The sequence below is a fragment of the Carassius gibelio genome, chromosome A9, assembly GCF_023724105.1.
Source record: "Carassius gibelio isolate Cgi1373 ecotype wild population from Czech Republic chromosome A9, carGib1.2-hapl.c, whole genome shotgun sequence".
In the NCBI taxonomy this organism is placed as follows: domain Eukaryota; kingdom Metazoa; phylum Chordata; class Actinopteri; order Cypriniformes; family Cyprinidae; genus Carassius; species Carassius gibelio.
The window spans coordinates 16,902,488-17,022,347 of record NC_068379.1 but is presented as its reverse complement, the minus strand read 5'-3'; the positions used below and the strand labels follow the sequence as shown (position 1 = coordinate 17,022,347).

Below are 119,860 nucleotides of genomic sequence, written 5' to 3'. Positions count from 1 at the left end.
ATTCTGAAAGTGTTTGTACCATTCTGAACATTCTGAAAGTATTTGTTAAAAATAATAATCGATTATGATCAAGGTTTAAAATATGTGTCTGACTTGTGTGTAATGACTTCAATTACTTTTAGATTGGTCATATAAGCAAGCAAGTTAGACACCGTGAAAGTCAAAGGGGTTCAGTGTTGTTTTGGATGTAAGAAAGCAATACAGGTTTAGAACAACAAGTATATGATAATTTCTGGTTGAAATATTACTCTTAGGGATTTGTCGTTTCTCTCAGCAACTGTACTTAGGATGATGGTCAAAAAAATAAAAATTAACTAGACTGTTCTGTCCTCTCTCATCCTCCAGACTAACACAGGTAATAGCTCTAGCTTTGTTAGCTGGTTAGTGAATTTTAAGTTAAATGATAATCACTTTGACGGCACTGATGATGATGATGATGATGATGGCATTGATGAAAGTGGAATGAACACTTGCAAATATAATTTCCCAGTCTCTGAATGGGATTCAGGCCTGTTCGAGCCTGAGGAAGAGTACCATCTACCCCGGAGCAGCCCTGTCATATCCCGCAAGAGAAAGAGACACAAAGAGACAGAGAAACAGTCTGGTCAGTCTTTGACACCTCCAATATGGGAACTATCTATCTCTCCAACTGTTAAATCCAACTATTCAAGTCCGCATAGACTGGCAGAGTTCAGTTGCTCAGAATAAGAGAGAAACATTGATCACTGTGATTCACCCAAAGGCTCTTCAGCTCTTCCGCTAACATCTACAGGTGCCCGGCAAACTCTCGTGGATTCACACCAGTATCATAAAAAACAGGATAACCAAAACGAGAGCCAAAGGCTTGGCAAAGTATTTGTGCACTGTCTGCTATCATAGGCAGCCATCATATATGGAGGAGACGCTGTTTTTTTATACCCATAACATCTGAGTGTTATTCTTAATATTGTAAATTACCTGCTGTATGCCACTGGTCCATGATCTTGTACATGTATTTAACTGCATCTATAATATTCATGTCCTTGTAAGTTACTTTTTTCAAGTGGACTTAAATAAATTGTTAAAATGTTCACTGCTGTGTGTGTACACTTTGGATGGGTTAAATGCAGAGCACGAATTCCGAGTATGGGTCACTATACTTGGTTGTATGTCACATTACTTGCATTTTCACTTTCACTTTCATACCTTAACATTTGAGATTCCCTGTCAACATTATTCTTAAAATTCTACTACTGATGTCAACTAACAAACTGAAGTTTGTTAACCCTAAAAAAATCTGTGTTTACATACTGTGTCTATGGATTCAAATCTTTTAAATTATTTTATTAAAGGGGTATATTATGGTTTTTAACTTTTGGAATTTTGGTCAGTGTGTAGTGTGTATTTTTGAAAAAAAATAAAAATAAAAAGATCTACTAAGTTACAAATCTCAAAGTCCACTCCAAAGGGAGATATTGTTCATGTACTTTTTACACTGATTTAATCTTAAATTAAAATTACTTAAAAGAAATGACAAATAAAAGTTGTATTGGTAACATATGTAAAGATGAATGAATAACTGATTATTAACACCTTCCAGAGGATCCTTTTTTTTTTTTTTTTTGCTGACAATTTGGGAAATCCAGCTTCTGTTTTACATGTCTCATATTATAAATTTGGCAAACATTGTTTTGTTGTTTATGTGCAGGGAAATTCTCATTTTGTGGTTGTGGATATGGGCTATGAAATGGGTTGTTTGTTTGCAGTATTTAAAAAACACATCCTCATCAAGACAGATATGAAACAAAATCGGATTGTGTTGCAACAAAGTCCTGTGTCTTCTGCATGTGATGTGAGATCAGATATTGCAAACTTTAAAACTAACAGGTCATCATTAATAATTATAACTTCTGCAGCATTTTACTTTTCTAAAATATTTTTGGCAAGTATTTGCTGAAATCCACTTTAGTACAGTAATGTTCAAATGTTAACATTAGATGATGCATATAATTACCTTACAAATATATTGTTGTTTATAGTTAAATAATATTTGGTCAAAATTAGATATTCTCTAATTTTCAGTGTCATCCATGGCAACTCTGACTCTCAAGAAGATCAGGCCCTTATTTTCAGAACATGCTGCACAACTCCTTGTTCAAGCTCTTGCAATGCTCTCTTGGCAGGTCTTCCAGCAGTTCTATCAAACCTTTACAATAAATCCAGAACGCGGCAGCAAGATTAATTTTTAATGAGTCGAAAAGAATACATGCCACACCTCTGTTTATCATTTGCACTGGCTTCCAATAGCTGCTCGCATAAAATTCAAGGCATTAATGTTTGCGTACAAAACCACCACTAGCTCTGCACCTGTTTACCTAAATTCATTACTTCAGACTTATGTGCCCTCTAGAAGCTTGCGTTCTGCAAGTGAATGTTGCTTGATTGTGCCATCCAAAAGAATGACAAAGTCACTTTTAAGGACTTTTAAATTAAATGTTCCCTCCTTGTGGAATGACCTCCCCAACTCAATCACAGCAGCTGAGTCCTCAGCCATCTTCAAGAATCAGCTTAAAACACATCTCTTCCATCTTCATTTGACCCTCTAACTATTCTATACTATTCTAATTCTAAAATAAATAAATAAATAAAATAACTAGCTTTCTAATCTTTTTTTTTTTTATTATATCTATTTTTTTCCATGTATTATACAATTAACAAAAGCAAAAAAGAAGAAAAAAAAGACCTCTAACACTAGCTTGCTCTATTCTTTTTTTCAATTCTGTTTTATTTTTATTTATTATATTATTTAAAAGCCCTTGCTATGTGTACGGCGTTAAGCTAACTGAGACTTGTTATACTTATATATCATTGCTTCTTTTGTTGATTTTTGATTGCTTCCATTGTCCATTTATAAGTCGCTTTGGATAAAAGTGTCTGCTAAATAACTAAATGCAAATAGTGCCACCATATGTCTCAATTATCAAATGTAGTGAAAATGAACTCAGAAGACCTCATTTTAATAGAAGTAATATAAAAATATTAATATTACTGTAATACTACTGGATTGTTAGTCCTGTTGGTAGTCTGATTCTTTTGAACATTGTACTATTTTTTTTTTTAGAAAGAAACATTAGTAACATGTTAAAGTATAAACCTTATTTTAAGCTGCTGCCTAAACTACCTAATGATAAACATTTTATTTAGTCATAATACATAATAATACACCCCCACCCACATTTTTGGTGCTTTTACACATTGAAAAGAAAATCTATTCATATTCTGAAGCAAATTCAAAGAAAAATGGTATTGTTCACATGAAGTGTATTTGTTTCTCTTTTTATCTCTGCTAGATGACAGCACCCCCAAACTATCTGCAAACAGATACTCCCTCGCTTCTTTTCAGGTGTGCAGTACATTCTGCACCTTCAAAGTCATGTCATTGTGTTTTAGGCTAATTTCCAGATAGGACTGTTTTATTTACGGCTGTCTGTAGAGCTCCAGAATGCAGTGCTCTGCTGAAAATGTGAAAATGCAGCCCACCATTTGGTGTCAGAGTTCAGGAAGCAGTGGTTCCCCTCGGAGCTACTGCAAAACCCTGACAACCTCAACTCGGCTCTGCAGGAAGTGAGAATGGTTATGCACACACATTAATGTAATGAGCGCACACAGGTGCAGCCACAAAAACAGACACATGTCTCCTTTTACCTGCGACACACTGTACACACATTAAAAATTAAACATTTTTAAGGGCATTCATTTTTACAATATTTATTTTATCACTTCCAATGAATGAAAAACACTGTCCCTTTTATGGGAGAGAACAGGATAAGTCTAACTGAAGAGATTGTGCAGAAGACCAGAATGAGAGAAACTCCAAGGGCTCTGGGCTCCACCCAAATTTCAAATCAACTTGTACTTTTTTTTTTTAGACTGCAGAGCCTGTTTTCACATTTCATGCTTCCGTGATGAATCATGTCTCAAATGTGCCAGACTAGAGAAACAAAAGAAACTCCATCAAGACAAATACATTTCTGAAAAGTCCTCCATTTCCTTCGCCGCATTCTAAAAAACGTTCTGGTGTTCAGAGCTCTTGAACTGTTCTTACTGAGATGCTTTACATGCTGTTATTTTGTAAAGCAAATGAATGTAGTTTTGTATATTGTTCGATGTTGTACATTGTATTTCCATTAAGTAACATGCATTACAATGTGTGAACACAGAGACCTGCCAAACTATATTATCTTCATATTTTGAAAACACGAATAATTCCGGTGTCAGAAAATGTGATCACACACTTGAAAACACACAGCTGAATTTTTTTCAAAAAAACTTAACGTTAAGCTTTTAGCAATTATTTAAAATGCATCTGATCACTCTACACAATAATCTAGAAACAATGTGAATGAACACCTCAAAAGCTTAAGCAGCAAACTTTGCAAAACACAAAATGTATGTCACTGCCAAAACATTTGGCCATGACTGTATCACAGATCAATTCGGGTCATCTGTAGGTAACGCGTTACAAAGTAACGCGTTAGAGTACTCTAATTACTTTTTCCCTGAAATGTGTAACTTAACGCGTTAGTTTCGTGCGTAAGTAATCAGTAACTTCGTTATTTTTTTAAAAAAGTAATCCGTTATTTTAAGGAAAGGAAAATCCCGACTGCAGCCTGCTTTTTGTCAGACAGTATGCCTAGGTCTACTGTGCCACCTGCGGATGTATCAGCGGAGCCGAAACTCTGTGATCGTAAAGTCAATGGCTGTGATGCGTCTGTGCCCTGCGCCTGACCCTGTGTGTGTGTGGGTTTTTTTTTCGAACTCCCGGCAAGATGGCAGAGAGGACAGCGTTTGGTTTATGGAAGTACGCACATTATTTTCAATTTGTCAACGAAAAAGAAAAGAACATAATGGTAAAATGCACACTGCATTGGTGAAAAGCTTCCGTCGACCGCCAAAAATTCTACCTCAAATTTAACGTTTTAATCACTACTTTGAAGAGTAAATGTAAGAGGACTGTGTTAAAGCGAATTTAGGCTTGTGACTGTGAGTGACACTTTAATAATAATTAGTTCGGCTATGAAGCGATTTGTCATTTGCCTGTGTGGCAGTGAAGGATTAAATTCGGTTTGTTATCATTTTTGTTTGACAGGCAGCTGTTAATTTCTGTTAGATCGTTGGCTGGCTGATTGTTCATCATTTCTAAATGGATTTAAATCTGCAAGCCTGTTTAAGGTTGTGTTTACAAGTAAGCATAATTGTACTTTGATAACTGCATTATTTAAAGTTCAAGAAAAATCAGGAGTTTTCTTGTGGTGCTCATAATATACAGTAGCCCAGGCTACCCGGGCTGGGTAGGTGCAAATTTTGATTAATAATATGTTCTGTGATAATAAATAAATAAAACGCCATGTGGAATAGCCTATTGCTGACTGTCTTTCCTGTTATTGTTATCCTGCAGTGTGAATTTAGTCGGATGTCTGACGTTATTCATTGTCGGGAGTCACGACTTCTAGGTGCATTTAAAGGGGCCGGGGGCTGTGTCTGTCGTGTGTGAGCCGCTGCAAACGGCTTTTAATTTTTGGTAACGCATGAGTACTCTAACGCGTTACTTTTATGAATAGGTAACGCTGTATCATAACTGATTACTTTTAATTGATGGTAACGTTGTAACCTAACTAACTACTTTCCAAAGTAACTATACCCAACACTGTCTGTAGTACAACTGCTTAGTTTACACGTTTTGAGCACCAGGTGGTAGTGTGAGCAAATGAAGCCTCGAGAAATTAACCCTTTTGTGAACCACTTGGCTGAAAAGCTTAGTGCTTCATGAGGCTTCGTCTCGCCATCATTAGTGTTTGGAAGTTATTGTTAAGATGAGTTGAAAAGGTTTAGTTTGTTACCTGTGTTTGTTTAGTGACCGCTTGTGAAAGTGTTGTTGCTAGCCCGGTAACCAAGGAAGCGCGATGACGCCGATGTCCACCGGAATGGGCTCTGATTGGTCTACATTTGAAGTAATGCAAGTGCCCGCCCCATGCACGCGCACACTGCGTTCAGAGGAGTTGTGTGTATTTGCTGTTTAATCTAAAAAACTGTAAAAAAAAAAAAAAGAAATACTGTATTTCGTTCGTTTCTTAACAGCTAAACATTTGAAATAGGCAGTGCTGCTTTGACCTAGACTTGTACAAGTACAAGCAGTTTTAATGAGAGAGAGAGTCACGAAAGATTTAGATATTTTGGTGAGATTAGTGACGTATGTCAGGATGGCCGAGCGGTCTAAGGCGCCAGACTCAAGGTTTAAACCTTCCTATGAAACGGGGTTTCTGGTCTCCGAATGGAGGCGTGGGTTCGAATCCCACTTCTGACAGTTCTTTTATGTCGATCCAATAATCCTTTAAACATTAGGATTCTCTTTCTGTTTGGGCTTTCCTATGTTCCAGAGGTTATATTTCAACAAATTTAAATATAACTTTTATTATTATTATTAACTCAAAACTTGACTTGACTCAAACTTTACATCTTAAACCAGTTTTGAATCCTAAACCAAATGTAATTATTAAATAACAATAAATAAAATATTAAATAATAATAATATTTATTTAATATTAAATAATATAAAACATATATATAAATTCGATCAGAGAATGCTATTTTAAAGTTGAGAATGTGGTAGACAATGTTCATGACTTTCAATCAATCAATGAATAAAAAATTAAAAAGTGAATTTTAGCAAAAGGTTATTTTCTAAACTTCCACAAGAACAAAACAAATCATTTCTTCAGGCCCAGAAAAGAATGAGAAACCAGCTTCACTCAGGCAATCCCCTGTGGAAAGTGTCTTTCAAGTCAGTGTCAGATGACCATGAAGACACTGTGGGACTGGACGGTTTCAGAACACTGAATGTGTTGAACTGCATTGTAGCAATAAGCCCCTTGTGGAACGGAAACTTTGACATCACACAGAAACTGGTTATTCATAATTTGCAGTGTGATCAAGAGTTCAAGGCTCTGACAAATTTCCAAAACATTTAGTCAGTAACCTGTTACTGACTAAAAAAAAGCTTTTGTTACAGTAATAATGTACTTTAAAAGTGCAAACTGAATGAAATATTTTACAGACACTTTATTGCACTCAATTATTAAAATGTAATGGTTTAAAATTTAATTTAAAGTAAAACATTTAATTTGACATTATTACAACATTTACTTAACATCACGAAACAGTCGTGAAAGTGTACTCTCTGTAAGTAGACTTAACTTATCTCATTAGTATTGTATTATTTGCAAGTACTTTATATATGTATATGTGTGTGTGTGTGTGTGTGTGTGTGTACTTTTAAGAGGCACATTCAGGTTCACATTCAGTACATTAAGCACATTTCTTTATCACAAGGGACCTTTCCCGTAATGTCTACATTGTCTTGTTTACTTCTGCAGGAAGTTTCACCTTAGTGAGGTGGAGGTCTTCCACAACGAGCAGGCATCTGTGGAGTTGTCTGCCTTTTCAGCAGTTAGTCAGCAAACACATTAAATGCTCCATAGGCATTCTTCTCAAAAAGTAAGCACTCTCTTGTTTCCATGTACTTGTCAATTCATCAGCGACCACATTAATTGATCATCCATTCCAGCCATCCATTGAATTTTTCATGGATGAGGACAATAACTTTTTTATTGTCTTTTTTAAAACTTTTTTAAGATTTTGCTTACTACTCAATATTTCAGTATGCAATACAAGTTATCGACAGCTGAACAAAATCCAAATAATTTCCTTAATCTTAGCAGAGTGTACCCTACAAAAACAATGACACTTTGCTTGTTTTCTTTTCTTTTCTTTTCTTTTCTCAAACAGTTGGATAACAGAAGCAAATCTGTTGTCTTAGTAGCAAGCACAAGCTGATCCCTAGCAACATAGTTTCTACAACTGTCTGTCCCTGCTCATGACCTCCCAGCTCCGAACCCTGGCAATGGAGTCTGTTCATCTCTACACACACCTCATTGCCCAGGACCCTGTAAGATCTGTACTGCTGCAATCTCTGAACCTTTTTTTTTCTTTGATCAGATTAAATGTGATATCACCATGGAATCTTTTTTGCTTCGGTGTATCTTTTATTATTTACATTTTGACAACCTTTATAAATCCCCATGGCTTATGAAGTAAGCCTATGAGCATTTGAGCATCCAGGGTTTGTTTTAAAGCTGGTGCTGAATCAAAATACTATCAAATTCCAACCTGATTTCAAAGACTTTTTAAGTCACCCTGCTAAATGACTTGATGTTGAAATCCTTAAGACTGATCCCTCGAGTAGAGACGAAGATATACCCAGAATGGGTAAACATATGTTTTTTTAATTTTATGTTACATCTCGCTTGTGCTGTGTGGTTTGGTAGCTATATTAATATTCAAGGGAACATTTCATGAGGAATCAAATTTCCCTTGATGTTTTGAGATAAAAGAGCTCAGTGTACTTGAAAACAAAATATATGTTCAGAATTCAAAACGTCTTCCCCAGTGAAAACAGACCATTTAATGAAACTGAATCACATAGATTGTTCATTCTGAAACAGATCTTGGTTAACTGTGTTGACATCTATATATATTTCTATATATTTTTTTTGTTTTGGGCACAAAAAAAAGTTTACATTATCTTCAGGGAGAAAGAGAGAACATAATGTGATATCACTTCTCTAACACTGTACAAAGATTACCTTTAGTTAGGTTGCATAATCTAAATATTATCAGCTGCTTTAACCAAACACAGTTGCCATTCCTTTAAAAAGCAGTCTTTACTCTGATTATTGTCATTTCTGTCATGGAGGCCCAGCAGGAGAAGGTCAGACGTGTCATACACATAGAAAGTGCTGAGACTTTGAGCATGTCTGTCTCTATGATAAGTATGCTCCACTGGTGTCCCAGCAAGCTGAGGAGGATAATACCGTTCCTGCAGAAGCAGCTCTCCTTCAAGTAGCTGATGATGGAGGTGACACGCTAACAGCAGCTGACAGGGGAGATCCAATACAATACCCTGACGGTTAATGGTTATTTAAATGATTTGAACCAGTTCATATTCTGGCAGTCTTATGACCACAATCTTAATACCTTTGGGCATGTCTGAAGTGCATTCTCATGATCTGGTCCATGCCCTTGTAAAGCTAGCAGAGGGTCTCCTGCAGAAAGTGGTCACTCACATGTTACAGGGTCACCAAGAGTTCAATAACAAGTGAGTCACTGACAAATCTCCAAAACATGTTGTTTAATAAAGAACATGCAATGAGCTGAAATCTGCTGTGTTTCTGGGGAGTTATGAGAGTGCAGATTCTATGGGCTGTTCATTAATTATGGAGAAGATTTGTTTTGGCAGGTGCTTTGTAACCCCGGTCTCTGTGAGCGCCATTAGGAGGCCTTGTGTCCTTTTCTCCTAAAGGCCTCAGAGGAGGATGTCTGTGTTGGCCAGGTTCTTCCACTGCATCTGGAAGCTCACCTCTCTGAAAAATCTGAAAATTTTACAGGGCATAGCAAAACCTTACTGGGGTTTATATCTCATTAGAAAGGGTCTATGCCCATGCTTCTTCTATATTTGCATGTGAAACAAGCTATTTTTTTCCAACAATCGGGCTGACAGTAACAGTGACATTAGCATTTACATTAGAACATGATTTAGTATCGCATGATAACAAAATCTTGCATGCACTAATTTGACCATGAACCATGTAGATTTAATAGCTCCAATGGCTTAAAATTGATCACATACTTTTTAATCCTGATTTCGAAGCACCAAAATTATAAAAATTCTATAAGAGTGAGCCCAAATTGTTACAGAAAAGTGCTGTTTTTAGCTATTTGTGTAGATTGTATTCACTGTGTATCTGTATGCATGTATTTCAGGGACTGGGAGAGTATAAGCTGCTTTTGTTGCAGGAAATTATGGAGAAGTGATTAAAGGTTCAGGGCACCTGGCTCTACCTTGAGCATATCTCCAGTTTCCCAGACATCATGGCAGATGCCTGAAGAGGGACGTTGCTTTACTGCTCTGGTCTGGATAAAACCTAGAGGGACACTATGAAACAAGTCAGCTTGGCGAGACAGAAAGCCTTACGCAACAAAATATCAACATGAATTTGGGTTTGTTTATTTCTAGATCAGAATATCACTTTGAAGAAACTTCTGACATGTCTTTTGTGTGAAAGTATAGTGTGTTCATGACAAATGAGATGACTATCAGACACACACCCAAACACAATCACTCATCTAGAGACTCTTCAGCAAGTAATTGGCAAGCCGAGTCACAGTGCTTTGAGATACATCAATATCTGTTGTCCTCCTCTACAAGGAAAAGAAAAGGTTGCCTGGTTCTGCCTTCAAAAAGGAATTATGGATTTTGTCTGGAGGGAATCAAATGTGAGAATGTGCAGAAAACAAGGTCTTCGAGCAGCACGAGGCATGCTGCCTCCCTCCACAATGTTTGAGATCATTTGTGTCCAAACTGTCCATAGGTTCAGAAAACCTCAGCACTATACTAATTTATCTCTTTAGAGACTATTTTCTGACAGTTGACAAACATTCTCTGTAATGGAAATTTAATAAAGTCACATATTTAGTTCTACATGTATCTAAAGTGATTATGCTGGTAAGCATGTTGTTGAAAAACAGCTTTGTGCTTAAGCTGTAATCATATACTACTGACGGCGATATCAGAATGTCCACTAGGTGTCTCTCTTCATCTGTGGTACCCATAAAGCTGTTGAACACCTCCAGATTTTATTTACTCTTTTCTAATGTGTTTCACACTTTCCCCAATTGACAGAAACAGAGATAAACATTCTGTAATTGGTTTCAAAATTCAGGGTTTCTTTAAGGATGTTTTCTTTTTGAATAAGTCCTACAGCACTCTACGGTTTTCACATAATGGCTTTTCTTGGAGAAGCAAACACTTATTATTTCAGCTGGAAGGCAGGTGTTTTTGCCTGTTGCTGCTTTACAGGAAAGCTTCTTTCATGCAACAGTACAGCAGTACATAAAGAACGGCTTGCTTATAATATCAGTGGGGTGCTTGGGGGAAACATCAGCATATTACATGCAGATCTGAGCCCAGTTTTTATTTTGCTAAAGACACATTGAGGCACATATGAAGCTATTCTGAATCCAGAGGCATAATGCTACTGTAGATGAAAGGGAATGCATTCATGAAGGAAAAGCGATCAGTAACTGTGAATATCTGGCACTGTTGGGCAGCCCACCTGCATGTTTCAGCACCCCGTGAAAGGAAGCGGATGATTCTCAGCATCCTTTCATTCAGAAGCATTCTGGCAGCACTCACCCTCTCACTCTAATGTAATTCAGTGTGACGGAGAGGGAGGGAGAGTAATTAAAAGAGTAATTGGCATAAAACATCCGCTCTCTCTTTCATTAGAGTCACCCAGTGATGTCTTTTCATGTTTTAAAAGGGTTATTTTGTGGAGGCTTTGGTTATTAACAACCCCTCATTACATCCTCTCAGTCCCTGTCAAGCAACTCAGGCCTTTTTGTCATCCAAAAGTGATCGTTAAACTTCAATCTCTCTGTCAACGTGACATCTAGTCACCGTATGTAATAGAAAATCAATAGCAATCCGAAAAGGGGAAAAAGCAATTATTATCTCTTTACAGGTGAGCAGCATCTGTGAGGGGTGGAAAGGGAGGGGGGCAGGAGATCCAGTTGTTTCCTTCTTTTTTTAATGAAGGACATGGCCTTCATACAACTTTTGGAGAAACGTTTGAAAATCAGACAGCAAAAGATGAGTTTTCCTAGAGGGAGACACTTTTAATAAATTAACTCTTTTGTGAAAGCTATCATCTTTTCATCATTGGATTTGTCTGAACAATCTCTGACAGTGTTTCATTGCTCATGATTTCCATGCTTTTTAGGTTTCTGAACTACAGTCGAACTTGAAAACTTCACACACGATCCAGAGGATTCCTTTAGAGGTCAGTCCTGTTACGGTCAAATATGCACTTTAATGATCTACTAAATTGTTAGCGGTGCTTGATATAGAAGATAATTCACACAATTAAACCCCTAAGATTCAAACAAACCCCTAAGAATTAAAGTTCAGGGTTTAACTTGCACTGGCTGACAGGGAAAATACTAAGGGGAATGTTGAGGAGAAATGTTGAAAATGTTTGAATCCCATAGATATCCTATTTTATATTTAATCTGTATATATCTGTATTTTTATGATCTACTGTCTTAGAGTATCACAGTGTTAATTAGCTTTACGTATTTGCTGTACATGTGGAAGAATTAACAATAAAGCGGACTTGACTTGACTTGAGACTTACTGTACTGTATATTGAAAGAAGAACCCAAACCATATCAAAAGACATATTGTAGAGACTTGTTGATGGTCTCTTTTGGCTGTAAGCAACCACCCAGAACACCCTTTCAACCATTTAGAGCACCTAAGAACTATAAATAAATAAATTTATATATATATATATATATATATATATATATATATATATATATATATATATATAGTGTGTGTGTGTGTGTGTGAATTTTGAGAAAATATTGTGTAAATTAATTTTTCTTTTCATTTTAATAATGTTGTGGCATCTTGCGCAATCACCGAGTCGTTACATCCAATAATGTTCAAAAGCTTGGGGTTGATTTTAATGAAAGAAGTCTCAAACCAGTCGGTTACCAAGGCTTCATTTATTTATACACTAAAAAAACTACGTATAATATTGTGAAATAATATTACATTTTCTTTTTCAATATAGTTTTCAGCCACCATTATTCAAGTCTTCACTGTCACATGATCCTTTATAAATAATTTTAATATGTTGTTTGATGATTAAGAAATATTTCATCTTATTATCAATGTTGGAAACAGTTGTGCTGCTTAATTTTATTTTTTTATTTATTTGTCGAAACGCTAATACCTTATTTTCAAGTGTTATTTTATGGTTAATTAGGTTAAAATATTTATTTATCTGAAATAGAAGTATTTCTTTAAACAACAACAACAAAATTCTGACCCTAATCTTTTGAACGGTATACAATATATTGGCATTATAACTTTCTTCTGTGAACATGCTTTCTGTTAAGTAAAAGCACTGACCATTGAAAAACCCATTTTGGTGAACTACTAGTGATCATTCTGTTGGATCCATATCCACTGGTGCAGTTACAAATGTTCCTGAAGCTAATGTTCCTGTTCCTGAATCCTGAAGAGTCAGGATTTCTGTGGGTTTGCACTTTTAGTGTGGTGTGAGTTACAGTAATCTCACACTTTCTCCATATCCTCAAAGGAAAAGAGCCTTAAACAATATGATTTAAAGGTTTGAGGAATATTGTTTGTCAGCCATTAAGGGGATCTGATTTTGAAGATTTCTGTCTTCAATATTCTTGCTGTCTGGGATCACTTTGTTGCTTTATAATAAGGCCAGACTGTTTAACTGAATGTTGGAAAGAACTATAGAGCAATCTGTGCTATATCAATAATTAAAAAAACCTTAAGATGACGCAAGTTTGGGTCAGTTTTTGATGTGATTTCTTTTTCTGAATTTTCATGAAGAATAACAGGGAGTGAAACTGTATCGCTGCAACTCATCATCTGAAATATAATTTGAACATGGTCTTTTTTTATCATATCCTATCTGTGAAACAAATGACTAGTAAGAATTTATTGGATATCAGTGTCTTCAAGCTGCTGCGAAGTCCCAAGATTTCTGAGGGTTTAGCATATGCAAGAATTTTCACCTTGATGTAGAATGTAGGCTGGATGTAATTTTCTGTAACATGAAATAAGAAACACAGCATTCACTCTGCAGAGCTTTAATCTCAAGCCTGTGATATTTATGAATATATCTTATATTTTCACATAGCCTACTTTGGCATGTCTCCCAGGGCACATCCAACTGATGTTATACCGCCTACCAAACCACTGCTTCCTACAAGAACATTTAGTATTTGAGGCCTCAAAAAGAACAGGGAAGGACAAATGAAAAGCAATTTAGCTTCACCTAAGCCTCAGAAAACCCAATTTGAACCCCTTAAAACCCAGTATTTACTGAGGGAATTTAATTATAAGTGCTTTTTTTTTTTCTTCCTGTGACACTCCGACCTAGTTTTTCTGCTGTGGTTCCCCTGTGCAGGCATGTATACGCAAATCTTGTTATATTTCACCCCGGGTTTTTGTTTCATGATGAATAATGATGCCTCAAATGCAAGTTCAAACTGAACTACTAAAGCTTTTGGTTTCATAAACTCGGAAGCTTTGCCTTGGCTGGCCTTGCTTTTCTTAACAGTTCTGACCACTTCTCTATTGCTCTCTTTCTCTTTCTCTCCCTGTGTCATTCTCATTCATCTTTTGTGTCTCCTGCATTTCTATTACATCTGAGAGGAAATTCTAACTTTAGAGAAATAACAAATCCAAACTGCAGCAGATGTTTTGCAGAAGTGTGTGTCACAAAGGTGTTCCTGAAATGTAATTCTGGTGTAACTGGTTTTGCATGTCACCTCGAATGAAATATCGAACTTGCGTTGGAAACGAGCAACAGTTCACCGCCGACTTTATGTTCCAGGGTGCAGCCCCACCTGAAAAAGTGTTTTGAGGGTACTGCTAACGTCGTGTTCACTGATGTTTTGGACATGACTCATATGAGAAGCAGTGAAGGAGAAGTGGTGGAACTGCTAGATTTCATTTGTACATCTAAAGCTCATGGGCAGGTGGAGAAATGGCTCCTGGAGCTGGAGAATGGCATGCTCCGCTCCATACACAAGGTATAGAAATGACTGAGTCAGTGGATTTCTGAATAGCAGAAATGGACATTTTTTTCTTGTATTTGATTCAGTTTAGCCTGGCTTGTTCATTAATTCACACAGGTGATTGCTTGTGGCTGAACAATGATAGTTTTGGGGGTTTGAGAGAGTTAATAATAAAGTGATTTACTGTATGGTGCCTCTAAAAAGCATTCGCCCACTTTGGCCTTTTTCATATTTTTGGAAGCACTTTGAAGCATTAGGGCTATATAATATATATATGTGTATATATATATATATATATAAATTTCTACTTATAAAAAAAAAAATCTTTATAATATCAGTGTGAAATGCAAATGTATTTACAACCTTCTTTTCACAAACTTAAATTTCCTCTTCACACCGCAGAATTATTTAATTAGATGTCAAATTGAAAAACACAAATATCTCAACTTTGTTTACCTTAAACATTATGGAACCCTAAAGGAGTAAAATTTCTATTTGGGATCATGAATACAACCGGAAAATTTAGTGTGCATTTCAATATCAGTCTTCATATTCATGTCTCTGCCATTCTAAGAAATGTCAAATATTGCTAACTGATCCTTGACTCCTGACTGTAAAGTGATCGGAGAGGCATTTAAAGCATATCCCAGAGACCTAAGGATCAGTTGGGTCATGGTCTGGCCGGGTCAGACAGTGCTATGTGTGTCTCAGGTTTACTTGAACCACTATGACTTTTGCCTCATTAAACCCCTTATTTTCCTGCTTATTAATAGTTAGTAAGGTAGTTGTTAAGTTTAGGTATTGGGGACAGATTAAGGATGTAAAATATAAGAAATGCATAATACGTGCTTTATAAGTAATTCACATCCAATATGCTAATAATAAGCAACTGGTAAATAGTGAGAATTGGTCTCTATACTAAAGTGTTATTTTCATCTCTCAAAATTAAACATTCTGAATTATCTGTTAATATTATTAAATTCATTAAATGTTTTTATTATATATATATATATATATATATATATATATATATATATATATATATATATATATATATATATATATATATATTTTACATTATACCTTGATGCACCTTTTTAAAATGTCTTCTTTACCAGAACTCTATTCAGAGCTTTACTCTTACATCTTGTCGGAGCCCCAGAGGGTCCTGCAGGTACAGGCAAGACCGAAACCATCAAAGATTTGGCTCAAGCCATAGCTACGGTAAGTACTAAGCATTGTGTGATCTTTAACTGCGCTGATGGCCTGGACTACATTGCACTGGGCAAATTCTTTAAGGTTAGTGTTACGGAGTCTGTAATTATGATGCATGTCGTGAATAGTTAGCCCAGTTATATGTAAATCTGAATTATTCAGATCACAGTTCAGTTCAGGTAAACATTACTCTGGGGGAGATACAGTGGGGGAGTCCACAAGGCCACAATGATCTAAGATTTTTACTGTATTTACACCTGGAAAAATTAAAAGTTTTATTATTTTGAAATATATATTTTTTCTAGCTCATTATGAGAGTATATCATGTTAATTATCTGTATGTACAAATAAATAAGTTTGTAGTTTATGTCAGCTTTAGTTCTGCTGTCAGTAAATCAAAAAAAGGATCAAAACAAATAATACATTTTAAAATGAATGTTAAATTAAAAATATTGTATTAGAAAATTTTAAATAAAAGCACAGCATAATTATTTTCTTTAGTGGTATTAGACTTTTAGACCGCACTATATCTAACATTTAACAGGCATGCTAGTTTTCCTTTCAGTTTGGTTTGCTAGCGAAGATTGCAATGCTTTTGCCATACAGCATCGGTACTATCAGGGAACCACAGCTGTATCTTAATCAGAGAGCTTAGAATTGCAAAGAGTTTGCATTTAATGTCATCCTGCTCACCCTTTGTCAGTTATCTTGCAGCACAGGACTGTTCAGACTACATTTGCTTTAAGTCATGGTAAAGATACTTGGTCTCTTCCGGGGATTGTTGTCGTCCGGTGCCTAGGCCTGCTTTGACGAGTTCAACTGTATTGATCTGAGAGTGCTTTCAGTGCATGGTGGCTCAGCAAATTCTAACCATCCAGAGAGGTGTGTGTTTGTGTGCACATTTTGAGTTAAAATGTCAACTGTGTTTTCAATGGATTTTAAGGTTTAATCAATGGACCTGCAGATCCCCCCTCCACTCCCAATCTCCCATATGCTATCAAACTTAAAAGACGTCTACATCTGAACATGATGAGTCTAGTCAAATCAAGTGTTAGGATGCTTCAATTAGACAAATCTATCAATCTAATGAAATTTCTTTAGTTTAGGTTTGGATGCATACATTATTTTTTTATTTTCCCCGTGCAGGTATTTCTGCCCATGCTGAGATGCTCCAATTTGAGGGCACAGAGCTGAAACTGAACCCTACTTGTGCTGTCTTTATCGCATGAACTCTGGATATACAGGACACTCTGAACCTGACAGCCTAAAGCAATGTACTTTAGAGAACCAAGTTCTATGATTTTCTGTGCTCACGGAATGTGCAAATTTTTTTGAGTGTGTCATACTTCAGCCATCACATGCCCAACTGTAAATGTGATTTATGTATTATTAAAAACATGATTTTAAATATGCAGAATTACAGGTAATATATATATAACGTAACAATTAATAATGCAAAGTGGAATATCTTATGATTATTGTTTTCACTGTTAATTGATTATTTATCGTTAAAGTGATTAAATGCTTTCTGCTAATATTGTGTATTGATAGTGTTCATATAATGTTTCTTTATTTCTATGGAATTACATTTACTTCAATAAAAATTTACGAAACTTTATGAATTTGAATGTAACTTTTTCAGAAAAATATGCCATTACAAAAGAAGAAAAACACAATGAAAATGAAAAAAAAAATAAAATAAAAATTAACAGGCTCTTCAAATATGTTTCATTCTTTGTTCAGAATCAGAATCAGAATCAGAATGAGCTTTATTGCCAGGTATGTTTACACATACGAGGAATTTGACAGAAGCTCCGCAGTACAACAGAATGACAGCGACAGAACATAAAACACATAATAAAAGAATAAAAAATACAAATAAGTAGATAGTGAATGACAATATACAAATGACAATTGTAGGCAGGTATATTACAAAATGCAGTTATGTATGTACATATATATTATGTGCAAAATTTAAGTGTATTCTAAGTATGTGTGTTAGATAAATAAAGTGTATGTGTATATAAATATAAAGTGTAGTGTGTTCCACAGTTATTATCAGCTGTTCATAAGATGGATTGCCTGAGGGAAGAAACTGGTCCTGTGTCTGGTCGTTCTAGTGCTCAGTGCTCTGTAGCGTCGACCAGATGGCAACAGTTCAAAGAGGGAGTGTGCTGGATGTGAGGGGTCAGGAGTGATTTTGACAGCCCTTTTTCTCACTCTGGATAAGTACAGTTCTTGAATAGAAGGGAGGGTTGTACCGATGATTCGCTCAGCAGTCCGGACTACCCTCTGTAGTCTTCTGAGGTCAGATTTAGAAGCTGAGCTGAACCAGACAGTTACTGAAGTGCAGAGGATGGATTCAATGATGGTGGAGTAGAACTGCTTCAGCAGCTCCTGTGGCAGGTTAAACTTCCTCAGCTGGCGAAGGAAGTACAACCTCTGCTGGGCCTTTTTCACAATGGAGTCAATCTGGTTAAAGATACAATTTGTAAGATATTTGCAGTAATATATCCAAAAGCCAATAGGCTAGTGTTATATATTTTGTCCAGCTGATTACTAAACTTCCTGATTACTAAACTTCCTCAGCTGGCGAAGGAAGTACAACCTCTGCTGGGCCTTTTTCACAATGGAGTCAATCTGGTTAAAGGTACAATTTGTAAGATATTTGCAGTAATATATCCAAAAGCCAATAGGCTAGTGTTATATATTTTGTCCAGCTGATCACTAACAATATCGCTAATGTTTTCAACTACTTGTAAATTATGAGAAAATTCCCATTCTAAACAGTGACACGGGGCAGTGCAGTCGACCATCGATGACGTTAGTTACCCTTTAGGCTATTACCGCCTTTACTGACGTAGAAACCACATGACAACAGTGTCCTGGACAAATGCGGAAGTAGTGTCTAGCATCCAGCAAACCACTAGCTTGCTTCAAGAAGTTCCTTATTTACTTCTTCTTGCACGTTTTATGCTGGATTGTGTTACTTAATTATGGAACATAATTACTGTTTACCGTCTGCTGCTGGTTCTGTCGACAAGGACAGCTCCCATAAACGTAAGTGTACGGGCCAAGAGTTTGGGACAAGAGGAGAGCGATGATCAATATCGTTGTTGCATTTTATAGATGGAGAGAGCTTCGTGACAAACTTCAACTAGAAAGAGATGCCGATCTTGCATGTGTTTTACTCTAGAGGTGAGTTTTTTGATTCGTATCTTTACAGAAAACATATGCTATTATAACGATCAACAATATTAGTATTATGGGGCATACACGCCAAACGCGGGGCATCGCGTCTCTAGACCCGCGCGAGGACGCGTCTGATCCATAGTCTTATCGCGTCATTGCATCCATTAAATCCATGATTTATCTTTCCGTCTGATTGATGGCCGTCAGCGGTTGGGTAGAAGACAGCAAATCCCATCATTCCACGCTACTTCCTAGCGTCATCATTAGTGTTTTGGTAGTTTTTTCATTTTCATTGTGTTTTTATTCTTTTGTAAAGGCATATTTTTGATAGTTTCTGAAAAAGTTAAGTTCAGTTTTATAAAGTTATCTTAATTTTTTTGAACCAAAAGTAATTCCATATATTTCTTGCTATCACTGTTCACTGTGTGTTTCTGCCCTGTTTTATTGGAGCATATAGTGCTTGTTCTGTGATTATGAATGTTTTGTGATTGTCTCCTGCAGGCTCTCTTCCGGACGGTAGCTATTATGGTGCCAGACTATGCTCTGATAGCTGAGATTGTGCTGTATGCCTGTGGATTTGTCAGAGCACGATCGCTCTCAGTGAAGATTGTAGCAGCTCTCTTCCCAGCACCACTATGATTATGGCAACAGGGCTGTCAAATGTGTTCTGACTGCCACAGGGAACCTGAAGGTAGGACCTGTATCTGAAAAAAAAAAAAAAAAAAAAATGGCCTGAATCTTTAGTGACATGATTTGAAGATTCAAATTTCTCTTGGTCTTTGATTGTGTGAATGTGAAGACCTTTGTTGTTTTGATTTAATATCTCATTACATTTAGCTAGATGTTTTGGCTCCTTCTGCTGAGCCACTGTTTCTGCGCTCTTCATAAACTTTGTTAAAGCAATTCTGAATGACTCCCAACTGCAGTTATCTCGGATCCTTTTTGCCTGCCATTGTTATCAGCACAGAGTTACCAAGGGTCGGAGGAGTGAAACATTTCCACTCCATCTCAGTTCCCATTGCATGTTCCTTCTCCTCTCCCCCTCTCACCACTTTTCATCTGTGGATCAAAGCCAAATGAATCTGACAATGAATAGAGTTCACACTCAATTCAGCAGCCTGGTGAATTGCAGATCTGTGAAAACCCTGAACTATTGAAACTGAGAAGTTTGCTAAAATTTGTGTGACCCTAAAGAATTCTGGGCTTCAATCAGTACAACCAATCTCTCTCTCACTCTTCATCTCTAATGCCTAAAGAACAGAACACTGTTGGTCCCTAAATAGGGTCCCACCAGAGTCGCCAGGCTACTATCGCAGTTTTTGCAAGAACTTTTCAACTGTGGTTTGTCCCCTCACTAACTTATTGAGCCCCAAGACTAAATTTGAGTGGACTGAGTCTTGTAACAAAGCATTTGAAAACGTCAAAGCTCTCTTGCTGACTAGTCCCGTGCTGGCTGCGCCAGACTTTAACAGACCATTTCAGCTTGCTGTGGACGCCAGCAATGTAGGTGCCGGTGCCGTACTTTTACAGTCAGGGGTAGACGATGTAAACCATCCTGTGAGTTTCTTTTCTAAGAAATTTAATTCTGCCCAGCGAAAGTACTCCACTATTGAGCAAGAGACCTTGGGTTTAGTTCTAGCTATTCAACACTTCGAAGTGTATTTAGGTTCTACGGTACATCCAATTAAGGTCTATACTGACCATGATCCACTCAAATTCCTCAATCGCATGTACAACTCGAACAGGAGGTTAATGCGCTGGAGTCTCCTGCTTCAACCATTTAACCTCCAAATTGTGCATGTCCGGGGGATAGACAATGTTATTGCAGATGCGTTATCTAGGGTGGATGCTTAATCGTGTTTTTTTTTTTGTTCTTCTCGTCTTAGAGGAAAAGGAGGATACGTTTGAAAAATTTAATTGCGTGACGTCTAGGTTATGGTTAGTAATAAAACAATACTATATATATATATAGTAGCTGCTATGTTTCTTTTTTTTTTGGGAGGGGATTTGTTTTAACTGTTTGTTTGTTTGGCTTGCTGATCTAAGGTAAGTCATTTGCATCGCGTATATTCATAAGTAAAATGAGTATTTGTCGTGTCCAGAGTATGGTGACAGGTCACCATTTTGGGGTGGGGGTGTTACGTCCCCCAGCCCTGTTTGATCCTAATCATGTGTTTGAACGCAGTGTCCCTTCTCTTAATTACAGATGATCCACACCTGTGCGGAGCCCTATAAAGAGCTGCTGAAACCACACCTGAGTGCGTACACAGAGAGCTGGAGAACAGAGCTGATGCACTGCCGTGCTGTTTAACTTTATAGGGATTGCTGTCCACCCAGCTGTAGAAAACGTTCCGCTTTTGTAGTTGTTTTTTTTGTTGTGTTACCATATCTTTCATTTTTCTATTAAACAAGCATACCCCTACCTTTGACACGAGCTGATCTGTGTGCGTCTCTCCTTGATGTTAAGGGTGGTGTCCGTGCGCCCGTAACAACACGATAAAGCATGATTTCAAACACCATGCTTTTCAGATTTAAATGTCATTAGAAAACTGCAGTTGTCATGCGTTATACTATAATTTTATTTGACTGGTAGACAGAAAGTCAAGGTTTGCCATAGACACCATAGAGAATGCTCATTTCAGCATGAGCACTGATCAGATCCCCTGAAGCGGTGAATTTCATGTGGCCCTACCTTAGCTAATTTCTTGATCACTGATTTATAAATATTGCACTGATTTTACCTAAAACCACATTTAGTATGGAGAGAGAATATCCTCATACAGATATTATTTACTGACACTCAGACATTGAGAACAGAGTTGAAGGATGCCATAGGCCATCAGAGAAGACAGGTCAAAGGAACATCTGCAGTACATACACAATGTGCCTCAAGCAAGAAGAATGCTGTTTTTCCATTAACTCTACTGTTCTGATAAACCTCAACATCTGAATAAAAGCCATTTCACCTGTCAGAGTCACAAAGGCCACCCACCCCCTACAAAGTTTTTAGAGTGGCAACTGCATTTGGAGGAGTGAATCCCATTGTTCTGTATTTGTGCAGAACAAAATAATCACTTCTGCTGAGCTCACAATGGTTGACATAGTGACCAAGGCTGCAGTTTGGCATCTTTTGGCTGCAAATAAGAATGATGCTAGCAGCTACTGACCAAACAAAAAACATTTTAATGTCCAACAATTTTTAGTAAACAGGGAACCGCAAATGCACTGTCTGGTGTTTCTAGACACATTGCTGCATTAATTCTATTTTGAAAGAAATTTGTACTTTTATTCAGAAAGGACACATTTAATTGACCAAAATTGACTATAAAGACATTTATAATGTTACAACAGATTTTTTTTTTCAAATAAAAGCTATTCTTTAGAACTTTATATTCAAAATGTCAACATTTGCACAAAAAATATATATTTTTGTTATTTAATTTTTTTTATTATAATTTACATTTTTCCAGTGTTGCCTTCTCAAACTTATCTATGCATTAGTAAAACTGAACTATAAAAATATATTTCTAATGAAAATTATATATATATTCTTGTTGACTTTAGAATTTTAAAGCTGTTTATGTTAATAGTTTTAGATTTTAGATGTGTCAGTAAGACCATATTTTACTTCACAGCTGTCACAAATATGGACTTTTTAGTTCTATCCCTCTCACCCACAAAGACCTTTCCCTATTGGAGTATGCGGTTGAGTTCACTGTTCTGGATTGGGGGAAGAATTACTATCATCCTGTCGACCTCCCAGACACATCTGGACTGAGCTGGAGGGAAGCTATTATCTGGAGTCTGGAGAGCATCTATCCCTGATCAAGAGCACAGCCAGACCAAGAGTCAAGCCCACCATCTCACCGCTGCATGGAGCGCAAGCCCGAGCCCACCACTGAGCCCAGAGCCAGAGCCTGTCCTGACCGACGAGCCATCACCAAGGAGTGCGACAGAGCTGAGGACAGCCACAGAGCCAGAGCCTCTGGGATCGTCAGATCAGGTGCGAGAGCTGGCTAGAATGCCTGCTGCGAGGGAGAAAGCATGGACTGTAAAAGCATGGGGAGGAGCTCCTCTCACCTGTATGCGTCCTCATTATCTGCCCTATTTGAGTTCTAGCCTGTTCCATCCTCCCTTGTCCGGTATTAAACGTCAGCTCTGTGCTACGTGTGTGTCTCCTGACTACCCTGAGTTCCCCTTATTGGAATATTAAAGACTGTTTTTTGGTGTTAACTCCTCGTCTCCTCGCTCCTCACTCCAGCACAGTAGGCGATTGGAACAACAGCATATGTCCAAATGTGCAAAAATGTACACTTCAACATATATATTAAATTCTATATGAACACTAATGAGAACAGGCTAATATTTCAACCCTCCCTCGAACCCTTAAGAATTAAAATTAGCTGGTTGTGCAAGAAACGGCACTTTGGTACACTGATTCTTTATTTACATTTATTAATAGCAACATCCTTCGGTAACAAAGGATTCATTATATTTTGACAGATTAAATGTACATTGTGCTGCTGAAAATAGAACCTTAAGCCATGTTTCTAACATTGGGATTACTCACTGTCCTAAATAACTAAATATTGTGTGTATAGAATAGGACAAGCAAGAAAGGAGTGACAGCTTGTATTTTACTGGAATGAATGCATGACGACTTTTACACTTCTGAATGTGTTTATAGTGTGACTGAAATATTAAAGCCACAAAAATAAATCTCACAGAGCTGAAATAGGCAGAGGAGGAACCTGACCTTGCAGCTCTCATTTGCTTTTCTCGTTGTGCCAAATTTGAATAGCGCCTGCTTGTGTCATCTCTACTGTTCTCAGAAATGAATACGCCTGTGTCATTTTCACAGCAATCTTTGCACCATCACACCCGAGAGTGCACTCTTTTGCCATCTTGAAATTACTTTTGGAGACAAAGCCATGCTCTAAACCCCTGAGGTCTGAGTTGCAAATGACTGTGATGGTAAAGAATGAGCAAAGACAATGGGCTGAATGCCACTCTCCCCCTGGAGACCCTGGAAATGTGACAGCACAAGCAAATCTTTTATTGAGTGTCAAGGCTCTTTCTCTCCCTGTGTTTAACATGTCACAGCTAAAGTTTCCAGAGGAGAATGAAGATATTCTGTTGCTGAGATCTATTATTGATGTTAAACTCACAGAATTTCTGGCTCATGACCTTCCATTATTTGAGGAAAACATCTTGATCAGTATTTTCTACATATACCACAAATAGTTCAGTCATAAAATGTATGTGTAGTTTTACAATTAATATTCTGTAACTTCTCAGTCATTGTGAATCTGTCCAGGGCATCACTTCTGATCTATTCCCTGGAGTCAAACTTCCAAAAACCAGACTACAGTGTGTTGCTTGAGGCTATTAGGGAAAACAACTCTAAGATGAACCTGCAGGTCAGTGACTTCTTTGCCGAGAAGATCCTGCAAATCTGTGAAATGATGATTGTGCGTCCGGCTTCATGTTTGTGCGCAGTTCTGCATGACATCTGTGAGAAGGTGCTGTAAATGGACAACTAAAAACTAAACCAAAAACTAGTGCTGCTCAAATATTTACAGTGGGAGTATTGTCTGTTACATAAGATTCAAACTTTTCTTCTTTTATCCTACTTATTGACAGTTTTTGAGTGCTTTTTTCTGGTACCCAGGATGTGAACTCCCAAAAACTCAAAGACTCCCACATTTCTCAAGCAGTTCCAACTGGGTGTGAATTTGTATCACAATACCACAATACAAACTGTTATTTTTGCATAATAGCTTCACTTCAACACTTTAAAGGAAATGTGATTTATTGTGTTTTCAGAGAACAGTCAACACATTTAGTGATGGTATTATAAATCACTGCACTGAAGCACATTCATACAAATCCTAAGATGATGTAATTTAAAACAATGCTTCAAAAAGTTGCGGAAGTGTTGGGTTATAGTCTCAGTCAAAACTTAACCTTATTCGAATGCAGAAACTGATGGAGGAGAACAGGAGATATCACTGTTTTCAACCCAAAGTGTATGGACAGTTTGATCATGTGTCCCATGAATTGTCAAATGGAATCTTGTCTGTCAGCTATAGAGCATTTTACCACTTCCCTGGTGCATTTACCATTCCAGGCATCTATTTGTCCATCCATTTATCTATGCATCTATACCTCTATCCATCCATCCATTGATTAATCTCTCCCTCCCTTCATACATCCATCCCCACATTTATCCATTTCTCTTTACATCTGTTTCTACATTACTTTAATCCCTCCCTTCCTTTCATCCATCCATCCTTTCATTTTTTAGCCCCCCAAACATTTATCCCTTCATGCATCCCTCCCTCCTTCTATGCATCAGTTATGTTGTTTAATTCTCTATGACCATCTGTTTATCTATCCATCCAACATCCCTCGCTCCATAACATTTATTGCTTCTCAGCATGTGCACATTGTGTAAGAGTTAAAAAAGACATTAAAAAGTTTAAATGTCTCTCCATGTACAGAAAAATTTGTTCAAGTCACTACTAGATACATACATAACAATGAACATCAAATTCACTGCCATCAATTTAAAGCCATATATATAAAAAAATAATAATAACATCAACAGTTCCATCTGCTTGAAATATGCAGCTCTTATATTTCTTTCACCATAGTAACACTATTCTTTTCACTAAGCCATCTTTTACCCACTGACTTTGATGTTGTTCAAAATGCAGTCACATACCCGCGATCTCAAAGGATTACAGTTTGAAGCTTTGTTTCACTGGTTTATAATAGAAATGTTTATGTTAAAACAGTTGTTGGCAGAAGTCACCGTAGAGAATAGTCTTTGACACAGCAAGACATTGGGGAACAAACCTAGATCTTCTAATAGGTGCAATTGAGATGGGTGTCAAATGTTTGCTTCACACTTAGTTTCATATTTGATAGCTGCTGTTTTTGCTCGAGGCTATGACGGCATGTTACAAAATTGGGGTTGTTATAGAGGGAAAAAAACTTTCATTGGAAAGAACTAGTTTAAAACACTGCAAGCATTTTAAGTGTAAACTAATGTCACAGTGTTTAAATTTCTGTATAAATAGTTTTTTCTCTGACTGGGGAAATGTTAGTTAACCTAATTTTTTTCTCTTCAAACATCCAAGATTATCCAGATGTCTTCAAAGATGAGCCTTATCTTTAAACCCATGGACCTGCAGGTGGCTTCACCAGCCATGGTAAGATTACCATTGAGTGTGCAGAATTCCTTCAGATACTGCAGCTGTCCAGATATGATACATCATAATCTGTGGCATCTTTTTTTTTTCTAAAACAAAGTAAAATACGACAAATAATAATAAATACAAAATATAAAAATATACTGTCTGCTGCATTTCCTCACAATGGAGCAAACTTGTGGCTTAAAAGTTTTTAGCTAAGGGGTCGCTCCACGACATGTCGTCATTCTTCTTTGTTTATACAAATTTAAATGTCAGAGTTTGTTTGAACTTTGGAACACAGTGAAATTCAAACGAGTTTGCGTTTCCAGTGTCTTACCTTTGCAAGCCTTTGAATGGAAGTCAACAGAAAGAAAAGTGTGACCTCCCCTTTAGATTGTTGAGTTACTTTAATATGAAAACCATATGATTAAAGTGATATTCAAAAGTGAATTTTTATTTACTTTTACATTTTTACTAAATATATCAATTTCATTGGACACACATAAAAAAATTATAATAATAATAAATGATTTGCTCTTGTTTCAACACTTTTGTGTACAATTTAGTTAATAACAGCCTCAACCTTAAACAAAAAACTCCATTACATGCCATTAGAAATACCGTGACAGGCTCACAGTACAAGTAAGATAGAAACACTGTAACGATCACAAATCTTACTGAAAAACTTAATCCACTTGTTTCTAACTTCATTTCAGTAGGCATTTACAAAATATTTCAAAAACATATCCCTTTAATATATTCCACCTACAAAGGCAAACAGTGCACATATTTATTTATTTTAAATACAGTATAGTCTAAAAAGGATGAAATTTGATGAAAATATATCCTCACATTTCCTAGCACATTTTGTTGTATGTTTATCAGACTAGACATCTCTGAGGCTGCCTTTGATGTTTTGGGTTGCAAAAAACAAAAACAAAATTGGCCATCAAATGGTATTGTTGTTGTCATTTAGCAAACCTGTCAAAAGGGACTTTCCAATTCACTGGCAATAACACACCCACATCACGCTTCCCCCCTCTCTCAGCCTACTCAAGAATGGCATAATGGCATTTTGCTATTGGCTTTCTTTCTTTCAGGAACACCAACGCGATTTCCTCCCCTTATTTATCTCAGCGTCTTCTCCTAAGATGGCTTTGTATCTGACATAGCTTCTGCTTCACACATCCCGGCCTGAGGAAAACCTCTTATAGTTGTGGATCGCAAGCTTTTTCTGGCCCAGTGTGGGCAGAAGGCTCAGATTCAAAAGAATGGGTGATGATGACAGAGATTAAACCAGCACGTTATGGAGAAGGAAAGAGCGTGAAAATGTCAAAGTGTGTGATTTTGTGTTGTTGTCGGCCATCACCAGATCAGATCAAAGTAGAGCCAGAGGGAAAGAAGGAGGCAGAGATCACATTTGTGTGAATATCTTGTCTTGCTTTGACACAAAACAAAAGAGGTCTGGCTCTAGCATAAATCTTCCTTTGGCTTATATATGTCTCTAGCAATTTCTGTCTTGTTCTCCTCCATTTTATATATTAATGCTTAACTCATGTGGCTGCAAACTAGACCAAAGTTCAATGAGAATCCAGTTGAACAAGCTAACATGGTCTTGAGGTCATGCTTGTTCCAGATGTCTCCTCCGGCTTAACACCTGTGCATAAGCACCCAGTTTGCAATTCACTTACACCTCTACCATTCACATGGGCCTACTGTTGGAGCCGACAGCTGTTTCCATCACGCAACCTTGATGATGTGCAATTCATCAAACCATTAAGCACAGAAGACCTTTATCTTTTCAGTAACCCAGTGCAGCTGCCATACAGATGAATAAAATGCAATTTGTTTGAACTATGCACCATTCCAGATGGCTAAGTAATATATACAAAGTTTGAATGTCCACATCCTTTAGAAAGGACTACTGCGGCAATGAGTGCTGTTTGTTTGCATCTTTGTGATAGTGAATTTTATATATTTATGAAAGTCACATTACCTAGTCAGCTGTTACTTTCAAAAGGTTGGGGTCAGTAGGTATTTTTTCTATCTCTTTGTCCAATGTTTTTTTTTTTTTTGGAAAAGAAAAAAAGCACCTGAGCACCTAAGCATTTCAGAAGGATCATGTAAGACCATTAATTTATAATTAATAGACTTCTTTTGCTGACTCTAAGCTTTTAAACAATATGTATCAGTTCTTTTATCAAGCTGGGACATTACTGCTTTCTGTGCAGGTATCTCACTGTGGTTTGATCTACATTGAGCCTCACATGTTGGGAGGACGGCCTTTGATGCTGTCTTGGCTCAACACTTTGCCGTATACTCTGAGCTCCATGCACAAAGACCTTATCACTGGCCTCTTCGACCGCATGCTGCCATCGTGTCTTCAGCTCATCTGCAAAGGCACTAAGGTACAGCTGTAACCGGGCTGCAGATAATAAGGGAGTTCTTTCCCATAGAATTAAAAGACATCTTTAATATTAAGAGCTGCACATTGATTGAACTGATATTAAATTGCACATTCAAAAAATGATTTTCGTCTCATGTAAAAATAATTTCAAACAAGTTCCCTATTCTTTAAAGCTCAAAATAAACCCATAGGATGATACAAGACCATTCAAATTTGTGTCTGGTCCTAATTACTGTAGGTTTATTTGATGATGATTAACCGATTGACTGTAGATCATCCCTTCACTAATGTTACATTTTTATAATATTTTCTTTTTCCTGGTCTTACTGAAATGTAGGTGAATCTGAAAGAAGAGTTTTAAACATATTTCTAAAAACTAACTTGAGACTCACTGATACCACAGAAAAGACCCATTCGTTTTTATATGACCTACATTTTACTCTAAGAGTCTGGAAGGAATAGGAAATTGTTGCATAGTCTCAATTAACTACAGACATCATTTTCTTTCCCAATAACCACAGGCTTCTGCAATTAGAGGTTCTTTTGTGCTTGCATGCATGCATTATTCTCAGAATGGGATAAAGCACTAATTATGTGCTTTCCTTTTTTTTTAAATACTACTTTTCCTGGCAGTCCTGTTTTGTCTCTTAGTGCACTTTGGTTAATACAGTTTTTGTCAGAGAGACTAGCACTTTCTTCCGCTCATTTACTGACACATTTTTTCTCAACCTTGTTTGTAATTTTCCATCTAGCCATTGTTAAGCTGTTATTTATTATCTCACATTGAAAACCAATATCAAAGCATGTCTTGCGTACTTTTAAGATAGCTTTGCCCTGTATAATGGCATATCACTAATCATCTAGCCATGGGTTTTTGGTCTGGATTAATGGAGTGTGTTTTGTGTGGCCATTCAGGAATGATCTCCTACATCCAACACGAGCCGGGTGAGGTCTCTGATGAATCTGATGGACTGCATGATGGAAGAGTTTAGAGAGGAGAGCTAGATGAAGGGGATGAATGAGAGAGCTGTCTTCTCCTGGCTTGAGGTGAGCAGATACAAAGTAAAAACGTTGAATTGTGGAATGTTGTATACTTAAGGTGTTGTATGCTTAAGCTTTCACTATGTAGCAGAAATTGATCCACACTTCTGCTGAGAACACACTGAGGCAGTTCACTAACAACCAAACAAAATGTCTTAGCAAACACATAGCAATGTCCTAGCAACCACACACAGCACATAAGCTTTCATTTTGATCTCATGGCTAATGAATTAAAATGTATCTTGTTCAGCTTTACTTAGTCCTCACAAGCAGTTTAGTTTGTGATGTCCACTGCAAATTAGTCTTTTAAATTGTTACTTGCTTTAGTGCCCTGAAAGGCCAAACTTAAGGCAATTTTTGCAATTGTTGTGTTGTCTAAAGCCTATCAATACTGTCTACATTTCTCCTTCTTCCACCTGCTCCTTTGAGACAGAGATCATATCAGAAGATCAAAAAGTGTCAACAGACAGCGAGTCTTATTGATTCATTAATTACTGTAGCTGGTGCAGGACCAATGCTTAAATCTCCCTCCTCCCAAATAGAAATGATTTTATTCGCTTCATCAGGGTATTGCACTTAAAGGTTTTTTTATGCCGAAAGAGCACAAACCATTTTGTCTCAAATCAATGGAGGCAGTGTTTGTATAGATTGTCATTGCTGCTGCAGATTGATCTAAAGGTGCAATTAAGTTTATAAAGGAATAATTATGAATAATTGATTGGATTAGTAGTTCTGGGAAGGTCAGCAATGTGTTGTAGTGATTAAACACAGCAATTCTTTAATAATTACCATACATTCATCTTCTAAGTCCTTATATGATTTCAGTATATGGATTATTAGTCATTTAAAAAAATAAAGGACCATTTAAAATAAAGCATGGCTAATTGTTCTATATATAGTCAAAATATAGTTACCGGTTACAGGACCTAATGTATACACTGCCTCTTATCGGTTCACATACATTTAAAACTAAAGTCTAATTTACTAATTTACATGTAATATCACATATCCATTTGATGAAAAGTAAAGGTGCAGATTTACATTTTTATTCTATGTAATGAAAAATTGGCAAATTGAAATCATTTTAAAGAATTCACAATAAACCATAGATTCCAAAATTAACACAATTTAAAGCATTATTAAATAAAGTATCTATATTATCCATATTGAGTACAATTGCAGTATAGAAAAGAATTACCCCCCTTTAAAGAATCACATTTGGTTGCTTTGCAGCCTGAAAGGAAGACTTGACAGTTTTTGTTTTATCCAGCTGTACACAGTGTAAATCTGTGGAATGAGTAAACACAGCTGGATAAAACAAAAACTGTGTCTGCAAAGCAACACAATTATTTTAAAGGGGGTGATTCTTTTCTATGCCCAGTGTATCTCCACTTTCCTGCAGCTTTTCATTTCTTCTCAAATGTTTCCCAGTCTGGCGTTCTAGAAAGCAATTGTGCAATTCTGTAATTGTGCAATATCCAGCCCGGTTTAACCTGGTCTAATTTGCCAATTTCATGCCTCATTAAATGCTGAAAATGTAATTTAATAGAGAAAAAATGGATTACCCCTTGCTTACATTTTTCTGCTCTAGATAAAAGCCTTTTCTGAACAGACAGAACCATGAACAAGCCCATAATTCTTTTGTGGTGTATATAAAGCTTCTACAAAGAGAGCACCAAAGATCACAGGGTGTCACGATGGTGGAATTGAAAACAATGCAGAGTTAATATACTCTGCAACCATAAATAAAATGGTTTAGAATGAACAAATGATGATGACATTAACAGGGTCCAGTCAGTCATGAGTAAGGGGCATGAGTTGAAATGTTAATTTTTTACACTTTTTTCAATTTTTTTAATAATAAATTGTTGTATGGAATTAACACATTAACTTGACTCTCCTAGTTTAGAATATTTTGTGCATTCTGTGATATATTTTGTAGTCCCTGCATTATTCTGATTGTAGCATGAGGAGGGTTTACTGAACCAAGACGTCAAATTTAAACGCTGCTGAGTTCTATAGAAGTCTATCGGATTGCACGTTGAAAAATAACGCCAAAGGTATACCCAGTGCGTCAAAAAAGTGACGCCAGATCCCTTGACCATGCGTCAGACATTTGACGAGTAGGGATTTGAGACTGTGTTGTTTACTGCAATTCAGAGCAATGTAATGATTAAAACTCAGTTCAGTATTAATCATCAACATATGCACAAAATTACCCTGTGGCTCTTTTTCATAAATAATGAGTTTCGCCAGGCAAAACACAATAGCAAACATTGTTACCTTGCTTTCGGATGCTTGATGTTTGGGAATGCAGTCATGTGTTAAAATTATGGAAGGTGATTATACCAAATTATTTTGATGATGGACTTTGATTAAGACATTTCACAATTAATAAAATAACATCTAGGATTGTGTGAGATGAGATTGGTGGGCTGGTTAAGTTATCCAGTCACATGATCTGTTGAGGCAAAATTACATGACTTCACACTGAGGAATTAATTTATGTTTTTCCATCATAGTTTATGCGTCTTTTATTTATTTTTTTATTTTTTTTACATTTTTACATTTTATGTGCATCTTGGTGTTTCCATCCAGTGTATTTTATGCAATATCCTAAAATGTGTATAAAAATAGGTGGACGAAAACATAACTATAAGTCTTACACAGTTTATGAACTGTGACAATATACTCGTATGTTTAAAAAAGTGTTTATCTAAGATGTTGTGGGAGAAATCACCCCTTTCACAATTTCAACAGATCATTTGCTTTGAACAGAATGTTCTGTCATCATCTTCCCATCTCATGCAGCTCGAAAATCATTGGGACATGCTGCTTGTGACTTTTTTGGAATATAAAAGACGTTTACTAGTATTACATATTTAGTTAGGTATTGAACTTTTGTCCCTTACCCACTGAATGAGAAGCGTACCACTAGACAAAAATGTCATTACACTTACATAAAGTTGTGTCTTTTGATCTTTGTTATGGCCTAAATTAACAAAATTTATACTAAACTAAATGTATAGCTTGTTAAATCGAACAAAACAAACAATGGATATGAGCCGAACATATGAATGTGTCACAGAAACTCGATGTCATTTCCAAGATAAAAATCCATGCCTTCATTTACGCCAATAACAAAGAAAACAACTTAAACAACCAGATATTAAAGGGGTCAAATGATGCAATTTCAAGTTTTCCTTTTTCTTTGGAATGTTACAAGATCTTGGTGCATAAAGAAGTTATGTAAAGTTGCAAAGACTAAAGTCTGAAATCCAAAGAGATATTCTTTATCAAACTCCCACAAGTAGGGAATTCCCTCTTAAGGCCACTTAGGGTCTCAGAATAAATGTTACAATCTTGTATAAGCTCACCTATGGCACCAAATGAAACAGGACTGCCACAGGTGCCCCTGTTCAAAATTAAATGGGTGCATGACGCAGCTGTCTCTACTTCCACACCACATTGTCCAGCTGAGCATGAATCCCCTTACATGATCTTATACGTGTATGCATTGAAGGATGACATGTCATCAGATCGTGATAAATTAGTCAATGGTTCGAGACCAACTGTGGCCCACTGCAGATCCCTGCACACTTTTCCACAAAAGATGAACATACTCAGTGCTCTTGTTTGGGTTGGTGAAATGGTTAGAATGTCAGTCGACTGGAGATCCATCAGTCAAACAGCTTAACCTATTACTGGAATCATTAGGTTTTCTAGGTTTAAATACACGTGCGACACAAAAAACTCAAAATCTTTTGCGTCACAATGGTGATGTGTGCCGGACCATATAGTTTGGAGTTTAGACATCAGCTCTTGTGATTTGAAAAGACTGTAGAGACTGAGTAATGTTCAAAAATCTGTGTACTCACTTCGTAGGTCCCTCTGCATCCTCTTTCCATTTCATTTCTTCACAATTTCCCACTTGTGATTCTTTGGCCAAATTTTAAAGGGCTCTACATCTTTAAAGGATTCTACATGTAGCGAGTGTGAAATGTCTGCAGGTGCCGATGACTTCATCACTCTCATTTAGAACATGAATATTAAATCATCGTTTTTCACATTCTGCCACATGGCTCTTTTAGAGAGTTTTAATTAATGAAAGAGATTGTATGTGTCAGGCTTAAGTGGAGCAACTCACAGGCTCCTCAAACTATAATAAATGAGGCCACTCTGAAATGTGCATATATTTACATTAATTAGTTGACACATGGCTGTTTCCTAATAAGAGCTTTTATGTTGGTTATCCATGTTGGTGATTTTCATCCTTTAAGTAAACTGTTAAACTATAAAGAGAGATAACTCATCCATATTGCAGAGGGCAGTTTTTTTTTTAACCACACATTCAGTTTGCTTGCTGCCCTGTTATTTTGAAATGAAAGCATAATTATGTCAGGTGCAAAGGGTTAAATAAACCATTTTATGGACTATGTACTATTTATATCATCCTTTATAATGGCAGTGCCTGGCTCAGAGTAGAAACAGTTTTGCAACACTCGACACAGTTGGAAGTGTTGATAAAAAAAAAAGAAAATATTTTTGATGCAACATCTGTGCTGACTAGAGCTAATTAAGTGTCTCTAAATTTTTTTTTTTTCAGAATCATCTGGAGAAGGATGTGTACAGTCAAACAACAGCAGCACAGACCCAAAACTTTATTACGTCTAAACTTGTTAAGAAAAGGAAAGGAGTATTTGGCCCTCCTCTGTTAAAGAAATTGTATACTTTAAAACTCATTTTTAAATACATGTCACATTTTTACCTGCTTGCAGATTTCCATTTCCCAAACCGTTCGCCAGCATCACCTCTCAGATCATTAGTGCCACGTCTGTGTACCAGGCCACTAAGAACCTCCTACCAACCCCAACCAAGTCCCACTACCTCTTCAACCATCGGGATATTTCCAGTGTCATCCAGGGAATCTGCTTATCACAACCAGAGACTGCAGATGACCCTACAGCCATAAAACACCTATGGTTGCATGAGGTAACTGCAAGCATAGCTTTATAGGTCATATCATAAGTAAGAACGAAAAACTAATGTAGAACACACCTCTGATGCAGGTCCTGAGGGTTTATTATGAGTGCTTAGTGCACCCGTCTGATTGTGCATGGATGGTGGACTTCCTGCAGGAAGTTTCCAAGTCTCACCTGAAAGAAGACTTCCATCAGTTTTTCAAGCATCTGGACAGTGACGCAGATGGTCATGATGGCCTCATGTTCTGTGATTTACATGACCCCAAGGTTGGTGAAGACCCATCTTGAAGAGTACAGAAAAAAATAAAAAATAATAATACATACACATTTACACAACTCGGTTCTCTAGCCAACCCTTCACACTTTTTACAAAAAAATCAGAAATCAGGCATTGTTTTATATTTTAATTATATTTTTCTTCCCTGTATTTTTTATAATGAATAGATTGAGGAATAATAAGAAAGTGTATGTCTAATTTTTACAAAAATGAAGGGGGGAGAGGGTAGAGAATGATGCCCCGGGGTATGCATGAAGACCCGAGGTATGCATTTATGGGTAAACATGTTTTTAGAGTATGTGGTACTGGCCATGATTCATATTGGCCACACATTCAGAAGCCGTCTGAAACATTTCCCTGCTCTCATTAACTGCTGCACGATTGACTGGTTTCAGGTTTGTGTCAATGTGAACGGTTTTAGTATCATTGATATACTATTTTGGTTTGTATTCAAAATTTTGGTAACACTTTACAATAAGGTTCCATTAGTAATGTTTTAACCAACAAGAACAAATAATGAACAATACATTTATTACAATATATATACGTTAATGTTAATTAATGAAAAAGAAAAAAAAAAACTGTTGTTAAATTTACAGCATTAACTACTGTTACCAAGCACAACTTTTGATTTTAATAATGCATAAGTAAATGTTGAAATTAACATGAACAAAGACAAATGCTGTAGAAGTATTGTTAATACTTAGTTCATGCTAACTAAAGTAGTTTAGTAATATTAACTATTGAACCTTATTGTAAAGTGTTACTCTTTTTTTTCAGTTAATTTTATTTAAATGATTTTAGTAGGCTACTTCATTATATTATATTATATTATATTATATTATATTATATTATATTATATTATATTATATTATATTATATTATATTATATCAGTTACCATTTATTGTAAGTAAACAATTTTTTATGGCTTTAATTTCAGTTAACAGCTGATTTTGTGTTGATTTTACCTTTTCAAAGCATAATATAAATGTTAAATAAATGAACTACAGTTGTTTTGAAGGATTCAAGAATGATTTAATGTTTAATTTTGCATTGTTACAGTGAAATATTAAAAGCATAATGAATTATTATATTCCAAAAGAGCTGGCCAGGAGATGCGCTGCATGCTGTGGTGTCTCGTTTCTTTGAAATGACAGACCCTGCTTGTGAAGGCTGCATCAGCATGTGCAAGAGCTTCCACATATCCACCATCAATCTCTCTGCATGTTTCCTTTCTGAGCTGCAATGTTGTAACTATATGTCTCATCTCAGCTCATCTCTATGTTTAAGCATCTACTCCACTGATAAAGAACAGAAGTCATCCTGCTCTTAGAGGCTTTGCATTAGAATCACTGACTGATTAGATTTGAATAATTAGGTTGTGTTCACATTTTGGGATGTGAAGTCTTTGTATAAGCCTTATTTTTCCCAGTGATGATGATGTTGTTAGTGGTAGCAGTGTGAGGTCATGAAGCTAAAGAGTCAGAAGTTGCAATCGGCTGCCACTTAGGTGTCCACAATGCAGGTAGAGCTGAGGCCATTCAGCCTCGTCTGCGTGTTGCCAGTAAAGAGGTAGAAGAGATGGTGGTGGTCATCCAGCCAGAGTCTGTGGAGATGTCCAAGACAGAGAAGGTGGTCCGTGTGGATGAAGCTGAGGCTAATGAGCAGGCAATGGCTGCCAAAGCCATTAAAGATGAATGTGATACCGATCTGGCAATTGCGTTGACTGCTTTGGACATGCTCACCCCACAGGTCGAAGGAAACTATGATTGACTAATTATTATTTATGTTGCATACAAAATGTTTATAGCAACAAAGAGCTCTCAGATTTTTTTTGGCCAAAGAAACACATTCTAGCAGGAGTTAAAGATTTAAATTCATTTACTCAGTTTAATGTAATGAAAAAACTTTTATGACTTTATTCTAGCTGTGGAAGACAAAATAATATGTTTTGTGACCATTGACCACTGGATGTACAAAAAATGTAAAAAAAAAAATAATATTAATTCAGAATATCTTCATTTGTGTTTCACAAAAGAAATGTGTCTCTTGGCGACTTCATGAAAATTCTAAATATGTACTTTTTAAACTATTGCATACCACCAATATCCAATAAATTAATCTATCTCCATCTGTAGGATATAACTCTAGTTAAATCCACGAAAAATCCTCCAGCTGGTGTCAAGCTGGTGATGGAAGCCATCTGCATCCTGAAAGGCATAAAACCAAACCGTATCCCAGACCTCTCAGGCTCTGGCAAGATGGTGGAAGATTTCTGGGGCCCGGCAAAAAACTGCTAGGAGATATGAAATTTCTCTTCATGAGTACAACACAGACAGTATTCCAGCCAACTACATGAGCGTCATCTGCAACAAATACATCACCAACCCAGACTTTGTGCTGGAGAAGATCCGCACAGCCTCTGCTGTGGCTGAGGGGTTTCGTAAATGGGTTTGTGCCATGGACTCCTAACATAAGTGAGTTATAGCTGAACAAACTAAAGGTGTAGCAAAGGTAGTGGCCCCTAAAAAGGAGAAGTGGGCACATGCAGAAGAGAAGCTGAAGGTAGCCATGGAGAGCCTCCAGAAGAAACAGGCTGCTTTGAAGGAGGTCCAGGACAAAATTGGCCAAACTACAGGAGACCCTGGAAGCCAACAAGAACAAAAAGGTTGACCTTGAAAGTCAGGTAAGCAGAGGACAGTAGTCAAAAAAGAGGCTATGTAAGATTCTGACATTCAACAAACGCTTCTCTACTTTTCCTGAAAGCTTGCATATTACACTATGCTCAACTATTTTTTGTTGACATTCTCTGTAACCTCCTCCAGTGCAGCCCAACTCTGTTAAAATGTCTTTGCTGGAAGTTTTTTTTTTTTTGTAGGAATTTAGTTTGTGTTTTTACATCAAGAGAAGTTGAGGGAATGTTTTCCCTTTCTTCTTTGTTTACTTTTCTTCAGATCATTTTTTATGTTCAAACTTTGAAGTTGTAAGAGTGATTTGTTTCTAAACCCACAGAGAAAATACACACACACACACACACACACACGCACGCACGCACACACACACACACACGCGCACACACGCACACACACACACACACACACGCGCGCACACACACACACACACACACACAATGTTCTCATTTGTCTGTAGATACTGCCTGTCAGTTTAACATGTGTTTGTGTTAGTGTTTGGGTAAACCAAGCATCACCAAGGCCCTTCTGCCATTTTCTGCCCTATTTCACTTGCTTTCATGTTCCTTCTACTCTCCACCAGACCCCATCTCTCCCCCCCCACCCCCGTGTTTGTAATTCAGGTTGTCTGTTTTGCCTATTGGAGGGCAGAAATTGTTTATGCCATGCTCTCTCAAGCATGGCCAGAATCAAGGCACTTGAATTCACTAAGGCAAATCTGTTATGCGGTCCCTGAAGCCTCACTGGAACGGTCTCTTTTAAATTGTTTTCTCACTTTGGGATGTGAGTTAAAAAGCACAGAAATTATGGAGGAATTCATCCCAGAGGGCATAAAGTGTCATGATGCCAGATGCAGCAGTGTCACAAAGAATTAGTGAAGTACCATCACAGGGAGTGAGTAAGATGTTTGGATTGTTCAGTGATTGTGCTGTCAGCTTCGAGTCCAAGGCGCTGAGCTCCCATCACTCTCTGCAGTAGCTCTGCAGGCTCACTCTGTCATTTCAAACAAAGACTACGTTCCTCTGGTGCCAAACTGGGGTTTAAAGGATCCATTTTTCAGTGATGATGAAAGAGGGCCTGCACTAGTGGATCAGACATTCAGTTAGATTCTTTATTTAGAAGGATGCTTGTGTGGTAAACATTCATTTATGGCCACAAATGTTTTATATAAATGCAGTCATATCTGATCATGCTTTTCTAAACCATGTGAATAGCTGATTATCTCTAAATACAGGTGACAGCCACACTTAACCTGCTGTATCTTTGATGCCAGTATCTGTTTCAGTATGTTTTTAAATTATGTTAAATGTGCGGATGCTGTTTTATCTCAGTTAATGGTCATATAATTAGAACTGGCCTTTAGCCAATACTGCACACATCAGGGAATATGTTTAAATGTATGTTATGTACAATATGATAAAAAAAATGCAATTTAAATAACTGAATTAAATAACTGGTTTCTTTTTAAATATATTTTCAAGTGCAATTTATTTCTGTTATGGCAAAGATGAATTTCTCGCTCTTCAGTGTCACATGATCCTTCAAAATCATTTAATATGCTGATTTACTGCTCAAGAAACAGTTCAAGTGAGCAAACTAATCACTATTCACCATAATGGTGACACTATTTACAGTATCTACGTATCCTTAAGTACCCAATTAATTTATTTTTATTTTTTATATATATTTTCCATTTTTGAGATCGCACAATGCAAAACATGGTTGTGCATTGTAAGCGATAAAAATGATTTCTCATTGATTTCCTAGTAAAATTTTAAATAGAGTGTACAAATATATTGTCCAAAGATATAGCAAATGTTGCAAAATGTTGCAGTATTTTACAGTGTAGAAGAAAGTCTATACTTTACATTGAAATATATCTGTGAGAAGATTTGTCTGGCAGAAGTGCATTTATTTAACACATAACCTTGAGCCTTGTTGGGTTTTCCATTACATTTGCATCTAAGCACTGTAACATGAGTGAAATTCATATTTATATGCAGTACAGTTTATGAGTCTCAGATGGAGCAATATTACTGTGTTTTTGATATTCTTCTATAGCCATTATTTGTGCACATTTGCCCCTGTCAGCTGGTTACTCTTAACAACAGAGCAGGGTCCATAAAACAAAATAAAAAAAATAAATAAAAATGAATGAACTCAGTAAAAACACGTTGTACAATACCAGGTATTGCTATGGTGAGTTTGAAATAGCACTCAGGGAACAGGGAGTAGTTTAACTTTAATATTTCCCCCCTCTGTGAAAGCAATATCTTTTCTCCCAGAAGAGATTCTTTTTATATAAGGTACATGACACACAGCTTATTACCTTTGTGTGCTGTAAGTCTTTATTAGATTTAAACTGAAAACAAAGATTTCAGAGCGATAATAGTACTGTCCACAATACCAGTACTAAATTGGAACTAACAGATGAGGATGAATAGGATAAAAACTTATTATATTTCTCTGTAGGCCCATCGGTGGTTGTTTCTAGATCAAACTATCTAAAGCAGCTGTGATCATATTGTCTTTCTTGAGCCGTGTAGGTTTCTGTGTCTGACCTCTACAGCGAGCTACAGAGGAATGGATTGACGTGTAAGACAAGAGGAATCCCCTGCTCCAGAAACATATCACTGATGAACTCCCTGGGTGAGCCGGTGAAAATCTGCAGCTGGATCATTGCTGGCCCCCTTTAGACAGTTTCTCCATTGACAACGCAAGCATCATCTCGTGAGAGTTTTTTGCCAATATTTTTTACTTCAAGTCTGACCATTTTGGACTTTGGTTTGTATTAGATATAATATTATAAAGCAGATTTTGAAATACTTTTTTTGTTGTTGCTTTAGTTTTAGGAATTTAGAAACAATAAAATTCCAAAACCATGTTCATATTTTATGAGATTTCGTCCAGCAGTATCTAAATGCAGTTTTGATGAGACACAGCAGCAAACTTCTCAATATTTTCACTAGTCAGTCACTGTAAAGCAAACTTTTAATCTATTTTACACTGGATTGCATTTATTTCATTAAATCTGAAAGAGAGTACATGCTAGATTAGCGGAAGACATACATTTGCACTCTGTAGCAATGTTCAATGCAAGGTTCTTCTTCTTCTTCTTGTTTTTATTTTTGTATATTTTTTTTTTTTTTGTATTGTGTATTAGAATTAACAATTAACACGGCTATATTGCTGTAACAAATTAATACAGAAAATACAAATTTAAGACACACTGTTATTAAATACTACTACTTAACAGTAGTGTTCACTTTTGGATTATTAACAAGGTATAAGAATACTATAAAAGCAGAAGCTGAAATGTATTGTGATATTCTTGAAAACATGACCTGAATTATTAGAAATTTTGAATGATGGAGATGATGTGCCATGGCCAGGAATATCTTGTTTGTGAAGGATTCTTGTTGTCTGCAGTAATGCGAGGAAGTGGCCCCTAATAATCGATTTTGAATTTGAATTTTAAACTTGTGATGACAGAAGTATTTGGATTTACAAGAAAGAAGAAACGACAACAGAAAATTATTCAAAGTGCAATACCAGTATTTCTCCCCAGGGGTCCCCATCCTCCATGAAAAACAAGAAAACCTCAGAGATCCAAACTAGTAAATGTTACCTGTTGATAAATGCACACATTGTCTCTCTTCCCCTGGAGCAGCAGTTGCCTCTTGTACATTACACATTAAGCCTGAAAGCACAATTTCCGTCTAATTTTACACATTCAAAAGAAGGCCCAGGGGTGGACCCAAAATGAGCCGAGTAATCTGGCTTTAGGTGCCTGTGTCTTCTTCCATCCTCGGCTCCTTCTCATCATTGTTGCTCTGGGATGAAAGGCAGCTTGTGTAGTCAGGCCAGTGCTTAGCTGTTTATGTGGATTGTTTTGTTACAGTTCTCCTCTAGGAGTTGCATTCGGTTTATTTATTAATTTATTTGCTGTTGTTTTCCTGAAGTACTCCTTCAAGTTCCCACTTCAACTACCTGACTTTTTTTGTGAATAGTCAAGTCAATTCAAGTCACCTTTATCTAATTAGCGCTTTAAACAAAATACATTGCGTCAAAGCAACTGAACAACATTCATTAGGAAAACAGTGTCTCAATAATGCAAAATGATAGTTAAAGGCAGTTCATCATTGAATTGAGTGATGTCATCTCTGTTCAGTTTAAATAGTGTCTGTGCATTTATTTGCAATCAAGTCAACGGTATCGCTGTAGATGAAGTGACCCCAACTAAGCAAGCCAGAGGCGACAGCGGCAAGCAACCGAAACTCCATCTGTGACAGAATGGAAAAAAAAAAAACTTTGGGAGAAACCAGGCTCAGTTGGGGGGCCAGTTCTTCTCTGACCAGACGAAACCATTAGTTTAATTCCAGGCTGCAGCAAAGTCAGATTGTGCAGAAGAATCATCTGTTTCCTGTGGTCTTGTCCTGGTGGTCGTCTGAGACAAGGTCTTTACAGGGGATCTGTATCTGGGGCTCTAGTTGTCCTGGTCTCCGCTGTCTTTCAGGGCAGTAGAGGTCCTTTCTAGGTGCTGATCCACCATCTGTTCTGGATACGTACTGGATCCGGGTGACTGCAGTTACCCTCTGATCTGGATACAGACTGGATCTGGTGGCTACGGTGACCTCGGAATAAGAGAGAAACACACTGATATTAGCGTAGATGCCATTCTTCTAATGATGTAGCAAGTACATCGGGTGTTATGGGAAGTGTTCCCGGTTCCGGTCTACCTAATCAATGCAGCCTTAAAATCCTTTAACGGATTTGGATATTAAAAGCATATTAGTATGTTATGTGTAAGCCAGGTTAAAGAGATGGGTCTTTAATCTAGATTTAAACTGCAAGAGTGTGTCTGCCTCCCGAACAATGTTAGGTAGGTTATTCCAGAGTTTAGGCGCCAAATAGGAAAAGGATCTGCCGCCTGCAGTTGATTTTGACATTCTAGGTATTATAAAATTGCCTGAGTTTTGAGAACATAGTGGACTTAGAGGATTATAATGTAAAAGGAGCTCATTAAAATACTGAGGTGCTAAACCATTCAGGGCTTTATTAGTAATAAGCAATATTTTAAAATCCATACGATGTTTGATAGGGAGCCAGTGCAGTGTGGACAGGACCGGGCTAATATGGTCATACTTCCTGGTTCTAGTAAGAACTCATGCTGCTGCATTTTGGACTATCTGTAGTTTGTTTACTAAGTGTTCAGAACAACCACCCAATAAAGCATTACAACAATCTAACCTTGAGGACATAAATGCATTGATTAACATTTCTGCATTTGACATTGAGAGCATAGGCCGTAATTTAGATATATTTTTGAGATGGAAAAATGCAGTTTTACAAATGCTAGAAACGTGGCTTTCTAAGGAAAGATTGCGATCAAATAGCACACCTAGGTAACTAACAGATGATGAAGAATTGATTATTTCATAGGTTATTTCATGCAGAGTTTTTAGGTCCTAAAATTAACACCTCTGTTTTTTTCAGAATTTGGCAGTAAGAAATTACTCGTCATCCAGTTTTTTATATCGACTATGCATTCCATTAGTTTTTCAAATTGCTGTGTTTCACCGGGCCGTGAAGAAATATAGAGCTGAGTATCATCAGCATAACAGTGAAAGCTAACAACATGTTTCCTGATATCTCCCAGGGGTAACATATAAAGCATCAAGAGTAGAGGCCCTAGTACTGAGCCTTGTGGTACTCCATACTGCACTTGTGATCGATATGATACATAGTTCAAATAAAAGCTTCTGCAGCTGCATGTATGTTATTTCATCGGTTTGGTTTAACTGTAATCATTCATCCCCTGTGTATTATGTTGCTGGACAATGTTGTGAAAGAACTGGACCCCATTCTTGAGCCCCTGCTTCTGAAATTAAATTAGTATTAAATCCTCAAGTGTTAAATCTATTAATTTAAAAAAGTATTTTGTTAATTGTTCACCCTTTAAATGTATTTAAATAACAGGGCTGATAGTCTATTTCAAAGAAGCTAAGAGTTAAGCAATCTTTTACATAAAATGTGCTTTATGTAGTTTTTTTCATTACACTTAAAGCCGCAGTAGGTAACTTTTGCAAATATATATTTTTTACATATTTGTTAAACCTGTCATTATGTCCTGACAGTAGAATATGAGACGGATAATCTGTGAAAAAAATCAAGCTCCTCTGGCTCCTCCCAGTGGTCCCATTGCCATTTGCAGTTACAGACCGCTCCCGGTAAGAAATCAACCAATCAGAGCTGCGGTCCGTAACTTTGTTTGTGTTCAAAATGTAGAAAAATGTAAATAATAAGAGAGTACACCATGAATCCATTTTCCAAACCGTGTTTTTAGCTTGTCCTGAATCACTAGGGTGCACCTATAATAAGTTTTTATATCCGGACTATTTTCGATTGCTTCGGGGGTACCACAGCGGAGTAACCCAGTACCTTTGTGATTCTTCATAGACATAAACAGAGAGAAGTAGTTCCGGCTATGATGTTCTTCCGCAAGATGCAAGCAGTTCTGTTTATTAACCGCTAGAGCGTCAAAAGTTCCCTACTGCAGCTTTAAAAATAATAGAAAACAAGTTGAACTTTGTCTTAAAGTGTTACAGGCAGTCTACATGACCAGTGGTTAAAATTAAAGGGGAGGTGTGTCATTTATTTCCCACTAGGGCCACCAAAAGGAATTGTTTCAAAGAGGTTTCCTGAATGCACCTGTAATCTGACATTGGTAGGACCAACACATAGTCCTGTCCTGCACACATTAGTCAATGTTCCTTCACAACTACTGTACCTTGATACCTCCTTAATGAGCCTGAAATATATTTTCCCTCTTAGGATGAGCATGTGGTTTTCACAACACAATAAAAAATTATACTGTTGTGAAAGATCAGTTTTAGCATTCTTCATACCACAAAATATGTTGCCAAAGACTCACATGTCTCAGTCAGTAATCAAAGAATATTACGTCTGATATTAGTGAGCTGTCACAAAATCTTGGAGGATATCATTTAAGTTAGTTATGTGGTTGGTTATGCCATATCCACAAAATGTATCTGTTAGCTTGAAAAAAGAGCTCTTTGATGCTCTTGCAAATAATAAACAGAAGGGTCCTTTCTTATTAAAAATAGGATTCTAAGAACAGCTGCCGCCAGCACTGTCATAGTTTTGCCCCTGTTCTGCTCATGTGACCCTGCTGAACTTCATGATCACCCGAAAAGGGATGCAAGACCAGCTGCTGGGCATCGTGGTGGCCAGAGAGAGACCTGACCTTGAGGAGGACAAACAAGCCCTCATCGTACAGGGGGCTGAGAACAAGAGGTGTCACCCAGAAACACAATTAACCTGACAGTTTAGTCCTACAGTTGCTCACTTAAAATACTGTCTCTGAAAGCAAGACAAGTTGAATCCTTCAGTAAATAATTATCTCCTTATGAAGTGAGGGCAAAGAGCAGCACACTCTGTTTCAGTAATGTAAAAAAAAAATAAAAAAAACTGAAAAGGTATCATGCATCTGTGTGTGTTTAGCCATGTACTTTCACACTCTCTTTTCTGTGTAGACAACTGAAAGAAATAGAGGATACAATCTTAGAAGTGCTCTCTGCCTCAGAGGAGAACATTTTAGAAGATGAGACTGCTGTTCAGATCCTCTCATCTTCTAAGGTTCTGGCCAATGAGATCTCTGAGAAACAGGCCATTGCCGAGGTTACTGAGCTGAAGATTGATCAGACATGCTTGGGCTACATCCCCACTGCTGTCCACTCTGACCTGGCCAACATTGAGCCCATGTATAGTACTCGCTGACCTGGTTCATCAACCTCTTCATCCTTTCAATTTTTAATTCCCCACCAAAAAAGTGATTCTGAAACAAAGATACTACAGGACACTACAGATATTATATCTGAATTGTGTCTGTAATATAACTGGTAATTTCATTGCAATTATGGCATGCTTTAAAAAAGTCAAAGTTGCAGCTATAAGGCACTTTAAATATCTACCTCACATTATCGCTTAAAAGTAGCCTATGGTTCACTTAAATTAAATGTCTATCATAATTAACACACTCTTATGTCTTGTGACTTTCTCTCTTTTGTGGAACACAGAATGCATTTTTGTTTTGATTTTTTTGTCCATACAGTGACATTCAGTGGGGGTCTAACATTGTTTTGGATGCCACTGATTTTCAATGAATGAACAGAAAACTGTTGAAACATTCTTTAAACTATCTTCTCTTGTGAAAAAAACAACAAGGTCATACAGGTTTTGGAATGATATGAGCCTAAGCAAATGATGACAGACCATTCATTTGAGTGAAATATCCATTTAAAGCCACCACATTTTCTACAGAGACATGGGTTCTATGGTATTCAGGATATCTAGTGTGGGGAGGCTTTTTTTTTTTTTTCAAAATAATGTGAAGACATTGTTTCCCTGCATGACTATTTACCAGCAGCACTGTCTTACTAGGGCAGTATGGTGTTCTTTTGATAGATATGATGTGATTTTGATAGCTGAGAGCTGTGGGAATACTAGGACACATCAGCCCAGGGCAGAATCTGCTGGTTAAAAGAATACTGCCAATTCTCTAGAGGACAGAGACACCAAAACCAGATCTCAAAACTTTAAGAGAGTGCCTTATAAAATGCTTCTACAGTGTTCATTCACTCCCTCCCATCTACAACTCCTGCCAGCACTGAGACTCGAACCGGCAACCTACACTCTAAAAATGGCTGGGTTAAAAATAACCCAATTGGCAACCCAGCACTGGGTAAATATTGGACAGAACACGTGCTGGGTTAAAGTAACCCAGCATGCTGGTTTACACATTTTAACCCAGCATGCTGGTTTATTTAGAAAACCCAAGTTAGAGTCATTTTTACCATTTGTGGGTTTGCATTTTTATGATTCTGGGTTATTCTTGCTGGGTTATTCTCATAATTTCACTTTTGCTTAACAAAGCAATCATGGATTAATAAATAATGAAGAATACAGGTTATTTAGACTGTTAAAAAATAATTTTAATGCCATCTGACATTCAAAAAGTTGTACCAATGACAAACAATATGGAATTTTCCCTTTTTTTTCAGCAAATACAAAATAAATAAATAAAATAAAAATCACAGAATTACAGTTGCAATAAATAAGAAAATTATTTCTGAATGACCTGTCTAGCTGTTTAACTATTACATTTTGACATGTTTAGCTATTTAAATACACAGTGAAATGACACTGACAATTAACATTCTTTAAATTTAAATGTAGACTCATTTAAAGATGTCCTTAAATGTATATCAAGTATATAAAGACTCCTATGTAAGTAGATGTGCACTGCTTAGGGTAGTTCAACATATAGTTCACCCAAAAATGAAAATTCTGTCATTTATTACTCAACTTAATGTCGTTACAAACCCGTAAGACCTTCGTTCATCTTCAGAACACAAGTTAAGATATTTTCGATGATATTCGAGAGCTTTCAGACCAGGGTGAATAATTAATGACAATTTTAATTTTTGGGTGAACTACTGTCAAACACTTAAGATTTGAAGCAAAGATCTACACCTGAGAGCAGTATACTCTGTTATAGAGCCTGTCTATGGAAGGACAATTTTCAAAAGGAATTGCAAATAATATTTTCAATTCCGTTTTCCACATGTGACACATTGTGACATAATCCAAACACAATTTTAAATCTTGAACAAAACACTTTCAAAAACACTGAACAAAAATTACTGTTTCAGTTTTCATGAATGACTGCCAAATTTCAAATGGAAAAGCAAAGTCCGTTTGCAGCTGTATTTTCCATGTATTATGACTAATAAGCCTGTCATATTAAACAAATACTGCATCATAGCAGCTTTACAATATTAAATATGAAAATAGTGTGTAATAATGCGAAGGGATAACAGTAAACACTCAGTTTTCAGTTAAAGTCAGTTCATCATTGATTCAGTGATGTATCGTCCCTCTGTTCAATCAAGTCAATGATATCGCTTGATATTAATTGTCTCCAACTAAGGAAAACCAAGGAACCAAAACTCCATCGGTGCAGAATGGAGAAAAAAACCTTGGGAGAATACAGGCTCAGTTGGGGGGCCAGTTCTCCTCTGACCAGACGAAACCAGTAGTTCAATTCCAGGCTACAGCAAAGTAAGATTGTGCAGAAGAATCATCTGTTTCCTGTGGTCTTGTCCTGGTGGTCCTCTGAGACAAGGTCTTTACAGGGGATTTGTATCTGGGCCTCTAGTTGTCCTGGTCTCTGCTGTCCTTCAGGGCAGTAGAGGTCCTTTCTAGTTGCTGATCCACCATCTGGTCTGGATACGTACTGGATCCGGGTGACTGCAGTGACCCTCTGATCTGGATACAGACTGGATCTGGTGGCTACAGTGACCTCGGAATAAGAGAGAAACAGACTAATGTTATCATAGATGCAACATAAGAACAAGTACATGAGGTGTTACTAATTACCATGCCTGTTTTTTCACTGTGTCGCACATGTTACCTGCCAAAACTCAAATGGAATCGCAATTACTTTGGCATCTGAATTTCCAATGCCTCACATGGAAAACTTTCAATTTTTGCCAGAGGTGGGACCATACTATGGGGAGTGTTTCTATTGGGAGGTGATGTCACTCAAAGACAATGGTGCCAAAATGCTTTGAACAATCGAGGTTAAGGCACTACTAAAGGCATCTGCCGCTCCAAGAGATGCGTGTTAAAGAACAGATAGTGCAACCCGGATCTCCCTATATTCTTGGCACCATACACAATAAATAATTCTGTCATTTTTACCCCAAATGCAGCTACTATCCCCTGCTAACAGTTAGAACCACATGGTACTATTGGTCAATATTCACCATTAACCAAATGCTTTTCACCTGAGGAATAAAATGTAGGGTAAGATGCAAATAGGTAAATAAGAGTAGAACTGCAATGTTGTTTTGCTGCCGTGCATCAGAGTGCATACAGTGAGAGATTTGGGGTAAAAACTACAGAATATATCCCAATAAAAAACACGCCCCATAGTATAGTCCCACGCTTGACACAAATTGACAGCTTTCTGTGTAAAGCATCTGAAATACAAATGCTTTTCAATTGCGTTTGGACTATTTCACAATGTATGTGTCCACATGTGGAAAAATGCAATTAAATATACAATTTGCAATTCCTTTTGAAAATAGTTCAGAATATCCTTACCTGTCCATTGATTATGATCAATGCCTGAGAGATCTGCTGGAATTTTTAAATCGCCACGACAATTGGATGGGGTTTTGTGGACTCTGCTCGGTTAAGGAATTCCATGTTTGTTCCAACCTTTAAAATAAAGTAAAAAATAAATAAATAATGGTTTTAATAACAGTTTTTCAGTTCAATTAACTGTGTGAAGTTAATCATGAAATTTACCCATCATGATTATTTGTTAAATTCACCTATGAGTTGGTCAACAGAAGCAGAATTTGCTCTAGTGATTGGCTGAAAGGTGTGCTTTCAAACTGTCTAATCAATGGGATGTTCCAGTCATTATAAATCACAGTTTTATGTTAATATGCTGGCTATATCAAACACACACAGTAACTGGCACAAGGGAGATCACACTGCATGCGCCCACAGACATTTCTATGACAAGTCACGTAGGTACTGGGTTACTCCGCAGCTTTAAAACACTCCATATATAAACACTTATAGGTGTACCAAAGTGATAAGGACAAGTCAAAAACACTATCTGGATGTTTATGATGTTTACACTCATAAATTATGTACATTCCGAACACAAAGTTACTAAGTGCAGCTTTAACTATAGCACGTAATAAAAATATATGTGCGTTTAAGTTACGTGAGGGTTAACGTTAAGTTAATTGATTATCACAGACAAACAATTATGTAAAATGAATAATAAACAAGAACTTACCGTTAGATGCCTCAATAAGACTGAGCTCGAAGAGTTTTTCTCTCACAAATGTATCCATGTGCTTTTCTGACAGGAAAAAAAAAACATTTTGAATTATAATATGTATGTAAAAAGACTTAATAAACCACACAAGCATCTAATCACTCTATATGGCTCTGCACCTCACTAACGCGGCCTACATCACTCGCTGTCCGTGCGCGGACTTTGAAATGCCCTGAGACGTCGATTCTCTTCCGGGAATCACTTTGTTCGAGAATTGCTGAACAGGTTTATTTGAACTGGATCGTCGGTTCTCTTAGACCAGCGGTCCGACTGTATTGTACGTAATTTGTATGATTTACATCTCGATATGGACAACTGCAGGCGTTTTCACATTAGCGCAGAGAGTCGTATTCACTTTTTGAACTCATATGACTCACTTAAGTTAAATGTCAAATTCGCTTTTCAGTGTCAGAAACGACTTTTTCCTCTATTTTCACAGGTATTCGCATATTTCATCCATCCGTCACTGTCTGAAACTTAATAAAACTGTATTAATCTGTCGTCTCAGATACCTTAACACGATTATTGAGGTAAACAGTTCCTCATTTAACGTAAATAATGTTTGCCTGTAGACGTTTAACAGTAATGTTGCCGCAAAAAAAAGTTATAATTCTGCCAATTTAAAATAATTATTAAAGTTATATATATATAAACTTACCTTAAAACAGTTGAAAGCCGTGGCTTTGCCCCGTTGTTCTTCCAAAATGACAGTTGGGGAGCGATTTAAACATCTTCAAGGCGCGTTAAATAACCCAGCGCTGGCCTGAAACAACCCAGTGACGCAACCCAGCAGGTTTAACCCAACACCTGGTAAACTGAAACTACCCAAAAGTGTTTAAAAAGAAATAAAATAACCCAACAAAATGACCCAACAGACTCAACCCAGCATTTTGGGTTAAAAAATAACCCAGCCGTTTTTAGAGTGTAACTAGTCCGGCTCTCTAACCATTAGGCCACAGCTGCCCCTGTGACAATCACAAAACTAGACATTTTTTGTAAATGTCACTTTAAATACACACATTTATTTTATACTTTAACACAGTAAAGTATTAAATAAACACCTGTTGCTATCTTCCACCTTCAACACCCATGGCTGAAGTGCCCCTGAGCAAGGATTGAACCCCCTGTTGCTCCCCGGGTGCTGGATCTATAGCTGCCCCCTGCTCCGGGTGTATGTTCATGGTGTGTTCACTTCTCACTGCTGTGTGTGTGAACTTGGATGGGTTAAATGCAGAGCACCAATTCTGAGTATGGATTACCATACTTGGCAAATGTCATGACTTTCACTTTCACTTGGTGGCTGGGACCCACTGGGGAAGTTCTTCCTTTTTTTTTTTTTTTACTCCAGGGCACCCCACTGTCCACAGTAATATTCAAAGGACCCATATAAAGCAATAGGAAAACTTTTATAGCAGGCATGAACATACCACTCGAGGTTGTCTTATAAACAAAGCTAAAGTAACTTTTTAGACGTATGTGTATAACAGGTTCAGTGTACATCAGATCACTCAAACTATTTTTTCTTTAGTGTTTTCTTTAGATGCTTTCAAAATGCTTCTCAATGAACTGATTTCTGCCACAACGTTCTTTCTGTGTATGTAGACTGCAGATTCTGAAGGACTATTTCACAAACTCGCTTTACGTCAATGTATGTCGCTTTTTTGAGAAGGACAAACTCCTTCTACCTCAGTGTCAACCTGCTCAAACACATCAAGCTTGTGAGTAACTGCCTTCACTCGCACACTGCTGTGATTTATTGAATCAATAAGCTATGGCAAGACAGTAATTCATCTGATAAATAATAGTAAAAATTAAGAGGTTACTCTTACACAAGGCCTCTTAAGGCTAATGACCTGCATGCATCAGTCTGACAATATTTATATCATCCCTGTTTCAAATGATCCTGCAACATTCGTCCGCATAAACACAAGTTTAACCAATTTAATCAAAGTTTAAGTGATTTATAATCTGTTCTTTATGCTGATCCTCCATGCCTGAGCTGTTACTCTAGCAGCAAGTGTCTATCATCCATTTATTGTGCTGTCAGCAGTTTGTCAGCTACTGAATCAAGTGGGGTGGGGGCGATGCACCAGTAAATTTATTTTCATGGACTGCGACTTTTTTGATGGCAACTTTAAGACTCATTCACCATTGCTCTGTTCTTTTGAGTTGGATATTTAATCAAGCACAGCTGCTGAAGAACAAACTGTGTCTAAACTCAGTGAAGGAAAATTTTCATTGCAGATATAACTGAATAAAGTTATGCATAAACAACTTTCTCTTACATCTTATTTTTCATGTGGATGAAAAGGAATGGCATTTTCTCCTGACAGGCAGTGTTGATCTGGATAACCCTCATTCGAACCCCTGCACCTGATTGCCTAAGACATCGATGAGGATGAGATCTGTCGATTGGATGAGATGGAGCGCTTTAAGGTCTGCGGAAAGACCTGGCTTGATACCGAGAGGTCTGGAAAGAGGTTTACGATTGCAAGGTGCCATTGATATTAAGTGAAATGGATAGGTGAAGTATGAAAGGAACACCAGATTTCTTCTATGACACCAGATTTTTTCACCAGATTATTTCTATGACATAAAACAAAGTCCACCAGTAGACTTTCTGCAGGAGCTGAATCCAGATACATCTCATCCAGATTTCCACTTGTGGCTGACCAAATACCCCTCTCCTGTGATGTAAAACTTTTATGTAAAAGTATACTTATAAGTATACTTTAAGTATAACAGTAGCAAACTTTGAGTACAAAACTACCTCTATGTTTGAAGTTTGTACTGCAATTATACTAGAAGTGAACTTATAGGTATACTGATAGTTTACTAATTAAATACTTATTACACTTTGAATTATAGTCTCAGTAAACTACTAGTATTTTTATACTGCAAGTATACTCATAAGTTTTCTTTAAGTGAACTTTACATCATACTTTAAGTATACTACTATGTCCCTGTTTAGGTTAGAATTTGTATATATTTTGTCGTATGAATATCTACATACAAAACATCCAAAGAAAGGACAGGGTATCTGCTTGTGAACAAAAACATTATATTCTAGTTTCATGCATTCATTTTTTTAAAAACGTTAATGTGATTAGGTTTCGTAAAAAATAAAGAAATAACATTTTGGAACAAAAATCTGTAAATAAAGGCTATGAATTCGATTCAGAATGATAATCAAAACGTAGATGGAGTCCATCAACACCCCAAAACTTGACTGTAATTATTACCTCTTCATCGATCTGCATTCTATTCCATAACATTCGTTTTGATGCTGTTTCATGTCAGATGGTCGTGTTAGATTACATCTGTTAATTTCTGTTGTTGTTTTTTTTTATCAATTTTTGTAAGTATAAGTCAAGTATACTTAAATTTCATTTTAAGTATAAATAAAGTACATTAAGTACATAAAGCCAATTTTGAGAAGTACATAAAAAGTAAACTAAAAGCATACTTTCCTATTTTTAGTTTAAAATAAGTATACTAATAGCACACTTGAATAAAATTATTTTTCGTAAGGGTACACATGATCTTGGGACAGTACGAGGTGAGGTCGCATGTGTACCTGTCTCGTCTTTGTATACACACAAAATCAAATGTCCTTTTACTGTTCTTGAAACACACACACATAGTAATCACGTCACCCTCTTTCTTTTCATGCTTGCCAGCACCCCTTAATCCACCCCTAAAAAAAGAGTGTTCTTGACATTTTCCCAAATTCAGAGAAGCACTCCTCATAATTCCCTTCCTCTTTTCAAAACAAGCTGATTTCACAAACTGATCAAGCGCCTATGTGAATGCTCTGACATTTCTCCAGTGCTACCGAGTGCCACCCACCACATTAGCAAGGGAAATTTCAACAGGAAATGTCACAATCAATTCGCCCCTCTGTCCATCTTTTCATATCCCACCTGAAGATGTCGCCTGACATGCACCTTCATTTAATAAAAAAAAGAGAAAAGGTGCATTTCCGGACTGTGTGCGGCAGTTTTCCAGTCTGCTAACTAACACGATAAACTCTTAGACATGGACGGAAATGTTAACTCACTCACCGGTAAATCCATGTATAGCCTACATTCCTGTACATGACAAGTAGTCTCCACAAAATCCAGTGTACAAACAGTTAAATCAACATTAACTGCCACTCATGTCTCGTAAACGTTTATAAATTACTGTACACTTAATATGTTTTAAAAACACATTAGTCCAAAAAGCTTGTCTAGTTCTAGAGGGGTTATGTCAGACAAAATTTCCACAGCATGACATTAAAGCTCGTTCAATGTTTCTTTCATATACAATTCAAAGAGAATGTTATATTTAAACTCTACAGAGATACGGCTGGAAACCAAACTGAACTAAGGCTTTATTTCCCTTCCTTCATCATATTTCCTTTAAAGGAAGACCATACGCAACTCTGCAAGCCAAGTTTTCTCATTCAAAAGCCTAAGAGAAAGCAATTATAAGAGAAAACAACAATTCTGGTCTTTGTGCTAGCTCAGTCGAGGTGTTTGTCAGCTCCTGGCTCAGAATCCCTCCCACATTATACAGCTGTGTTTAAAATGCCTACAGATATAATTGACTTTGGTAAACAAAAAACACGCATCTTTTGGAGAGGCATCGGTTCGCCTCTTTATGAAAGTTCTGAAAAGGAATTATGAGCTATAAGTTCAATAACTAAACACAGCAGGTTGCTGCCGGTGGTTATTTATTCGCGAGCACATGTTTAATCTATACCCAATTTTATTTGGCATTTTCTCTCAAAATCTTTTATTCATGAATGTTTCCATAGCCATTATTATAAATGTCAGCGATCTCAAAAGTAGCCCGTTTTAAGTGCATGCCATTATTTAGCATCGCCTTCCTGAAATTCAGTGTTGCATTAAGATGCTGATTGTTTCCTTTTCAGTATAACAGCTCCACTGAGTTCACCAAGGCATTTCGTGGGCAAAACTCAAAAACTCAAAAACTCAGTGAGCTAAGATTACAACACTGCTTCTGTACTCTTCTTTTCAATAAAAAAAGGAACTTTGAGCTTCTATTTGGCCTTCAAGACTCACAGTTTCATTAACCCCTCGCCGCGGCTGAGTGCCATCAATCAGAGTCAACATTACAGTGCTCTGACATCAGACCCCTGCTGTTCTTCCATCAGTATGAGCATCTCTCCAGAGGAAACCCATCTTTCTGAGGCCATCACACACTCCACGAGGCTGTTTATGTGTGTCTTTGACATTAACAGACACTTTGTTGTGTCTACTTCATTTTTATAGTTATAGTTATACTTAAAGTAAATTTGTTTTGCAGATCATCATGTCTTACATTTTAAAACTTAAGTCAAACTGCACTCCCAGCTAAACTTTAACCAGCGACATTCATTTAAACCTGTGTCCTTGTGAAGAGACATCGCATCAGTCACCACAACACAGTGTTTGGCCTAAAGTATTTTTTATACAAGAAGTATTTTTTTCTCATTTTACAACAACGTGCAAAAAGGGATGATAATGCCAAAGAAAGAAAAGAAAAAAGTATTGATTCAAATGAGAAAACTTTCTGGTTCCTCTCTTAAGTCTTCAGATTAGTCAAGCTATTAAAGCATGAGATGCTTGTTTGTCATCAAGTGCTAAAAGACATCTTAGAATAAAATTCTGCTGGATCAACTGGAAGCATTTAAAGTCAACATGAACAGTATTTCCAACTCAAAATGTAACATTTCGGTGTGAAACCGGATGTAAAAAAAAAAAAAATGACTATGAAAATTGTAAAGTCACACTGAAGGCATTAAGGGCTTGACCAAGATGGAGAGTGATGGGGTGCTGTGCCAGATGACCTGGCCTCCACAGTCACCGGACCTGAACCCAATCCAGATGGTTTAGGGGTGAGCTGGACCGCAGACAGAAGGCGCAAGGGCCAACAAGTGCTAAGCATCTCTCTGGGAACTCCTTCAAGACTGTTGGAAGACCATTTCAGGTGACTACCTCTTGAAGCTCATCAAGAGAATACCAAGAGTGTGCAAAGCAGTAGTCAAAGCAAAAGGTGGCTACTTTGAAGAACCTACAATATTACATATTTTCAGTTGTTTCAGTTTTTATGTATATATTTCCCTATATAAATTCCACATGTGTTATTTCATAGTTTTGATGCCTTCACTGTGAATCTACAATTTTCATAGTCATGAAAATGAAAAAAAACTCTTTGAATGAGAAGGTGTGTCCAAACTTTTGGTCTGTACTGTATGTATATATACACATATATAAAAAAAAAGTGAAGTGAAGTGACGTGACATTCAGCCAAGTATGTTGACCCATACTCAGAATTTGTGCTCTGCATTTAACCCATCCGAAGTGCACACACACAGAGCAGTGAAAACACACACACACACACACTGTGAACACACACCCGGAGCAGTGGGCATAAATGGCTGCCCACTCCTCCGGGTGTGTGTTCACAGTGTGTGTGTGTGTGTTTTCACTGCTCTGTTTGTGTGCACTTCGGATGGGTTAAATGCAGAGCACAAATTCTGAGTATGGGTCATACACTCATATATATATATATATATATATATATATATATATATATATATATATATATATATATATATATATATATATATATATATGAAGAGTTCAGATGCAAAAGCCTCTAAATACCATCAAAATTAGGATTTTTATTGAGCTCCTATGCTTAAGTTGAGTCATTTTAATGGCAATGTGCAGGTCCTTTTCCAGGCTATAAAAGTGAAATAACTGATCATAAATACAGGAGCCTGATAAAAATCCTAATTTTAGATGAAAATTTCAAATGGCACTTAGAGCTTTTGCATCTGAACTCTTCAAATATATAAACAGCAAGGGGATGGAATTCTAGTTAAACATGAATATCATAACAGGTGAGATTTTCAAATAGATTGTTAAATATTCTTAAAAGAACAGAAAGAGAAAACAAAGATTTATATTAACCCTGCCCTCTTCTGTATAGTGCACATTGCCACAATAAATAATGCATTCACTCCTGTTTAATATTCAGGCATTTCAGGACATCGCATTACCAAAATAACTTTTTGACAAGAGCTGAACTTAATTAAACATGCATTCAGTACTTACGGTAAAACTTTGAAATGCAATTTTTTTCAAAGGCCATTTTTAATTTCAGCTTAAAGTATTTCATCTAAGACACTGAAAATAAAAGCATGCATAAGTCTTATTAAAACCACCAAGTTTTAATGTACCTGTTTGTTTTGGAGGAGGTATATTAAGTGCTTCAAATAAAGGTGTTCGGGGGCTTTGAATTTATTTTTGGTCGGTCTTTCTTTGTTTTAAAGTTATCTTGGATACCAAGTCAAGGAAAATGGGTTAGTTTATCAACGAGGGCAAACTGAATGTTGATTAAGCAACATATCCTTGGTGACTCTGCAACTTTGTTTTTTAGATCTTAACAAAACTTCTGCTTCTCTCATTCTCTGTTAGAAATGTTGAAACAACTAACTGCATCCTATTCATATTTGTGTAGTATTCTCATCTAGAAATCATACTGTCTGCAGATCTGGCTGAAGTCCATGAAGAAGCAGGACACTATGAGCGTCAGTGCTACATTTCTCCTGACTACGAAACCAGTGAGAGACCACTGGAAACTCCACCAACTGCGTCATTGCAATTACCCTGAATTCAGACGTGCCTCTGGAGAACTGGATCCATTGTGGCATGGCTTTTATTGTGTCACCTTATAGATGCGCTTCTCTGCCTGTAGTATCCTTCACTTGATTTTTAGTAAAGTATCTGTGACTAAATTTTTTAGATTTAGAAATACCATCAAAATAGCATCTGTCTAAAAATAAAAATGATACCATTTAATAAATTAATAAAAGGTTTCCTATCTTCTGAAATTAATATATATATATATAATAGCAATAATAAATATATAAAATTAATAGATGTATAGAATTAATAAGCTGAAACTCTCAAAGTAGACTTTGCAAACTTTATTTTTTCACTTCTGACAAAGAAATGCACAATCAGCAAGAATGCCAAATGTACTGAAGACACTTTAACATCCAAGCTGATTAAACAAGAGGACTAAAAAAATAAATGTGTTCCCCAAAACTGGCAATACTAAAAGAGAAGTAAATAGCTGGATGGTCTATTCTTGGAATACACAGTAAAGCATGAAAAAAAAAGAAAGAAAAAAAAGGAAAATAATTGGTGTGCGTCATTTTTATTTAATATCAAGTTTATTTCTTTGCACCACTTAACCAATGCTCTAGAGCTCTTTTACTCAAATATTTTGTTTAAACAAAATGGACAACTTCATTTCACATACACAGGATTTAGACCTAATCTCTGAAGACCCGGATTAGGTTTGCTCACATGACCCCGAACTCATTGACTTTACATTCAAGTTGTGAAAATTAAATCCTTGAGGGAAAGAGGAAATCAACAGTAAGTGTTCTCATCTCTCCATTTCATACCAGAAATAAAAACTATTTACTTTAACTTGTCTCATGGATGTTTCCATCCAATCAAGTACATTTGATGAATGCAATTAATAATGATTCACATCCACAAGAATTAAGAAATGGATGTCACATGGTCACAGGATAAGCATGAATCACATAACATGCTTCACCAACTCATGACGGTAGAGGATTCAAGCAGCAAACAGCCAGTGGAATGTGTTGAGGCGACTGCAGGCACGATCAGTGCACTGAATTTGGCACAATCAAAATGTTTCACACTCATTAACAAGAATCATATCAACAGGGACAGATTAACAGATGTTCTACAGATTTGATTGTATTCAGACTTTCATACAAGTGCACAAAAGGCCAATAATTGAAATGTGTGCATTAATTTCAATAATGGGAGGGTGTCAACAATGAGAGCATTTAAGATTGTCAAAAGAACATTTCATAATGGCGAACTCAATTTTCTAGGTAAAACAAAAAAAAAAAGAACAAAAAAAAAGAAAAAAAGGAATGTTTCTCCCAAACTTTTGTCTGAAAAGTAGGTTTTTAGATGATCAGTGTATAAAAGGTGCTGATGTCTCACAAAATAACATTTTGAATTTTGCAAAAATTATCCAGTAATAACAAACATCAAATAATTAAAATAAAGTAACGCGTTTCAAAATGCCAACTTGTTCAATAAAAATAGTCTTCAGTAGCAAATCTCCTTTTGGGAACATAATTATTTCATGAACTTCTTCACCTGTGACAAGATCATTATTTACAACAACTCCACTTGGACATCAAAAATCAACTTGAATTTATATTCTGAAAGTAGTCTAGTTCATGATAATTACTATTTTATCAATGAACAAATAGACTTCCCAAAGAAAACTGTTGCATTCCTTGATGGACAGATAATGCGTAGCCAGGTGTCCTTCATTTAAAATCACAGTGTTTTAGCATTAGCTTTGATCCTGGACTTGTTCAGTCACTATTCAGCTGACCTCATGAATGCAATCGGTCTTTTGGCAGCACCGTGTCAGCAGTTATTCAAAACACAGGTGCATACCTATTTCTTCAATACTCAGAGTTGGTCATAACACTAGTACAATCTTAGCCAATAATAACAGAAAAAAAGCACATTAAATTCTAAGGCTGAGGACAGGCTCCCATCACTATGAACATTAAATATAGTGTAAGAAACAAACAAGTAGTCAATGCTGACAGTAAAGCGCAAACCAGTGAATAAAAGTGTGTTGTTTTCCACGATCCTGGCCAAATAATACTGACCAGAACTTCTAAAAAAAAGAAAAAAAAAACCTTGATGCCAGTTGGACTTTGTTGCAACATACTAGCACAGTTCTGTACCTGAAAATGAGATGGTGTGACACATTACACATACACAGCACAACACACCAGTTACGATTGAATGGCTGTGAGCTACCATACAGATGAATGAAAGAGCTAAACACGACACTGAATGAGTGACTGATGAATAGCTGCTTCTCTTTTTAGAACACAAAAATACTACAATATTAAAGGGATAACCCAAATAGCTGGGCAGCGCATCTCGTACTGTGGATATGTTTGATTAGACACACATACTCAAATAAAAAAGAAAGAAAAGAAAAAAAGAAAGAGAAAAGAAATGAATAAAACGGGAGAAATGTCTAGGGAGCTAGATCTACAAAATACCTTGAAGACAACAAGCAACCGGTTTGAGTAGCCTAGAGAGGAAGAGATGATGAAATGTAAACATGTTTTTTTTTCATGTCCATGTCCACTGTAAGCTACTGATGCTGTCTTTTGAGACATGCCTGCACGACTGTACCAACACAAAACAAAGCCACTTTAAGGCAAAGCACGCGTGTGAATGTAGCTGATGAATGACGCCACACGTGATCTCGGGCTCCGGCTAGAAGCCAAAGTCAAGCACAATGTGTTCCTCGAAGATGGCGATCAGCAACATGATTCCAAACCCCGTGAGCAAACCCAAGTTCTGCAGGACAAAGTGACCCATGTGACAGCGCTTGTGCTCCTCGCTGTCTCCATGAAGCATCTCTGGCAACTGAAGAACAGGAAGAGGAATTTAATATGGTTAAACATCAAAAGCTCACAACAAACAATAAGCAAACACAAAAAAACAAGGTTTGCTTAAACATATCTTGATTGGAGAATGCAATTTACGGATTTGGTTTTATTTGTCACACCTGTTAGCAATGGCACATTAAAATGTGTATTGCAGTGTATAACGTCATAAAAAAAAAAAAAAGGTTAGAACCAAAAGCATAAACATTTGTGCGTCTTCTGGAATCCCGCTTGTTCACAATTTTCTCATCCCAATACACACATGCAAGTGTTGGGAGTGGGACAAAAATAAAACGCTCCTATTATAACCAGCAAGTCGACAACAGTGTACATAAGAAATTTATTGTGCAGTGTAGGCAGCTTTGTTGATTGCAATCATTTAATTGTTCACAGGAGTGCAGAACTCAATGAGCTTCTGTTGAATTGTAGGGTTCAGACATCGTGAATATGCAGACTGCTTTGGGGATTATGATGGGAGCAGTCTAATATTTTCAATAATATTGTGTATAATTTATTTGAAATGAGAAAAGTTGTGCTTTTATCAATAGTAGTCACCTTATTTTGAATGTATGAGAGGCCATTTACTTAACTATTTATTCACAAGAAAAAAAGAAAGAAAAATAAATAGAAGTAGTTCTACTACTTTTAATTTAAACACTGGCATCTATGAGACACTACAAAAGACATGAGATGTGAGCATAATGCTCAAACATCCGTCGAGAACATGTCAACACAGAAAAACAGTGGACAAGCAGCACAGTGGAATGCTCTGTGTGAATGGTCCTTAAGATGGCAGGTAATAAATCACTTCAAGTAATCAATAATTATAACATATTTATGCAGCCTTACTGGCAAGCAAATAAATCCACATTCCGGTTTTCTTACCATATCCACTAATGCCACGTAGAGAAACATGCCAGCAGTAACGGCAAAGATCCAGCCGGTGACGTTGTGCGTGTACTGTCCCACAGCCATGCCGATCACCATGCCAGCATAAGCCATAAGGGCAGAGAGGACGTTATATGCAATGGCTTGCTTCACTGACATCCCAGCCTTCAATAAAACAGCAAAGTCACCTGGAGGCAAATACAAATGTGAGTAGGGTTAGTTTTGGCTATGCTAAACCTGACATTAACTGCAGTGAGATCAGGTTGTCCTTCTCAATAAAAGTGTGTGTGTGTGTGTGTTTTAGCAATTCTTTGCTGCTGCTCCTTTGTTCCTAATTACTGAATATATATGTGAGGAGCCTTTACGGCCATTGGTGCTCTCTAAACTGCACTCTGGACCTTTGCTCTGTGTCACCTGGCCCAATCAAATCAGTTGTCAAAGGCAATTAACAGCACTGCAGGGCAGTAAAACTCTTTATTGTAGCCGTCTTTCCCCAGCCACAACATGGGCATATAGATCATTAGACAAAAAAGAGAGCTGCGCCATCAAACATTATTAGTGTCTCAAGTCCCATCACCTCCACTGGATGGCAGACAGTAAAGGTAAACAACATCAAATGCAAAATATTGTTGTTACATCAAAGGCATACTCTGTTTGTTCCTTCTTCTATGGTGTTGTTTTGTCTGGTTTTTTTGTTTAAACAAAAAGGGTAATTTAAAACGAACGACCCTCTAGACAGCAAACTCAAAACTTCATAAAAAACTTTGCTGTCTTTTAAAAGCTGTATGTTCAGCTGAGTTGTATTTGTGTTTTACTCATTCAAACATGAAACGAAGAGCTCAGAAACAGCTGGAAATTTTCACCTTGATGTTGATGTCAATCGTTAAAATATTCCATGTGACGTCAGTGGTTTAACCTTTATTTTATAAAGCTATGAGAATACGGTTTGTGTGCAAAGAAAACACAACAACTTCTACTCTTATATGTCAGTCTTCGATATACGTTCTCGAGAGTATTACGGACGCATGCATCGCTTGAAAACAAGGCACAGCAGATCCAGGTTCAATGTCAGAATAAAGTCACTATTTTTGTTTTCTTGGCGCATAAATAGTATTTTCATAGCCTCATAAAATTAGGGTTGAACCTCTGGTGTCACATGGACTGTTTTAACGATGTCCCTAAACGTGGTAGTTCTGTTGTGGTCTATGCAGGGTCAGAAAACTCTTGAATTTCATCTAAAATATCGTAATTTTTTTCTGAAGATAAAAAAGGTCTTACGGGTCTCCTTACTATTTCCCCTGATTTACTTTTGCTAATTACTTTTTAATTTCTTTTGCCAGTGCTTTCCGGCAAGCTTTAGCCTATTGCGTGTGCTAGAACGCTGAATAGGCTTTAGCTAGCATAAATATCAAAGGCATATTATTATATAAAAAAAGGCACATTATGGTTAAGTAATTACTACCACTAGTCGACTAGAAAAATCTTTGGCTTTAATCCAGTCCTCCTCTTTTTTTCTCGCTGCTGCTGGCAGGTCACAAACACTGTGCAATCTGGACTTGACCGTCACGGATGGTAGCATGGTATTGTGTTGTTTACACCAGCACAGTACATCTTTTCAATCACCTTAACTGATGAAAGTCTAAAATATTAAAATAAGGAGAAGCCTAAAACAGGCCGATACCCGGCCATATGGCCATAAATAAGTTGGCCCCCTATCGGGCTTGGGTTAATCTAGTTTTTGCTATGATATCAAGAACCATTAAATTTTATTATTGGTACAGTCAACTGAAATTTTGTATTGTTACTACAATATCTGTAGTACTGTGAGAGCATCAAATTGTGAATTTGAACCTTTACGCAAAATCAATTTTGCTTTTTTTTCACTATTAAATATGGTTTGAAAAATATACAGATGAGTCAGGAAAAGTATGGAATTATTAAATAGAAAATTTGTAGGAACTCTGTTTTTAACTTTCACTGGATAAGCAACTGTAAGAAAGTGAATCTGCTATTCCCACATTTTTTTTTGACAAACCGCAAATAGTTAAGCCACTTACCTAGTTCATGGGGCAGTTCGTGACAGAACACAGCGACTGAAGTACTAATGCCACCTGTAATATTAGCACTGAAAGCAGCGCCTGTAGGTGACAAACAAAGTTCCTCAGATACAGAAACCCTTCTGAAGACACACTAATCTGCTAATGGTTTCAGTGTACACAAACTGACCTATAGCAAGTCCATCACTAAAGTTATGCATGCCATCTCCCATGATGACCATCCATGCTATACTGGCAATCCCGGCATCCTTCATTTCCTGGTCAGAGTGACAATGCCCATGATGGGAGTGACCATGGCCGTGTCCATGCCCATGTCCACGCTTTTTTGACTTTTCTTTCTGCCCTCTGTCCTCCTCTGTTTTTTCAGCACCCTTGAGAGGGTGATCTGAATCGGAGATGGCCAGTGGCATCTTGCTGGGTGAATCCAGAGGCTGCAACTCCGTCATCTGGGTGTCATTGTGTCCGGCTTCACACGTTGTACCTTCTCCTGCATGCAGAAGGGAAGGTGTTACTTCAGTGTTGTGGAATACGGACAAAGTTGGAATGATTCTTTAGGGTCTTCATGAAACGTCTGCAACAAACTTTGGTAAAAATTTCTCAATGGTTGTGTAAAACAACACCCTTTTGACCTTGTCAAAATCAACTCTGTTCACAGCGACCTGTTTCAGTGAATGTCTCTTGAAATTATAATGAGCTACTGCTCACCCCGCTCCTCTCTTCCATTTTTTTTTTTTTTACATTTGGTGGAGCGTTACCATCGAAATTTAAATAATAATAAACTCACTGCTTCCTTAGTGGCTCAGATGTCAGGATAAAATGAGGAGTCTTATATTTACTTTTAAATCCAACTACAAATCACCTGCACTGCTTACAAGACCTTGTCGCTACAGCTGCTTGAGCTTGGAGACCGTGGATGACAGCATACAACTGACTGAAGATGCTAATACAGGACAGTGTGCCAGCAATTGTAGGCGGGGCCGAAAATCTAAATGCACTATGCACAAAATTAATTCCCATTGAATGGGATGAATGGATTTTTATCATTGCAATGTGGTTGTGTCCACACACTGCTGAGACACATTTATATGCAAACACCATGTAAAAAAATAATTTTGCATCCGATGTCCCATTTAAAAGCCAAATAAACTGTGCTGGGATTTTATGACAAAATGAAGGCCCACCCTCTGTTAGAGGCTTCAGATGGAGCCACTCGGCATCGGAACGCCTGTTGAGTTTGTGGTCTGACAATTTCCTCCCAATCTTTGCCTGCTCTCCTTTCTTCTTCTTCTGGCAGATTTTTCCCTGTGGAAAGCATGAACAGACAAGTGTTAATAAGCACTATTTTCTGAGAATAAAATTCAAGGTTGTTTTGCTATGCACTAAAATCTGCAGCAATTATGGATATTTAAGTCTGCCATAGCTCTCAGCTCTGTCGATCCTGAAAATGCATGTGCGAAGTAAGAAGCAGCTTATTTGCCACTTTGCAAGATTTTTTTAACACCTCTTTCTTGTGATAAAGGTATTGTGGTGCCTCTCACCCTTTGGTCGCTGTAGTGTTTGAACATGCCAATGCAATGTTCAATGATGAAGAGGAGGTAGATTCCTGCTAATGCAGTCAGTCCTTTCCAAACTCCATCAAACTTGGTCAGAAAAGCCTCTTCAGGTTTTTCCCCAGCATTTCCTCCATTGCTGTGATCATGGTCACTCTGAGACTGTAGGGTATAAGAAAGGTTTGATATATTGCGCTATGTAGTTTGGACTTTTGCAATGGGTAAATTTAGTTCGCCCACAAAAAGTGAACTCACATGAGGGAGTAGATGCAGTAAGGCATCGCCGCTGAGGGTTCCCACTGCCAGCGCCACCAGGAAGGTCAAGAGAAACTTGAAGCAGGACTGGTTGAGGATGGGCACCAGAACAACGCCCAGCAGAGACAGCAGGCTGATGATGGTGATCGACACGAAGCCCCACATCCAGACCCACACTGCAGCAACACAACCAGCAGCAGTGGATTAGACTGGGGCTCTCATTTCAAAATGGTTTAGAAATGATTCTCAACTGGTTGTTACAACTAAACAATTTACTAAGTCCGTTTAGCCTCTTTATTAACTAGCAAATGACACAGGTAGAGAGAATTATAGTGAATATACTTTAATATGCTTGTCAAACAAAACAAAATTATACTAGAGGTTCACTTGTACCTGATGATGCTGCATCTTGTACTTCAGTATCAACGTGGTGATAATGAAGGATGCAGAAGCGTCTATCTATCTGGTAGAGCAGTGCAGGACATAAATAGGTGAACTGCTCTGGAGATATGAGAGAATCCGAGCTCAGTCCGTATTGGTGTAGCAGCTGCGTTAAATTCAGACACTGAGGGAGAGAAAGATGGGCAGTTTTACTTGGATCCCCTCCTTGATTCTCCTTTATTCATTTCTGAACAATACAAGGCATATAAATCACTTATTAAATATATATAATGTTAGTACCAGGGATGTGTGAAATCCACTAGTTAATGAAGTGTGTTGGCTGGTTTAAGGTCAACTCCTAATTATGCTAATTAACCAAATAACCTTTAATTCCCAGTGGTGGATGAAGTACACAAAGCAAGCATTTGAGTAAATGTACAGACATCTTAATCAAATATTAAACATAAGTACTCATTTTCAATTTTACTTAAGGGAAAGTACAAAAATATTGATTAATGAACTGAATTATTAAAAGTATTTAAATATTAAAGGGTACTGTTCGATGAACAATACTTAAGTATATTTTATTTAAATATACTTCATCCTACAAAACATGCATATCAATAGTTATACATACAAAAATCCTGCATATCAAAATATTAAACTTCAATGTACTAAAATTTCAGTTTAAGCTACTACTATTTTGTTGCTTTGCAGCCTGAAATGAAGACCGACAAAGTTTTCATTTAATCCAGCTCTATTTACCCAGTGCAACGTATAACATCCAATTGAAAGATATAACATGTCCAACATGTCAATAATAATAATAATAATAATAATAATAATAATAATAATAAGGATGAAGAAAAAAAAAGGATCACCCCCTCCTAAAGATGACTTGTAAACTCAATCAGTTGTAGCTAATCACCTTCTCTGACACACCAAGCCATTTGACTTTCAACTGTGATCTGCTGTGGTCATTTTGATCAACTCAGCATGGAAAGAGCTTTACTGGAGAATTTCAGTCCTTGGTAGAGTAACTGAAGCATACAGTCAACTATGGGAGGCAAGGCATAGTCAAAAGAGCTCCAGGAAAAAGCTGTGGACTGGCACACGTCAGGAGAAAAAAAAAATGTCAAAAGGCTTTAACAATGCTTAGAAGCACAGTGAAGTCTATTAGTAACAAGTAGAAGGTATCTGTTACAACACAGACCACCCCTGACGTTGCATCAAACTGGATGAAAGAGCCAGAAGAAAACTGGTCAGAGAGGCAACCAAGATATCTTCAGCAACTCTGAAGCAGACGCAGGAATTTATGACAAGCAGCAGTCATTGTGTGCATGTGACAACAATATCACAAATTCTCCACAGATGTGGCTTGTATGGGAGGGTTGTAAGAAAAAAGCCACCGCTAAAGAAAGGCTACATGCGGTTCACAAAATCAAGATTCTGAGGCAGATGAGAACTAATTATTTGGCTTCAACATCAAACGATATCTCTGGCAGAAATCCAGTACAGCTCATCATCCAAATAACAGCATTCCTCCAGTAAAGCATGGAGGTTGTAATGTCCTGTTATGGGGCGTTTCTCTGCAGCAGGGACTGGAGCACTTGTCATGATAGAAGGAAAAATGGATGGGGCAAGAAAATATTCCGCCATCTGCTAGAAAGTTGTCAATGGGACGAAGGTTTACCTTCCAACAGGACAATGACCAAAAGCACACAGCAAAACTGAGCACACTGTGTTTGAAGGAGAAAAATGTGAATGTCCTTGCAGACAATCTGTGCAATGACTTGAAGAATGCAGTCCACAAATGCTCATCATTGAACCGAATTGAACTGAACTTGAGTAGTTCTGCAGAGAATAATACGCAAATATTGCAAAATCTAGATGTGCAAAGTTAGTAGAGACATATCCCAAAAGACTAAAGGCTGACAAGAGGGTGAACCTTTTTCCAACGTGATTGTTGATTTTATTTATTTATTTTTTTTTTTTTTGACATGTTGGTTTGTTTTATATCTTTCACTTGGATGTTATAAGTTGCACTGAAAATCCACCTGGATAAAACAAAAACTATGACAATCTTCATTTCAGGCTGCAAAGCAAAAAAAAAAAAAAATTAAGGGGGTGATTCTTGACTATGCCCACTGTAGATACCTTGCTTGAAGCAAGTCACCTGAAGTCTAAAAACTATTTTGTTTGTTATGAAGGAAGTGCTTTGACATCACTTTAGTATTTAACTCATCCCTAAATAGACCAAATAAGAGAAACCATTTCAAATAACTCTTGAGCCACATCCATTTATAATCAACCACATAGGACAGACAGTGAGCTGTACCTCCTCATGTTGGTGAGGAACATGTTCATGTAATTTCAAAGACCGATCTTCTCCTGGCACCTCTCTCCTGCTCCTCTGTGGCTGAGTAGGGCTCTGAACTTGGCCGTTGCGCTCATGGTCATCTCCGCTTGTCTCCAGCTCGACAGCCTGAGTAACAGTGATGCTGGTCTTGTTTCGGCCTCGATGAGTTCTGGCTTTAGTCGGTCTCCTGTTTCTTCTGGGTTGTGTGGTGGGTAGCTCAGTTGTGGCAGAAGGCTGTATTCTGGGTGTGAGATGAGGGGATGCGGTGTTGTGCTCCACACTGTCTGAACCATGGAGATGAGGGTGGGGATGCTTGTGGTGATGGTGGTCATGATGATGGTGGTTTTGGTCACTGAGAGCATTATTTTCTTGTGCACGTTCACTACTCCTTTGGCGGTCGTGGTCATCTTGAGTGTGAGGACTGTCTGTGACATGTCTGTGGATGTGTTTATGATTACTGTCTTTCTCATGTTCATGTTCATGGTCATGGTCATGGTCGTGGTCGTGTCCTTCAGACCCACTGTTAGTGGTGCTCTCAGCTCCTGTGCCTAGTGTTCTGCTGCATGGTAGCTCCTCGGCAGGATTGTGTTGTTCATTCTCGTTGTGGGAATGTTTATTGGTCTCGTGTGAGGGATTCTGATGAAGATTTGGATGGCCAGCTGAATGCGAGTGCCGACCTTCCTGAACCTCGAGAATATCTAAGTGTGCCACATGATCATGGCCCAGATCTTCATGCTCCAGCCCAACCACACGCACCTCGCCCAGCCCTAAATTCAATAGCAGACTCTGGAAGCCTTTAAAATCCAGACGATCCTTTTGGCCGTACCGACAGAACAATTGATGGATGTAGAAACTTTGCTCGCTCTCTGCCGGTTCACCATGGCTGCTGTGCATAAATTGGTCGGATAAACCATCGCAGGACAATTCTGAAATCTGCAGGTCACTGTGGACATGGTCATGGTCACCATGGCTTTGCCCATGGTGATGGTGGGACCCTCCTTCGTGGCAGTGACTGCACTGATGGTACAGGAGGGTCAGCACGCAGAGGAAGCAGAATCTGGTATGTGTGTGAACTCTCATGATCTCCTCACTCAGAAACCTCTGTGAAGAAACAGAAATTAACAATGAACATACATATTGGTCTCATCTTATCCGCTAGTGAGAAAAGTTTCAACAGCAGTATGAACTAATGGTGAAAGCTATGGACTTTTAGGGTGATCAGCTAACGTAGCAGTTTAATTGTTGGGATTTTATTAGATTTTTATACCCAAATGTTGGTAAAAAAAAAAAAAAAAACCTGCATATGAGATGGACAACAATTGTGCCAAAGACTATTGAACACTCCAAGACATTGTATAGTTTTGAATGGGTGGGGGGGGGGGGCAATGCTCAATATGGTAGCTGTATAGAGCAAAGCCCCGCCTTCTGAGTTAAATAGCCAATCGCTAATCAGTAAAGTCAGCGTGTCACTGCAGCCCTTGTTAGAAGTCCCGGTTGCTATAGAAACAGTCAGCATTCTGAGATGTGCACTCAGGACTGCGCATACACACTTGCTGGTCTAGTCTGAAAAATAGGCTTTTTTTAATGCTATTTGAGCAAAAGAAACAGCATTTATGAGACAATTATTGTCAGATTTCATTAATGACTTCAAATATGCTCATCTTTAGTAACTGCATATAGAGTAAAACAGTCCAATATTTAATGTAGCATGTACAACAGAACAGAACTAAACCGTAACCTGTTTTATGGAATACAGCAGTTGGTTTCACATAACCTGCATTAATCCCTTATTTGATTAATAAAAATGTATGGGTTTTCATCTTGAGAGCAATGTCATTATAGCGGGAAACATTTTAGATCTATCCCTTATTTCAGGGGGCTGATTTATACCTAGCTGGAAAAGTACTAAAGAGCATTAATGGTCCCCCTACAGCAACTACTGTGAGCCTGGAGGGGAAAGTGTGTCAATCTGCTACTAAACCAAACAGAGATCTCAGCATGAGAAAGAGACTTTTTCTTCAATCTGAATACTAGAGCCACAAATAAGATGTCTGTGAAATGGATCTGGGTGTGAGTGTTACCAAAAGTTTTATTCCAAAAGCATTGCCATTTTCTCTGTAACCTGTACTGTGTACTATATTCAGGTTATAGCAGATTAAGCTAACATCCCATTTGCTAGAAATCTGGTATATTAAAAATATGCAAACACAACAACAGGCTTCAGCTTTTGCAGCGGTCTAGTTTCTTTCACTTATAACTAGAGCCCGACCGATATATCGGCCGGCCGATATTATCGGCCGATATGAGCTAATTGCATTTAAATCGGCATCGGCGTTTATAACGGCCGATGAAACATGAAAAAACAGAGTCTCATGCTTCACTCATGTTATGAGTGTTGCATACTTTGCCCACCAGAGGGCGGTCTGCAACTCCAGAGTTGACAACAGCGCCAGAAATTCACTACAGAAGGACAGCCAAGCCACCCAGGTGAGTCTGTCGTTCGTCATGTGAAATGATTGTAGATTTAGTTCATACACTGTATATAAAAACGGTGTGGTAGTTCTAGCTAACGGTCCTATCATTATCACTTCTAAATATTCTGCAACATCACTTACAGCCGCTCATGCATTGCTATATTAGATTAGCCACAAAGCTAATACCATGTATTATATACCATGTTTATTAGTGGAAGAGCGCGAACGTTAATAAGAGGTCAAACTATAACGTTAGCATTTAAATTATTCTTATTCTATTGCGGTGTGTTTCCCACATAATGACCGCGTAATGGTCCTTTCACACAGGACGCGCTATGCTGGGTTCAGCGTTGCCCTTCAGCGCTATGGCGTTGGCGGAGTTTTAATAGTCTGTTGTTCCTCCTTTCGGTCAGCAGCAAACATGTATCTGTCCCGTTGTAAGAAGCGAGCGATAGCGCTAGTCCAGCTGATGATAATTAAGAGAGAAGCAAGGAAGAGAAGGCTACCCTCAGGTCCAGAGCACAATTTGGTGAATTCAGGCTGGTTATGTTACTCTAACGCTAATATAGCTTCCTTTTTAGCAGGCCCCTTAAATGCTTGCTATTAACTTGTTTGAAGGTGGTGCTTCTCAAAATTGACAGCGGTGTGTTCATGACACTAACGTTAACCATTCAACTTCGAATTGATTCCGTAATCTTCCGGTAACAGTAGGCTAACTTTACGTTCGCCAGCGCATGACGATGTTTTGATTCAGACTGCACAAAGAGAAGAGGAGAAGATCTACGGGTCCGTTGTGAATATGTCTGTGAGAGCAAATGTAGTGTAGTTACAGTAACTACAGTAGGTGCGTAAGAAATGATTAAACCAGAGGGGACATGTAAATAAATGTGAGCTGAACACGCGCTTTTTTCTTTTTTTCTTTTTTATTTTTACATATTGTTTCAAAGCAGCTTTACAGACATAACAGGAAAATGTTGAAATAATATAGTTAAATATAAGTAGGTAATACCTATTGCTTGACAAATAAAAAAATATATAAATTTCTCATTTTTGCCTATGTAGGAGATCCCTGTTTATTATTATTATAATTCTAATGATGACATGAGTAATAATACATGGTGATATTATTAATACACATGCTTATTCTTTCTCTGTCTCTCTTTCTGCCTACAGATACCTGAAAAAGGTGAATGCTGTAGCAGCAAAGTGTGGGACTACTTCTGCAAATACTTTAACTTTAGTATTATAATTTATTTACAGTACACACACAGACTGTTAAAACCAGCTTCAGCTGGAAGAAAGTAAAAGTGTTAAATGTTTAAAACCAGACTGTTTTTTGATCATTAAAAAATATATACTTTTGATGTGCAATTGTTTAGTCATTGAGACCGTAATCTAAGGCTTTTTTTTTTTTTACATAAATCCCTTCTGGAAAATGGTTTATACAGCCCACATACATAGAACAGGTAGATATTTTGCTATTGAATGTTGTGTAAGTGCAGTTTATAGGAAATGGGTCTAATATCCAGTTTACTTTCAAAATCAAAATATCGGCTTATAAATCGGCTATTTTCGAGTTAATATCGGCATCGGCATCGGCCCCCAAAAATCCATATCGGTCGGGCTCTACTTATAACCTATTTTCCTGGGTTTATCATGTTAAGGAAATATGACATCTACAAATTATGTTTACGGAAAAAACACACCTACAATCACAATAAAATACATTTATATGCCACAGAGTGTAAAACATGATGAATATATTGCAGTCAGATAATCATTTATCAAACATAACTTCCCTATTGGAAGGACTCGTGAGTCAACCCAAGTCAAAGCAAGGTTGAAAGTACATGAAGATCGCAGCACTGGTGCTTCGTTACATTGGATCAAAAAAAATTATATTTGCAAAAACAATTAGCTCTCACAGATTTGTTATCTTTTAAAGCTTGCACTTAATTTACAGGAAAATAAATAAATAAATACAAATAAAAAGCCAACTGCATTTTAACAAGTGTAAATCAACCACAACCTATAGACAAAAATGAGCCATGCATATCATACAAAATAATCAAATTCATTAAATGGCTCTTTAAGTCAAAACATCATGCAAGCAGTACTTACGATAGCCTGCACTCCAGCCTGTTAAAGTGTGTGAACCTGAAGCATGAAGATGGTTAAAACAGACTATTAAACATAACTATGATCGTTCCTCTCGACAGCACAGTGTTTATAAACATGAGAGTGGAGTGACCTCTGAACCCTTCAGGAGATAGGATGGGGCAAGAGTGCTGATGATCTGCTCTGCTGGCTCAATATGCTCTTTGTTGGTTACATGTCATTCCAAAAATGGCTGAACATTTTGTATTATAAAAAAAACACATAAAAAACAAACAAAACAAAAACCCAGCAGAGTCATGTGCTTTAGAGATATCATGAGACAAATGCTAAAGCTGGAAAACATTTGTGTTCCAGCTAATAAAAGCCAGAGGGGCTCTTCAATTGATCATTTTATTGACCCCACTGATAACAAATTAATTTTTGTTTAAAATATGCCTATTACATTCTGTAGTATCCTCATACCATAACAATGAGTGGTAAAGAAATTTTCTCATATTTTTGTTGAAGTGGTCAAGTGATGAATCCAAATTTCCAGATTATTTGAAATAATCAAACGAGTTAATGAAATGAGTAAAAAAAAAAATGAGTTAACCCTAACCCTTATATGATGTCTTTAAAATGTAATAGTAAATCTGCAAAACCGTTTAGTGTTGAACCACCAATCTTTGCAGAAAATTTAATGCAGTTCAGAACAAATGCATGGTGTGTCACAACAGATGATACTCTAGACATCATCTGTTTTTGTCCGCAGAGCCAATGTCTGGACGGAGAGCCACGTTTTCTGCATACAGTGTTCTGTTTGAACAGTAACAGGGAAGGATAAACTGAATGCATTTTTCCATGGTCTCCTGTTCCACTCAGCTATGAATGAGAAGAGCAGTGTGCCATTTACTGAGGTGTGTTTATATTAGGGCTGCACGATATTGGGAAAAAATGACATTGCGATATTTTATTTTTCTGCGATATATATTGCGATATTTTTTCTCACAAACAAATGGGGTGAGCACACTTACATTCTCATTTTAAATTATTTAAACATCGACACCACCGTGTCAATTGATTAATTTGCGCAAGGGAGAGGGAGCAAGACGGAGCTCGTGTTGTTTGAAAACGGCTCGCTTTCTCTCGGCCTCTCTCTCTCTCAATTCAATTCATATTGCTTTATTGGCATGACATACAAAGGTAAATATTGCCAAAGCATTGTACATACCAGAATAGAAACAAACAAAACAAAAATACATATATATATTCATAAGAGAAAAAAAAATGGAAAAAATTACATGCAAAATAAATCCATATACATTTCTATAAACATTGATGGTACTTCTAATGTACTCTCTCTCTGTCTCTCTCGCGCGCGCTCTCTCTCTCTCTAGCAGCAGCGCGCCAGCCCAGCACCGTGTCAGGCACGGTTCTGGTGTGTAAAGACACAGAAAACGCGAGGCAGCCACCACACTTCTGGGACGCTTTAGACACGCGACGCTCACGCCACGCAGCCAGTGTGTCACCGGCCTCTGTCTCTCTCGCGCACGCTCATTCTCGCTGTCTGTCTCGCGCACGCTCTCTCTCTCTCTCTTTCTCTCTCTCTCTCTCTTTCTCTTTCTCTCTCTCTGTCTCTCTCGCGCACGCTCTTTCTCTCTGTCTGTCTCACGCGCTCTCTCTCTCTCTCTCTCTGTCTGTCTCTCTCACGCTCTCTCACTATGTCTCTCTCGCGCTCCCTCTCTCTCTGCCCTGTTAAACATGCATGTGGTTTTCAGTCCTGTCAATGATAAACTTTCACTCTATGATGGTTTAGCTGTGCAATTAATCCACGAATCACATTCATCAAGGGCCGGGGTACATCGCGATATCGATGCTTAAACAACACATCGTGCAGCCCTAGTTTATATAGTGTCCTCACACACAGAGGCTATGATCAGCACAGCCTCAGAGATTCAGAGATTGTCTCTGAGATTCATGTTATAACCAGAGATGTATAGTAACGAAGTAGAACTACTTCACTACTGTACTTAAGTACTAAAAGGCGGTATCTGTACTTTACTAGAGTATTATTTTTTTCTCCTACTTCCACTTTTACTTTGGTACATATTTTCGCTGAGTTTAATACTTTTACTCCGATATTTTTTTTTATGTGCTGCATCGTTACTCGTTACAATTATAATAATGTTACGAATCATTCCATTACAAACCACTGCCAGAACTGTAGATGGCAGGTTTGATGAATCTGGCACATCATTGAGCGAATCAAGCGAGACAGCGCGTGCTGACTGAACTGCTGTGAAGAGAGAGATGAAAACCGAGCCGAGCCAGATAATGACTCGTTCACGAACGTTCCTGGATGACCAGTAACGTTAGTTCTTTCTGACAGTTCGATTCAATAAACCAGTTGAAGAAAACAGTTCACCGATTCTTTTGCGCTCGATGCAATGGCGTCATTGGCGTTGACTGCACATGGGCTCATAACATTAACACAGAATCAGTTCAGAATCAATCACCAAAAGAATCAGTTCGGTTCCAGACGCTCTGTGTGTCGGTTTGCTTCACGCTAAATCACACATGCGCAGTATCATCAGCTCCTCGGTTCACGAATCGGACGCGTCTGACAGAAACGGTTCTTGACTCGTGAACGAGTCATTATCTGGCTCGGCTCGGTGTTCATCTTCAGTTCTCTCTTCACATCAGTTCAGTCAGTGTACTGTTTGAGTCAATGAATTACTCCGGGGTATTGGTTTGTTTTAACTCAGAGGGAGTGTCAGACACATTAAACAAGTTAACAGCTTAATTCATCTGTGGATTAATGCGTATTGGAGACGCGAACTGTTTAAAACGATTCAGTTCGATTTGGTGGACTGTTTCAAAAAGATCCGGTTACATTGAATGATTCGTTCGCAAACCAGATATCACAAACTGCTTTGTTTTTAAAGGGGGGGTGAAATGCTCGTTTTCACTCAATATCTTGTTAATCCTGAGTACCTATAGAGTAGTACTGCATCCTTCATAACTCCAAAAAGTCTTTAGTTTTATTATATTCATAAGAAAAAGATAGTCTGTACCGATTTTTCCCGGAAAAACACGAGTGGCTGGAGGCGTGACGTGTGGGCGGTGCTAAAGAATCACGAGCGCGAGTAAGCTTTTGGGTTGAGCGCGTCTGGAAGCTGTGACACCGTGATGACAAAACCAACCAAAACAAACCACGACTAACAGTCAGATTCAGCGTATATTTATGATCCAGAATCAGATCAAGAGCAGCATCAGCAATCATTCTCTATGTGGTATGTACTGAAACTGTATATATTTGCTTAGCGGTTTTGGAAAATGACTAAGTTCCACTTTGTCGTCTTTTTTTTTTTTAAGCTGTACATGTGGAAAGTGCAGTTTGATGACAACATCGCATGTTGTTTACCTGATGTGCTTACGCGCCGATAGCTAAGTTAACAACACAGAGATATTTGAAGCAGTTTTACTCACCGCATGCGGATCCAACACACGATCCTTATCCCTTTTTCGTTGGGACTGCGTTATCCTTAAGAAATAAACGATGTGCAAATCCGGCGTCAAACTGGACCTTGCTTGTAAAACAAGCATCTTCGAAATGCAGGGGAACAAACACAAACACTTGCACAACTCCGTTGATGCTCTGTAAAAATAAACTCCATCCACTGGTCCCTTAATGCTGTTTCTCTTTTGGTAATCTGTGCAGGGTTGTCTTGCCCTGGCAACCAAAAACTCACTCCTTTTGTGACATTTCGCGACGCTCTCGCTCTGATCAGTGAAGTCTGTTGTGCTCTCAGTGCTGTGCTATACGGGAGCGCGCGCTCTTCCGGCAGAAGTGTCCTCAGGACCCATATAAGGAAATTCCGCTCCATCTAACGTCACACAGAGCCATACTCGAAAAAAACTTTCCGAAACTTGTGACAAACCGGAAGAGGTATTTTTGGAACAGAAATACTCCTTCAAACGTACAACTTAATTTTTGAAACTTTGTCCATGTTTAGCATGGGAATCCAACTCTTTAACAGTGTAAAAAACTCAGTATGCATGAAATAGCATTTCACCCCCCCTTTAACTGTCTTACAACAGACACGGAAGAGAAGACAATGCTGAATAAAGTCGTAGTTTTTGCTATTTTTGGACCAAAATGTATTTTCGATGCTTCAAAAAATTCTAAATGACCCTCTGAGGTCTTACGGGTTTGAAACAACATGAGGGAAAGTTATTAATGATATCATTTTGCAAATTGGGCTAACTAACCCTAGTAACCCTTTTTTGTTTACAAGAAGTTACAGTCAAAGGAATTGTGATTGTCCTTTAGGTTAATCATTTGAAATAGTAAAAACAATATGTTCAAACTTTTGACTACTTTCTTTAATAGCTACATAACACAATACTTCTACTTTTACTTTCAGTACTTGAGTAGTACATTTTAAAATAGACTACTTGCAATACTTAAGTACAAAAAATGTTGAATACTTTAGTACTTCTACTTAAGTGTGGTGCTTAAAGAGCACTTCTACTTCTACTCAAGTCACTTTTTTGATAGAGCACTTGTACTTTTACTCAAGTATGGTTCTCTAGTACTTTATACATCTCTGGTTATAACTGTGTGTCTGTAATGACCTTATCTAAAAACCTTCCAAAGACGCCAAACTAAATTCTACCAAAGAATATTTACAAGTGTACACTCATACATACAAAAAAATTTAGGGATACACAATATTGAATTTTTGCAATATTTTTCAACTCATTTTGACCGATAGCCAATGCCGATATATTTCCTTTTGTTTGAAAACAACACCAAGTCTCTCCTGTGCAGAGATGATAAACAAATAATTTTTTATTTTTCGCTAGTTTTCAACAAAAACTTAGAATTGTTATGTTACAATTAGTGATCGACCGATGTATCTGTTTACCGATATTTTTCCCGATATTTAAGCATTTTTCCATAATCGGGTATCGGTTTTGTAATATCGGATTTGCCGATTTACGGCGCCATCTTGTGGCCGGTTTGAGATTTCCGCCATTGCAGCCCGGGCGTCTGAAGAGATCAGTCAACAACAACTCAGTGAACAGGTAAAGAATATGTTCTACTTGGTTTGCTTTAATTAATCAACTTTATTTAACATAACAGACATGCACAAATGAGATCTGAGACATAAATTCCTGATATAGTTAATTTATGCAGCTTGTTTCTAAACAATTGAGACGAACTCATTGAGTCACGTAGTGTTCGTCATGTCCTGCCCCAATAAAGACGTATCTTTACATGAATTAAATAAAACAGACATGAATGAGTGCATGTTGAAAATAAAAGCGTTGAATTTAATTCTCTATCTGTTGTATTTGCTCACCATTAGTCTAGAAGAGAAAGTTCGTTCATATTAGCAACTGACGGATGATCTGGAGGCTTAAACAATGCCACTGAATGAAACTTTTGACAAGATTATCTTGTTTAAACACCCTAGATTATATTTTCATTTACTACATAACAATTATTTCGCTAATACACATATAAATATTAGAGCCCGACCGATATATCGGCCGGCCGATATTATCGGCCGATATGAGCTAATTGCATTTAAATCGGCATCGGCGTTTATAACGGCCGATGAAACATGAAAAAACAGAGTCTCATGCTTCACTCATGTTATGAGTGTTGCATACTTTGCCCACCAGAGGGCGGTCTGCAACTCCAGAGTTGACAACAGCGCCAGAAATTCACTACAGAAGGACAGCCAAGCCACCCAGGTGAGTCTGTCGTTCGTCATGTGAAATGATTGTAGATTTAGTTCATACACTGTATATAAAAACGGTGTGGTAGTTCTAGCTAACGGTCCTATCATTATCACTTCTAAATATTCTGCAACATCACTTACAGCCGCTCATGCATTGCTATATTAGATTAGCCACAAAGCTAATACCATGTATTATATACCATGTTTATTAGTGGAAGAGCGCGAACGTTAATAAGAGGTCAAACTATAACGTTAGCATTTAAATTATTCTTATTCTATTGCGGTGTGTTTCCCACATAATGACCGCGTAATGGTCCTTTCACACAGGACGCGCTATGCTGGGTTCAGCGTTGCCCTTCAGCGCTATGGCGTTGGCGGAGTTTTAATAGTCTGTTGTTCCTCCTTTCGGTCAGCAGCAAACATGTATCTGTCCCGTTGTAAGAAGCGAGCGATAGCGCTAGTCCAGCTGATGATAATTAAGAGAGAAGCAAGGAAGAGAAGGCTACCCTCAGGTCCAGAGCACAATTTGGTGAATTCAGGCTGGTTATGTTACTCTAACGCTAATATAGCTTCCTTTTTAGCAGGCCCCTTAAATGCTTGCTATTAACTTGTTTGAAGGTGGTGCTTCTCAAAATTGACAGCGGTGTGTTCATGACACTAACGTTAACCATTCAACTTCGAATTGATTCCGTAATCTTCCGGTAACAGTAGGCTAACTTTACGTTCGCCAGCGCATGACGATGTTTTGATTCAGACTGCACAAAGAGAAGAGGAGAAGATCTACGGGTCCGTTGTGAATATGTCTGTGAGAGCAAATGTAGTGTAGTTACAGTAACTACAGTAGGTGCGTAAGAAATGATTAAACCAGAGGGGACATGTAAATAAATGTGAGCTGAACACGCGCTTTTTTCTTTTTTTCTTTTTTATTTTTACATATTGTTTCAAAGCAGCTTTACAGACATAACAGGAAAATGTTGAAATAATATAGTTAAATATAAGTAGGTAATACCTATTGCTTGACAAATAAAAAAATATATAAATTTCTCATTTTTGCCTATGTAGGAGATCCCTGTTTATTATTATTATAATTCTAATGATGACATGAGTAATAATACATGGTGATATTATTAATACACATGCTTATTCTTTCTCTGTCTCTCTTTCTGCCTACAGATACCTGAAAAAGGTGAATGCTGTAGCAGCAAAGTGTGGGACTACTTCTGCAAATACTTTAACTTTAGTATTATAATTTATTTACAGTACACACACAGACTGTTAAAACCAGCTTCAGCTGGAAGAAAGTAAAAGTGTTAAATGTTTAAAACCAGACTGTTTTTTGATCATTAAAAAATATATACTTTTGATGTGCAATTGTTTAGTCATTGAGACCGTAATCTAAGGCTTTTTTTTTTTTTACATAAATCCCTTCTGGAAAATGGTTTATACAGCCCACATACATAGAACAGGTAGATATTTTGCTATTGAATGTTGTGTAAGTGCAGTTTATAGGAAATGGGTCTAATATCCAGTTTACTTTCAAAATCAAAATATCGGCTTATAAATCGGCTATTTTCGAGTTAATATCGGCATCGGCATCGGCCCCCAAAAATCCATATCGGTCGGGCTCTAATAAATATAGCCTACCGCTTTGTGGAAATTAATTATTTATTATCTCCATGCACGATCGCGGTTGATTAAGTTATAGTCAAACAGCACTTTGTCAGTTGGCATTTCATGATTAAACATTAGATTAAATTTAGATCATAAAATGCCAACTGACAAGTGCTGTTTAATTTTATATAGTCTCGGGAAAAAAAGTTCGTTCATATTGCTCAGCACCTGGGTTGATGATCAGGAAGCCTCAAGCAATGCCACTGAATGAAACTTTTGACAAGATTATCTTGTTTAAACACACTAGATTATATTATCATTTACTACATAACAATTATTTCGCTAATACACATATACATATACCGCTTTGTGGAAATTAATTATTTATTATCTCCATGCGCGATCGCGGTTGATTAAATTATAGTCAAACAGCACTTTGTCAGTTGGCATTTCATGATCTAACGTTAGATTGAATTTAGATCATAAAATGCCAACTGACAAGTGCTTTTTAATTTTATATAGTCTCGGGATAAAAGTTTGTTCATATTTCTCAGCACCTGACTGGGTTGATGATCAGGAAGCCTCAAGCAATGCCACTGAATGAAATTTTTGAAGGAAGCAGGCTTACAGGGCAGAATGCTGAAAGACTCTGTTTTATACAATAAAACCTAGTTCTGCTTAACTGGGAGTATTAAGTTACACTACTAAATAGCTAGGCACTCCTAAATAGCCCTCCCGCCCCCACCAATATGTTAGAATCATTTTTGTGCTTTATTTTTTTACCCGTTTTTATTTTTTTACCTCATCAAAGCTTTTATTTTAAAACAAAGACACTTAGTAACAGTGCACTTAAATTTTTTGGACTCAGACCCCTTTATTTATTTGTGTATAAATATAAAGTTTTTTTTGTATGCAAGGAGGGAGTGATTGTTATAAATAAAATGTTTTTTTTTTCAGCTCAGTTGTGTTGTAATAATTGTCAGAAACAGAAGTATAACAGTAAATAAATATCGGTTCTGCATATCGGTTATCGGGTACATAAACATGCAAATAATCGGTATCGGTAATAAAAAAATCAATATCGGTCGATCACTAGTTACAATGAGAATACATCGAAAGCTTTGAAAATAACTCAATCAATTGGTACCTTTTTTTCTTCTTTTTTTTTACAGACTGATGTAGTGGTAACAAACATTTTATTTTAAGATTTAACATGAAAAGAACCATGTGAAATTAAAGGCAACAACTGCATAGTTTGACAATCCATATATATATATATATATATATATATATATGGTGGGCATAGATTAATTTTATTAATCTAGATTAATCTCACTGTGATCTTGAAATTAATCTAGATTAAAATACTGATTCGACTATGGCTCATAGTTATTTATTTTTCATTGGCTCAAGTAAAAAAAAATATAGATGTGAATCATTAACCAAATTTGTTTTATTTGGATGAATGAAAGAGTTCAGTGTGATACAGGTGATTTTTAAATCAAATTAAGTAAAAAATACTTGGCATCTTTGTTTTATTTAACATTATTTGTTTTAACATTTTGGAATAATTTATTAATATAGCATACTTTTTTCATATAGTATTCACACTAGTAAATACCTTTTTATAATTTAAAACCAAATGTAAAAACTAAAACAAATACTGAATGCTGATTAAGAAACACCTTATTGAATGTGTGTTGATTTTGTTGTTTGGATTGTCAAACTATGCAGTTGTTGCCTTTAATTTCACATGGTTCTTTTCATTTAAGGTCAGTTCTATGTGGTTTCAACCCAATTCAAAAATATAAGCTAAAGGCTGATGTCTGTACCATCTATGTTTGTATTAAATGTAGGCTACTTACTTTGCAGTTACTGCCGTTAATTTCAGATGGTTACGGTTATTGTTTTCAATTGCCAAAAGCCAGTTTGGCCTATTAAATACCAAATAAACATCTTGTTTATGCACACTTTCCTTCTTTCTTGTTTGAGAGAGAGAGAGAGAGAGAGATCCCTTATGATTGCATCATATGACTCTCACAAGGCTTCTGCCTAGACGGAGCATCTCTCACAAGTCACACGTGAGTCCACCTCCGGTGAATTACAGTTTACAATCTAGATTATTCCAATCAGACGCTGGGCTAAACAGGGTTATAGTGGGACTTGTTTGGATCAAATAAACCAGTTATTACAACACAGCAAACAAATTTGTAGCGACCCAGCTAATAATCCTCTCCGATTCACGCCTGAGCCAACTCATATTGTGGTCAATGTAATTTTAGCAGGCTACAGAATAATTCTATGATCTGCAGTTTAGCCAAGCAAGATGGAAGCACATCTCTTCAACCAATATATCTAGATACATGATCTGTCCTTGGTGAATCTACGCATTAAATTAGTCATATTTTACATGCAACACAGAAAAAAAATGAAAATTTGTTTGTCAGAAGAAGCCTTAAGGCTTGAGAGATGAGCAGATGCCACATAACAGATGGGAACTACATGTTTGCCAGCACAAGGAATTCTGGGAAATGACAGAAATGTATAGCTGCACAAGCACCAATCTCAGTCCAGTGGATATAAAATACTTAAAGACATGTAAAAAGGTATTTCAGGAAGAATCTAGACCAAATAAGACAGTCCAGCACTGGATAAACGGGCCTGAGTATGTGTCTGGGTGGAGTCAAGAATCAAAGACTTCGAAAAGCATGACCTCTTGACTCCAGACACACACACACCTCTAAAATAAACACACTCAGAAGGATCAGAGCGGGTGGAGGACCTGCACTCCGATATACAGTAGCAACATGGTAAATGTTTGTTGAGACCAAATGTAACATTACCTAATTATACTAGGAAAAAACTGAAATATTTTCAGCCTAATTACAAGAACTTAAACTGCAACTAGGCAATAAACCTGCTTATTTTGATCATAAACTGGTTAACACCCCATAAAATCATTCAGAACTGGTCTGATCACATGAAGAGAGCAAAGAAAACAGCAAACTATCAGCCAAGTAACCTAGATAAACCTAAAAATATGTAGAGTGGGGGTTAGGCTAATTTTAACAAGGTTACCAAGTCATATACTTGTGGAGCAATCAATCCAAAATACTGCAAGCAAAACAGGTGGCAACTTTCAAAACCACCAAGCTAGTCACCTTCAAGTGTTGCTGTCGCCTTGTTCAACTGCTGATCCTCACACAACTTTACACAACACAAAGAGTGAAAATGTGCCAAACAGACCAGCTTAGGATCTTCAGATCTGCCTGCAGGTGCATCCGACAGCTTACCTCTTTCTGTCTCAACCGGAGGTGGAGGAACAGGTCATACGCTCTCAACTATGCAGGGAACTCTCGTCTACAGCAATATGGAACAAGATCTGATGTTTTGAACTCTTCAAGTGTGGTGATTTAATGAAGAGGGGAGGGTGTACTGGACATGTGTGTTTGTAAGTGTTGGTAGGTGGGTGTGTAGTGGGTGGAGGGAGAGATTTGAGCTAATCAGGCCTCAAGTAGCCATCAAATCCAATAAATAAATAAATAAAAAGGCTTTTTTGAGCATCTTGAAGTCCATATGTCCAGGAAAACGCACCACTTATGATGTCTTTCTGGTCACGTTAATCAAATATTCCAACAAAGAATCAACTATCAAACTGTTTCTCACAGCAAGTCTATCGGAACTCCATGTTTCACAAGATGCACTAAATACATGCAATTTGTTCTCAAGGCTTTCAGATGACACAGAGACAAATTACAGCCAACTTGGTGTGATTCAGCACAACAGCTTCTGTAAATTGGCTTCAAAGGTCAGCAGCAGAGCTTAAATATCAGACGGAAGAAGCCAGAACCATAAGTAATGGTCCAGCGTTTTAATGGACAATGTAGGAGAGAATACTTTGATGGCTGTAGTTTTTGCCTGTGAGGCTTCAGTCTGTAAAGTCCATCAGACACCAGAGGGCTATTATCCAGACCATTTGAAAAGGAGGGAGGTGATTATCAAAGAGAAGGCCAGATCCTAATCAAAGGGATTTTTAACGCTTGTCAGGTCAATTTTAACAATGGTGTGGGGGTTACAGGGCAGACTCGTTGGCGAGGAACTACTGAGAGTAGGATTCTTTATATGAATGTAGTGATACAGAAACTTTGACTGCTAGGATGATTCTTTATATGCTTCAAGTTGCACAAAAAAAAAAAAAAAAAAAAATGTACATGTAAATTATAATAATAATAAATAGATTAATTTCACACGTTTCAACAAATTCAGGCCTAATATGAACCATTTGAATGAAGAAATCCTATGCTAATTGCCAACTTTTTTGTAAAATAGAAAATATAACTTTCAGTTATAACAAAAAATAAATGAATAAAATATTACAAGTCTTTAGTAAACATTTCACTTTGTCTTTAATATCTAGAAATTATGTTAGTCACATGGCTGTGATTCATCATCTTAAATATATCTGGCAATACTAATTTAGCTGCCAATATATAGTTCATCTCTTGATTGCACTGAGAATCTCAGAGACCTTCCTGTTACAAATCATCACACCAAACTCCTACGGCCATGGCTTAAGAATAACATATCCCTTAAGAACAGGACATTACATCAATTGGGGAGTAAAGCATCTTTAGTAGACTATGTACTGTTAAGGGCGAGTGCCTGGTTCAAGATGAATATGCATACCAATAATGCAGATGTTCAAGACTTAGAAGACAAGATACAAGCAAACTCCGCATAAGTTTTTTTTTATTTTTTGGACTGTTGGTCTAATCCCTGAAAGTCTAGTATGACTAAAAAGAAGCTTAAACAATTCTTTCCAAAATTAAGGAAGGAAGTTCATTTGAGACTCAAGTTTTGTGCTGTGTGGGTGCATGTGTTGTAAAACAATTGTATTACTGACTGTGCTTTAGAAACCCTATATTAAATACACATGTCCTCTGAATGCACAAAGCTGGTTATATAAACCCTACATACCTGACCTGATTTTTTTGGTCTTGACCATGGGAATAGTCACTAAAGAGTCACCTGGAATAAACCACAGGCTGTTTTTCTGCATAAACCACCACATATTGTGCCTTAAAACCCATCAACTCAGAGCGTTTAATGAGAAATTATAAAACACAGATTTAAAGATACCTGCTAAGGCCCCTGAACTCGTAAGAAAAGACTGTAAATAAATGTCTTATGCTTAACGAGACCTCACCCACAGAGCTCATGTTCATTTAATCTCTCTGTTCAAGACTCAGCTCAGTATGAGCAGGCACCTATAGAGGATCATGTGAACAACCTTTTGGGCTATTATTACCAAATGTGAAGTCTCAACTCTCGTATGATTAAGACTAGGCAAGTCACATGATGAAATGCCAACCTATATTTGACAAATTCTTGTTTAATGCTGGGCTAAGACCATTCATAGAAAAACAAATATTCAACTTTCATGAATCAAGTTCACAATTTCACAACTTAGAAAAGGATGTAGCTCACCATCAGTTCCGCAATCAATTGCGTTTAAACTATATCATCTTTTATGTTTAACAAAAGAAATAAACTCATACAGATGTGGAACAACATGAGGGTGAGAAAATGAAATGTTTGAGAACTATTCCTTTGAAGATGAAAGAAAACTGTGTTAGCATGAATCACTATTATCTTATGGGACACCTGGGTTGACTTGTACCACACAGTATACGTGTTTAGGAATGCCTCTCAGTTGCTATCAGTCTATAATATGAGGACAGAAATAGAAATGCAGCCTTTTCTGGTTAAGCCTGACAGCAACAGACACATTCTGACCAGCATCTCCACTTAAGTGGGCACCAGTTTATCCTCTATGGTACAGTAAATGTTCTTTAATTATCATCAATAAGAATATTGTTGTAGCGAATGCCTATTCACCTCAATGGCAGTTACTCAGCTGACACAGTGAGAGGACACAATCTGCCATTTTGGCTAATGAGTGCTTATTTCTGTTGCAAGATTGGTTTGCGCACCTTAATATCACTACAGCCATCACGGCAACATTAATTAACACCTCAAGAATGCACACAGTCCCAAGCCTATGAGCTCATCTGAAATGCCAAACACCTCACCTCGAAAGTAGACAAAAGTCAGTACCAGCAGTCAAGGGTGGAGTGAAAAAAGGAGCAATTAAATCAGACAACACCTACTTCTCACACTGTGCCATTCTAAGCCATGCCATGGTAAAGTGGACTGAGTGGATTTGAAATACTGATGTTTTAAGAAGATGTTAAAGTAATCCACAACATCTATTATTAAATTTCACTTTCACTGATATATATATATATATTTTACTTTTAACTTTTTTAATGACCATTAATCGAGACAGATGCTACATTGCATCATCACAATCTCCACTTGGAATAGACACTAGTTTTGTGTAAGAGAAAAATAACAACTAGAATTTATGAATGGTTTTTGGCTTTTTCGCATGATCAAACAGCTATAATATATTTTAGGGGAAAAAAAAAAAGAAAAAAAAATCTCCACAATCTGCCTCTGTTTTCGTTGCTACAGTGGCCTTGCACCAGGGTTCTGATGCATCCATTACAACATACTGCATGACACGACATGTTTGGAGATTGCAATGGAGGTGAATACAGAGTGCCCCTGACAAATGAACACATTTAATAAAGTAGCTTGGATTTAAAGGTCTTAGATTTTCCTTTTCACATAAACACCGGTCTCTCATAGGTAGAGGCTCTGCAGGTCCATGAACACCAGTAGCTGTGGTTAGACACATGGTTAACAGAGGAATGCTTCTGCACGTGTGCAACTGCTTAACAGGAAGACCGCATCATCACACCACAGCAGAACCATCATTTGTCCAGTTATTGGCATACTTTCGGCATTAAATAGTAAAGACTAGTATCTTACCCATGCTTATCCTACATCAAACTAGATTTAAATTACCAGATGCATTTATTAAAGCAATGACCGTCTGATGTATTATTGCAAAACAAACAGTGTTCGACTTGATTTAAATGTAAAGATTTTTTTATTTTTTTTTTTGAAGAAAAACTGGTTTTTAAATTGTGTTTCAGTTTAGCCAGGCTGGTTTTACTAGAGATCTGGATACCTTTTAGCTGGCCAGGTAGCAATACCATTAAGCCAGCTAAAATGTGGATCTGCCAAATGTTAATTGGGCCCGGAAACCGTGGAACAAAAACCGACATGAAGCATAAACTGCATTATTACAAAATTCAAACAACACAACCCACGTTTAATTGCCACTTTAATTATACACGATAAACAGCGGAATTAAGATATGCATTGTGAGAATTGTGAATAGAAGAAACCTCAAAGGAAAGACATAAAATAGATTTATCTTTCAATCTAAAGAACACAAGCAAATCAGGAACTTTTGGTTTTACAAAATACGAGCTAGAGACAATCTTCAAGACTAACTTACAACAACCTTAACTTCATCACATGACTTATCCTGAAGCCCAAACAAGCGGTTAAACCACAAACTTCCCCTTCCACGACGCATTAAATCTTGATCAATGCCTACGTGAACAAATGTCTAACGTTAGATTTTATTAACACGATTCGCAATACACAAGTTCATCTACAACAGACAAACGCCGCTAGTCGAACAGCTGCTCGGAAAGGCGCAAACGGCGGAACGATGATAAATCTAAACAGCAGCAGCTAACGCTGCTAGCGCTGAAAGCTATAAAAACAATAACAATTCACAACATCGCACGGTTATATCGTAAATCCCTGCTTTCATTGACCCATCTGAAGCTGCTCGGGTCCATGTTGTGGGAGTGTGTGAAAACAAAGCGGGTTTTATATAGTTTACCTCACTCGAGTGCCGTGTGCATCCCCTCTCCGCTCGGTACTAAAACACTCATCACGCTGCGCACCTCACAAAAGTCCGGGCCCACTGCGGAAACGCCATTCTCAAAGCCACTTACGTACTTACTTGTTACGTTCTCACATCCGTCTCCACATTTTGAGTAATGTGCAACGCACTTTACGCAACGTGGGACGATGTGTGCGACGTGTGCTTCCGCCGCCAGACAGCCCGAGGCCAGTCTTGAGCTCTTGGCGGAAGCGTACGTCACACAAGTCAGTAGTATGGATAAAATAATTGTGACAAAACCTCTGTACATTCACATTGTGAAAAACGTTCTTTGATGATGTCGCATGTAATTATGGCTGTCTGAGTAACATCCACGAGATGTGATATGGTTGCCCTTAGGAAATGTCCACTCAAAAATAGTTAGGCCTATTCTTTTTTTTAGTACCAATGTCTGCAATTAAATATTTATAGTTCATAATTTATTTTTAGTTCAAAGCATGACACATTTTGTATTTATTAATTTATTTATTTTGCTTCTGCTGTAACAGTTCTGTTTAGCACGACTTGGAAAAATACAAATTATTTTCATTACCATTTCGTACATTATGTGCTTCAACCATAAAAAGCATTTTATTTTTGTAAAATGTTTTCTCTCAGATGAAACTGAGCAGTAAATAGCAAGCTGCAATTTTGCAGATGTATTTATCCATAGAGATTACAGTTCTAAGTCAATTGTAGGCTTACCTTGTCAGGCACTTTAAAATGTGATTGATTTCAATCAATCTAAAGCAACAATTCAACTTTCAATGTTTACGTGAAACATATTAAGAGAAAGATTAAGCAAAACTGTTTTTAACAATTATAATAATAAGAAGTGTTTTCGTAAAACACCAAATTAGGATATTAGTATGATTTCTGAAGGATTATGCGACACTGAAGACTGAAGTAATAAATTAAAATGGAAAACAATTACACCATAATAATTCTGAAATATATTGCTGTTATATATTGCTGTACAGTATTTTGATCACATAAATGCAGCTTTAGTAAATCTCAAAATACTGAAAAATCTTAAAAAAAAATTTTTTAAGTGGTCATCTACAGTAAATAGTTACATATCATATAATTAATGTAATTCTTTTTGTTGTTGTTGTAGATTAGGGATACATTTTTTATATTTTCCGCTTGTAAAAACATGTTATCATAAATAAAGACACCACAATTCTGAACTTTGGGGACAGTATTAAAACAGTAATACTAATATAATAGTACAAACCCAAATTCCAAAAAAGTTGGGACACTGTACAAATTGTGAATAAAAACAGAATGCAATGATGTGGAAGTTTCAAATTTCAATGTTTTATTCAGAATACAACATAGATGACATATCAAATGTTTAAACTGAGAAAATGTATCATTTTAAGGGAAAAATAAGTTGATTTTAAATTTCATAAAATTTTTTTTAAATCCCATTCTTGTCTAATACAGGCTTCTAGTTGCTCAACTGTCTTAGGCCTTCTTTGTCACATCTTCCTCTTTATGATGCGCAAAATGTTTTCTATGGGTGAAAGATCTGGACTGCAGGCTGGCCATTTCAGTACCCATATCCTTCTTCTATGCACCCATGATGTTGTAACTGATGCAGTATGTGGTCTGGCATTGTCATGTTGGAAAATGCAAGGTCTTCCCTGAAAGAGACGACGTCTGGATGGAAGCATTTGTTGTTCTAGAACTTGGATATACCAATTCAGCATTGATGGAGCCTTTCCAGATGTGTAAGCTGCCCATGCCACATGCACTCATGCAACCCCAAACCATTAGAGATGCAGGCTTCTGAACTGAGGGGCTGATAACAACTTGGGTTGTTCTTGTCCTCTTTAGTCCAGATGACATGGCATCCCAATTTTCCAAAAATAACTTAAAACCACAGAACAGTTTTCCACTTTGCCACAGTCCATTTTAAATGAGCCAGAGAAAACACCTGTGCTTCTGGATCACGTTAAGATATGGCTGCTTTCTGGAAAACAGCAAATGGCAAGGTGGATTGTGTTCACCGACAATGTTTTCTGGAAGTGTTCCTGAGCCCATGTTGTGATTTCCATTACAGTAGCATTCCTGTATGTGATGCAGTGCCATCTAAGGGCCCGAAGATCACGGGCATCCAGTATGTTTTTTTGGCCTTGACCCTTACGCACAGAGATTGTTCCAGATTCTCTGAATCTTTGGATGATATTATGCACTGTAGATGATGATAACTTCAAACTCGTTGCAATTTTTCTCTGAGAAACTCCTTTCTGATATTGCTCCACTATTTTTCGCCGCAGCATTGGTGGAAATGTGATCCTCTGCCCATTTTGACTTCTGAGAAACACTGCCACTCTGCCAATTGGCCATTTAACTTTTCCAGCCTCTTATTGTTACCTGTCCCAACTATTTTGGAATGTGTGGCTCTCATGAAATCCAAAATGAGCCAATATTTGGCATGACATTTCAAAATGTCTCACTTTTAACATTTGATAGGTTATCTATATTAAATTGTGAATAAAATATAAGTTTATGAGATTTGTAAATTATTCCATACCTTTTTTACTCACAATTTTTACAGTGTCCTATCTTTTTGGAATGGGATTTGTAGATTATTATTGCTCTTATGATAATATAATAGCTTTTTACAGCCTCAGATCAAATGGAGCATTCAGTAAACTCTTAACACAAATGATAATTTCCCGTTAATGCCCTGAAGTGTTGGAGTTGTGCATCAACAGAAATCAGCCCCAGAGGTGCAGTCTTCACATGCTGAAATATAATTAACAGGAAGTGCTGGAAGAGCATAGAGATATTCTGAAAAAATTTGATCCTATTCTGAAATGTGGCATTGTTCTTGAAACTATTTTGTATGAATGAATGCAACTGCTATGAATACTAGTTTTCAGTTTTAGTGGTTGTTGCTTGTCATAAAAATAAGCTTTCTTTAGAATAATCTAATTAAATAATAAATTCATAACTCTCATGTGGATTTTCATCCTTGTGAGTTAGACGCAAGTCCTAAAATACATAGAGGCGCAATAGCTTTAGCATCCCTTTGAAGAATAGACAGAATTGTGTTTTTGTGATCAGCCAGGTCTATGACAGTGAACACCCGCATTGTGAAGACAAAAGGATTTATTCCGTAATAGATTCCACTCCTGTGGAAACAGGACACCTTTGATTGGTCTAAAAAAATAAAAATACATAAAGCCTAACTAATCTATCTATATCTATATCCTGCAAATCCAGCATAGTGTCTCATTCCTGTGAACAGATTCAGCAGATGTAAAGAGAGGAACACCAAGATGGGTGCTGCTACAAAAAAAAAAAAAAAAAAAAAAAAACGGTGTATTCTTAACCTTGGTGAATCCCCAGCCTATATATTTGAACCATGGCAGCTAAGCTGTATCTGGCTTTTGAATCCTGACGGACTTGTCAGCATTCTGAGAATACATTTTGCAATAGAGATCTAAGCTCTGGTCTAACACAGTGTTGTCAAATCCAATGTTTATCTGAAATCCCTACAAAAAAAAAAATACTATATGTTAAAGAGACCCTGCTGAGAAGTAACATCTGAAATGGTGGAACAGGTTTGAAGTCGGCGACACTATATGAGGCTGAGGAAAGTTTTAGGGAAAACTTTTTGGTGGTGCAAATAAACACCTGTGTTTCAATCAGTCATGAATAAATGTGTTGCCAACTCTCATTAATCCAGGTCATCTCAGAGAGTCAGGTGACATGACTGCTCACATAGCAATGGAGAGTTGGCATCAGGATGACACCTGTCACATATTAAACTCCTGTCAGTCCTGGACTGTCTTTGACAAGCAAGAGTCATCTTAGAAATATGAAATAGTTTCTTCACTTTACTGTAAGACACTGTGTGTACTGTAACACACTCTTTCCCTCTGGAGATCACATGGAATTATTGATGAGAACTGCAACTCAGCTGCAGTATGTGTCCCAGGTGTCATTTTTCATTTCTCTTCCTGTTTGCTTCACATACACATACATTCAGCAAAACAAACCACAGACCTTGAATTTTTTTCTACTGAAAATATCATTAACTTTGTTTTGAAAATACAAGGAAATGGATATAGATTTAACTTGTTTATAACCTCCAACAATGGATTTTAGCTTTCAGATTTTAGCTTTCGAAGATTAATTTAGGCATTTGACGCTGTTTGAATGAAATCTTCTGTAGATAATACTTGAAATGTTTGATCATGTCAGCATGCCCTGGGGGTTTTAAACTGGGATCTGGGACACTCAGCAGAAGTGTGCTGTTTTTAAAAGAAGTCCCTAAGGCTGCATTTATTTAATCAAACAGTAATATTTTTTAGCGATTTTTTGTTTGTTTTTTTGTTAAGTTGAAAACAGTTGTGCTGCTTAATAATTTGGTGGAAACCTTTTTTTTTCAGGAATGATGACTAAAAAGTTCAAAAGTGCACCATTTATCTGACATAGAGTACAGATCAAAAGTTTGGACACACCTTCTGAAAATATACAACTGAAGAACAACTGAAAATATGTCATATTGTAGGTTCTTCAAAGTAACCACCTTTTGCTTTGATTACTGCTTTGCACACTCTTGGCATTCTCTTGATGAGCTTCAAGAGGCAGTCACCTGAAATGGTCTTCCAACAGTCTTGAAGGAGTTCCCCGAGAGATGCTTCGCACTTGTTGGCCCTTTTGCCTTCTGTCTGCGGTCCAGCTCACCCCTAAACCATCTCGATTGGGTTCAGGTCCGGTGACTGTGGAGGCCAGGTCTTCTGGTGCAGCACCCCATCACTCTCCTTCTTGGTCAAATAGCCCTTGATGTTCTAATAAGTACCCCTCACTGTTGAGTTATTGCTGCACTTTTGTATATTTAGATTTATATTGTTTATTTACAGTTTTGCATGGGCTACCCAATTTAATTGAGTGTCTGGACATTTCAATATACTTCTGCAGTCTACTAATAACTGTCATTGAATTACAATACAGTAATTCACAGTTAAAAACCTAATGCATTATCCACATTGATTCAGTACCTGCTCTAGCTTGAAGCAGTGCCCTAATGTTCAAAATGTTCTAATCTACTCTTAAGTCAATGCTTTACATGCTGAGCCTGCAGCTCAACCTTATCATTAAGGAAAAAACACAGTAATTTTGCTAACAGAATTACCTCCGCATTGTTCTCTAATTGAGCATGTTCATCTCACCACATATGGCGAAGCCCACATCACATACGGGGTTATCCTCAGTTCAAAACCTCTCCTCGGGTTCTTCTGGGAATCATGCAGCCCTGAGCACAGCAGCTTCATAGTTTGATGGATACAGATTCTATTACCTCAAGTCATTACCATAATTTTCCCCAGCCATCCACGCCATTTGTTATCAAAACCACATTTCAGACAATTGCAAGGGATTTCTCACACCTAGCAAATCTGTTTTGCCACATGTAGTCATGATCCATCAATGTAATTTGAAAGAGCACATAAGTGCACTTTGCTATGAGCGACAGGCAGTTATTGAATTGGAAGAGCACGGCTCATCTTCACCTGTCAACACAGTTGCTAATGGCGTTAAATCTGAGCAAAACCATGCCAGGTTTTCTATTAAGTCTGTGTATTCCTCTCTGACACCTGTAACGATAACCCACAATCTACTTTATGCTTGTGTATGCTTCACACACAGGTAACTTGGATGGACCATTACTTCCAATACTGATCGCGTATAAAAATATGGGGTTCTTTAATGCTACAATTATTATTTATTCAGCATTATAGTAAATATAGCATACCATATGCTTCAAAATAGAAACAATTGGTTAGAAAGACACATATATGATTTAATCTTATACACAGATTAAAGTTATATGTGCATGCAATGATTTTGTTGCATTTATCCTATTGTCTGGATTCCAAATAATTACATCTTTAAAGGGGGGGTGAAATGCTCGTTTTCACTCAATATCCTGTTAATCTTGAGTACCTATAGAGTAGTACTGCATCCTTCATAACTCCAAAAAGTCTTTAGTTTTATTATATTTATAAGAGAAAGATAGTCTGTACCATTTTTTCCCGGGAAAACACGAGCGCCTGGAGGCGTGACGTGTGGGCGGAGCTAAAGAATCACGAGCGCGAGTAGGCTTTTGCGTTGAGAGCGTTTGGAAGCTGTGACATTACCGTGAGGAAAAAAACATCCAAAACAAACCATGGCTAACAGTCAGATTCAGCCGTATATTTATGATCCAGAATTAGATCCAGAGGCTGAAATTTAACAAGAGCAGCATCAGCAACGACGTCTCTATGTGGTATGTATTGAAACTGTATATATTTGCTTAGCGGTTTTGGAAAATAACTAAGTTCCACTTTATGTCTTCTTTTTTTTTTTTTTTTTTTTTTTAAGATGTACATGTGGAAAGTGAAGTTTGATGACAACATCGCATGTTGTTTACTTGATGTGCTTATGCGCCGATAGTTAAGTTAACAACACAGAGATATTTGAAGCAGTTTTACTCACCGCCTGCGGTTCCAACAGACGATCGTGACACTTTTTCGTTGGGACTGCATTATCCTTAAGAAATAAACGATGTGCAAACCCGGCGTCAAACTGGGCCTTGTTTGTAAAACAAGCATCTTCGAAATGCAGGGAACAAACAAAAACACTTGCACAACTCCGTTGATGCTCTGTAAAAATAAACTCCATCCACTGGTCCCTTAATGCTGTTTTTTTTTTTTTGGTAATCTGTGCAGGGTTGTCTTGCCCTGGCAACCAAAAAAAACACTTATTTTGTGACATTTCGGTCTCTCGCTCTGATCAGTGAATGTCTCTGCTCTGCGCGCGCTCTTCCGGGAGAAGTGCCCTTAAGACCCATATAAGGAAATTCTGCTCCATCTAACGTCACACAGACCCATACTCGAAAAAAAAACTTTCCTAAACTTGTGACAAACCGGAAGAGGTTTTTTTGGAACAAAAATACTCCTTCAAACGTACAGCTTAATTTTTGAAACTTTGTCCATGTTTAGCATGGGAATCCAACTCTTTAACAGTGTAAAAAACTCAGTATGCATGAAATAGCATTTCACCCCCCCCTTTAAATAAACAAGCATTGAAAGCAACTGATTAGATTTTTTCTGTTTAAATACTCAGACTCCAAAACTCAATTGCTCAAAAAATAACAAAAAACAGATTAAAACAAAATTAAATATGTGAATGCCGACCGTCATATACAGTCACTTTTTCTTTGAATTGTTTAAAAGCCTAACTAGGGACAAAGGCTACAAATAAAAAAATAAAATAAAAAAATAAGAACAGATATTCTGCTGCATAACATTTGATGTAACACTGTTGTTCTGTATTGTTGCTGTTAAAAAAACAATAATAAAAACTTCAGAACCTCCTGCTGTTATTATTTCAGTATAAAATGGTTGTGCTTCTCATAGATCATAGATCTTCTCATGAGATGAGGAGTGAGTATAGCCATCAAAAGGCCAATAGTTCAGCACACATCACTAGACCTTTGTTTGTTGTGCCATGGAGAGCTTTCAGATTTCTTTGAACTCAGATAAATCAGTTGTAGACCTTCTCAAGCACACGCGCGCACACACACACAATGCACAGGAGTGTGTTTATGCTGTCGTGTTTCTATATTCCCTGTGCATGACAGGCCTTTATTCTTCTCTGATGATTTTTTGGCAGACTGCAGCAGACAGGATAAGTGGTCAGTCAGCAGAGCAGTACTCCTGCAGTATCCATTGGGACTGACTGCTGATAGGCAATGGGCAGCGCTTGCTTCTTTACCAGTATCTGCTCTCTCTACCTAGAGAGGCTACAAAAATTTGTCACAGGAATTATTTATTGTCATAATAAAAACTCCACCTGCAACAACAGAACTTACTAATGATGGTCACAAGCGATCTGGACCCAGCACCTATTCTGCATTTTAATTCAGTAAGCATTAAAGCCATGACTCTCCATATTCTGTGTGAGTGTGCCATTATCACAGGTAATCAAAGCAGTGCTAATTTTCTGACCATAAGCCCCATTGTGTATGTGAGTCATCAATTAACTTTCATTTTAGACACAATTGCAAATTAATTTATATAGTTTTGTTCTGCCAAAAAGTTTAATAGTAAATCCAAACTAAGGCAAACAAAGCAGAGTCAGTCAAAACACAGATCTTCCTGAATATATCTGTGTTTTTTAACAAACTGATTGAATAAATCAGATTCTCCCTTGCTTCATTCCTGAGTGAACCAGTGTTTTTGAAAGAAGTGAGTGAATGAATCAATCAGTGATACTCATGCTGTGTCCCAATGTGCCTACTTCTACTATGTCCTTAAAGTATATGCTCTTTTGGTGAAGAAAAAGTACACATTTTTGAGAGTGTAGTTGTTGTGTTGGTGTAGTAGAAGAGTAGACAAGCTTTGGGACATACAAACTATATCCTTAATGGACTGCTCTGCTGCATAGTTACATAGCCTGTCAATCATCTTGTCACAGTTAACATCCTCCAAATTTAATTTCATATAACTTCCTACTATATTGGAGAGAAATAAAGTAGCACGTTGATCTTAATGCGGAGATCACTGCTCATAGTTTTTGCATAATGATGGATTTAAAAGTTATTGGTCAAATGGATGTTGTTTTTGCTGATGAAATATAACACAGTTAACATTAATTAAATATTTTTACCAGGTTAAATGTTGATTATTAGTAACTCAAACCACTTTATCTAAACCTCGCTACTATCGTTCATGGTTTATTAATTTTTGTAGTTCTGAACCCATAGGTATGTATGAATCTTTCACAATAGTGCAATGTATTGTGGGCAACATTAGCCATTAGAGTGTGCATGGATCCACACTTCAAAAATGTATCTGAAATAGGAGACCATCCGGGGACTTTTGGCATATTCTCTTCAACATACCATACTCAAGCACACACTCATTCTAATATCACATACTATTTAGGATGGATAGTATGAACATTGGGACACAGGGCAAAACTTGCTTTATTCCTGAATGAATCTGTGTTTTTGAACAAATCGGTAGAATAGATGATTCATTAGCTTATAACTACAGTAATTCTGAGCCAAATTCACATCACATTTAAAGGGTTAGTTCACCTGTCGCAAAGGACTGTCTTTGAGACTGTCCAAAGCCAGGTGCTGTAGCCCGAGAATTAGAGAGGAGTTAGGAAGGAATGGCATGACAAGATGGTTTTCGGTGTAAAATAGATAATTTATTAATTAGCCAAGGATAATCCGTGCAAAGTACAAATTAATAAATGAAGAGAGAGAGAAAAAAACAGGATGAATACTAATGAAGCAGCGCTAAAACCTTTGCATATTAAACACAAAGAAAAATTGCTGAAACTTCTCTCTATCAACAATAGAACATAATGTTGTACTCTAGTAACAGAGCAAACCACCAAAACCCCCCTTCAATAAAGGAACACTCTGCTTAAATACACAAACTTCCCGCCAAACACTTGCACAGGGTAACCTTTGTTTCAATAATGTCTATTACAACAATGACATTAAAACAACTTCATCTTACTCAACCGAATAAATACTTTTAGTGCAGCTTAAGCAAAATAATGTTACAAACATACATTAAACATTAAACAAAACAAACATCACAATCCCTACCTAATTTGCCTCCCTCAAGTTGTGAAAAATGGTATGACCGCTGCTATTATAAGCGATTTCCGGTTACACGCGCTACAGGAATGAGCAGAGCGGAAATCAACGGGTAAGTACAAACAATACCACAGAGCTGTATCGTTTAAATTACCAATAAACTGTCTGTAAAAACCATTAGACTCCTTGTGATTTATTACACTTCAGCAAGTACTAACAGTAAACAAAGAAATTGAATTTGCATGATGTTACTGAATGTATGAATTATGAGTTGCAAACGTCCATAGCTAATTATAAGTTATGAAGAAATAAAATGTAAACAAAGCGCTTAAACAATGTACTTGACAGACTAAATATAACAACATTTAACACTCACATCTGGGCTCAGTAAGACTCGGGCACTACACAAACAGTCCTTCAAGTTTCGAAAAGCTTGTTCAAACTTTGGAGTCCAAACCACTTTTTGGGGGCTATTTTTCTTTGTCAGGTCAGTACCGCGGCTCTACTGGAGAAGTTGGGAATAAACCTCCTGTACTTTCCAGCCATGCCCAGGAATGAGCGAACCATTTTCTTGGTTGATGGTAAAGCACAAGACAAGATGGCTTGAACCTTGTCATGGCTACCAAACCAGCACCTTGAAGTCTGTTGAACACCTCCGCTAAATGTTCCAAATGCTCTTTCTGGGTTGTACTAAAGACCACAATGTCGTCCAGATAAGCTGCCGCCACATTGCCCAAACCTCTCAGGACTTGGTCTAACAGCTGTTGAAAGGTTGCTGTGGCACCGTGCAAACCGAAAGGCATAACGTTAAAATGGTAGAGCCCTCTAGGGACACAAAAAGCTGTTAATTCTTTAGCTGTCTCAGTCAAGGGGACTTGCCAGTAACCTTTGCACAAGTCAAGAGATGTCAGGTACTTGGCCTTGACCAACTGTTCGATTAACTTGTCCTCTCTTGGCATGGGGTATGGATCGAATGCAGGCACAGAGTTGAGTTTTGAAAAGTCTACACAAAATCTTAGTGTGCCATCTTTATTTGGTACCAGTACCACTGGACTGCACCATTCACTGGAAGAAGTCTCAGTAACTCCTAGATCGACCATCATCCTTACCTCATCCTTGGATGGATATTGTGTTGTATCAGCTTTTTCTTTCCTGGGTTGTCCCTGAAAAGTCCTTCTGGTATAAGTTTTTCTAGTTCTTTCTGTTGCTTGGGTGTGAGATGGTCCACATCTGCTCTTCCGGGTCTGTTGTGAGCGCGTTCACAACACTGCAGTGACACTGCTGATGTACGACACAGCTGACGTGTTATCTTTGTTATTGGGCGCATCAGAAAACACGTCAGCAGTATCCTACGTCAGCAGTGTCGTGAACGTGAATTCTAAGAGTGGGTTTATTTGCAAACTCTTTATTAGTCCAAAGTAGAGCATCCATATAATTACAAACCTCATCCATGCTTCATAACGAGGCCTGTCATCGATATTTATTTGGAGAGAAATGGGGTCCTACTTAATATGCTTAACATGGAATCAGAATAAGTTTATACATTCTTTGAGCTGGAGACACTAATGGTTTGCTGTAGTCTAATGAATGATACATTGAACCATAGCACAACCTCAGAGATAAAGAGAGAGAGAGAGAGAGACGCACAAAAAAAGAGGGAAATAATCAGGGGAAGACAAAAAAATGTCCTTGAACACTCTTTCATTTCTGTAAAGACAGGGAGAGGACATGACCTTTTTTGCAGAATCTGCAGCAAACTGTATTTTGAAAGAGCTTCTTCCTCTCTATCTCTCTTTATTTTTTTCTATTGAGCCCATTCTTTCATTAGTGTCTTGTAATTAGAATTTGTTTACTGATCAGTCATGCATTATGTGACATCATAGTTCTGGAATGAAGCTGAAGATTGCATGAATAGCACATAATATGAAGCTAAACAACAACATCCTATTTCTATGCTATAAACACATTTGGTTTCTCACTCAAACCAGATAATGTTTCTCTTTGCCTCCCTAAAATGTTATATTCACCTAGCAACCATGATCATATTGAACTGATGCTCATAATTCCACACTCTCCCTCTAATTTAGCCACTATCAGGTTGGGGTCGTCAGGTTATTGGCTTCATTAGGGCACAAATTGCCACCCTGGGCTGTAAAGGCCCGCCAATTACAAATTTTCGTCATTTGCTAGATAAGCCATTGAAAATACTGCCAAAGTAATTCTAGTAAATCGATTTATCTTTTTTTTTAAGTGACAAAGATCTCACAAGTATATATATATATATATATATATATATATATATATATATATATATATATATATACAATTTTAAAAAATTGTATATAACCAATAAAATGTACAGACTACTTTCATAGTGCCACTTTTGTTGTAAGAGTAGCTTAGCTCTGCAATGATGACAGATATTTGTGGTCCAACCTGGAAGTTTGCATCCCCTCACATCACATTTGTCCATTGGCTTTTGGATCATTGCAGAAAATAAATTCTGTGACTAACAAAAGTTTATGATTCTTACACGTCTTGTTATTTGTGCTACTCTTCACAAATGAACACAACTTTTATGAATTTTAAAGCCTAAATGCAATTGCCACCATTACAAACCCTAACCGTAGGCTACAAACATACTCCATCAAGCTTCTGAGCTCTTTCAGGCTTTATGTAAAAAACATTTTTCTCTGATACATTAAATTACAGATTTCTAATTATCTCAAACCATTTTTATTAATCCCGCTGACAGTAGCAAAGAACACAGAACACATTGGAAAAACAGAACAAAACAAAACTCTCTTTTACTAGTACACCCAAACATTGAGCAATTAACTGCATTTGAACATAATATTGATTCCTTCAAAATAAACCTGGTCCCCCTTTTCAGTAACTAGTAGAACTGATTCCTCTTAGTCATAAATCATGAGAAATTCATGAGGATAATTTTTTATAATTTTTTAAGGAACTTACATTTCCTGTCTGCGTGGTGCATGCCGCAGAGTGGTTTGTGATTGTAGTTCCATGTAGCTTCACTTTTCTTGAAGTGAACTTTGGGGGCTATTTTTTTAAACTTAATTCCCACCATATATGCGATATTAACTATCAAAGTACTTTGACTAATCTGACCATTCGACTTAAATGTTAAATTGTGAGTGTAGCATGCCTACAGTGCGTTAACATTTGTTAGCCGGTGAGCTTGACATTCACGCTGCCATCCACGTTTCTTTTTATGTCTATTACTGTTTTCTTTTTTTCTTTTGCCTTGTTTCTTTTTTCTCTTACACTGTTTTTCACGAGTTCATCAAATAACAGTGTTAAGTCAGAATCATTCTTCAATCACGGTGAGTAATGGCTTGTTCTCCCACTATTGTTGTTTGCAAGGCTTGCCACATGCACAGTTTATCTCTCTCTGTTGGCGACGAGGGATTCACATGTGATAAATGCAGGGAAATAGTTAGGCTGACAGAGAAGGTTTCAGAATGGGAGACACTCATCCAAACTTTAATTGAGAACAGTGTTAATATGTGGGCTGTAGAAACAGCTTTGGATGCGACTAGCTCAGGCAACACCTTTACATTGTTCGGTTCCGGTTACAGTGCCTCTGCTGCACGGCAACTGGGTGACTGTAAAGCAGCATAGTCACGGGTCAAAACACCACTCTTCTGTTCCGATTAAAACATTAAACAGGTTCTCCCCACTCAGTGATGCACCCATTGAGACCTGATGAAAGTGCTCTAGTTACTGGCGATTCTATTGTACGGAACATGAAAATAGACACACCAGCTACCATAGTTCACTGTTTACAGGGAGCCAGAGCGCCTGAAATCTTGGCAAATTTAAAAGTGATTGCTAATGTTAAAAGTAAATTCAGTGAAATTTGTATTTAGGCTGGCACTAATGATGTTCAACTTGTTCACCAGTTGGAGATCACTAAAAATAACATTAAAGAGGTGTGTGAACTTGCAAGTGCGATGTAAGACACTGTATTATGCTCTGGTCTCCTCCCTGCTTACTGAAATACATAGCAGACTGTAAACACTCAATGGCTATAAGTCTAAGTGGTGCCCACAGAATAACATAGGTTTCATAGACAATTGGACGAGTTTTTGGGGCAGACCTGACCTGTTGAAAAGAGATGGTCTTCATCCCTTTTAGGGTGGTGCCGCTCTTCTTTCTATATAAAAAACAAAACAAACAAAAAAACAGATGTAATATGGATGAACAAATGATAAAGCATGGCTTATTAAATATCAGTTCCCTTTCTACGAAAGCACTTTTTTGTAAATCATATGATCACTGATCATTACCTAGATGTGCTCTGTTTGACAGAAACCTGGCTAAAACAAGATGATCACATTATTTTAAATGAGCCCCCCCACCCCAAGAATTTATTAAAGAATTTGCTGATTTTATATCTGAGTTAGTTCTGGCTGCAGATCAAGTTTTAATTGTTGGTGATTTTAATATTGATGTTGATAATGAAAAAGATGCATTGGGATCAGCATTCATTTATATTTTGAACTCTATTGGAGTTAGCCAACACATGTCAGATGTCGAAATCATACTCTAGATTTAATACTGTCTCATGGAATTGAAGTTGATGGTGTTGAAATTATGCAGCTAAGCAATGATAACACAGATCATTATCTAGTCTTGTGTAAACCTCACATAGCTAAAACTGTAAATTCTTCTTCTTTTTACAAGTGTGGTAGAACCATCTCTTCTACCACAAAAGACTGCTTTGTAAGTAATCTTCCTGATTTATCTCAATTCCAGAGCATATCCAAAAAACTCCAAATAACTTAATGATGTAACAGAAACTATGGACTCTCTCTTTTGTATCTATCCTTTACGTTTAAAGAAGATTAAGGAAAAATAAATTATCATAGATCCTCTTCTGACTATTATTAATTTGTCATTGTCATTAGGATATTTCCCCAAAACCTTCAAACTGGCTATTAAGACTCTCATCAAAAAACCAAAACTAGACCCCAAAGAACTAGTTAATTACAGACTGATCTCGAATCTTCCTTTTCTGTCCAAGATAATAGAAAGGTAGTATCCTCACAATTATATTCTATCTTAGAGAAAAAAAAATGGTATCTGTAAGGTTTTTCTTGCAGGATTTAGAACGTATCTTAGTACTGAGACTGCTTTGATTAGAATTACAAATGACCTGCTCTTATCATCTGATCGTGGTTATATCTCTCTTTTAGTGCTATTGAATTTTAGTGCTGCGTTCAACACTAATGACCAAAACATTCTCTTGAATATAGTAGAAAACTTTGGTGACATTAATGGAAGTGCATTAACATGGTTCAAATCATACTTATTGACCACCATCAATTCATTGCAGTGAACGAAGAGTTATCATATCGATCACAAGTGCAGTAAGGAGTACTTCAAGGTTCAGTACTAGGGCCATTTATTTTCACACTTTACATGCTACCCTTGGTAGATATCATCAGGAAGCATGATGTTAGCTTTCACTGTTATGCTGATGATACTCAGCTCTGTATTTCTTTGAGGCCCTGAGAAAAATACCAGTATGAAAAACGAACAAAATGCATAGTCTATTTAAAAACCTGAATTAGGAGCAATTTCTTACTGCTAAATTCTGAAAAAAAAACAGAGGTGTTAACTCTTTGCTCGCCATAAATGAGTTATCTCGTCATTCAGAAGACAACGCCTCCATGCCATTGACTAGCTTTTACGGCTTTTTCATGTTTTTACTGTTATACACTGGAGGGGGCTTTTACACATTTTCTGAATGAGTACAAAACCTACCGAACAAAAACACATGTGAACAGTATGGAGAAACAAGCTATCTCTTATTTAAACAGATGCATATTAAAAAATAATGCGATCATCAGCAATAGACAGCATATAAATGAAAATTGCATAATGTTACAGAGTAAAATGTTGATCCAGAAAGTAGTATATGTCTGTGAAAGCTTTTGGAGTTTTTGACAAAAATGCGATTTTCTCAGCTTTTTGCTCAGAATTATGCATTTATATGAAATTTTTATATTTAAGTGTTGATACAAAAAAAGAATGCTTTAAGAATTCTTTTTTTTTTTAACTAGAGGCTCTGATCTTTATGTTTGTGTATTGCATATTCAAATATTCATACAGCAAAATATGCTGGAGTTCATCAAATTTGAGTGAAAATCATCAAAATCGCTGGCGGTGGCTGGAAACTTGCTGGTGGGAGAGAGTTAATTATAAGACCTACAAACTCTGCATGTAATAACCTAGAACCCTGTCTAAGACCTCATGGTTGCTCTGTCAATTCTGCGTTATATTCTTCACCAAAAGCATGTGGTGATGAGAAAGTCATGTGATGAAACAAAGCCCATCACAAGCAGCATTTAATTAATAAGATACATAGAAGGTGCACACTGTCATTGACACAAGCACAAAACACCATCACAAACATTAATTTAACAACATTAAATGTAACATACAACCCTAGTTAACATAACAGATAAGAAAAAAATAAAAAGAAACATCAAATTGAAACGAAATTTGAAATGCAAGGAAATTGCCATTAACCATTTAACAGTTTTTTTTACTGTAGCATTTTAACAGTGTTTTACCGGTAAATTCACAGTCATTTTTTTCAGTGTGGGTTTGCTACTTGACAGTCTTTCCTTTGAAAGTGTCAGTTCGGATAATGATACAAAATTTTCCCCTCCCAATCAGATCTCATTTGGGAGCTGTGACAATGAACAAGATAAAATATTAATTTATTTAAATGATTTTCTTGTCCAATGGATCCAGAGGAATTGAAGCCGTTAAACAAAAGAATAAAGAACAATGCAAACGAAAGAAACAGGATGAAGGACCAACAGCTGGAACACCAGGAGATTACCTTTAGAAAAAGGAAAATAATTTGTTTGATCAGCAGGATGCTTTGATTAAGAAAATTATGAGAATGTTAAAAGAAAATTATTGATTTGACATTTTAATTTGGAGTTACAATCATTAGCAAATGGTCTTAAAACTTTGAGATTACAGACTTATGCTCTCAAAGATGAAATGTCTTAGGATGAACAACCTTTAAGAATTTAAACAGGTGTTGCAGCTGTAAACAGCTAAAACTACAACTCCTGTACAGTATATTCTGTAAAACAGTTCTGCAAGGAGTTGCATTGTGTAACATATTGTTGCAGAATGGACTGTTACAATTTGTTTTATGTTATCGCAAGAAATGTTGCTATTCAATTGAGAAATTGCCATTGTTTTCTGACTTACACCATGAAAATGTTGTAATTGCTAAGATTAAAAGTAGAGATAGATTAGCTTGCTTCTCTTAAAAGATGCTGCAATTAGTTCTGTTGAATTTATGATACTATCAATTTGATAACTGTGTTAAAGGTTACATCCTGTCTTGAGCAACCATAGCAACTGATGTTTCTTTTCATGCAGACTGTTCAGTGGGTTTGTGTGGTTGTGTTCACTGAAGTACGAAGAAAAGTTCTAACGATTTAAGGTTTATACATGACTATAAAATGCTATGTTTGGAACACATCCACAAAAACTTATTTTTAAACAAGTCTCTGAGTATTTTTATTCTTAAAAATATTATCTGACCTAGAGTTAGCAGGACATTGGGGAGAGCTTCCTTGAAACGTGTGGCTGCCTCTTTCACCATGCGAGATAAAAGCATATAGCATGGTTTAATCTGCTGGTGGGAAAACAAAGTGTGAGCTAGAGGTTTTTTCTAGCTGATAATTAAAACTTAACAAAAGCCACATTTCTAGCATTTGTAAAACCGGATTTGTCCATCTCATAAGCATATCTAAATTACGACCTATGCTCTCAATGTCAAATGCAGAAATGTTAATTTATGACCTCAAGGTTAGATTATTGAAATGCTTTAATGGCAGTTGTTCTGTACACTTTATAAAAAAAACTCCATCTAGTCCAAAATGCAGCAACTAGAGTTCTTACTAGAACCAGGAAGTATGACCATATTAGCCCAGTTCTGTCAACACTGCGGCGGCTCCCTATTAGGTTTTAAAATCTTTCTTATTACTTATAAAGCCCTGTATGGTTTAGCACTTCAGTATTTGAACGAGCTCTTATTGCACTATATTCATCCACATTGGCTTCATTCTCAAAACTTTGGCAATATGATAATACCTAGAATATCAAAATCAACTGCAGGAGGCAGATCCTTTTCCTAGTTAGCACAAGAATTCTGGAATAACCTCTGGCTTACACATAAAACACTAACACATTTCTAATATTCAAATCCATTAAAGGATTTTTAGGCTGCATTGATTAGGAAAACTGGAACCGGGAACACTTCCTATAACACAGAATGTACTTGCTACATCGTTAGAAGAATGGCATCTACGCTAATATTAGTCTGTCTCTCTCTTATTTCGAGGTCACTGTAGCCACCAGATCCAGTCAGGATCCAGATCAGAGGTCACTGCAGTCACCTGGATCCAGTATTTATCCAGACCAGATGGTGGATCAGCACAGAGAGGGGACCTCTACAGCCCTGAATGTCATTTGAGACATTCTCATCGAATGTGCCAGTTTTTTGTATTGTTTCAAAATGTTTTGTCTTGCTTTTGAATAATAATGATATAATAATAATAAAAATAATAATAATGATAATACTAAACATTTTCCCTGAAAGTTTGTTTGTAAGAGCATAATTGTAAACCCAGTAAGACTGTAAAAGCAGAATAGTGAGATGACATTACCTGTTCAGCATTATGGACCACTGACTTCAGGACGATGGAACTGGAAATGCTAACATTTATAGGTTTTGGCATACAAAAATACATCATCCATGGATTTCATATCTCCTCATGTGCTGAACATTGGTTTTGAATCACATAAGGTTGTAGATAAATTATGACAATTTTAATTTTGGGGTTAGCAAACCTTTTAATAGAATCTTCGGTGATCTGTTGTTAATGGCACATGAGGAAACATTTGGAAACAAGCATGAGTTGGCTCAAAGGTGACGCAGAGTGCAGGCACAAAATCTTGTAGAGGCGAGGTTTCCTTGCTTGAAAATGGACCATTATTGCCAGTGCAGTGCATACAACTCAAACAATTCGAACGGGACGCTTAAGAGATTCTCATGGTTACAGAGAAAATTCTCACTGAATTGGCATATTAATCATGCATAATATTCAGATGCCCTTCTAAATATCTCTTTCTGATTATAAAGAGCACATTATACAACATTGTGAAATTTCAGCTGATAAAATCCTTCATAATTCTCATATGTTCAAATACTGATGCTCTGTAGTCTGTCACTACCATCTAAAGACCTGTGGAGAATTTAGGGAAAGCATGCTGAGTTTATTCTAGGCCGGAGGCACAAGGGATCCAGGAGAGAAACTCTAATGACCAAAGCAAGCTCCAACTCTTCAAATGCATTTTCTCCAAAAATGACTTTAGCAGCATCTCCTGAATGAGCTCTTTTATCATTACAGCCTCAAACTATGGAATATAATATTACTGACTTCATCATCATATGTCTTCATAACTGGATTTTATTGCCTTTGTGTTCTCTTATTTTAAAGCTGCGCTGGGATGCCAAAACAGCATGCACTGTGTGTAATGACTGGCATCAATATTACTGTAATGTTATTGGGGGATATGTGGCAATCATTAAAGGGCACGGTCAAAAAGGGTTCTTTTTTGTAACCTACTTGTGTGAGCAGAGATGCCGCAGCAACAATCTATGCATGCATCTCTCTCTTTATACTTATACAACAGTTCTCAAGTTTGTGTGCTATATTATTGTCACTTGCATTATTGATGGGGATTTATTCTGGAGTGTACATATACTGTACACCAGTAGGTGAGTAGTGAGTCACTGACTCATTTGTTCAAATGATTCTTTCAAAAACACTGACCCTTCATCCCAATGTTCATACTATTCATACTGAACAGTGTTTGAGGTTTCAATAAGTGTGTCCCAAAGCATAGTATGTTAAAAAAGAACATGCCAAAAGTCCCCGGATGGTCTACTATTTCAGGTATGTGGAGGATGTTAACTGTGACAAGATGACTGACAGGCCAGTTTACAGTGACAGGGTGTGTGTAACTAAGGGGCAGAGCGGTCCATTAAAGACCCAGTTTTATGACATGATAGTATGTCCGAAAGCTCGCCTTCTCTTCTACTACACTTTTGGTACTCCAAAAAGATTATAGTTGTGAAAAAAGGCAGGGATGCCCATATTCCCCAATTTTATTTATTTTAGCCTCAGATAGTATGCTGTCCACTTTGGTTAGTCATGATTTATCTGTGAAAAAATAAAATGTATTTGGGAAAACTTTAGCAATCGGTCAGCTAGCAAATGACATCACATTATTTTTTACAAAACAAAGGCCAAATTCCTCTGGCTATCGCTCTAATTAATTCCTTATATAAAGCCTCAGGCTTCCATCTACATTTGAACAAATGTGAACTAATGGCCCTACACCCCAATCTAGTTTCATCCTTGTAACATCCTAGTTGAAGAAACAATTAAATATCAAGGCATTTTAATTTTTTCTACAGATTTGAAGATAAGTATGAAGGAAAAAAAAAAAATAATAATAAAAAAAATAAAAAAAAATAAAAAAATAAATAAAGGCCAATGTCATCTTGAATTGCTGGCTGCAGAGAGATATATCTATTTTTGGCACTTATCCAGAATGATTTATCCAGCTCTTGCTTTGACTTCCTCATCAGCTATCATAAAAACAACTAGTCAAAAAGTCTATGACTTTATTTTTTGGCACAAAACTAATTCTATTTTGAAAATCTGATATTATCAAATCTTACGAAGAAGGTGCTGAATGTATTTGAATTTGAGCGTATGAATAATTTAAAACTTAAGTGGCTTTAAATGTTTTTAGGTAATATTGAGAGCTTGGTATGCAGTGCCTTGAGCTTGGTTTAGAAATTAGGTGGTATTCACTTTATTCTTATTTGTGATTTTGTTTTACCCAGACTTCTAGTGAAGCTATCAGCATTCCACCAACAAGTCTTATTTATTATGTTGGAAATTGGCACACACACATACACACACACACACACACACACACGCACACACACACACACACACACACACACACACACACACACACAATTTTACACCCCATAATATCTGAACTACCAAATATATTCTTTATAGAAACAAATCCCTGTTTTATGAGGACTGGGTAAAAGGAAATATTTGGTCAGAGATGGATCTAATGGATGAGAGTGATAATATGTTAGATTACAACTCTTTCACTTTAAAACACAGATTTGACGGTCATCCAAAGCAGTTCTTTACTATTGTTAATGCAATACCCTCATGTATAAAATGTTACTAAGATGTTCCCTTTCTTACTCCAGAATGACTGTAGTCCATCCCTCATAACATGTTGGTCATATTGAAATAGAGAGTTAACTTTGCAATAACAAATACAGTATATTAGACAAATCATCATCCAATTATGCTACCCCTGTCAAATATCAAGAAATAAATCAGATCGTACATTTAATAAAAATACTGTTAAATATTTCAGAACAGAATTTAAGATTCCTTCTTCCCAAAGTTAAAGAAACACACTTTAAAATACTAAATGAATATGCTTCCAGCTAATATCTTCATTTAAAATTTAATTTCTAAAACATGCCTATGTAAACATCCGTGTAAACATCTCTTTGAGAATACAGAACACACACACATATATATATATATATATATATATATATATATATATATATATATATATATATATATATATATATATATATATATATATATATATATATATATCTTTCTCAGTCATTATGGAATGCATTATAGGACTGGCTGGTAGAGAGGGATGTGTTTGCTCGTGGTTCACTTTCACCTTACAAGGTGTAATGTTCGGAATAACTGAAGAGTGCTCTGTTTCGTACGATTTGATTAATAATATTATTTTCTCAGCTATGAGCTCAAATGATTTAGTCTAATGATTTATCAAATGATTTAGTCTGTTCTAATTATATTTTCTTTATATTATTGTTATTTAATTTTATGTTTCTTAGAATGTTCTGTTTTATCTGGAATTAATATGGGTCTATGAGCCTTCCATGTCAGAATCATTTATTTATATATTGTATGGTAAATAATGCCATTTTGTTAGATTTTGTACTCAATCAATCCATCCATCCATCCATCTATCCACCCATCCATCCATCCATCCATCCATCCATCCATCCATCCATCTTCTACTACACACTAAAATATGTGTACTTTTTCTTCACCACAGGAAGTACATAATTTAAGGATGTAATGTAAGTAGGCACATCAGGATGCAGCATGATTCATTCAGGAACAAAATAAGTGACCATTTCATGAGAGAAGACCCATGCTTCTTTTTCCATGTTCCATTGCATCTTGTGCACAGCTGTGCACAGCTTTCAAGGAATACTTAATGAATGGATACATTTGACACATGCAGTATCACCCTCATTGTGTTTTAATATTGACCTCATGCTTGTGTTGTGTGCATGAGTCGTCGCATATCTGAAGATGAAAATGATGTCAGGGGGACAGTGCACAAGCTGTGGCAGAACGTGGACAGCCAAAGTATAATTTAGGCTTAAGTCAATAAAATAATTTATTCAACAGATTTGTTCAATAACATTGATTCTTTGGCTTGTTTGGAACTGCTTTATTACTCCAGTACTCTTTTCTTGTGTTGAGACTGGCTCATTCTGCATATTCTGAAAACAAAATATTCATTTTTACCCTATCAAAAAATTATTTAGTTTTAAAGTACTCATTGAACCTAAAGACCAGTGTAATTAATCCATCAAAAAAAATTCATGATCAGATAAAAAAAAAAAAAAAAATCCCCCACTCACTAACATACCTTGGGGCAAGTCAAGTTCAGCAAGTAGGCTATTTAAGTCTCCACGCTTAATGACCCCTCACCTTCAGATTTGTTTATACATGGCAACACACCAGTTGCCAAGACTGAAACTAGATACAGATCATTAGGGCCCACGCTTCTTAGTGTTGTTTACTACATATAAATGTAGTAAACAACTTTTAAGGGCTCAGCAGATTTCCATCATGCTGCGGTCCTCAATGTCCTAATGAGCCACCTGTCAATACACCTGCTATTTTATGTTATCCGTCCTGACACAAACAGCAGGCCAAGCATGGAGAGAACTGGAAGATGTGAAAAAGGGAGTGAGGGTTTGGGATTGTCACATGTGGGACAGAATGTGACACATCAAAACCAATACATTTGGAAACCACCTCAGAGTGACTTTCTGATTCTACTTCAACTGGAAATCAAAAGGTGAGACTCTGTGACTCACTCCAGCGTCTCTTTGTCTCTTTATCTTCAATTCCCCTGTGGAGGAGCCCGAGGAAGGAGAACAGGTGTGCCCCCATTCACAGTGATGCAAATGTGAACTTTACAGCGGCATTGTGGCTCCTCAACTACGCTATGTAAAATCACCTCATTGGTGTCTCGCTGTCTTTAATGAGCTGCTTATCATCCTTGAGAAAAATAATGAGGTTTCGTTAAATATCGCCACCTGTCCATCTCCAGCAGATAAACAGGGCAGAACCTCATGCTGTGGGCTGGTGCAACAAACAACCACTTTTGAAGTTTTGAATTGTAAATCGCTCTTTGAACACACATAGCAAATGATCTGAATAAAAATGGAAAGGTAATTGTATGTAAATAGACCATGTGTGTTTCCATTTGATTCAAATGCTACGAGAGAAGTGTGCACACACTTAAAGGGACAGTTTGATGTTTATCTGCTTACCCCCAGGGCATCCAAGATGTAGGTGACTTTGTTTCTTCAGTAGAACACAAACTGAGATTTTTAATGTCGAACCGTTGCAGTTTATCACTCTTATAATGTAAGTGGATGGGAATCAAGACTAAAAAGTAAAAAAAAAATAAAAAAAATAAATGAATAAATAAATAAAATACACAAACAAAACCAAATTAAATCCTGTGGCTCGTGATGGTACAATGATGTGTAAAGACACAAAACGATCTGTACAAGAAACTGAACAGTATATATATATATATATATATATATATATATATATATATATATATATATATATATATATATATTTATCTCTGATTCACAAAATATCCGAACTGTTAGAGCTCTCCATAGGCTTCTAAATTTTAGCCTTTAGAGCAGGTCTACCTGCACGTTTTTGTGCGAACCAACACTTCTGACATGTTGCCGATACTCAGTGTAAGCGTCAGGGTCTGGGTGATTTTATGATTCCATATATGCTTAGAAAAGACAATATATAAATCACACTACCCAGATGGGATCACTTCTCAGCTCAACCAATAAACTGAATGAATGCAAGAGCATGTCAGGAGAGGTGTGCAGAGTAGTAGAATAATAATTAACTGATTAATAATTAATTAATAAATAATTAATTAAACTCCTGGAAAGTCCAAAGATCCAGTAAACAGATTTAAACATTGAGTTCTCAATGCTAATGCAGAGAAAACACGTCCGACATCAGTGATTGCGGAGAGAATAGTGACTTATGCCCAGATGTCAATAAAATAATTATTTTCAGCATGTATGTGGCTTAAGAGCAAGAGTGTTTTATAGAGAACGCTGATTATGTGGTGGTATGAGATTTGGTGAGCGTGATTTCACCAAGTACACCATGTTACTGGATCATCATCCTTGTTGATCCTGGAACAACATTCCAGTCATCCAATCAGAATTGAGATATAACTTTTCAGGAAATATCTGTTTTAGGCTTAGAATCAGGGTCAGAAGCTTCTACACCCTTGTTAGCCAGCTATCATGTCAAATTGTTGGTAGGGTTAGGTTTAGGGATAGGGATTGGGCTAAGTCTATATTTTTGGAGACAATAATGATCCAGGATCATCAGAAGATGGATATTTCAAATCATATAATATATATATATTATATTATATATATAATATTTCCTCTACAAAAAGTATGAATGAATGTCTTGTAAAATGAAAAGCTGTGTTGGTAAACATTCAAACCATTGCTAAAATATAATACTAAAATCTGAATATGCACAGATCAGACACTGTTCATAAGCAAGAGGATAACATGGACTTTTTCACTGGAGGTAGCGTTATAGATTATCGAGTATTATTTTGGCCATACAATTGTTTTAAAGTTAACATGCCTTGAAGGATTTGTTTCTTACAAACAGTTTTTTCACTTCACAAGATGGTAATTGATGGACTGGAGTCATGAGGATTATTGTGATGTTTTTATCTGCTGTTTTAACTCTTCTGACGGCACCCATTCACTACAGAGGCACATGATGTAATGTTGCATTTCTCAATAACTCTTCTGATAAAGAAACAAACTCATCTGAGGGTGAATACATTTTCAAAAAGTTTCTTTTTTGGGTGAACTATTCCTTTAATAATGATCTTTTCTAATCAAATATTGACTTAGGCTATGCGATTATTAGTGATTAATTTGACTAATTAATCAGCACATCATGTCATTAATTTAATTAAAATCTCTAATTTATTGACAGACCTAATTACATTATATTAAATTTATTCAAATTCTGTGCACAAAGCAAGATCTAGAGGTGTTTGTACCTAATTAACTTTGTGACTTGAGATAATTCTAACAAACGGTGAAAGGCAAATAGAGGGAACTTCACACATTTTTCTTTGCCAAAGGCAATAATCAGCATATGTTCACTTCCAATGATGCTGGATGAGATGCACAAATATCTCATTAACTTTCCAATGTGTTTATGAGAATGTTGTTTTTGTATAGAGAAAAACTATTTTGGACTAGGATTACTGATTTCCAAACTGGCAGGCTTTCTTTGAATGCTGCTTTAATCAGTCAATACAAATGAAAGAGATTAACTCCGTTTCAGAGTAATAACTACAGTATGACATGCCAAATAAATCTAGCAAGAAAACATCATTAAATCTGTTTCCTTTATGGATGTTTTTTTTTTTTTTTTTTGTAATAGATGAGATCATTGAGATTACTGAGATCACAAATGTGACCCTGGACTACAAAAACAGTCATAAGTCGCTGGGGTATACTTTTAGCAATAGCCAAAAATGCCCAAAACATTTAGGATATTAAGTAAAGATCTTGTTCCATTAAGATATTTAGTAAATTTCCTACTTCAAATATATTAAAACGTAATTTTTGATTAGTAATATTTATTGCTAAGAACTTCATTTGGACAACTTAAAAGGCGATATTCTCAGTATTTATCTTGTTGTATCTTGGCCAAATATTGTCCTATCCTGTCAAACCATTCATCAATCAAAATCTTATTTATTCAGCTTTCAGATTATGTATATATCTCAATTTTGATAAATTGACACTTAAGACTTGTTTTGTGGTCCAAGGTCACAAATGAGAAATAATGGGATAAGACACAATTGACCACAATGATCTATTGTCTTAAAATCTGTTGACCACAACCAAGCACACTGCCGTTTGACAATCTGATTCATTTGAAAGAAATTAACAAAAATCTGCAAATATAAACAAAACTATCAATTTATTTATGTTTATTTAAAATAATAATAATAATAATAATAAGTTCATAAACATGATGCAGCGATGCAAACAAACTCTAGCCTTGAGAGGCCAAATCAGAGTATTTCTTTAAAGATAGTGATAGGCTGTATCACAGTCAGAGGTGCTTTTGAGGGTCTCGTCATGAGTGTGGACAAATGGATGTCATCTATACCTTCTGTGGCCTGACTGTTTGGGAAGCAACATCCTGAATGTGAGCATGTAAAGTGAGACCGAGATGGAGGAATCACCCCTCCGAACACAGACGGAAACATAAAACACTAATTCATGGGGTGAAGGCCACCATCCTGCCCTCTCATTGATCAGATAATGACATGAGACAGACAGAGAAGAAAATGGTATGTATGAAGAATGGGGAAGCAGAGAAGAGAGTTATTTCCGTTTGTAAAGATCTGAAAGAGTTGCTTTTTGTGAACAGTGCAGAATATTACCAGGCTATTAATCTTTTATGGATGTGATCAATCCTCCAAGCTTTACAGTCTAGAACAATAGATTAACACCAAACTGAATAATTTGGCATGAAAAACCTAATTAAGATTATAATTTTTATAGACACTTTGGTTTGTGTGCGTGGTTCAAGTTTTGACTTCATTATGGGGATCGTAAATTCACCTGCATTTTGGGGAGCAGCCAACAATTTCCTCTGGGAAAATTGCTCAATAAATACACTAAATAATGTTTTCCCAGCTAATTAAATATGTTCTCAGAATTGTTTTTCTAATGTTTTAGCTAAACATTATTTCTGAATGTTTAGCAAAAAAGTTCCAAAAAAGTTAAAGTTTTGAGAGCAAAATTAAAGACTAGATATATGTGAAGAACAAAACAACAAAACGTTATAGCAGACTTTACGTGTTGAGGCATTACTATGCTTATACAGCTTATGGTTTTCCAGTCCTCTTTAAATCAAAACTGAAGTGAATCGATGTGTTTGTGTAAGAAGAATATTAATATTTAAAACTTTATTACCTGTAATCTCTAGAAGCTTTGACCACCCAGAGCCATGTGGAGACAGTGGAGTACTTTTTATGATGGATGGGATTTTACTTAAAAATCTTGACCATCATTTCCTGTCATTATAAAGCTTGGAATTTTATAAAAATTATAAAGCTTAATCTTTGTTTAATGTTTCATCTGACTAAACAACTGGCTCTTCCCTGTGTATCTGTGTGAAAAGAAACATCTTGCTGTCCGTGTATGGAAATGTGGACGACACATATCCACATATATCATCATCTTTCTTCCTCGTGAGTCATCTTAACATTGTATTCTCCATCTTGATCAGATTTATTTCCTTCTTCCATGATCCTAACTAAAAAATGAGTCTGGATCTGAGATGCTAATCGGTACCCTCTAGCGTGTTTGTTGTATTCTTGCCTACAGAGGGCGATATTGTACCTTTAAAATTGCTCTCTCTCTCTCTCTCTCTCTCTCTCTCTCTCTCTCTCTCTCTCACACACACACACACACACACACACACACACACACACACACACACACACACACACACACACACACACACACACACACACACGGTGGGCTTCCCAGTCTGCTCTTCCACCATTTTTCTCTGACATTGATGACCAAATGGCTGTGAGCAGGCACAGTAGGGCTGCATTTTTGTGGAAGACACAGTTTTGCAGATAACAGTGAGATTATGTTTGCCATCTGAAGCATGCTTTCTGCAAACCTTGAGGTGACTACAGGCTGAAAATTAGTCAAACAGCTCCGGAGACTCGGTGTTGTCATTCTGTTTTCTTTTGCTGCATTGCCTTTCTGTATCTGAAGTCTCTTTGGCTGCGTCTTGATGTGAATTCTAAAATCTTTAGCAAACAAGCAGAGTGCAAGCACTTAAATTAGTGTCAAGTCTTTAGATTACTCTGAATCAGATCAGAAAAGCAATATGCATATGCAGCAGTGCCACGCAGGGCACCTGTCATGAAGGTTAGTTATCTCTTCTAGCTTCTACTCCAACACAGAGCAGCAGGTAGCCTACATGAACCCAGCAGAGATCTGAGGAACAGTATGTGTGTAAGATAGATGGCAGAGGAGGATAGAGGTGGACTAAGGAGTTATATAGAAAGATGAGAAGAAAGTAGGTTTGTAAGGATAGATCTGAAAGTCAGTTCTAGCTTTGCTAGCTATTCCTCCTCTATAAAGCTAAAGTTTGTTCTTGCATTCGGCAACATACGGATAATGCAGAAGTTGTAGCAGCTGTGTTTGTGTGGTTGAGCAAAGAAAAAATAAGTCAGCTTCTGTCTCTATAATTTGCCCATACAGAGTACTCGTTCTGTGAGCTATTCTGTTTAGATGATAATGAGGTTGAATTTATGTTGAATGTGATCATGGTTACCATGATATCAGAAACTTACATGCATTATTTTGTGTTGATAATTCATTTTGCCAGAGATTTTTTTTTTTCCACTTTAACAATTTTGTCATCCATTGTACTTTGTTTTACAGTCAAAATAACCCATTAATTTACACTAGAAATTTCATCTTGAAATAAGTTTACATATGACCCCACATGTTTTTTTTTCTTTCTTTTATTTATTTGTAGGGGTCAGTAAGATTTTTATCTTAACCAATACTACTACTACTACTACTACTACTACTACTAAATAATAATAATAATAAAAATACCACAACTATTTTAAAGGTTGTTAATAATAATAATAATAATAATAATAATAATAATAATAATAATAATAATAATAATAATCATCATCATCATGTTTCTTTAGCACCAAATCTGCATATTAGAATGGTTTCTAAAGGATCATGTGACATTGAAGACTGGAGTAATAGCTGTCTAAAAGGAATACATTACAAGTTAAAATGTATTAAATAGAAAACAGTTGTTTAAAATTTTTATATTTTACAATATTTATGTTTTTTTTTTTTTTTTTTTTTTTTTTTTTTTTTTTTTTTACAAATGCTTAAACACAGCATGACAGAAATTAAGATCTAATGTTCCAGACTGTAAATATAGTGTAAAGCCGCTACTTCTGCAACAACAGCAGCAAAGTGAAAGTCGTGACATTTGCCAAGTATGGTAACCCATAGTCAGAATTGGTGCTCTGCATTTAACCCATCCAAGTACACACACACAACAGTGAGAAGTAAACACACCCCTGGAGCAGTGGGCAGCTATATCCAGCGCCTGGGGAGCAACTGGGGCTTCAGTGCCTTGCTCAAAGGCACTTCAGCCACGGGTATTGAGGGTGGAAGAGAGCTCTGTTCATTCACTCCCCACCACCTACAACTCCTGCCAGCTTCAAGACTCAAACCAGCAACCTTCTGGTAACTAGTCTGGCCCTCTAACCATTAGGCCACAGCTGCCCATACAAAATATTGTAACAGGTGATAAGCATCATAGAAATAGTTGATAACAGTCTCAGTTGGAAAAATAGTCAGGAGATGATGCCCTTTCCTTTACATCAACATAGAGTAAAAAATACCTCTTTGAAATGGTTTTGTGAATGCAGTACAACTCAAGGAATCAGAGAGAGAAAAATAATGCTCGGGGAGGAATAGTTGTAAGAGAGACAGGAGTAGTTGGATCAGAAAAAGGGAGAAGAAGAAACACAAAGAAGCAGTAAACATAGACTTGGTTTATAGCAAAATGGCCTCTGATTTCCTCTGATCTGCCTGTGGATGTTAAGAAGGGCAAGTGAAGGTGGCAGAGAGGATTATGGGCCACAGTTGTGGCCCCATGGTGGCCCATAAAGAGGAGTTAATGGCTTGGTGTGGGGTGAAAGAACTCCTGTGCCACCAAGGCTGTGAAAAGCAATGACTTTTACAGCGTGCTGATCCACAGCCTGTCACACACTCCCCTTGTCTTCCATGGCAGGGATTAGCAGGACTTTCTTTAGGATTAATGGCAAATTAACCACTCTTAATGACCCTACAGTAGTCATCTCACATGCACTGTTGTGCAGTTAGTGTCACATACTCTGTGTGAAGCCCAGGCCACACGTGTGGCTCTGAAATTCCCTCGGCAGGAGCAACGTTTCTGTGGTGTGAAGAAAGATTGCTGCAGAGAGTGCTGGTCTCTGGCAAAGAGAATAAGCTGCTCAATGTCACACTGGGGAGGAGGAGGAATACAAGATGGCTAAAAGTGGGTGTATGTGTTTATGCAGGCTGATGACTGGATAGGATGAGTGTGATGACCTGGGTAGAGTGAGCAAACTGAAAGAAAGGATGCAGCAACAGGGTCCAAAATGCATTCAGCCCCCTGTTGAACACAGAGTCTGAGAGCAGGTGTTGATGTTTCAAATAATGAGTCAGACAGCAAAATATTAGTGCTGTTTGTTACTCAATGATACCTGTTCTGATCAATGTGCATATGATCATGTCCTTTCATTCATCCTCTGAGAAATATGGTTCCCTTTCAGTCAGTCACATTCAACATTGCATCGACACTGACTTTAGGGGTATTATTTGGGAGTCCCAATCACCTCTGAGTAGTAAAAAACAGGCTAATGAACATTGGCGAGTTGGGATTTAATGATAAACACTGAGCTGGTTGAAAACCGATAAAAATATGTGATGAAATGTTAAACGAATCGTGATACAGTTGGTTGGTACGAATGTTTTTCTGATGGGAATTGACTGTCTTTAGATAATAGATGTCTAGATGCCTCTGTATAATGCATATTAAAGTAGTGTTCATAAGCACAGCACTGCTGTGTTCACAGTGATAACGAAGGAGATGCTGAATTGCTGCTGTTCCATAAGCACCACCTGCTGTCAGAGAGTGTATTTGCATCTCATTCAGTCCGTCTGCTGATTTTGTCTCGTTCAGATGTTTTATGTATTATAGTTTCATGAAACTAAGATTTACATTTCAAAGTTATACAATCTAATTTAAATGAAAAACTACCAATTCTGCAGTATGCTGCATCTTTGTTTGGATGGTAATGTAAAGTGATTGGAAACAGAAAGAGCATGATTTTTTTATATTAAAAACTTATCTTTGTAAAAAGGCACAGATTTTATATTATTTTGATATTATTATAATCAAGCATTAGAAGGCACAGATTTTATATTATTTTGATATTATTATAATCAAGCATTAGTTTATTTTATGATAGAACTTTAGTACTTAGAATTAAAACTTGGTAACTATGTATGAATGCATATTTGCCATTTTAATTGAACATATAATATGCATTAAGGATTGAAGAGCTGCTAGGTTAATGACTATTAATTGTGTTGCCTGCGTTCGCTTGAACTTATTTGGTGAAATCAAAATAGGGACGATAATAGGTAAGAGTCGGCCAATGAGATTTCAGTTTGTGTATTAGTTCTGCCCACTACCTGAGAAAACAAGTTGTGCGCCTTCACAATAGAGTTTACAGTACGTCAAATACAGGTATGGTGCGGATCCATTGAGATGAATTGGAAAATAGCACAAATTGCTTGACAGACAGCGAAACACCATGAAGCACTCAGTGTGTTCGGCAAGTGAAAATATATCTGTGCTAAACTTATACTTAGCCTCCAATTCACATTGGCACTAAAATTTAAGAACTTGTTAGCCAATGGCTAATGTTAGACGTCATTTAGTCACTAGTGATTCTGAGCTGATGGTTGCCAATGTTTGAGCAATCACTCTCCTATTCATCTCTAAAAGAGTAGAAGTGAAGCAAGAACTTTCTTGCTGCTGGTATTTCTGGTGTTTGGCATAGATGAGTGCTGCAGTGCACACTTTGGAGCATATTTGAGGCTAAACGTATCCTATCATTCATCATGTTCAGGAATTCACATCCACCCGAAATCCCGAGATGTTGAGAAAAGCATTAGAGTGTAAGTTTGATTTAATTAAAGATCACATGTAATTTGTAAAGCATACATTTTATTGTTACAGAGATGGGTATGTATTTTGTAAAGTGTTTCCAACTGCTTTTTATCACTTAATTAGAAGCACCACAGTTAAACTGCATGTTGAACAGAAATTTAGAAGTATATTTACAGGGGGCCATGAACTGTGAAATCAAAATTACCTTCATCTTTTTACATTCATACAAACATACATGTATAGGAGTTCATTGTACTATATATATATATATATATATATATATATATATATATATATATATATATATATATATATATATATATATATATCCTGTATTTTTCCGAAATCAAAACAT

The 119,860-nt window shown here is 36.9% G+C and overlaps 1 protein-coding gene, 1 long non-coding RNA gene, 1 other non-coding gene and 1 pseudogene across 5 annotated transcripts; 2 read left to right on the top strand and 2 right to left on the bottom strand.

The window, feature by feature from the left end:
• The first annotated feature begins 6,233 nt into the window (after positions 1–6,233).
• On the top strand, positions 6,234–6,343 carry trnal-caa (transfer RNA leucine (anticodon CAA)). The gene is made up of 2 exons: positions 6,234–6,271; positions 6,298–6,343. It is a non-coding gene; the product is annotated as a tRNA-Leu (tRNA).
• Positions 6,344–8,785: 2,442 nt separating this feature from the next.
• LOC128019357 (dynein axonemal heavy chain 7-like) lies at positions 8,786–54,869 on the top strand (annotated as a pseudogene).
• LOC128019808 (uncharacterized) lies at positions 46,583–50,594 on the bottom strand. The gene is made up of 4 exons (XR_008185245.1): positions 50,331–50,594; positions 49,631–49,696; positions 48,919–49,035; positions 46,583–48,112 (listed from the first exon to the last, which is right to left on the bottom strand). It is a non-coding gene; the product is annotated as an uncharacterized LOC128019808 (long non-coding RNA).
• A 2,772-nt stretch (positions 54,870–57,641) lies between the features above and the next one.
• On the bottom strand, positions 57,642–87,669 carry LOC128019807 (zinc transporter ZIP10). 3 transcript variants are annotated; one of them, XM_052606056.1, is made up of 10 exons: positions 87,463–87,669; positions 67,679–68,800; positions 65,353–65,524; positions 64,960–65,135; positions 64,693–64,866; positions 64,336–64,456; positions 63,324–63,641; positions 63,155–63,235; positions 61,095–61,285; positions 57,642–60,189 (listed from the first exon to the last, which is right to left on the bottom strand). In XM_052606056.1, exons 2-10 carry the CDS (start codon positions 68,777–68,779, stop codon positions 60,037–60,039), a joined length of 2,487 nt encoding a protein of 828 aa, XP_052462016.1. In that variant the 5' UTR covers positions 68,780–68,800; positions 87,463–87,669; the 3' UTR covers positions 57,642–60,036. The 3 variants fall into 3 exon arrangements, with proteins under 3 accessions (XP_052462016.1, XP_052462017.1, XP_052462018.1); XM_052606057.1 differs by lacking the exon at positions 87,463–87,669 and adding an exon at positions 82,928–83,325; XM_052606058.1 differs by lacking the exon at positions 87,463–87,669 and adding an exon at positions 72,295–72,738.
• Between the last annotated feature and the right edge of the window lie 32,191 nt (positions 87,670–119,860).

Excerpts from the sequence above, each read along its gene's own strand:
- LOC128019807 (XM_052606056.1), bottom strand. The coding sequence starts at position 68,779 with ATGAGAGTTCACACACATACCAGATTCTGCTTCCTCTGCGTGCTGACC. Across the intron at positions 65,136-65,352 it reads ACAAGATGCAGCATCATCAG|TGTGGGTCTGGATGTGGGGC; the intron begins GTACAAGTGAAC and ends GTGTTGCTGCAG. Across the intron at positions 61,286-63,154 it reads CGAACTGCCCCATGAACTAG|GTGACTTTGCTGTTTTATTG; the intron begins GTAAGTGGCTTA and ends ATTTGCCTCCAG.